We start from the raw sequence: 141,827 nt of genomic DNA on the forward strand, positions 1-141,827 counted from the left end.
CCCTCACCTGGTCGCCATAGAAACGGGGACAGCCAGGTGTGGCCTTCTGGCACTTAACCAGTCGGGGAGGGATGGGGGGCGGGATGCCCCTCGGCCCCCTCCTCCCCCAACCCTGGGCCACCGGCCCCCTCCTGCTGCATCACGCGGGGGGCGGGGGGGGAGAGCTGGCCCGAGGATGCTGGGGCGTCCGGCGCCGGGAGCCGCCTCCAGCCCAGCCGCAGCGCCCAGGCCCGGGGGCGGCGGGCCGAGACGGACCCCCGGCCTCCCCCCCTTCTTGCCCCCCCAGCCCCGTCGGGGGTCCCCCCGCCCTCCCGAAGCCCCGCGGCCGGAGCGCCTTACCTGCCCCGGGGAAGCGCCGCGCCGGCATCCCTCCCTCGCTCCCTCCCTCCCGGCTGGCTGGCTGGCGGAGGCTGCGGCCGCTCTGCTGGCGGGCGGAGGGCAGGACCGGGCGGGCGGCTTCTGCAATGCAGGCGCTGCTGCTCCGGCGCCGGGCCGGAGGCGGGCGGGCTAGCACAGCCCCCTCCCGCCGCCCTGCAGCCCCGGCTGGCCAGGAAGCGCAAGGACCGCCGCCGCCGCCGCCTCCCAGCAGCCACGGGACGGGACGGGACCGACCGACCGGCCGGCCGGCGGGCGGGCGGGCGGGCGGGGAAGGAAGGCGGCCGCAGCCCCCGCCCAGCCCTCGCCTTCACGCGCACGGAGAGCCGGAGGAGGAGGAGGAGGAGGAAAGCGGGGAGGGAGGGGGGAGGAGGAGGGGGGAGGGGGAAGAGGAGGAAAGAGAAAAGAGGGAGAGAGGAGGAAGAGGAGGAAGAGGTGGAGGGAAGAGGGGAGGAGGAGGAGGAAAGAAGAGAGGGAGGGAGAGAGAGAGGAAGAGGAGGAAAGAGGGAAGAGAGGGAAAGAGGAGGAAGAGGAGGAAGTGGTGGAGGGAAGAGGGAAGGAGGAAGAGAGGGAAAGAAGAGGAGGAAAGAGAAAAGAGGGAGAGAGGAGGAGGGGGAAAGAGGAGAGGGAGGGAGAGAGAGAGGAAGAGGAGGAAAGAGGGAAGGGAAGGAGAAGAGGGAGAGGGAGAGGAGGCAGAAAGAGGGGGGGAGAGAGGAGGGGGAGGAAGGGCAGCAGCGGTTCCCCTCCGATGCGCCCCAAGCCCTCAGCAGCGCTCCCCGCGCCCAATCCCCAATTCTTACACCCATACCCATTACCCCCGCCCAGCTCTGCCTCCTTCCCACTTTGCAGGAGTCCAACTCCCATCCGCCCCACCCGCCCTGCATCCCTTTCTTCAACCTAGCCGTTTCAGGCTTTGGGTTGCAACTCCCATCCCCCACCCATCAGCTGAACCCAAAGGAGATGGGAACGAAGAGGCCCCCTTCCTTAGTTTCCTTTTTTACCAGGAGGTAGATTGGGCTGAAGACAACATCTGGACTGGCTCAGTTGGGGCCAAGGGGTGAGCAAAGTTGACTTGGAGATGGTCCTTCTTCATTCTTCACCAAACAGAAGTCTTCTTCTGGCTTCAGCTGCCTGAGACTGAGATGAAGACATTCAGGAGGGATTTCTTTGGGGTCTTCTGGGGTGAAAGTTTGAGATGTAAACTCAGAAAGATTCTGGGATTGGTCTTTGTTTCCAGGATGGTCTTGGGCTCACTCCTCCATCTTCAGAAAAACGCATTAATTCAGGGCCAGAGAAGAGACCAAGGGCTGCCCATCCTTCCCAGTTGCTGGACCTTGGTGGGAGCATGCCAACCTGTGCAGCTGTGTCCACAAACCAGATTACTCGGGAGTAAATTAAGACACCATCTGGGACTTGACATGCATGCAAAAGATTCTTCTTTGTCTTCATTCCTACCCTTTCCATCATGGAAGTGTGCCAGGCCTCTACCCATAATTATATCCATATCCATTTGTCACAGTAAACTAAGGTTAGGATTAGCATTACTTTTATGGTTAGGGGTTAGAGGTTCTCTAAGGAAAGCGGTGCTGACAGCCTTTCGTTTGGAGTTGCTTATGGTGCACAGTAAAATACATGGGAAAATCCTATTGCCGATGAAAATTAAAGTAGGATTAGGGTAGATATATGGATAATTATATCCGTATTTATTTTTCCAAGTCCACTGAGATAATCCAGCCACTTGATATGGGTAGCCAAATGTTGTGTTCCCACCTAAACCCTGAAACGACAAGACCTTCTTCTAGGAATCCAACTCTTGTGTTACCAGCTAGGAGACGATTGTTCATGCCAGCCAAATGTCCTGTTGCTCCAGGTGGAAGAACGTTCCTGCCGAAATGAGCCACCGTTGAAGCCGAGGACAAACACCATCTCCCCTCTCCTGAATTTCATGGCTGAGCCCCATATCTCCCAGCTTCAAGGCTGTGTGTGGTCCTTGCTTCTCTGGGAGCTTGGTGGCTTCCTTGCAGATGTTTCATTACCCAACCAGGGAACATCATCCGATGGGTCATGAAAGATCTGCAAGAATCTGCCACTAAGCTCACAGAGAACCAAGGACCACACAGTTCAACCCTGAGCTACAGATGTTCTCTTTTGGTGATTCAAGGTGTCACGGTAAGGAGGGAAGTCCAGAGAGAGCAAGTCAACCATTGTGTTTTTGAACAAACCTCCCACTTGCGTCAAGAAACATCCCCAAAGAATTGCCTTCCTCAAGAGTTTGGCTATTTATCTTTCCTTTTGGGTGCCCCAGGTTCCCCAGGAGAGGGAACTAGTCAATGGCAAGAACATCTCTGGGGTGATGTGCTGAGCCAATACACAGATTTGTTGGCTGATCCGTTGAGTTCGTTTTCTTGGCTATGCCTGGTATTCTAAGGAGTCTTCCCCAAGATCCAAGTTGAACAAGCACCATCCTCGTCTATCCTGCTTCTTCGAAGCCCAGATGAACCCCAGTGGACTCCCCAAAAGCTTACGTAGAAGACTTTTGAACGCTCTACCATCTCCTTCTGTCTTCATTGGAGTCAGGATGGGACAGATAGTTTGTCATTTCAGATAAGTAACTGTCTAGTCTCTTCTTAAATACCTCCAGTGATGGAGCACCCACGATTTCTGGTGGCAAGCTTTTCCATTGGTTAATTGTCCTCACTGTTAGGAAGTTTCTCCTTAATTCCAGGTTGCTTCTCTCTTTGATTAGTTTCCAACCATTGTTTCTTGTCCTGCCCTCGGGTGCTTTGGAGAATAAATTGACCCCCCCTCTTCTTTATGGCAGCCCCTCATATATTGGAATACTGCTATCTTGTCGCCCCTAATTCTTCTTTTCTTTAGCTGAACCCAAATTCTGCAGCCGTTCTTCATATGTTTTAGTCTCTAGTCCCCTAGTCATCTTTGTTGCTCTTCTCTGAACTTTTTCCAAAGTCTCAACGTCCTTTTTTGTAGTCTGGTGACCAAAGTCGGCCCCTGTTAAAGCAGCCATGTCTATACAGCAACCTTGATGCCTCTAAACTCAAATCTTTTAATCACGTCAACATGCCGCTTCCTAAAATCCACATTCTTGCCCTTTCCAAGGCACCTCTCTTCTGCAGCAGCTAAAGACTTCCAAAATTAGATGGTAGATGTTTTAAAAAATAAAACAAATGCCAGATGGAAGTATTATCAGCACTTTACTAAAATACAGGCATTGCAAGTTATTCAGTTAATGGCATCTTGAGAGGGAATGCTACTTCTTGTGTTACATTACGCAAAGAGTTGGGCAAATGCAGAAACCCAGCAAGCCTTACTTAGCACAAAGCATTTGACTCTCTTCATGGCTCTGCCATAGCCAAATATTATTCCACGCCACGCTTCTGGAGCAACTTTGGACAGCATTTCTGGATTCCTTAAGCCTATACCTGGGATATTTTGTTGCTAGGGACAGCTGAGATCTTTCAATATAGGTACAACCACAATGGAACCCAACATTTATGTTGCTAAGTGAAGCATTTAATGTGAAGTGAATCTGGCTTCTCCATTGATTTTGCGGAGGATCCCGTGACCTCAGGACCAGAGTGAATAGGGACCAGTTGCCAAGCTGAATTTCCACAGGTCTTAAAGTTGCCGGGGTTGGACACTCCTGGGGTAGACTTCCTAAGTGCTTGTTGTGTTTACATAACACGCCAAGCCCCTGGGGAACTCCGAATCACCTGCCCCAAGGGGAGAGCTTCTGTGTTGGTTGCTGTGTTTATTCAATGTTGCCAATGCACTTATAATTTATTCATGATTCGGTGCAGATAGTCCTCGTCTTACAACCACAATGGAGCCCAAAATTTCCATTGTTAAGTGAGACACTCATTAAGTGAGTTTTGCCTCATTTTACGACCTTTCTTGCCACTGTTGTTAAGCGAATCTGTCTTTCCCCCATTGACTTGGCTTGTCAGAAGGTTGCAAAAGGGGGATCCCATGACTTTGGGACACAGGTCATAAGTATGAAGCCGTTGGCAAGAGTCTGGTTTCAGTCATGTGACCACGGGGTTGCTACAAACTTTGAACCATCACTAAATGAAGCGTTGCAAGTTGAGAATTACCTGTACAGCCTATCCCGATGCCCAGATCTTCCTCACAAGTACGACTGTAGAGCCAAGATCACCCATCTCGTATCTGCGCATCCTGTTTTCTCCTCCCTTTAGTGATCCTTTTTCTTCAACGTGTTTGCTTAAAGAGAATCAAGTGCCCAATTGTGGCCAGATGCCTTTGAATCCTGAGCCTCTCTTGAGAGGAGTTTGGGGTCCCCTTTCACTTCGGAGGGTCTTCCTATTTGCTAAGCACCTTTTTCTATCCTAAGAATGGATTTTAAATGATTTCTAAAAATGTTGACCAGCACTGGGGCCAGGTCAAAACCCTGGCCTATCCCACTGCATGGATTTTAAAATTTTTGGTTAGTCAAATCATATTTTAAATGGCCTCTTGGGCCTATGGTTTTTCCCAGATTCTTCGAGATTTTCATTTAACTTTGAAACAGAAAATGGCAACCCTAAATATTATTTGCACGGATTTATGAAAATGGGCATGTAGAAAACTGTCTCCAGGGACTTACGCAGCAAACCTCCACCTTTTATTTGGAAGTGGGAATCATTTTCATCTGTTCTTCTATAAGCCAACATTTCTGATACCTCCAGTGGGCTAAAAATAACCGCCTTTTTCTTACCCAAAAGTGCTAAGGCTGGCTGTTAAATTCCACAGTGCTTCCTGACAAGTTGATGATTCACCTCATGGCTTTATTTCATTTTAATCTCTTTTTCTTGGAACTAAACCCCTGATGTTTTATCATTCCTTCAGCCAACCCTTTTCTCAGACAAACGGGGCACCGAGGGAGAAGGTGCAACTCGGTCTCACGCCGCATTTGAGAAATTTTGAGATTAGGAGTTACATTTTAGGGTTGCATGAAGATTAAGGCAAAGAAACGGGCGCCCGGCCAGCCACGTTGGCTCTATGAAGGAAGGTTCTTGACAGAAAAATGGTTTCAAGCTAACAAACTGAGAATTTGTCCAGAAACCATCAGTTCTAAGACAAGGTTTCTCAACCTCAGCCACGTTAAGGTGGGTGGATTTTTAACTCCCAGAATTCCCCCAGCCAGCCAACACTCCTCTACCATTGCTAATACTTCTGCATTCAAATATATTCTCCATAGAGCATCTGCAGAAGAAAGGCATTGCAAGAGCGAAGAGAAAAAGCTGCTCCCCCAAGGGGAAAAAATTGCTCTGCCCAGGGTAGCATCTCACCTGTTTGCCTACTTCTGGTTGCAAGGCTAAATGGGCTCGCCTGCCACCAGGTGGTGCCATGCCATAACATACATTTCAGGTAGACTTTGCACAAAGCAGCTCCCCGAAACAAGGACACCTTGCCTGAGTGCAGAGCACTGGAAGCACATTTCCAAATCAGGACAGGACAGGATCGGTCCAGTGGCGATATCTGAACCGGTTTACTACCGGTTTGCTGGCTGCGCATGTGTGCTGGGCATACATATGTGCAGTGCACACCACACACACCAAAAGGTGGCATGGGATAAGTAGAACAGCGTGCGGGGAGGGGTGATCAGCTGTGCCACGCAATCTTTTTTTACTTTTAAAAGCATTTGTTTACAACCAATTCGTCCGAATAGGTTATAAAAAATTGCTTTTAAAAGTAAAAAAAAAAAAGGCTCTGACAATCGCGTGGCTCAGCTGGGATCGTCAGAGCTTTTTTTTACCTTTTAAAAGCATTTTTTAAAAGAAGGGGCAACCGGGCAATTGGGTGGGCATGGGCGGGGGTGGGCAGGGATTTTTGCTACGGGTTCTCCGAACCACCTGCTGCCATCCCTACCGGATCAGGCAATCCGGTCGGAACCGGGAGCATTTCACCCCTGGACAGGATAGGATGAAAAGAAAAAAAAGAAAAAGAAAAAGAAAAAAGGAAGGAAGGAAGGAGGGAAGGAAGGAGGGAAACATAGACTCACTGTGGGCAATTGGGCAACTTTATGACATGCAGGAATTCTGGGAGTCCACTGGTCATAAAGTTAGCACAGTTGCCCTCTCCTGGCATAGATTATACCAAATTAAGTGGAGCAAAGTTCATTGTGGTGCAAACCTGCAGTATTTCTAGCTTCATGTTGTAAGTACTAAGCAGATATAAATTAGAAATGGGGTACGTGCTGATTAATTTACCAAAGCAACCTATGACTGACTTAGTTGGCATGAAATATTGGAGGAGGGGCAGGGGACCTTGCAACTGATGCAGTGGGAAGAAATCTCCCTGTACCCCACATAGCTGGCCCTCCCAGTGAGTGTGTGGGGGAGCCTTCATATCACAGCGCGTCCTTCATTGTCGTGCAGTGGGCTTGTCGTTCTGCGGAGCGACTGCTTGTTTGCCCATTATTATTCATGGCTGCGCTTGCAGTGTGTACTCAAGGCAGCGCACAGGAGGGCATTTCATCATGACATATTTATGGGTCACCCCCAGGAGGTCAAGTACACATTGCCCAACCAGCTGCCTGGGAGACCCACAAAGGGCTCAAACTTGATCTCCTCTGCCTGAATCCAGCCTCTGAATTCAGACCCCACGTGGACTGCACTCTTTGTCTCCCTTCAGATTTTAACTCATGCCAGCTGCAGATGTGTTCCACCACAACTTCTGAGTTTTCACTTCAGACTTCCTTCGGGACTTAAATTGCAATGAGTAACACAATGAGACATCTTTCTCTTGGAGGAACAATTTGTCATGCCAGCAGTAACAGTAACAGAGTTGGAAGGGACCTTGGAGGTCATCTAGTCCAACCCCCTCCTCATGCAGGGGACCTACACTAGGGATTCGAACTGCCGACCTTTCTGATCGACAAGCTCAGTGTCTTAGCCACTGAGCCACCTAGTCAGGCCATCATCAAACCACGGAATGATACTCATTATTCCAGACCTACGTTCATTTTGGGGGTGGGTGGGTGGGTGGAGGGGGGGGAAGCAGAAGGAATCCATGGGTTGCAGACACGGATCTCCTGGACTTGGAAGCTGGCACTCCTCCTCAATGCAACTGCCAAGACACGGTAAAGATCAGTTGCAGGGTTTGCCTCTCAGGAGGCTGGCCATGAACAGTGCGAAGCGATGTTTGGAGAGCCACTCAGGGCTGCCCGAGAGTCTGATGCATGGCAGGGTTGATCAATGGGAAACCACCACTGTCTTCGAAATGCCAACAGTGGACACGTCTCCACGCTAGGATGTTTTTTTCCTAATTGTTTCTTGGTGGAATTCGAAAAGGACTTTTTCTGCATTCGCATCCTCCTGCTTTTTTTTTTTTTAATTTGATTTATATGCCGCCCTTCTCCGAAGACTCAGGGCGGCTTACAATGTGCTCAGCAATAGCCTTCATCCTTTTGTATATTTATACAAAGTCAGCTTATTGCCCCCACAACTGGGTCCTCAATTTACCTACCTTAGAAAGGATGGAAGGCTGAGTCAACCTTGAGCCTGGTGAGATTTGAACTTACAGTAATTGCAGACAGCTGGTGTTAATCACAATGCTAACAGTCTGCTGAGCCACCAGGCCCTTTTTGCTTTCCTGATTTTTGAGGGTTGGCTTATGGTGTTGCAATAATACAACTCTTGGTGGGGTGCCCAGCGTGGGCTCCCCATTTGGTCAACTGGTCAAACTGGAAGTGGAGGGCTACATTGGGATGGTGGCCTTTGAACTGTGCATCTTGTCCAGAAGTGATGGCTTCTTGTCCTTAAGTCACTGGTGACAGCTGCTCATCTACATTGAAACTCCCTCAGATCTCCTCCTCCTCCTCCTCCCCCCACCTGCTGAATGTCCCAATTCTCTTTCCATCTACAGGCCAAAACATCATACGTCACACTCTCGTTCTTTCCCAGCTCTCCTTTAATGTTCCTCAACCTTGGCAGCTGCAAGTGTGTAGACATCAATTCCCAGAATCCCCCATCCAGCCAATTGCAGGAGTCAAAGTCCATATATCTTCAAGCTGCCAAGATTGAGAAATTTAAGAATTTCATGCCACTCCCATCTCCAAGCTAGAAATCTGAGTCGGGGCCTATAAACGTTTGTTCTGCTTATCCAGGATCCACTTCGCATAAATACTTTCAAAAGGCAAAGAATACAAGTCCAAAACCACAAAAATTCAGTGCCGCAAAGGCAAATCTGGCACACAGATGCCAACAGATACCTGGCCAGCCAAGGCAGAGAGCCCAGGTAAATTGGAAACCGCTTCCGCCTCCAACATTGTTTCTTCTGCAGGGGTTGACCAACTGCATCCCAGAAGGTCAAGGTCAGAAGACCCCCCGCCACTGTAAACCACAATCTGCAATCTATGAATGGGGGGTGTTCGTTTCCCAATTGGGACACCTGGTAACTCAGGCCCTTTTCTTTTCTCAGAAAAGTTCAAACTCAAGAACCTCCTCTTTCTCCTCTCATCCACAGCTGGTGTCCTGAGCCCCCTTCCCCTCCTGAGGTTCCTTTGCTGGAGGCCAGAGGTGTGTGAAAGGCATCTCTCCCAGGAACGTCATACAACCTGGTTCAACATCCTTGTCCCAGTGTCAATATATAAAAATGCCAATAATGAATCATAGCTTCTACAGTCACAGAGTTTATGGCTGTTATTCTTCCATAAACTGTATTTGTAATCCTGTTTAAACAGGATGCTTCTCGCAAAGGCCCACCTGAATGCAGTTGGTGCACATAGCTTTAGCATCTCGGGACTCCCCCAGGACCTCACCCCCACCCTCTGTCTAGAGATTCCTGGGGCAAAGCTTTCGATGAGGGCCTGAAACTTTCTGGTCTAGACTAACCTGCAATGGGAACATGGATGGAGCAACTTATTTGGCTCTTCAGCTCAGAAGATGGTTCCTTATCTTCACTGAAGGGGCAAGAGAGTGAATCTGGGCCCAGCTTCTCCCAGGGAGTGGGAGGCCTGACCAGAAGACCTCGAAGGTCCCATCCAGTCCTACGATTCTATGATTGTCAAGAAGCTCATTTAGTGAGGACCTCCTGATTGGGATCGGACTTGATTTGGGTCAACACAAAGAAGGCTACCTCAACATTTCCCATCTTTGCAAGCTGTGATTCCTCACCTGAACCCACTCACTGGCATTTGGTTTTAATTTTTTAACACACACACATACACACACACACACACCCAATTTGGCTGCAAGAGAAACAATGAATATCATGTCTCAGTAGAACATGGAAGGGGTTAAAAGACAGAGCTACTTCAAGTTGGCCAAGATTCTCTGGTATGTATCAGTTGGGCCATTTATGAAACATTATTGCATTCATTGTCCTTTATTGTTGGTTTTATGCTCAGGAAGATTCTCATAAATCCATTCAGGTATGTTTTTCGGAGGCCACCCTTCCTCTTGAGCTTCAATAGGAAGGTGGATTTTTGTCTTGGCTGAAGTAGACTGCTTCAAAATAAGTGGTGCTTGTAAAAACACCATTGATTTGAATCAGATAGCAATTGCTGGTAATTTATTAATAGGAAAGAACAGGCTGCCTTATTAAAGCATCGTCTGAGTAGCATTTCATGTGCAATTTAGCTGTCAGGGGAGAGACCGTTTCTGGTCCTGCCAGCTCAGGAGGCCACATTAGCATTGTTTGCTCTATCTGGTCTGATTCTGGGAGGAGAAAACAAGGAGGGGGGAAGAGGTAACTTGGGGAGATGGTCCATCTTCCATGAACCAACTGATTATGCAGCTTCAAAGTCTCTAGGAAAACTCTTCCTAGCTGCAGCCATAGTGATCTACAGGCCCCAGTGGGAAGAAGCAGCTATGGGAAGACTTTAACAGATTAACAGAGTTGGAGGGGACCTTGTAGGTCTTCTAATCCAACCCCCTACCCACCTAAGCAGGAGACCCTACACCATTTCTGACAGATGGCAGTCCAGTCTCTTCTTGAAAGCTTCCAGTGATGAAGCTCCCACAACCTCTGAAGGCAACTTTGGTTCCATTGGTTGATGGACTTTTTAGCCAAGACAGAGGGGGAAATCAAAGTCCTCCATTTACAACAGTTTTTTAGTGATGGTTCAAAGTTACAATGGCACTGAAAAAGGTGACTTATGACCGTTTTTCATAGTTATGACTTTTACAGCATCCCCATGGTTTCGTTAGCTTGTATTTTACTAAAAATAATAAAGTTATACTGTAGTTTTAAAAAAAGAAGTGGCTATCGCACGTAGTGGGGATACGAAGTTTTCTATGTCATATTTCATGGAAAAACTTAGAAAACTGCACAAGGCATCACTTTTCAAACCTCCCTCTGAAGGTCGAACTGCAGAGTTACCTCTAGGCCACCTGACTTGCTGATCCATTAATCAGGGTCTTCTCTACTTGCCTGATCTATTGAATCCAGTGAGATTTACTCCCAGGTAAGCACATTTGCAATTGAACCCAGAGCTGAGTTTCTTTCCAAAAATTGCCCACTTCCTGATTCCTCTACTCTGAGAACATTTTGTCCCTGCCCATCCAGCGATTGTCTTCTGAAGCACAAAGCATGCTTCACGTAACCTACACCTAGACATTTAATCTACATCTCCTTTGTGAAGCTGCTAGAACCTCAGATTGCTTCTGAAAGGTCACCAAACAAGCCAAGTAATATCTCCTCAGCTTCTTTCTGTTGGTTCATGGCTGTGATATGGATGGCCACACCTCTGGAGTGAAGAGATCGGAGACCCTGGGCAAATGGGAAGGCGATCTCTCTCACTCAGCCCCGCCCCGTCTGAACTCTACCTGCAATTCATCACAGCTCTCGGGTTACACTTGCGAACAAGCCTGCCATCCAGATATGAGAGAGGACTTTCCTTCAGAGCTCAGGTAAACCACCTGTTTCCAGGAGATGCTGATTGCAGCATGAGAGTGTTGAATCTTCCAGAGGAGTTTGGAAGCAGAGGGTTGGATTTCAAAAGCTGGAGAATCAGTTGCTCTCGCAAGATGTATTTGGGGGACAAAAGATTCCTGCGTCAGTTTCCGCACCTCCTGGCACTGGGGACTCTCATGTTGCTGGCCACAGCCATGCTGAAGTACAGCCGTTGGCAGTGTGACCCCAACTATCTGGAGAGGGACACTACGGACCCCCGAGGTCAGTTCTGCAAGGACCAGTTCTACCAGTCCGTGAGGCTCTCCCCCATGGAGAACATCAATTGCTCTGGGATCAGCAGAGGGGACATTAAGGCTATGGAGGACGCTCTGGTGAGCAAGTTGCAATGGAAGAGCAAACGGTTGGCCTTAGATGAGATGTTCTACTTGAACCTAACCAAGGATTGTCAGAACTTCAAAGAAAGGAGAAGATTCGTTGGGTTCTACCTGAGCGAAGAGGAAGAAAACTTCCCTATTGCTTATTCCATGGTGATCCATGAGAATATTGAGATGTTTGAAAGGTTACTGAGATCCATCTTTGCTCCTCAGAACGTATACTGTGTCCATGTGGACAGAAAATCTCCTGAACTTTTCCAAAAAGCCATTCAGGCCATTGCCTCCTGCTTCGACAATGTTTTTCTGGCTTCTAAGCAGGAGAGCGTGGTGTATGCCTCTTGGTCGAGGGTCCAAGCCGACCTGAACTGCATGAAGGACCTGCTTCAAAGCAAGGTGCATTGGAGGTACCTCCTGAACACCTGTGGGACCGATTTCCCTATCAAGACGAACACAGAGATCGTCAGAGCCCTAAAACTGCTGAACGGGAAAAACAACATGGAATCCGAGAAACCTTCGTCCTATAAAAGGAACCGCTGGAAATACCACCACGAAGTGACCAATGCCATCGTTCAGACCAAGGTGACAAAGAGCCCCCCTCCCCAAAACTCCCCCATGTTCACTGGCAACGCCTACATTGTGGTCACCAGGGAGTTTGTCCAGCATCTCTTCACAGACCCGAGCGCAAGACGCTTGATCGAATGGTCCAAAGACACCTACAGCCCTGATGAGCATCTCTGGGCTACCTTGCATCGCATGCCAGAGGTGCCAGGCTCGGTTCCTTCTAGCGACAAATTTGATCTCACAGACATGAATGCCATTGCCCGCGTGGTGAAGTGGGCCTACAGCGAAGGGGACGTCAACAAGGGAGCCCCTTACCCCCAGTGTACCGGAGCCTACAAGCGGGCGGTCTGCGTCTATGGATTTGGAGACCTCCGCTGGCTACTCTCACAGCACCACCTGTTCGCCAACAAGTTCGACCCCAGCGTGGATGACTACGTCATCCAGTGTCTGGAAGAGCATCTGCGCCACAAGGCCATCTATCAAAAGCCCCTGTGAGCACGGCCCACCACATCCGTCAAGAGAGAGAGACAAGGGGATCCCTCTGACAGCAGCAGAGACAAACTGTGGGTCAATCCGATGGGCCGGACTTCGCGCCCTAGGAGACCTTCAGCCTTCCAAAGGCCTTTAGGGGCCTAGATCTGACATTCAGGGACATTGCAAACCACAAGGTACGGAGATCGTTTTTCCCTCCAGAGGTGGAAGGGGGTGGAAGGGGACTTGCGCAACCCGACTTGTTCAGTTTCCGCAAAACTGGCAGTGTGAGTTAGATTTATGAGTCACTCTCCTGCCCTGCGTTGCATTTCCTTGTGGAAAAAATGTGTGTCTGATGAACAAATCTATTTGGACTCTGTCCTCCTATATTTTTAAGGGATGTTGGAAAGGAGACGGTGGAATTTGATCATTCGTTTCCATTGGTCTGTTTCCCGTATGTGGGAAATACACAGCTGTGATAATTGTGCTGCGCTGAACGGGTAAGAGGGACTGTTTGGGGAGGCATTCATCCAGACCCCTCTTCCTCCTCCTCTTCCTCCCCCCCCACCCCTTTACAGCCTCCAGGGCACTGGATTTGCATCCAGCTTACTGTGTAAGCAAATTGGCATCTCATTTCTCAACACAGCTCTGCGTTTCGCTCAATTTTCATTTCCAAGTGGCATCCAGTGTCAAAAGAATATCTTCCTTTTTAAGTTCTCTAGGAAGCTCATGAGCTGTCTGCTTCTTGGTGATAAGACTCTGCACAAGCCAGAATGCTTTCTTGCGTGCCCCAGGTCATACAGATCCTGCCAGCTTATAATGCCAGTCTGTTCTTGCCAGGGTTGCCCGTCCCCCTCCTTGGCCAAAAAGCCCTCCTTTCAGCAAGTGCTAAGGTTTTCTTAGGTTTTTATCCCCCACTGATTAGATGATGTTCCTTTAGCTATCTGGGGAATCCTGGGCATTGAAGTTTTATTTTTATTTTTATTTTATTAGTCATATTTCTATGCCGCCCACTCTCCGAGGACTCTGGGCGGCTTACACCAAAGACAGTATACTAAATAGCATATTGCCCCCAATAATCTGGGTCCTCATTTTACCCACCTCGGGAGGATGGAAGGCTGAGTCAACCTTGAGCCTGGTGAGATTTGATCCGCTGATCTGCTGAACTAGCAGTCAGCTGAAGTACTGCAGTACTGCACTCTAATCACTGCGCCACCTCGGCTCATAGTCCACTCTTTTTAAAGCATGCTTCTGAGAATTTTTTTTTTTTTTTTTTTTTTTTAATTTGATTTATATGCCGCCCTTCTCCGAAGACTCAGGGCGGCTTACAATGTGCTCAGCAATAGAATTGGTTAAATGGAAACTAACAAAGAAGAGAAGCAACCAAGAACTAAGGAGAAACGTCCTGACAGAACAATTGATCAGTGGAACTACTTGCCTCCAGAAGTTGTGGCTGCTCCATCACTGAAGGCTTTTAAGAAGAGATTGGACAAACATTTGTCTGAAATTGTACAGGGTTTCCTGCCTGAGCAGGTGGTTGGACTAGAAGACCTCTAAGGTCCCTTCCAACTCTATTTATTCTGAATTCTGCATTGAAGTCCACCTCTCTTAAAGCATGCTGGCTGGGAAATTCTGGGAGTTGAAGTCCACCCATCTTCAAGTTGACACGGTTCAGAAACACGGGGCTAAGTCTAGCTTTTAAACCAGCTTCCACATTCAGATTGTCCTAACACAAGCCAAGAAGATCGGATGGGTGTAGGAGCTAGCTGGGGAGAGAACATTTGTAGGGATGATGGGAAGTGTAGTCCAATACATCTGGTGGACCTCAGATTAAAGAGGAATATGACACAGAGCCTTTGGTTGAATTCTGCTCTTTGTCTCTATTTCTCAGTGGTGTTTATAGCTGCTACAATGTGCCATGATGTAAGGGAGGTGCTCGAATACGTTTTAGGATTGCCAATGAAGCCCTACATATTTCCATGTATGTAACTCCAGGGTTTAATGTCACACTGGGTTTCCAGGGGTTTATTTATGGATGTGCCAATGTTTGTGTGTCTACATTCAAAAAGGCCACGCTGTTAAAAAAAATTCAGAATAAACTAAAGCACAGTTTCTATTTTTGGTTTTTGTGGGCACTTTGACTCTCATCCTAAATCCAGGAGATGATGATGATCCAGGGCAATTTGCAGGCTCTTTTCTTTGGGGGGCAGGAGGAAGTGGGGGGGGGGAATGTCTATGGAGATTCTCAATTATCCTGGTCATGGTTGTCCCTAAGTTCAGAACTGAAGAAGCTTCTCGGATGAGAAGTGAAACATTTTCAAAGAAAAACAAACAAACAAGGAAGTCCAGTTGCCTTTTGGACAAAAGCAGCTGTGGGACTTTTCTTTGGGGATTGTCACCTTGAACTGGAATGAGAAATCGGCATTAAAGCAAAGCAGTTGAGAAGTTGATGCTGCTCTCTCCATCTGCTTGAGCGGGTCAAAAACGGGTAAATGCCAACCTGCAACCTCTCCCCATCCTCCCGTCCCAGAGCCCAGCAGCCCCCCCTCGCCTTCTCTCCGAGAGAATGGCTCAGCAGAGCAGCCGATCCTTCCTCTGGCTCCCTGAACAGCCCCTGGTGTGGCAACACCTGCATTTCCAGAGCTGCTGCTGCGCAACGCCAAGTCCAAAGAACGCCCTTCTTACAAAACTGCAATGGTGGGCGGAAAGGATCTTTATCTTTATTCTTTTTTTGCACTTACCTTGAAAATAAGCCTCACTGGCCACACCTGTTTTACCACACACTCGTCCTGGGTCTCCTTTGCCAAACATCCAAAGGGCAGAGCCAGCCAAAGGGGCCTATTGAGAAGAGTTGTCTTCTACCTGGACTTGGGAGGGGGAAAGACTGCTGTTCACCTGCCACACCTGCACAGAGGTTTCTCAACTTCCTGGCGGTTCACAGGAGGCTGCGTTTAGGTTGAGGGATGCATGATTTGGGTAGGTTTGGTAGCCCCAGATCATCCCCAAATTTTTAGCATTTGAAGTCAAAGAGGGAAGCTAGCAGGGGTGAAATCCAGCAGGTTCTGACAGGTTCTGGAGAACCGGTAGTGGAAATTTTGAGCAGTTCGGAGAACCGGCAAATACCACTTCTGGCTGGCCCGAGTGGGGTGGGAATGGAGATTTTGCAGTATCCTTCCCCTGCCACACCCACCATGCCAAGCCCACAGAACCAGTAGTAAAAAAATTTAGATTTCACCACTGGAAGCTAGGAATTAATGGAATAATATCCCCCACCCCAACACACTTGGCAAAGCTGGTGTGCAGAGGCCCCTTTCCTTACAACTTGTAAATGTTTGAAAACTGGCAAGGAGTCAAACCACCAACTCACCTGTTCCGGTTTCCCTTTGCCGCTTTGAAATAGTTCCTATTCTCCATGGGCCCCAGCTGGCCAGTCTCAGTGAGGGACTTTGAAGGTTCAGGTGAAGTGGCTCTCCCCAAAAAAGCCATAAAGTCAGGTGCCAGTAACCAGGAGTTTTTGTAAACTTCCAGATACTGAAGCTGAAGCTCAAATACTTTGGCCACCAAATGAGAAGAGAAGGCTCCTTGGAGAAGACTTTGGTGTTGGGAAAGGTGGAAGGCAAGAGGAGGAGACGACAGAGGAGGAGATGGTTAGATAGTGTCATTGACGCAGTGAACATGAGTTTAGTCAAACTCCACAAGACAGTCGACAACCAGGAGAGGGGGGGGGGGGTGGTCTGGCGTACTGTGCTCCATGGGGTCATGAAGAATCAGAGGCAACTTAGCAACCGAATAACAAATTTGTAAAGTTCAGGTACTATATGGAAGAATCAGGTCAACTAACGTTCAACACTAAACTGGCGATAGACAAGGGTCAACTGAATTCAGGAAAAGGGGGATAGACTTGTTGTCTTATGGCTGCACATTGACTCCAAACTGATGACATGTCTAACCCTGCCATTCAGCTCGGCCTGAAGGGTTAAACATGTCACTAGTCTGGAGTCGTTGCGCAGCTGCAAGACACCCAAGTCCAGCCGCCGCCCCTTGAATTCCGTTAACCCTTCTCTATCGCCAATTTAGCTTTGATCGTTAGTTGACTTGTGTATAGCTAATCAGAGTGGCCTTCACTCTGCTCTTTCTCCAAAATTGTATCTCTGCCACCTTTGAAGGTTCTTCCTCATACCCAATTCCTATTCTCTTAGTCTCGTTAGCACTGGATGACCAGAGGACACGTTGGAGAAGATTGAACCAGATCATCCTTTTGGTCTTTTCCAACCTTATAATTCCAGGACTTTGCATGTTTCTACTGGAGTCAATAGTGATATAAATTTCATACTTGGATCCGGCTTTATTGGCTCACCTGCCTACAGGTAAACATTGTAAAGACAATGCTTGGGCCTAAATATATCAGCACTACCTCAAACCAGTTGTTCATGGTAGCAAAAGCAAAACTCTCTTGCGCGCAGTGTTGTAATAAATGTGCGGGAAAGGAAGCATAACCACATGGCAAATAAGCTGCTCAAGTAACTATTAATCTCAAACTTCAAAATTTATTTTGCAAGATAATACCGTGTGACGTAGAAAGTCCTTCTCCCCCCCCCTTTCCCAAAAAAAGCAAACGAGCCCAGTTTCTCCCTGGAGGAAATTACTCAAGAGGGTCATCAAAGGAACAATTGTTTGAGTAGAATTTTGCCACCAATCATGGAGAGTGACATGAAAACAGAGAGCCAGCAAGCCCAAGGAAGCAGAATTAAGCTGGTAAAACAGTTCGGGATTAGATACGCCCTGCCAATTCTGGTTTCTTTTTACTATATGCTCATAAATTAAATGCACAAATGTTTGTTCAAGGGTTGACATTAAGCTGACCGGTCCATGATTACCTTCTCAACAACTTCACCCATCTCCCTGTTTCTTTTGACATGTCCCCAACTCTTAGCTCAGTTAAAACCTCCCTTTGCACTTACAGTCCTCAATATAGGACTGCAAAGGAGCAGTGCATTATGGACGTATGTCATGACTGTTGAATGCTTGGATCAGGTGACCAGAGGGGGCACAACCATCAATCAAATCCAGGTCATAAGTCTTTTTCAGATCAGTCGTTAAGCAACCAGTCAGGGGCTATCTGTACAAGAGGCTCATTTTGTTATCTGGTGTGGGTGGATGTGTGTGTGATGAGTCCACAGCTGGTGCCTTGATGTAAGCTTTAGAGCAGGGGTATCCACCCTTGGTCACTTTAAGGCTTATGGACTTCAACTCCCAGAATTCCCCAAGCTGGCTGGGGAATCCTGGGAGTTGAAGTCCATGCGGCTTAAAGGAGCCGAGATGGGATACCCCTGCTTTAGCAAGAGGGAATGTAAATGCCTCTAGCAGACAGCTTGGAAGACCCCAACCAAGTAGAGGGTAACCATCTTGATTTATTCTATCTGCCACAAGCTTCTGCAAAGGTGGTTTAGAGTTACGGATTTGTAAAGTCCTTCTGAAGCAGGGCAACCCCTTTTCACATCCTTCACATGCCTGTCACAGTACTGTAGCACTGGAGTTTTTTTTCAAGAAATTTCCACTTGGCCAAAGCGTTTTTAAAAAATCATTAATCTGTGACATCTGGCAGCCATCAGATCTCCAGCTATGTCCGCTGAAGCATTGCTAAGTGTTCTAAGGGTTGCATGCAGAAAACAAGTGCCCGTTTGAAGCTTTTTGTAAAGGCCTCAGCTGCTGCCCAACAACCACACACTTCAGGGAAAAAGCAGTCCTAAAAGCCAACGAGGAAAAAGGATGTGCCTAGCCTTGAAGCCGATCTCCTTATCAAAATGGCACAAAGGATATTCGTCTTTGGAAATTAAGTATGTTGCTATGCCCACAATCAAGTAATTGCCTTATGGCACAGATAGATGGCTTAACTATTTCGCAATAAAACAGAAACCAGCCAGGGAACATTTTATCTGAGAAATCGGAGTTGAGAACAAGCAACGTTCTCATTGGCTGCAGAAAAATGTGCAGCTCCAGGGAGCAAGGCTTACTTTCTGTTGCAAATATACAAGTCGAGTCCTTCATCGCTACTCAGCATGCTTGGAGGAGCCCATGAAGGCAGAATTCAGGTTGCTGAACTCCCAGTTTGGGATTCAAGACTAAACTTGGGTTGTTGATTCTCCCTAAATTAAATGTTAATTTTAAAAAGGAGATGGGGTATGTAATGATCCCAACACTGAATAAAGTTGACTTTGTATAAATATACAAAAGAATGAAGGCTATTGCTTAACGCATTGTAAGCCGCCCTGAGTCTTCGGAGAAGGGCGGCATATAAATCAAATTAAAAGAAAAAAAAATACAGGTGGCTACACAGGTTAGATATAAAACATGATCTCGTGAATACAACAAAAATTAAATATATATATATATACAGAACCATGTTTGAGCATTTTTTTAAGGACAAGAATAAGCCATTCTTAATTTTGGGTTTAAAGCATACCAAAAAAGATTGGCTACATTTGCAAAGCTCCAAGACTGGCAAAATAGTGAGATTTTAAAGGGGGGCAAAACAGGCGAATCCAACAAGAGCTGATTGTACATAGGAAGAGGATTCAATACTTATCACACCACTAAAAGTTTTAAATAAAATATTTATTGGTGACCTTGATGAACCCAAAAGTAGCTGTGAATGTTTCATCCTTATTTTTGATCCTGTTTTTTTTTAAAAAGCCAAAATCTTGCTTATCTTCGTCACCGAGCCAACGCCCGGAGGTGCCTAATGGGACCTGGCTAAGACAGTTCCACAAGGCCTTCCAGAAAAGGTGAGCCTGCATTATTAAAACAACTCCTGACAGAGTCTTTCTTGGCCCAGGCTGCTCCCCTGGAAGAAGCCCTGCCCATCCAGTCCACGTGGGCGCAGAGGCCCCGATCCCCCTTCACTCCGCCGCATTGGAACCTGTATCTGGAGGCAAGGGAAACACCGGGTGAGAAACACGGCTCAAAAACCAAAGCTGCACAGAAGGAATGGAGGACTTCTTTATTCCTAATAAGCCACGCTGGTCTTGTGGTTAAGGCACCAGGCTAGAAACTGCAGGACGGTTAAGCTCCAGTCAGCCCCAAAGCCAGCTGGGTGAATCTGGGCCCGTCACTCAGGCCCAGGAAGGAAGGTTGGGGCAAACCGCTTCCAAAAACCTTGCCAAGGAAACTGCAGGGACAAGTCCAGGCAGTGTTTGTTTATATCTCCCCTTATTTTTACAAATAACTCAAGGCAGCGAACCTATCCAACAAAGCTTCCTCCTCCTGTTTTCCCCACAACAGCCCTGTGAAGGGCAGAGAGAGAGGGGGAGGGAGGGAGGGAGGGAGAAAGCAAGTAACAGGGAGGGAGGGAGGGAGGGAGGGAGGGAGGGAGGGAGGGAGGGAGGGAGGGAGGGAGGAAGGAATAGCAGAGACTTATATACCACTTCATACTGCTTTTACATCTCTCTCTAAGCGGTTTACAGAGTTAGCCTATTGCCCACAACAATCTGGGTCCTCATTTTACCGACCATGGAAGGCAGGCTGAGTCAACATTGATCCAAAGATACAAGGCGTTACGTGGAAATTCCTAATCTGGGGCCCTGCTCTCAACAGACCCAGCCTTCCACCAGCATTGCAAAAATGGAAACTGCAGGATGAAACGGAGGGTTTGATGTGACAGCTCAGGAGAAACAAGTCAGGTAAGAAGAAGCCGGCCACGGTGTGTGTTACTGTCAGAAGGAAGAAGGAAGCACTTCTGCAAATACACAGATCAAGAGGTCTGTGCAGCTGGAATGGCCACAGGATTCACCTGACATGCTGAACATCGCGTTCAACAACTGCTGTCAGGTGAGGGAAGTGAGCTGGTGAGTTTACACAATGAGGCTATGTATTAACAGGCAATAGAGAGCTTCTTCGTACCAGGGAACCTGCCCTTTTGTTGATTTTGGCAGGCCGAAGTGTGAGTAAAGGTGTTGTTATCCTTCCTAAGAAGTCGCCTTTGGCAAATGCCAAGTATCTTCAAGATAGAGAAAGGGAGACCTGCCCAAGATTAAACCATTCCTGGAGCTGCAATTTTAATATCCACTTTTCGAGAGGGGAGCAATCGTGGATCTGCCTGGTTTCGGTATCCCTAGAGCGGAGTTTTGCAACCTTTAACCACTTTAAGCTGGGTGGGCCGATTCTGGGAGTTGCAGTCCCCCCCAGCTTAAAGAGGGCCAAGGCTGAGGAACACAGACATAGTAACCCCCACCAACTTACTTTTCCCATCGCAGGCCACGATTTTGACTTTATCCACTTTCACCACCTCGGTGACCTCTCTGAATTCCACGTCATTCAGTACGAAGGTCCAAACGTTGTCGCAAAACCTGTATGTGTTCAGAGAGCCCTTTGGGAGAAAGAAGGGGGGGGGAAAGGGGGGCTTAGGAAAAGGGTCTTAAAAAGGTCTTTCTCAAAAGGCGGTTTGGTCTGGGTTCCCCTCCCGCCCTTTTTTTTTTTTTCTTTTGAGGAAGAAGACCTGGATGACTGAGAATCTCCACAGATGCTTAGGAAAAGGGAAAAGCAGAAAAAACACTTCACACTTGTTGAATTGGGCGGCTGAGTTTCTGCCTTGGATGCCTGGAGCTCCCTTCTCTCTTCCTGATAAAAAGGCAAGCAGCCATTCTGGAAATAGTTCTATCGCCCCCTTGTGGCCATCAAAGGAACAACCGTGAGCAGGAGAAATATTGGGCTCAACTGCGGTCGTAAATCGAGGACTACCTGTATTCCTTTTGAGCCTTACGTTAGAAAGGGAAACTAGAAGAAACAGATTTAAACTATGGAGGAAGAAAAACCCTATATTCTGCTACCATTTCAGGGGCTTCTTAGAAGAGAGTTGCAATCTGATGTCTGTATGCAAACTTAGTCAATGCCAGCATTTCTTACCCTGAAATTGACTCGGTTTCTGACCCGCTGGGCTAATGAAGCATTGATAGCTTTGTCAAACTGGAGAAGGACTTGGAGAGCGAGCTGAGGCGTAATCTGCTGAGACTGAAAGATGGAAGAAGAAAACTTTAAACTCCAAAGAGAAACATTCACCTGCCCAAAATCAGAACTTCGTTTGGATATTCACACATGGATTGGCGTATCAAGTTTGTCCAAACAGCCAAAACTTTTAGAGCACAGATTAGATACAATTTCAACCTGCATGACTTGACTAGTTTTTCCAATTCCCTTCAACCACCATACAAATGCAGAACTCTAAAGATGCTTAAATCAGTATAAATGAGATTCTGCCCATTTAACTTCAGGAGACTAGCAAACATTGTCCATTGGAAATTGGAAACCCTTGTCTTGCGTTTGAGAAACTGGGCAGTTAAGATTATTGCCTTCTTTTGTAAAAACCTCTCCTATTATCATAGACATCCTTACTCTCTGCTTCTGTCTCCAATTATGATACGGAGGAAAAGCAAGCCCTCTTAACATTGTTTTCACTAAGCCAGAGGTCTTCAAACTTGGCAGCTTTAAGACTTGTGGACTTCAACTTGAAGTCCACAAGTCTTAAAGCTGCCAAGTTTGGGAACCCCTGACCTAAGCAGGATGTATTGCTTTGATCTCTGACTGCAAAACTAATACGCATCTACGTAAATCGTGTTTATTCTACTTAAGCCATTTATTCAGACGGATGGGAATAAAAAGGAGCTTATATCTTACCTGAATGAGCTCATCCAGGCTTTCTTGAAGGCTGTTTCCCAAGGTGGTGTTCCTGTACAGTTGGTAAGCCATGGCTGAAGGAGACAGAGGCTGATCATCCACAGATCTGAAACCACTCAACTTTCACTAAAGACCTGGAAAATTCAGAATAAGAGTTATACTGGGTGAGGGAGGGAGAATGCACGTGACACACAGACTGAGATAAAAGAGAGCTTCCAGCCAGTTCAAGACCAGTTCCTTCTTTCTCACAAAACATACACTATAATAAAAACACCACTTAGCTTGCTTGCCGATAAAATCCCACCTACACCCTGCTCTTTCAATTACAGGTAGTCCTCGGCTTATAACCACAACTGAGCCTAAAATGTCTGTTGCTAAGCGAGACATTTGTAAAGAGGTTTTGCCCCATTTTACTCCCTTTCTTGCCATGACTGTTGGGTGAATCACCATAGTTGTTCAGTGGTTAGAATAACTGTGATTGTCACTTTGAATGTCCACTCATCGGTGTACATTAAAATGAAATTTTAAGCCAATCTGGCTTCCCCCCCTTGACTTTGCTGGTCGACAAAAAGGGGGAATCCCATGACCCCAGGACGCTGCAACCGTCATAAATAGGAGTCAATTGCCAAACATCTGAATTTTGACCATGTGAAACACGGAAATACCGCAAGGGTCGTAAATTGAGAAGTGGTCATAAGTCACTTTCTCCAGGACTGCTGTCACTTCAAACCGCCACTAAATGAACTGCTGTTAAATGGAGGACTGCCTGCATAGTTGAGTAATGATGCATGGGTGCATCTCTGGTTGGAAAAGGAGGCTTCACAGGGCAGGGATTTCCCCCCAAACTCCTGCTGCAAAGAGGCTTCGCCCCACCACTGACCTCCCACCCACCCCCACCCCCAATGCCCACACAGGTGGAGGTGTCAATTCAATTCCCAATTCAACTCAACCCAACCCAACCCAACCCAACCCAGGTGGAGGTGTCAATTCAATTCTCAACTCAACTCAACTCAACTCAACTCAACCCAACCCAACCCAACCCAGGTGGAGGTGTCAATTCAAAACTCAACTCAACAACTCAACTCAACTCAACTCAACCCAACCCAGGTGGAGGTGTCAATTCAATTCTCAACTCAACAACTCAACTCAACTCAACTCAACTCAACCCAACCCAGGTGGAGGTGTCAATTCAAAACTCAACTCAACTCAACAACTCAACCCAACCCAACCCAACCCGACTCAACTCAACCCAACCCAACCTTTATTGCCAAAGCGCAACACGTGTCCAATGAGGAGGAGGAGGCAACGGGCCCTTCCTGGGCTACGGGGGTCCCCAACCAGCCCCAAAGCTCCTCTTGCGGGGGTGGAGGGGTGAGGAAGGGACCCCCACCCCCCACCGCCTCTCCTGCGCACGCGCTCCTCCTGCCTGCTTGGCCAGAAGGGGGCGCCCTGCCCGGGCTTTGCAGGAGACCCGCGCCCGCCTTCGCCCCCCCCCACCCTCCGCAGGCGCCTGTGGGCCCCGGGAGAGCCGAGCCGCGGGGCCTTTGCTGACCGGGGGAGGCTGGTGGGGCAGGGGGCGCACAGCCAGGCCCGGCCGGCTGCGGATGATGGGACGCGGAGTCCCAGGCAGGGCAGGGCGGGGCGGGAGGGAGCGGCTACCTCGGCGAGGAGGGCTCCTTCGCCCTCACGGGGCCCGCCGGCCTCCTCCAGACCTCCGACGCGGAGAAACGGGCCGCCGGCTCCGATCCCCGCCTCTTCCCGACAGCACCGAGCGGGGCCCGGAAGCGGAAGTCGATGTACGCCGCAGGCGTGACCATAGAGCCTCTGCGCGTCGCCGAAAGCCGCGATCGCGCGTGCGCATGCGCTCCTGAGGAAGGGGTGGGGGGGAGGAGAGCGGGCGTGGAGCGTTCGGCAGCGAAGCGAACGTGACGGCGCCCGGAAAGGTCGGCGCATGCGTGGAAAAGGCAGCCGGCGGGGGCTCGCTGGGTGGTTCTTCCGCGTTCTACTTGGGGCGGCTTCGAATCGCCCTTCGGGAAACGTTCTTCGGCGCTGGAGGGTCTTTTATCCGTTAGGAATGCAAGGGAAAGGCCCTCTGCGCACGCGCGGAGGAGCTCGGGCGCCCCACTGGCAGGGTTCCTTGGGTGGCCCTTGGATGGGAGGCCACCAGGAGATCCTCGGCTGTAAGTAGAACTGGAGCAAACGCTGCTCAACGCCCTCCTCCTGGCACCAAGTTAGTGGCCCAGATGAGGACCGGCAGCCCAGCCAGGTCTCCCCACCCACTTTATTTTTATTTATTTATTTAATTTTATTAAATTTCTATACCGCCGTTCTCCCGAAGGTCTCAGGGCGGTGAACAGCCACGAGATAAAACACATAAATACAAAAAATTTGAAATGAATTAAAAACGAATTAAATAATTTGGCTGAATTTAAAATACACTTCTAAACTGAACACAGACACAAATGCCGCCTGCAGATTTTGCCAAACCTCCACCAAGGAAGCAAGAATAACCCCCGTTCTAATAATAAAAAAAAAAAGTGGCAAAGAAGAGAAGAAAATGTTTTTCTGTGCCTAATATTTCTCTTTTTTTGCTGTCTGGCATTTGAACAGGTGGGCCACCGCTTCAGACCCTTTACAGCAGTGTTTCTCAACCTTGGAAGCTTGAAGATGGGTGGACTTCAACTCCCAGAATCCCCCAGCCAGCAGCGCTGGCTGGGGGATTCTGGGAGTTGAAGTCCACCCATCTTCAAGCTTCCAAGGTTGAGAAACACTGCTTTACAGGAAACCAAAGAAAATCCACAGCATTTTAAAATCAAGTCTGGGTTCTTATGAGACAAACAAGCAATGTCTGATCCAGCAATTATTCTTGTCGTTGGCCCAATTAACGCAACTGCCCCATTTTCCCTCCCTGCCCTTCATGGTCGTGCTACTTAACAACCGTTTTCACTCCCAACACTGTGAAGACTGGGGGTTTGTTAGGCAAGAGAAGTAGGGTTTTTCCCATCTTAAAATAAATAAGTTTAAGCATTTGTGACAAACACCCAATTAAAGCCATTCTTTATTTAAAAACATTTTATTGACTGGGTTATGAACTGACACAGGGGCGGTATTTTTCCGCCCATAAACACTGGGAACAAGAAAAGGCTGTGTTGCTAACGACACGCACAAATGTTAAATACAAATGAAAAGGGAGCGATGCCCAAGCTTTCCAAAAAACGCTTTTAACGTTTCTGCTACTATCCACTATGGCTTTGATGATTAACCCGCTAGGAATTAGTGCATATGACACATCCGCGCCCTTTAACTGAGGAGGCCGCTCTTAAAGCAGCCATTAAAAACAGGTAAAACATGCAACACAAACACACACATACACACACACACAGAGACTCCTTTTTCAAAAAAGTGTATAAAGTGAAGCTAGTGCTGGTGGAAAGTGCCGTTTCAAGAGCCTTGCTTTCCAAAGTATGAAATAACCGCGTAACGTTGTTCTCCCACCCTGGCGAGAGACCCAGGGTGGACTCCATAGGCTAAGCTGTCCTTGGCCCTAACTCTGGGTACACTTTCTCTACTCTCGTGTGCCACATCCCGATACCATGTTCTGCAACTCTGCTCCACATTATGGGGTGGGCGGCAAACCAGCAAGGCACATCAGCAGAGATCAGAGATCTCCTTGGGTAGGAGGCCACCACCATTCCGCTCTGGAATGTCGCCCAAATTCCCAAATATTTTTGGGAAATATTCCCATCCCTGGGCATCCAGAGCTACAGAGCCTCCACCAGCCCCAACATTCAAACAGTAGTAGTGGTATTCTCAATTACCGGATCTTTCTGTTCAGAGGGGAGGGAGTTGAAACCTCAGAGTTTCAACCCAGAAGGGCTTGGACGGAATCGAGTTTGTGCTGAGGACACCCAACTCAAGGGTTAGGCACATCCCACAGTGGAAACAGCAAAGGATTCTTGCTAGGCGTAGCAGATAACCAAAGTTACATCTTCTTTAGCCAAGAAGCATTTCACCATATATAAGAAATTCTCATGCATTTTATTCCTAAATAAACGACAACCGTCATCGGTGGGCTAATGTGTCTCAGGAGGTTTTTTGCAGATGAACATTATAAAATATGCGTCGAAGAGTCATAAAAATATATATTATCTCTCCCCTTAATGTTGAAGCATATAAATACTTACTGAATAAGCATCGCGTTATAACAATGGGTGCCCCTCCTAGGATGCCTTTGTGACACTGCCGTGTGAAAGTTATAAGAAAGGCAACTACGAAGTGTCGGCATCACCTGGGACGTGCAAACCCACTCAGCAGTGCATCATCCAACAGGCCAAGTCCGGACGCAGAAGGCCAGCGTGTTCTTCAGGACCTCAAATCCCCCAGCGTGTTCTTCACTCTCGGCTTGAATTCAGAAATAGTTCTTTTTACTGTTCAGACTTCTGCTCCTGTTTCCCATTAAGTTCTTGATCAATTCTGCTCATTGGAGAGAAGAAAGACATGCCATATTTTGCAAGTGTTTGCATGGAGGGGAAAAAAAAGAAAAGAAACTTATCATTTAGCAATTGCGGTGAAACAGTTATTACAACTTAAAGCAGGAAGTTTCCTACAGAGACTTGAGGGGAACTTTGAATGGTGATAAGTTACAGGGAAATGAAACTGACTGGGCAACTCTTCCTCTGCGGAGGTCAAGTGCGAACAGCCGGGCTCACACGTGCAGAGTTCAAGCTTTAATGTTGTTCTGCCTATAATATAGGAATTTCCCAAGTATGGCAGCCTACTCCTGGGAGCAATTCGATCAGGTCCCAAGGAATTTAGGGGAAGTTGACCATAGCCCTTTTGGGAATGAAGATGGGATCAGCTTTTGGGGGGTTTGCCAAGTTTGCAATATTCTGAGCCGTCCCTCCAAAGGAGAAAAAGGGGGAGGGGGGATTTGAAGCAATTATAGACGATTATAGCACTTTCTGGATCAAATGGATTTGTTAATCAGCCACAGCAATAAATGCAGTAGATTAGATCCTGTAGTCAAAATGTTATTTATTAGCAGGCTGCTCTTGTTAAAAGCCCCATCAGAAATATTCCGCATGCATTGAAAAATAGGGTGGGGGGAGAAGGGGAGGGAAGGGAGGGGTTGCAACCGCAAAGAGCACAACGTGGAAAAAAAGAAGTAATTCCCTCAGCTTTTAAGGTAGATGAACAGAGGTTGACTGAGTCACAATCTCCCTCAGCCTAAAATTAAGGAAGTGGGGGTTTTTTTAGATGTAGCTGCACAATTTTAACAAGAACAATTTGCAGCTCTCAATCTGAAGGTTAGTGTCAATATAGGTAGTCCTCCACTTACGACTCTTCACTTACTGACCGTTCAAAGTTACAACAGCACTGAAAACTAAGTGAGTTATGGGCCATTTTTTCACACTTACGACCGTTGCAGCTTTCCCATGGTCATGTGATCAAAATTCAGACACTTGGCAACTGACTCGTATTTATGACGGTTGCAGTGTCCTGGGGTCACATGATCCCTTTTTGGGACCTTCTGACAAGCAAAGTCAATGGAGAGGCCGGATTCACTTAACAAATGTGTTACTGACTTAACTGCAGTCATTCACTTAACGACGGTGGCAAGGAAAGGTCGTACCATGGAGCAAAGGTGACTTAACCAAAGTCTCACTTAGCAAGAAAAATCTGGGGCTCCATTGTGGTCGTAAATCGAGGACCACCTGCAGTTAGACAGCCAAGACTCAGCTTTGGGGATTACTTATTGTTCTTGGAAACAAGCAGAGGTAAGTCTGGGCAGCCCAGCAGGAGTCCAAGAACCGTGCAAGCTCTTTGCAAGGGGGAACTCACTCCCATCCCCACGTGCTGCGTGCATTCCAGCTGCCTTCCCCCCTTCCCAAAGCCAGCCCAGAGCAGAAAAGGCGAGAAGACACGCATTCCTGATCAAGAAGTGCAGATACCTTTGGAGTTTCTTTTTAAATTTTTCTTCTTCATACCTTAGTAGGGAAAATTCAATTTTAGTACAGCCGGTGCAGATTTTCAAACTCGCCAAACCCAAGCCAGCTGCATATACTTAGCCAAGCACTTCGCAGCACCGACGTATAAAAATGACATTAAGCAAAAGGGTTTTTCCCCCCAGACGATTGGGTGTCTCCCTCCAAAGTTTAGAGCAGTTGGGCATCTCGGATGTTCCATCCCCTGGGAAGGGAGGGTAAGATCCCAGGCAAGCAGCTGGAACAAACTTAGGTAGAAAGCATGGATTTGGAACCTCCGTAATAACAGTGAGATCCATCCACCGATGGAACAGAAGTTGCCTTCAGAAGTTGTGTGAGCTTCATCATTGGAGGTTTTCAAGAAGAGATTGGGCTGCCCTCTGTCAGAAATGGTGTAGGGTCCCCTGCTTGGGCGGGGGGTTGGACTAGATGACCTACAAGGTCCCTTCCAACTGTGTTAATCTGTAATCTGGGCAGGGCAGGTGACTTCTCTGAGAAAGCTCCCAAGAGTGCCAGCAATTCATTTGGATTTTAACAAACAACTCCCAGGAGAAGCCACGTTTGGGAGGAGGTGGTGGTCACTATGACTCTATCCCAATTCCCTTTGGACCCAAACGTTCAGGCAGTCTTTGGGGGGCCGTGGACAAAAAAGAAAGGTGACCTACTGTTTTATGCATTCGGGGATGGTAACGCTGTCCATGGGAATGAGCTCTGCCAGCTCTGCCAAAGTAAAGACGTATCTGATTTTTTGGCTGAATTTTGAGCTGAAAGAGACAGGAGGGAAAACAGTCACCGCTATAGCGCTAACCACGCGGATGCGTAGCTTAACCAAAAAAGGGTAAATATGATGTGCGTTACCTAATAAATGGCTTTGTGACTGCCAGAAGTGTTCTAATGAACCAGGAAGGATGGACTATTATTAAGGACTTCAGGTTTTTCCTTAACCTAAGATCAATAAAAGCAACACAGAGTTCAGCAACGGAAGGCAACAGGCTGGCAACACCACTCTTCCCGAAAAATTACGTGATCCCAGTCCCATAGGAGAGACATCCCCAATTCCCACCCTTCAAAGAATTTGTACTGCTCTTCCAACTGGCTGCGCCTCTTCCTGTATCCCCCTCCCCCAATTTAATCTTACCTCCTATCAATTTGCTGGTAACACTTCCTGAGCCAACCTAGGCTGGGCATTTTCCGTCGTGTGGTTGCCCCGTTGAGATAAACAATCATATAGCTCTCCGCTATTAATAATTCTAGGGAGCCAATAACGTATCTGTGGGAAGGAAAAGAGGAACAGCTGTTGTAGCAGCTTGATTCACACTAAGACCAGACAAACACAGATAGTCCTTAATTTACGACCACAATGGAGTCCAACATTTCTGTTGTTAAGCGAGTTTGGCCCACACTTTACAACCTCTCTGTGTGTCAGGAGAAGCTCCCAAAACAATTTGATTGCTTACTCATCTTTGAAAATGAGAAAGACTGTTCAGATGGGAGAAATTTATCTCGGTGGTACTCCACACACCAAGAACTGTGGCTTGATCTCTAGCATTTCCTGTAAGAAGGACGATGGGCCATCCCTCCCAGCTCCTCGGACAACCATTCTTCCAGGTAAGATGGATCGAAATCTAACTCCACATGAAAGCAGGGTTACCTGTTTGCTCCACCACTTACTTAAACAGATTATCCATTAAGTATCGGTAGTTTGGCTGACTACTTTCTGGCATGAAGCAAACCGCGAAGACAATAATTGCATTTAGCCCATCCCCGTAATAGCCTAGGGAGAGGGGGGAAAAAAAATAGCAATCACAATGATGCTTTTTCTTTAAGGCTTCCTGCGGTTGCAGAGAGCCACCTTGGCCAACCAAGCATTATAATAAGTCAGCACTCACCTCCGTGACTAATTACTTTCTTGTAGGGCTCAATGGCCTTCATGTCCACGCGGTGACCCTGGTCACCAATCTGGTACATCCGCCATCGCCGTTCTTCCTCCTTCTCTTCCGATGCCGTGTATTCCAGCAGAGAGCCCTTCCGAGCAGCATCGGAGCTTTTCTGCTTTGGAAGATCATCTGGCCACCATGGAAACAGAGGATTGGAAGCAGCGTTAGATTGTCAGACCAAGGTTTCCCAACTCCAGCAACTTTTAAAATGTTTGGACTCCAGCTCCCAGAACTCCCAAGGCCGCATGGATGGGTTGGTCAGTTAAGTGTTTCAGAGTGACAGGCTCCTATTTTGAAGGGTCAACATTCACTTATGGAAATGAACAAGGAATCAAGGAATTAAGCAGTTACTGAACAGAATGATTTTAAAGTCAAGATACTTGGGAATATCAAGTTACCCTTTTCTTTAAAAACATGGAATCTCTTGCAGATTTTTAAAATCAATGTGAGTTTCATTCTGATTAATGTTCTCTACATCTACATTCTACATCCACAAAGAGTAATCAGCATTTAAGTTCGACACACCCAAATTCCAGAAGCAAGGCCTTTTTAAAAAACACATTCAGAGTATTTAGGGTGGTGCAGACGCATACTGAAAACTCTTTGAGAAGTTGACAGCTGGATGGTTTCCCTTCAACTATCATTTCCCCACTGATTGTTAAGTTTGGTACAAAATCATTGTCACTGCCCTGATTTGCAGCAGTCATGCAAATAGACAAATTTTTCAATCAAAGCTACGCCTGATATTGAAGGGGGGGAGGGGCGCTAGCGAGGACTAAATCATCCTCCTGGTTTTGTTACAGAGATTTCAGTAGTGCAAGCCTTACCACAGAGGTGGGAAAAACTACTTCAGCAAGTTAGTAGTTTGTTTCCAAGGACAGAAGGCTGTGTTAAGGGAAACTATCCTCCCAGGGAAACGCAGACAGCGGCATTAAAAAGAGAAGAGATAGAAACCTTATTGCAATGACACACAACCGAACCCGCCTCTCACCCACAGTAAAAAAAAAAAAAAAAAAAAGCCAAGCATTTGTGGAGTGGTGGACTCTGCACCTCCCGTTTCAACGCATGTGAAATATCCATACAAAGGAGCAGGCTCAGCGACAGCAGCACCCGAGAGGGAACATACCTAAGGATAAAACTTCGCTATTTTTTTTAAAAAAATCTTACCTTCCCACTCAAACTCATTATTGCTGTTCTCCGAGGGGGTGTCTATATCATCCAAGTCAATATCTCCACTTGCCTCTAAGCCAGATAAAATGGACTCTTCACTCTGATCCAAAGTCAAGTTTATATTTGGAGCTATTAGTTTCTTCTTAACTTTGTTGCCATTAATTTCTAATAGGTTGAAAGGTAGGGGAAGATAAGTGATTTCGTGATAAATGTCAAAGCTAGAAAAAGAAGCCTCAAAACTAGAAAAGAGACTATTTAACAGAAGGGGGACAGCTAGAAGTTATTTTACTTGGGGTTGAGAAGTAGGGCTAATAGTTGAAGGCCCGTCAAACATAAGCATTATGTTACAATCTTTCTTTACTTTTTAAAAGGGAGATCAAACAAGCACTTCATTCAGCAAAGAAATTAATTATATACTCAACAGTTCTAGAATTAAATACAAGACTGTTTCTATTCTGTTTGAAATCCATTTTGACATTTTTGCAGAGATCATATACGTAACTTTAGTCATTCTAATAAAGTGAGTGCTTATCTTTTATAAAAAACACTGTTTATTCTGTGTCCATTATGATCCATCAGAAGCAAACATAATGTTTTGAATTCCTAATGCGACTGATCTTCAACACTCCAGTCCCTCTTTATTGAAATGTTCTGACCTTATCAAAGGTAGTCTGATTTCAAACCATTTTCATCGTTATGATAGTCAGTTTCAAGGTTAGACCACTCCTGGGAAGGCTGCCTCAGTCTTCTCCAAAGTAGGAAAACCTTGAGAGCAGGGGTGTCCAACCTTGCCCACTTTAGAAGTGGATCAACTCCTAGAACTCTCCAGCCAGCTGAAGTTCACAAGTCTTAAAGTGGCCTAGGTTAGACACCTCTGCTATACAGAAAACAGTATCTGAAAGCTGGAGAATTGCAACATCAAAATGTTTTGCTCACTTCTAGAATACTGGAATTAGCCAGGGGAGTATCAGACAAAACAAAATCTGAAGTGAAACATCAGAATATATCAAGTGTTCCACCAGAGTTTCTTATTCTTACTGGATCAGTTTCAAGGCTGTGAGATGAAGCACAGGCCTTCGCCATCTCTACTTCTACCTCAGCTGCCTTAGTCCCAAGGCCAAGTTCACAATATCTTGAGGGCATCAAATTGCCTTCTCCAACCGAGATGGATGCACTTACCGGATTGGTCTCCTCTTTCATCTGGCCCAGACATAGCCTCCATTTGGTCATCTTCTGGCAAAGGTCTGGAATCGAAGGCAGACATTAAATGTAATCAAGATCAGAGTTGCTTCCTTTCCTATTTCCTTTCTGTAACACTAAGAGTTACAATAGCTCACAAGCAATTTGGTTCCAAGTGGATGGCACTACTACTTCCGGATCACTTGTGAGTCCTGTTGTATCAGGAGACGACGCACTAACATGAACACCTCAGGACTGCACAAAAGTCCAACCTGTTCATGTGATATCTGCATACCTTCTCAACCCTTGCTGCATAGACAGCTGCCCACAATGGTCTGTAAAAGATACCTTTGCTAATCAGGACTGCTATTACCACTAGCATATAAATAACTCATTGCAATAATTTTGCATTAATTTTCATCATCACCGGCGCCTTGAGTAAGAAACTGCTTGAGTTTCATAGGCAAGGAAATTTTTTGTACATTGTAAACGTATTTCCAAACTTCCCCGGACCACAAAGATTAGCCTAGGCTCACATTGTGCACTTGCAATCCAGTCAAGCTCCTTGAATGCAGTATGAGTCCACCCTGACAAATGCATCTTCTGAAAACCTTGCCCTGAGGCCACACTGCAAATTATACAATCACTGACATCATTTTCCAACAAAAGTGAACCAAAACAAGTTGGCTGTGCCTTACCTGGGAAAGTCTTCGTCCTGCCATTCCTCCTTAACTTCCACTCCTTCCATCCTCAGCTTTGCCTCAAGGGCTAACGCAGCTCCGTCTTGATCCAGAGTTCCGTATTGTTGGGGGAGATGTGAGGAACTGCAAAATATGTTTCTGTTGAAGACGTGCTTAGTCAGGCCAGGAGTGGCTTCCTAGGAAGCTCTAATTTAGCATCTGAATTAATCCACAGAAGAAACTGGGGCAGTACATTTATGCCAAAGCAGCAGCAATTTTTCCATTTCTGCTGAAATATTCCACAACCGACCTGCTGCAATTGATGCATTTTCTCAGAGTGTGCCTTTACAGATCTGTTTGGAAATTGATCTCATCACACAAAGACTGTGCTCATCAGCCAGTGCATGTATGTATAAACGCAAAGAGCTGCTACACATTACCAATATACACATTCCAACCAAGCAACAAAACTTCTGAGTCAAGACCTCATTTCTTCCAGTCTCGTTTAATGTTTATTCATCAAACGAAAATTACAAATCCGAACAAGCACAACGAAAAAAATTAAAATGTAACAGGGACGATAGGCACATTAAGGACCCCTTGAGGACCTCTTAAATATGGGTTGAGGTCCACAGAAGTTAAGTTGGAGTTTTGGGAGTTGGAAGTCCACAAGTCTTAAAGTTGCTAACTTTGAAGACCTCTGCTTTGGAAGAACACTGGTAGGAGAGGCAACCAGAGTTTTGGGTGTATCCAGCAATGGCTACAGGGCAAGCTTTAAAAGGATATTAATCATAGTCCCTTGAAAGTGAGTTTTCTGCCTACTCAAGCCCCGGAGGAAACAACATTTGAGTAATTCCACTTCCCATTAGAAGGGTGAAGCAGGAAGCCAAGCTGCAGATTTCAAAATAGCCGTACTCCATCCAGTTATTGTAGGAGTCGGTCACCAAATTTTGATCACGTGGCCATGGGGAGGCTGCAATGGCCATAAGCATGAAAAACAGTCCTAAATCGCTTTTTTCAGTGCCGTTGCAATTTAGGACGGTCACTAAACGAACTTTCGTAAGTGGAGGATTATCTGTAAGGCTATATAGAACAGGGGTCTCCAATCTGAGTCACTTTAAGACTTGTGGAACTTCAACTCCCAGAATTCCCCAGCATAGCAAAGTTGGAACCCCTCCCATGCTGTCACTCCAAGGAATCCCTGCCCAATCACATTCAGTGGGACCCGAATGAACCAATCAGGTGGGCGGGGAGCTTCCTGGCCCCTCCCCTGAAAGGGCTGGCCCCGCCCTCCTATGATATCGACCAGGGGGGCTTTGACGATGACCTGAGGCCGAATTACGAGCAGCCAAAAGAGCAAATATGGGGGTTTTCCCCCCTCAGAATCAGGGCCCCACCCACCAAGAAAGAAAACAGCACAGGCTCCCTGCAGGTAGAAATCTAGCTGGGGAAGGATCTGAGGGGGAAGCAGGGGAGAGGCGGAGGACCTCCTCCCCGCCCCATTTCTCCTCTCCGAGACCCCCGCATCCCATAATAATCCCTCGCCGGCCCTGAAGAGAGGACTCACCTCAACGCGGTGCCTCTGTCGTTCACAGCCGGCCGGAACGACCCCTCCCGAAGGTGGCGACCCTGCCCCGGAAGGACACGTGAGCAAACAGGAAGCAGGACGCAGCCCCCCTCCTTTCCTCAGGAAACGGAGCGGGCCGCTATTTTGCGCCTGCGCTCTGTGAGGCGGCTGGAAGGGCGCGGTAGAGAGGGGCCAAGAGCGCATGCGCTGAGCGGTGCTCGACTCCGGCTAAGGCCTGCGGGTAAATTGCGCATGCGTCTAAAGCGAAGATTTCCTTCTGGTTTTGTCGCCGCGCTGCCTTCGTCTCCCGAGTCGGGCAATGGGAGTGGTCTACAAGGTGGTGGGCGTGGTTTATGCAAATAGTTCTATTGGGCATGATTTTCTGCAGCGGCGGGCGCCAGGTTGCAAATGGGCAAGGAGGAAGGGTGTTAATTTCAAAGATTGCATGATGCAATCTTTGCAGATGATGATGATGATGATGATTGCAGAATAAGTGGCTGTCTGCACGCATGCAGTCAGACTGATTGGGAAACCCTGGGCTGATTCACACAGCACGCTTCAATATCAAACTTGCATAATCTATATTTGTCGGTCAATCAAGTCTTTTTAAGGCCACCCCTACGGAACATAAAAAGCGCCCAGAGATCTCCCTCCAGTCACCCACAAACAGAACATCAGGTATACTGCCCCTACAGTTGGAGGTTCCATTATTCCGCTCCCTGGAAGACTTTGCTTCTTATGATTTACTACTTAGAACTGTTGAGGTTAGGCTACATTCAGCCTGAAAGTAACGAAGGCTCGGATTTGAAAAGCAAGATTTATTTACAACAATTCTTTATGTAGAACAATGACTTCTTTGCAATGGGGTTAGTTCTGTGTTGCTTTTTTTTTCCCCCTTGGGAAGAAGTTGCTGTTCTGCAGCATTTTTCTTTGTCCACAGGATGGCAGGCGGATCCCTAAACATGAAAGAATGAAAAGCAGGGAAGGATTTAGAGGCTATGCAGAGAATAAACCTGGATAGAAGTGGGGAGGGGAGGGGCTAAAACTACTCTTTCTGGCCTGCAGTACTCTAGATGAACCACTAGGAGCAACAAGTGGTTTTCTTTGCTGCCCTCTATTGGTGTGGGAGAGTGTTGCAACTCCTTTTTTCTCATTTTTGGAAGATGAGAGGGAAGGTAAGAAAAGTGGATGATCTGCCCAGGTTGTGGGCTTTCCTAAACAAAGTTAGATGTGAAAACAAAATTAAATATATATAGTGCTTTTCAGAAATTCTCACCCACTTGGCAGGCTCCGCCTGTTTGATGGGGTGAAGCTGGGCATGATCATAGGAGCACCTGGGCACCCTGGGTATTGTTAGAGACCTCCTAGGGTGGACCACTCCTGGCTGTTCCCAGGATCTCCAGGGTTTGTTTGGCATGCTAAGTTCCCATCATTAAAAAGATGTTGAATTGCAAAGCAGCCTAATGTCTCAGCAAATACATGGCTAATTATGGAAGGATCCAGGATTGAGGGCTTTTTCCCCTGAACTTGATCAATTCAAGAAATTGCCCTTCAGCCCCCAGAGAGGCTTTATTTCCCATCTTTTCTCTGACTTTCTCTAACGTCTTGCAACCATTGTCCTTTTGGGGCTGGGTGATGCCCCAAAACTCTAGAAATCTGGAATGAAGAAACAGCCGTTCATTTGGGCCACCCAAAAAAAAGGTGGAAATCCATTTCGGTTCTGTTTCTGGGGTGTGGTGTGGTTTCCTTCTCAACGAGGTGGGTCTCTTCACTTCCAAAATTGTCTTTCAATCAGAATGAAAAGTGGAAGAAATGCATGGGAGGACAGGAAGATGGAGATGGGGAAAACCAGGCAGGAAAGGAGCGAGCCTTGAACTGGTTGCCTTCGGACAACTGACTAAACCATGTTTGTTCGGATGTAACATTTTGTATCGTTGATGGCTTAGTGCAGGATTGCTCACTTTTGGCAACTGGAAGATGTGTGGACTTCAGCTCCCAGAATTCCTCAGCCAGCATGGGTGGACTTCAACTCCCAGAATTCCCCAAATGATATGTGTGGACCTCAAGTCCCAGAATTTCCCCACCAGGGGGAATTCTGGGAGTTGAAATTCACGATTCTTAAAAGTCGCCAAGAATGAGAAACACCGCCTTAGAGCATCATGTGAACCCAGCCAACAAACCATGATTAAGAAACTGTCTTAGAGCATCGTGTGAACCCAATCAATAAACTATAGTTAAGGAAAGATATGCAAAGCTGGGTAGCTTCTGATCCTAGAATGAAGCAGCAGAGGGAGGGCGAAAAATCCCACTTCTCAGGAGCATTATTTGATTGATTGATTGATTGATTGATCTCCTGCCCAACTCGAGCTTAACGTGAGGAAGTGGCTCAGGACTGACAACTGAACATTTGAAAGTTGGGTTTGATGGGGAAACTTCTGAATGCAAATTGAAACAGACCCGTGAAGAACGCGGAGGGATTTCAAAGGGTTTCCCCAATGCTTTGCTTGATGCTTTTCTCTGGCTTGTTTTTTAAAAAAATGCAAAATATTTCACACTGAATAAATGTCTCATCGGGAATTTTTTTTTTTAAAAAAAAAATAAGAATAAAAATTTGGACCTTGCCTGAAGTCAAGTCACTTCCTAATGCGACTTTCTTTATTTGCTGTGATAAGCATTAAAATTTGCACCATGCTTGATTAATCATTGTTTAGCAATGGGCGTGTGGGGGGGGAGCAGTAAATGGTTTGGAATTGCCACACTGTAACAAATGGTTATTTGATAATGAATGAAAATGTTTGAAAATACTGTTAAAATGTCAGCTTTTAACACACAGATCATTACTCAAAAACGAATGCAAACACAGAAACCACGGTGACATCGTAAATATAGTCCCGGAAATCCAGGCCAGATCGCTGGGAAACGGGTATAAATTGATATATGAAGTTAATTTCAATCTGTAAAAGTAATTGCATTGGTTTAACTTATTTAACTCTTCTTACAATAATATTTATGGCAGGGGGTGAAAGTAAAGAAATAAATGATGATAAATAGGTAAAAGACATAGGAAATGGGAATTGTTTTCCAATTTAATTACACTGTCACATAAAATTATCATGCAGATACACAATGCCGACAGAAGGAATACATTAAAGGGTCTATTATGCTGTGCACAACCGTCGAGTATCTGTTATTGTTGATGCTGTAATTTTTTTAAATTTTTTGCTCCTCCAAATTATCTCTCATATTTTCCAGGACACTCAAGGCGTGTTTTGGGGACAGATGGATGGCATTTTCACCCAGGTTATGCCCAAGATCCCAAGTCCCAGATTGGCACAAACGAGATAGGAGTGTCTCCAAAATTTGGAGGTGATTTTCCTTACAAATAACATTATTCTTAAATGTGAAGAGCTAAAGTGGAAAAATGTAATGGACTTCTTTGATGCTTGCTTTTTCCTGGAACTAGCAAAGGAGGTGAAGATGGCAGTGATTCATGCAAATACATATAGATAGTCCTCAATGTACGACCATAATTGAGCCCAAAATTTCTGTTGCTAAGTGAGACAATTCAATTAGAACGGAGCTGGAAGAGACCTTGGAGGTCTTCTAATCCAGCCCCCTTCTCAAGCAGGAGACCCTCTGCCATTTCAGACAAATGGCCGTCAGGTCTCTTCTTAAAAACCTCCAGTGATGAACCCTCCACAAGTTCTGGAGGCAACTTCTGTTCTGCTGGGTTAAGACATTGGTTAAGTGAATTTTGCCCCGCTTAATGACCTTCCTTGCCACAGTTGTTAAGTGAATCAAGGCAGTTGTTAAGTTAGTCACACGGTTGTTAAGTGAATCTGGTTTCCCCATTGACATTGCTGGTCAGAATCTCTCAAAAGGGGATCACGTGACACACACACCCTGTGACCGTCATAAATACGAGTCAGTTGCCAAGGGGATGCCCTGGGGATGCCACAATGGCCGTAAGTATGAAAAACAGTCATCAGTCAGTTTTTTCAGTGCCCTTGTAACTTTTGACGGGTCACAAAATGGACTGTTGTAGGTCGACCTGTGCTTGCGAATCTTAAAGCCTTAGCACCCACAGCAGCATTTAAGTCTCCATGCTGTGGCTCAGAGGCTGCCTGCCTGCTTTGCACTGGGGGTGGGGATGGGGGGGGGTGTTGAAGATCGAAATTGCAGGTTCTAGTCACACCCCCAAATCTAGTTTGCACGCTCCTGTCCTCGTGAACAGGACCCCCTCTTGCAGATTTTGCTGTGATCTTTCTCCCTCCCTTGTTAGAGAAGCTTTGCGCAACTTGGTAGTCTCTGTAGGATTGGATTACAAAACCCATCGTCTTCCCCAGCATCATGATGGTCTTGGTAAACCAGCCCAGGTTGGGTTAGGCATCAGAGGGTTAGTTTATTTTATTTATTTTATTTTATTTTGAATTTGTATACCGCCCTTCTCCCTGAGGACTCAGGGCGGTGAACAGCCAAATAAAAACATCAAATACAAATATTAAAATACAGTTAAAAATATATATAGATATAGTTCTAGTTTGTTTCTGTGGTTTTCGACCCATCTTGTGATTCACGTAAAAACTGTGGCAAGAAAGGTCACCGAGTGGGGGGCAAAACTCACTTCACAACTGTCTTGCTTAGCAGCAGAAATGTTGGGACTCAACTGCGGTCATAAGTCGAGGGCTACCTGTATCCCACCCCAGTCTTGGATGCTGGGGAGAAGGACAGGTGTGTAAAGGAGCACAGCCAACTTCCTCCTGTGCTGCATGAAGCCGGAGGTCCATGGCCCATCGCGGGTGCCGAAGGCATTGGGACCCCAGCCTCATCTAGGGCTGATCTATTGTTTGCCTGCTTCCCCCTCCCCCTCCCACCCCCCAAACAATTGGAGGAGTGTTTCTTCCGCACCGTCAAAGAGCCCACCCAGAAAAGGGGCCGGTAATTATTCTTCATGAACTCCTGGAGTGGGTTTCCCATTTGGCAAAGGGGCTTTGGAGAGACGGGATGGTTCTGCTCCAAGTAGCATTTCATCCTCCCCAGTAATTGATGCATCTGCCTATCAAGCCAGGCCTTCTCCCCGGGGCGCTTAATGGGTAAGATCCATTGTCATTTTGGCATGCATTGCTGGGGTAATTGTGGAGGGCTGAAGGCAAGGGGAGCCTGGCAGGAAGGACATTGTTGGGTGGGCTAAACAGGGCTACCTAACATCCCCACCCACTCGTTACGAGAATGCAAAAGTCAAATAATAATTATTTAATTTTTTTTTAAAAAAAATTCACTCGTTTACTTTTGCACAATGCCCCCTTCTAAAGTCTTGCCGGCTAAGGATTTCCCTTCTCCCTTCCAAAAGCAAGCTGGGGTTTTTGTAGTAACAGAGGAACAGAGTGGCACATGGGTGCATTTCCAAGTACAGGCGGTTCTCGACATAACAACAGTTCGTTTAGCGACTGTTCGAAGTTGCAACGGCACTGAAAAAAGTGACCCACGACTCTTTTCCCACGACCATTGCAGTATTCCAATGGTCACGTGATCAAAATTTGGACCCTTGGCAAATGCCCTGGTTTCAGTGGTGAAATCCAATTTTTTTTACTACCGGTTCTGTGGGTGTGGCTTGGTGGGCGTGGTGTAGCTTGATGGGTGTGGCTTGGGCGTGGCAGGGGAAGGATACTGCCAAATCTCCATTCCCTCCCCACTCCTGGTAGAAGGATTCTGCCAAATCTCCATTCCCACCCCATTCCAGGGGAAGGATACTGCAAAATCTCCATTCCCACCCCACTCCTGGGGGAAGGATATTGCAAAGTCTCCATTCCCACCCCACTCCCGGGGAAGGATATTGCAAAGTCTCCATTCCCACCCCACTCCAGCGGGAAGGATACTGCAAAGTCTCCATTCCCACCCCACTCTGGGGCCAGCCAGAGGTGGTATTTGCTGGTTCTCCGAACTACTCAAAATTTCTGCTACCGGTTCTGCAGAACCTGCTGAATTTCACCCCTGCCTGGTTTTATGATGGTTGCAGTGTCCCAGGGTCACATGACCCCTTTGATAACAAGCAAAGTCAGCGGGAAGGCCAGATTCGCTTAACAATGCGGCAAGAACAGGCCATAAAATGGGGCAAACGCAACAACTGCTGCGCTTAGCAACTGAAGTCTTGTACTACATTGTGGTCATAAGTCAAGGACTACCTGTACACGAGAGCATGAATCCCACTGAAGTTTCTTGTGCATTCCCACAGGTACGAAGGAGAAGAAGATGGCAAGAGACCACACACACCCCTTGTCCTTTTGGGGGATAGAACTAATAAAGACTCTGGAAAAGGCAACGAGACCCTTGGAGTGGCGACGATAGCATGTCCCAGCCAGCAGCTGCAGAACACAGACGCCCAAGCGGGCAATTCACCAGGACCAGGATGCGGTCATGGACCTCTGGCCAGCAGGGAGAATGGGAGAAGGGGGCTCAGCCACCATGTCTAATGTTAAGATGCCCATCAGGTAAATAACCTGCCACTTCCAATAAAGGAGAATATTTGTAGCTCAGGTTTGAAATGAGGGGTCCTTGGTGCTTTCTGAGCTTGGTGGCTTTCTGGCAGACGTTTCATGATCCAACTAGGGAACATCATCAGTGCTAGAAGGGAAGGGGGTTTGCTCATGAGCGCTCCCTGCTAGCACTGATGATGTTCCCTAGTTGGGTCTTGAAACGTCTGCAAGAAAACAGCCAAACTCAGAGAGCGCCGAGGCCCCCCTCATTTGTAGTTTCCACTTATACAAATAGAAAAATCCTTTCCCACTTGATGGGGCCACGGACGTTTAGTATCATCACCTCTGGCACGCCCCAAACGTTAAGCGTGGCAATGGGCCATCCAAAGATCACCCGGTTGTGAATGTCCTTCCATGTCTCAAGTGGGGAGTAGAAAACCCCCATCAACCACTGGCTCATCCGTCTCCAGGCCAAACGTAGGAAGTTCTCCAGCCCTATCAAAAAAACACCCTTTTTTTTGCAGCTAGCAAAGGGCAAGTTGGAAGCCCCCATCCTCTCCAGAAAGGTAACGGGGGCTGGACTGGAGTTGATAATCCTATCGCTACCCGTAAAACGAATATTCTATCAAAAGCTCCCGCCGGGATTGCAGGGATTGAGATTAACTTTACCCGCTCCAGGATGCAAAATTGATTTCGATGTCCTGTGCCGACCATCCATCATCAACCGATCCTTCCCTTTCTCAGACAATCTGCGGGGGCTTCTGGCCCTCTCAGATCCTGTCCGGGAGATGTATCTGTCCTAACATGCGAGCTGACTCCCAGGAAACGCCATTACCCCCGTGACGGATTGGGGAATCGCCACGGCTTAACAGTTTTATTTCCCACCCACTGCTGAGTGCCTTGACCGAGTGATGCCGCCTGCCCAGAGATGGCATTTGTAGTCCTCCAGCTCAGTGGCTCTCTTGCGAGTCTGGGCTGGAAGGGAGGGCGAGCGAGCGGGGGGGGGGGGCTCCTCCGGTTGAGCTCTCCATCTTGATTATTACCGAGAGGCTATCAATAATTTCAACTTGGTTGAGCAGTTGGCTGAAGGTTAAATAAATTCTGCCAGTTGTTTGCACGATTGTATCCGAGCGGAAGAATTTCCAATTGGAAGAAGTGAATGGCTTAATGGCCAGCTCGGAAAAGGAACTTGTAGAATCAAAGGCAGGTTAAGGGAGAGGGAAGATTTGGGGGGGACGAAGATGGCTGCTCAACTAAGGGAAGCAAATTTTACAAAAATTAAAACTATCTTGGCTGCGACAGCAGGGAGAAATATTTAGGGGAGGGTGCAAAAATCAGCAAGGGCTCAGAGCTGCCCCAACCCCAAACCATGCTTCTGTTCACACCCCCCATTTAGCCATGATGCAGTTGCTTGTTTCTGGTTTAGCAGGCGGTATGAACCTAATCCCTGGAGTCATGCAAATGTTGGTTTGTGGCCGGATTGGATAACTTTGATCTGCTGTAGGATCTGCATGGTATATTGAAGGGTTAAGAGTTGTTTTTTTTTAAAGGGGGAAATTGTCTAAATACTAAGGCTTGCATTACATGTTGCCGCTAAACCATAGTTTAACCAGTTTAGTGGATTGGCTGCAATTAGCTGCATTCACATACACCCTAGAGCCATCAGTTGCAGTTTACCAAAAACACTGAAATGTCATCTGTGCTTAATTTGTATGAACTTACCTATATGTGCCTATTAAAAAAAAACTGTCTTAAAAACCAAGGAATAAGATAGACTACTTCTGTGCCTGGGAGTTCCATATTGCTTTCATGGCTACTAACCACCGACGATCATCAGAACTGGATTCAAAACAGGACGCAGTCACCTGCGTTGTCTCCAAAATGGGGAGATTCAAAGAGATCTTTTCTTTTTTTTAAAGAAAAAGATCCTGCCTAGGATTAGGAGATCAGGAGTAGAACCCATGGCTTCCCTTAAAGGAGAGAGCCAGAAAGGGGGGGGGGGGACCAAACTATTCTGTAAACAGAAAGTCTATCTCATCCGAGGGCTGTCACGTAAATGTCAGAGTATCCAAAAAGAAATGCGTATGATTATACATACACTGTAATTGAAAACGGGATAATACATTAGCAGAGCTGCCCATTTATCTAACTCTAATCAGTTCCAATAAAATCTCATTTAGAAAGTTGAGCAGAGTTCAGCCTGCTGGGTGATGAGAGTATCAGTCATGCGGGGCCACAGTTCTGCCGCCGAGTTTTCAAGGGAAAAGTCTCCGAAAAGGTAAGGTGGCTCATTAAGCAGCAGATGGATTTCCGAGAGTTTTTTTTTAATCAGGTAGACTAGAATCGTCTCAGTGAAGGGGTCTCCCCCCTCCCAATTACAAAGAAGCCAGAATTGACGCCATATCAGGTCTAGTTACTCAATATTTACCCTTCATGGCTTGGGACCAGGTGATCTGAAGGACCGTCTCTTGCCGGTCACACCTACCCGACTCATCAGAGTGGGAAGGCAGGGAATATTGCGGGTTCCATCCCCAAGGGAGATGCACCTGGTGGGACCCAGAAGAAGGCCTTCTCAGTGGTGGCTCCCTCCAAGGGTGGGTTTCAAATTTTTGTACTACTGGTTCTGTGGGTGTGGCTTGGGCGTGGCATGGCTTGGTGGGCGTGGCTTGGGTGTGGCAGGGGAAGGTTACTGCAAAATCCCCATTTCCTCCCGATCAGCTGGGACTCGGGAGGCAGAGAATAGATGGAGGCAGGGGCAATCAGAGGTGGTATTTACCAGTTCTCCGAACTACTCAAAATTTCTGCTACCGGTTCTCCAGAAGTGGTCAGAACCTGCTGAAACTCCAAGCTGCCCAATAGGTGCCTTGAACCCTTGGGAGATGCCGGCCATTGAAGGGTGCCCTGGGCAGCTGCCAGCATTGTTCATGGAGATGGGCAATTGAGTTCTTATTCTCCTTGCTCTTTATTCCGCACCTCCCAGACCATCTTTGCCTAATATTTGAACCAGCGAGTTTAATGACCATCCCTTCATTAAACATTACAAGCTTTTTAAGACCTTGGCCGAGCTGCATGACTTTCAATAACTTAGAATCAACAGTGGCTGCAGAACAAATCCCGGGTGCTCCCTAATTATTACGGCTTGTTTTTGGGTGAGATCAACGGAAGGGCTGGCAAGGCCCAACTACTACTACTACTACTACTACTACTACTACTACTATTTTTTCTCCACCCTCTTCTCCTCCTCCTCCTCCTTCTCCTTCTCCTTATTTTCTTCTCTTTCCCGTCCTCTTCCTCCTTATTTCTTCTCCTCCTCCTTTGTTTCTTCTTCTCCTTTCCTCCTCCTCCTCTTTTCCTGCCTTTTCTTCTTCTTCTCTTCCTGTTTCTCCTCCTCCTCCTGCTCTTCCTTCCTCTTCCCTCCATCTTCTTTCCTTCTCCTCCTCTTCCTCTCCTCCTCCTCCTCTCCTCCTCCTCTTCTTTTCCTGCCTTTTCTTCTTCTCTTCCTGTTTTCTCCTCCTCCTCTTCATTTTCTTCCTCTTGTCCTCTTCCTAATTTTTTCCTCCTCCTCCTCCTCCTTCCCTTTCTCTTGACCCAAGCAATCTCCAGCCTTGAGCCACGGGCCAGGGTGGCAGTCAACCCCATAGGCTTCCTCTATAGCAAAGGTGAAGTATGGCTGCTTGCAAAGGGGAGACATCTATTACAATAAGAAGAGGGGTAGCATTGTCGGGTGTTTTTAAAGGCGGCTGTAAAAGATGAATAATGGGCCAGCTTAAAGCTAAAAGACAGCTGCCACGCTCAGTGGCCCTGATGGATGCCTGAATCCCCTGTGTGGAGGAAACCGGCTCCCTGGAGACCACCATCCAAAAAATTAATTACTACGATTCAGCATCTTTAAATGTGCCACTTAATATACTGCCGCCATAATTAAATTTCCAGCCCTGTGACCTTGAGACCATTTCCTGTGATAATAAATGAGATCAAGGTTTAATCGACACTGAGAATGGATATGGAACTGCCTGAGGAAAGCGCCAAACCGCTCTGGGTATCCTCAAGGTCAGGTGGGAAGCAAAGCCAGAGTTGGGAAGGATGTTCCCCTCCAGTTGCCAAAGGTAATCCCACCCTGGAATGGGCTGGCTGGAGGTTTTGAGTGCTGGCTGGGGTTTTATTTCCAAACCGTGATGCTGGATCCATATATATATATATATATTTAGATAGATGGATGGATGGATAGTTGGATGGATAGTTGGACAGATATATGAAGATAGATGATAGATAGACAGACAGACAGACAGACAGACAGACAGTTTGAAAATCTGATAAGCAAAGTCAATGGGGAAGCCAGATTCTACTTAACATTTGTGTTACTAACTTAACACCTGCAGTGATACATTTAACAACTGTGGCAAGAAAGGTCATAAAATGGGACAAAACTCACTTAACAACCGTCTCACTTAGCAACAGAAATGTTGGGCTCACTTGTGGTCGTAAGTCAAGGCTACTACCTGTGCCATCTTTTTCTGCATACTTAGGAATTAAAGGCCAAAAGGCAGAAAAACAAAATAATATTTGAGTTCATCACCGTGCTGTGTTTCTTTTTAATGCTTAGCTTAATTTGTTTTTTATATATATATAGATATATATTAATTTTTTTCTGGTATGATAAACAAGATGCTTTACATATGCCTACCGGCAAGAATTGATAGTTCATGCTTCTGTGTGTTATCCTTGTTAAAATATTTGCATTTGAAAGCCATATTCGACTCTTTGGCTTAAGGCGGTGTCTTTCCTAAGGAAGTGCGGATAGGGAAACGATTATAAATTCTAATTGTTTGGGCAGGCTCAACATTTAAAGAAATAGACCAGCTTTCTCTTGGCTTCTTCTCGGTAGAGTTTCCAGGGAAATGTCTTGAAGATGTTTGGGTTTGGGAGACCTGCTTGGAGGGAAGTCAGAAAAGGCTTCAATTCAGGTCACAATTTGACAGGTAAAAACGGGCTTATATGGGGAATGCCTTCTTGATTGGAGATACTGGACGTCTTCATGGAGAGAGAGAGAAGTTTCAGCATTTCAGCCATTGGTGATAGCAGGGATGACAAGAGCGAAGACACCAGTGTTTATCAACCTTGACCACTTTTAAGATGGCTGGACTTCAACTCCCAGAATTCCCCAGCCAGCATGGCTGATTATGTGCCCTCAAGTTGGTGCTCCCCCTTAGCTTATAATTTTCCACAGCCCTGTCTTCTTTTCAGTTGATCGATTATGTTTAATCAAAGCAGTGTTGACTCTTAGTGACCTCTTAGGCAGATGTTCTCCGTGATGGTCTGTTCCTAACCTGGTTCTTCAGATCTTGAGGATGATGCCTGCTTCAATGCTGTGAGTTGATCCCTCTTGCTGCTGGTTGTCTTCTCTTTTCTTCCACCTTTCCCACATTAGAACCTTCTCCAATAATCCAATAGTCTTCACATAATGTGTCTGAAGTAGATCATTTGAGCTTGGTCATCATCCTGGAACCTGGTCCTTCACATGGAGAGTGATTTCTTCAGGTGTGTTTCCACATCACTAGCAAGTTGGCATACATTAGCACCAGGAAAGAGTTGGGTGCCAGTCTGATTTTAAGCTGTGGTAGTCCATTGATTTCTTGGCGAGATGAAGGCCAAAACATTTGGAAACAAAGAAGATAGTTGAAGGACTTGAAGTGGCTCTAGATGGTTGGGAAGAAGAAAGGTCTGTGTGAAGACTAGAGATATTTTCAAACTACAGGTAGTCCTTGAGTTAAAACAGTTCATTTAGTGACTGTTGGAGATGTAATTTCACTATATAGCTATAGATATATAGATATAGATTGAAAATCTTCTGATAAGCAAAGTCAATGGGGAATCCAGATTCACTTAACAACCATGTTTTTAATTTAACAATTGCACTGATTCACTTAACAAATGTGGCAAGAAAGATCATAAAATGGGGCAAAACTCACTTAACAAATTTCTCACTTAGCAACATAAATTCTGGGCTTGATTGTGGTCATTAGTCAAGGACTTACCTATACTTTTTAGAAACCTGAAAATGTTCTTCCTTGGATTAAGATATTTGGGACTTGAATGTACTTTCAATTGTACTTGAAGTGACCAGGAAGTCAATGCAGTTATTATAATATGGATGCCAAGTATCAATTCTTAGAATTTTATTCTTGGAATTAAGTGGAAAAATATACCTACTGTCTAATACACAAGGGGCACAGAGTGCAATCTTCCTTTGGCATCGCCTTGCCTGTTTGGAACGACAATGCCAACTCAACGTACACAATGTACGTTGGTTCTGCTCACAGATCTTCGTTATTTTAAATTTAAAATCTTGACGTGGTCCATGACTTCAGACACCTTTTTCACTGCTTTCTGTTGGATTGTAATTTTACCTATTAATCACGCTAATCCAACAGAAATGGCCTTAATCAAATGTGAGTCAATTACCCGGTTCTTCAAATTATATTCGTTAATGAAAAGCATTCTTTCAGACGGACTGTCGGTTAGGGGACCCACCCAAAGGGCCGACATTTCCACAACCCAAAACAACGCTCGAACTTTTGATGGATTAGATATGGTCAACGCAGAAAGAAGCGAAACCACACGAGAATGCAACTGCAGCGCTTTGTAGTCCAGCAATGGCCAAAGTTGGCATCGGGGCAGGTTGAGGACCCAAAATTGTTGGGGGCAATAAGCTGACTTTGTAAAACCGCTTAGAGAGGGCTGTAAAGCACTGTAAAGCGATATATAAGTCTAAATGCTATTGCTATTGCTATTACGAGGCTCAGAGAATTTTCCCGGGGCCATCTGGGGTTGGAAGGGAGCGAGGGGAGAAAGAGCTCCAGAAGTTAAAATATTGTCTTTGATTGCATGATCTCTATTGCCATCTCTCTCTCTCTCTCTCTCTCCCTCCCTCCCTCCCTCCCTCCCTCCCTCTCTCTCTCTCTCTCTCTCTCTCTCTCTCTCACACACACACACACACACACACACACACAGGTCCTTCCGGTTTAGCCATTTTTCCCAATTTACCAGCCAGAGTCACTTTGGATGGGTGGCAAATACATTTAATAAATAAGTAAATAAATATGGCAATAGCTGTATTCCTGCCAGCGCTTTTCACTGGCCAGGACAATGTTCTGCAGTAGGATAAGAAAAGAGAAGGTTTCTTTTGGCAGCAAGAGGATTCCCCTTGATAAAACAGAAGAGAAGGAAGGGAAGGGAGGAGGAATGAAAATAGAAAGAGGAAAGGAAAGGGGGAAGGGAAGTAGAGTGGCTGTGATCACAAAAAATGTGTGAAGAAAAAAGGCTAAACAACTTTCTGTCAGCTCTGGGTTTAAACTTGGCGTGCTGATGAATGTGTTGGGGGCAGAACCAGAAAGCCTTTCGACCTCCTTGCCAATGTGCGCTGGAGAAGGACTTTGCCATCTTTGAGCAGGCAAGGGGTCTACTTTGGGGCAGGAAAGAGAAAGATTACTAAAGTGTCTAATGAACGGTGCTCATATTCCCTGGGGCTGGCTGTCAGATGTGTTAACAAAGGGACCCACTTATGTTCCAATTAGCCATGTTCCCACTAATTGAGCCCAGCACCGGAGTGGCGAAAGAGACGCCAGTATCAAAGGTTTGCGGAATTCTCTGCACTGATTTTCTCCTCGTCTGGCAAAGGGCAGCTGCTGCAGCAGAGGGGAACAGGGATTGCTGTCGTTGGCACTTTCCTGTTAGGGTTAAAAAGGAAAACGGGGGTGGGTGGGAGGAGGACAAGAGAGGAATTTACTAACAAGAAGCAGAGACCTGAAAAATAAAGGTCAGCTGGGGAAAAAAACCAGGATGCCTGTGTTGAAATGCACCGCTAATTATTGAAATTTAGAAGAATAAGATTAAAGGAAGTTGAAACTCAGATTATAATCATCTTGAATTGGATTTGGAGTAAAATGCAAAGGTGCATGGAAGGTGTTTCCTTCTATGCTCTGTTCAACCTTCCCACTGTTAAGAGCTGTGGAACCATCAAAGTTTTTCAAACTATTTTCAAGGAAAAGCCCAAGGAATAAGAGAGACTCCTAAACCTTCTTGTCCCAATGAGAGGCTTCCTGGGGTTCAAACAAAAAGATACGCCCATTGCATATCTATCAATCCATTCCATCCACCCATTGTAGCTAACTGCTATCATCTAGCTAGCTATCCATCTATCTCCCTATCTATCTATTATCCATCTATGTAGCTATCCATTTCTTCATCTCCCCAACCATAACCCTAACCATCCCTCCATCTGTTCATGCCTGCTCTCTGTTTGTCCATCCATCCATCCATCCATCCATCCATCCATCCATTGTCTGTCTAACCATCATTTATCTATCTATCTGTCTATATATCTATCTATATCTATCTATCTATCCATCCATCCATTGTCTATTCATCATCTATCTATCCACCCATCCATCCATTGTCTATTCATCATCTATCTATCTATCTTTCTATCTATCTATCTTATCTATCTATCTACCTATCTATATCTATCCATCCATCCATTGTCTGTCTATCCCAGTTATCTATCTATCTATCTATCTATCTATCTATCTATCTATCTATCTATCTATCATCTGTATTTAATAGCAAGAGGAGATAAATAACCATTAGATTCCACGCCCCCTTTTTTTTCTTTTCTTTTTTTAAGCCATCCTTCTGATTGATAGGCGACCAGTGGAAGAGATAATCTTTTATTTATATTATACGAGATACAAGTTTGCAACTGGATTTGTGTTTTCTTGTTCGTCCTCTTATTTTGTCTCTCCGTTCGCTCCATAATTATGCCTGTCGGGCTCCGTGCTTTCCTGGCAAGGCTGCCCTTGTCAGTTTCCCTTATTGCTAATTTAAAGTTCACAGCTTGGTATCTCGCGAAACAACACAAGAATGCAACTGCAGCGCTCTTTAGCATATTTTGCATCGCAGGCCTGCTGGGCTCTTTTGGGGGCAAAGCCAGGATGGTGGCAAATGCTGGGGGAGCAGATAATTAAACGAAAAGACCCAATTTTCCCCCTTTTCTGCTTTTTAGCAGGCTCTTCCGACAGGAGAAGGGGTGGACCCTCTTCCACCAGGCCTTACGTGGTCAAGCAGGGTCACCGTCCTCACCTTCAGCCATTAGAAGAATAGCCCACAGATAATTGGTTGTCTTAGAAAACAGGCAGGGTTTCTGAACCTACAACCAGTGCCTTAAATAAGCAATTTAAAGCAAGTGAGTCGAGGTTTATTGCATGCTAACGCTCTCTACAAGAATCTGAACTACTGACAGTCAGGGCAAATTGGCAGTAGGTAAGAGCCAGTGGTATTCAAAGTGGGCTGGATTTAGATCTCTTGTGGGCACGAAGGGACTCGAGACTGAGGACACGTTTGACCCCTCCCTCAGGCTCAGCCTCGCCATCCCATACATCTGGCTGTTTTTGAGGATTATGGTTTCTTCCTTGGGATAAAGCAAGATCCTTAGAACAATCGAATCAGTGGAACAGCTTGTCTTCGGAAGTTGTGGCTACCCCATCACTGGAGGTTTGAAGAAGAGACTGGACATATGGTACAGGGCCGTGATGGGGAACCTAGTCACGCGTGTCACAGGTGGCACACAGAGCCCTCTCTGCCAGCACACCAGCTGTCACCCCAGCCCAGCCCAGCTCCACTGCACATGCGCACGGGCCTCCCGCCAGCCAGCTAGTCTTCGGGTCTCTGCCCTGCATGCACGGGAGTGGGGCGCATGCGGGGGATGCATCTGTGCATGTGCAGGTGGTGCAGGAGGCTTTTCAGGCCCAAAACGGGGCACAGGGGGGGGCCTTGCGTGCCCACCATGCCCTGTTTTGGCTTCCAGGTTGGTGCAGGAGGCTTTCCAGGGCCAAAATGAGGCATGCCCCACCCCACACCCCGTTTTGGCCCTGGAAAGCCTCCTCCACCAACCTGGAAGCCAAAACAGGGCGCGAGAGGGGCTGGGGCCCATGCATGGGGGACGTGCACGCATGCGTGAGGCCGGAGTACATGCGCGGGGGGGCCGTTGCATTGTATTTTGTGGGTTTGGCCATGTGTGCGTGCATTCGTGTGCATGTGCGCTTTGGGTACTCGGTCCCAAAAAGGTTAACCATCACTAGTACAGGGTCTCCTGCTTGAGCAAAGGGTTGGGCTAGAAGACCTCCAAGGCCCCATCCAACGCTGTTATTCTCTTATCTTCTGTTCTGTTCTATTCCTTTCCGATCGAACGGATCGCACCAATCTCCTCCTACCACCCTTCTTCCTTTCCTGAGCAACGGAGGGGCTCTTCTCAAGCCACCCCTGATGGTTTTACAGTCTAACAAATTTCAATACCCTAATGGAAATTCAGAGGGCTGGAAAAACTCTACCAGCTGCTTTGACTAATTTTATTATGCAGCCACCTTTAATAGGTCCTGCTGCAATCCCATTTAGGAGGGGAGGAAAACGCTAACGGGACCGGGCTATCGTGCTCAATCGACACGGATTATCCGTCACTAAAGACGAACCAAAATGAGTCCGGCGACGTTTTACACTTATCAAAGCTTGGGCCTGCTAAGGTTCATTACGGCCCCGTGCCGTAAAACCTTGTGGGGGCCGGCCTTTTCCGCCGAACATGGAAGCCGCCGCTGTATTTGTGTAAAATATCATCTCCAAATGCCATAAAGCCTCGTAAAAAGCTACACCCCGATGAATAAAGTGTTCATAAATGAACCCAAGACAATTTAAATGGCTAATTAGGTTGGAAATTAAGAAAGGCTTCTCTGTGTGGTTGGAAGTGGCCGTCCGAACATCCAGGCCACCAAACCGCTGGGAAATTCACCTTTCGGACTGTTTGGAGCTGCACAAAGCATGAGAATGAGATGGGGGCTCCGTTTCATATATTCCAGTGGCGAATAAGCCAGGATGCAACCATGTTTGGAAAAGCCTTATTCCCATTTGAGTGTGAGCTCACTGAACACGTGCTATTAATGTCCGTCTTCTTTCGCATTAGAGCAGGGATGTCCAACCATGGCAACTGTAGGACTTGTGGACTTCAACTCCCAGAATTCCCCAGCCAGGCATGGGTAAACTTACCTGTTTTGCATTTTTGTTTTCTTCCTGGGCATTGCCATGGGAGGAACAAAGGACCCCCAACATCTGCTACCTGGAGCCCCGCCAGCCTCCATCCGTCAGTGAAGGAGTGACATTAAGTAAAGTTATTAACATCTAAATAGGGTAGTTAAGAGGAAGGAAATGCTTCTTTTAGAGAACGGCTGTCACTAAATCTAACTTATTAACCTTGTCAGAGACTTCTGCCCCAACTGGCAACTCTCTGTTTGGTGATTGCAATGAAAAATGCTGTCTTGATGTTTTACTTGTGGTGCAAAGCCAAAACAAAGCCTCTTAGTCTTGAAAGGCAGCCGACAATCTCGCGGAGGATCACGCCTTCCTGTGGGTCACACAGATTGCTACCCCATAAAAGGAAAGGGGTGGGGAGGAGAAAGGCAGGGAGATAAATATATACCAATTATCACAGAGGAATTAAGCTACGACGACACCAGGAACACGTAGAAAACTACAGGTATCCATCTTCTACCTACCTACCTACCTATCCATCCATCTATCTCAATCGCTGTCTCTGTCTCTCTTTCTATCTACTGTATCTGTCTCTTTCTCTCTCTCATCTATCTGTATTTTTAAAATAGTTTTAATTGAGCTTTTTACCTTTAAAAACAGAAAAAAAAAACCAGAGACAAAAGCACAATTAAAAAAAAAACCATACATAACAATACAATATATGCTATTTTTACAGCCATTCTGTATTGACATACATATTCTCCATTTTTGTTCAATTCTTCTGCTAAATACATATATTTACATTATATTTATTTACATAATCAATATTATGAGATTAGCAATATAGTTCTGTATTTCAGCAATATTAACTTAAATTTCATAGTTCTTATTTTGATTTCTTTTTTCTAACCATTTATACATTTTGTTCCATACTCTATAGTAATCCTTAATTTCCATTATCATTTTATCCATTTCTGCACATTGTAAATTTTTTCCAATCACTATCTCTTCTGATGGTGTGTTATTTTGTTTCCACCCTTGTGCAATGGTAATCCTTGCTGCCGTTAATATGTGTAATATTATGTATTGCAAAGTTTTCTCTATTTGGGGGTCTATTATTCCTAATAGAAAGAGCTCCAGTTTAAATTCTATCTTTTGTAATGTAATTTCCTCCAACCATCTCTTAATTTTATACCATTTTATTTTATTTTAGGGCACATCCACCACATGTGGGTAGTATGTTCCTAATTTGTGGCCACATCTCCAACATTTGGGTGATAAATTTGGAAACATTTTGGCTAATCTCACTAACTATCCTATCTCTAGCTATCATCTCTCTCTCTATGTATGTATATGTGTGTGTATGTGTGTGTCGGTGCGTGTGCATTCCTATCTATCTATCTATCTATCTATCTATCTATCTATCTATCTATCTATCTATCTATCCAGCCATCCAGCCATTGATCTATCTTATAGGCCACCCCTTCTTTCTTAAGGCAACTCTGCTTTCCTGACTGGCTGCCGGAGCAAATGTTTTGCAGCACCCTTAGTTTCCCTGGAAGGAGACCCCAAATCTTCCCAGGCAGGTGGCTTGATATTTTATGCTTTGTTTCACCGCCACACAAAAGCAGGAAGAATTAAGATAGCTTATTAGCGAGATGTAAGCAATTTCTCTCGCAAGAAGAATAAATATCCTGAGGCCGCAAGGATTTCAGTGAAGACGTTCAGGTGGGAGGGGTAACTATCAAAAGGGGGGGGGGGCGGGGGTAAATATTAGTTTTGCATCTATTGACTCTTGCAATTTCCTTTGAAAACAAGGCTTCTACAGAGCCCTATAAAGAGCTGGTTGCAACCACTCCTTACTTAACAAGGGGACGAGAAGTTTGGTTGGAGGTCAACGCTGGGTCACTGCTGTCCTGGAGAAGACGCTTTGGCCTTTTATACATTTTGTGACTTCTTGCAGGAACAGCATTTCTGCTGACGTCCTTCTAATTGGACCAATGCAATGCCTCGTAAAATTATGAACTTTTTTTTTTAATGAAAACCTTCCCTAATTAGTATCGCTACTAAAATTACTGATTGGAAGAGGGGAGCTTTTTCTCATCAAAGACAAAAGCCTGAATTCCAGGATCATCCGATGAAGGGAGGTTTGGGAGAGACAAAAATGCATATCCATGTACGACCTACAAAGAAAAGTATAGAATTTGGTGCCAGGAAAGAGAGTGACATGGGCATCTTCAAAAGTGCCCTTAGTTGGATTTGCAGGAGGAATTTCATGCGGGGGGGGGGGGGGAGAGGGAAAACAGAAGTGAAAAACTCCTTTGGGAACAGCTAATTTCAGTTCAACGTTTTCTAAATTCTTAAGATATCACATTGGTAAAAAAAAAAAAATGCAGGTCAGTTGAAACGTTAAATCCAGTAAAGGTATTCCTCAATTTACAACAGTTCATTTAGTGACCAAAGTTACAACAGCATTGAAAAAGTCAGTTGTGACCATTTTTCGCACTTATAACCGTTGCAGCATTCCCATGATCAAGTGATCCAAATTCAAATTCTTGGCCATTGACTCGTATTTATGACGGTTTCAATATCGTGGGATCCCCTTTTGCAACCTTCTGACGAGTAAAGTCACCCGGGAAGGCAGGCTCACTTAACAACTATGTTACTAACTCAACAACTCCAGTGATTTGCTTAACAACGGTGCCGAGAAAGGTCATAAAATGGGGCAAAGTTCACTTAACCAATGCCTCACTGAGCCATGGAAATTTTGGGCTCAGTTGCAGTCGTAAGTCAAGAACTACCTGTCAATTGCAAGGCTTCTTTCCCCCCAATTTCCTGGACGTTTTTTGTACCGAAGATTCCCACTCCTGCTTAGCGTGGCTGAGCCCAGCAAACATGAATTCCTGGGAAATCTATTAATAATTCTTTACATAAGCAACCGTTCACAGCTGTCTCCCTAATAAGTCAAAACTCCTGCATTTGCTCCTTTATGCATAATTGATGGGCCAATGTGCAGCACATTACCCTTACATCATGCTACTCACATGTTACTGGTTTGCAGCTGGGAAAGGAAAAGACAACGGTTTGAATTAATTTTCTGCCCGTTCCTGAGCTGAATCCACCCACAAACCAGAAAGTCTGCTTAGGAGCAAATGCCAAATTCGGAACTTAGCTCAGGTTTGCTAAGACAGAAACACACCTGGATGCCCTCAATGGTTGGCAGTAACTTGTGGCGGAGTCCTAAAAGAATGAAATTCTACCTAATGACACACACACACACTCAGACCCATACACCCACTCCTATTTTCTCTTAATCCCTGAGCTTTTCAGGAATGTTGGCTACTGAGTCTTATTAGTCTTTTACTTTTGGTCTCCAAACTCAGTTTCCAAGTAAATGTGTTGCATATCTCTGCTTAATGATGAACTGAGGCTGAATATTTATGATCCGTATTAATTATGTAGATTTCCCCCCGTCTTCTTTTTTTCTCCCCCTGAAATAATCACTGGGGGCGAGGTGGGGGAGGGAAATCTTCAAAAGCAGGCCAGAAATCGTACCTGCTCTACCTTGCAGGCAGAGTCCACACCTGTTGTCCTGGGTATCATCATGGAGTCACCAAGGTGTGAATCATTCTTAAGGCTGACCGTTATTCCAGCTAATTATTCATTTAGATGCTTAGGATAATGTGCAGCACTTGTTCCTGTCCAAAGTCGGAGGCTTTCTTCTTCTTGCTGATGCTTCACTAATGGAGAGGAGGGTTTTTGCAAGACTGGCAAAGGCTGGGGCCTGCAGCGCTTCCCCCCACCCCTGTGCCAGAGCCTCGCGGGATGCCGTCTGCTTCAAGTGGGGGAAGTGGGGGAAGGTTTTGGCAGCTGCCGAGGAGAACAGACTGGGAGACAGATGCAGACGGCAGACCCAACCCACGTGAACGTGCCTTTGAAGTGCTTTTGGGGGGGGTGGGGGGCACAGGGACATTTCTCGTCTAATGCACCCTGGTGCAAGGGGCACTAAAATGAGCCTCGTGTGGAAAAGAGACACCTGTAAGGGTATGTTGTGACCCCGGGGTCACGGGATCCAATGGTGGGTTTCAAATTTTTTTACTACCAGTTCTGTGGCTTGGTGGGCGTGGCAGGGGAAGGTTACTGCAAAATCCCCATTTCCTCCCGATCAGCTGGGACTCGGGAGGCAGAGAATAGATGGGGGCAGGGGCAGTCAGAGGTGGTATTTACCAGTTCTCCGAACTACTCAAAATTTCTGCTACCAGTTCTCCAGAACTGGTCAGAACCTGCTGAAACCTCACCTCTGACGGGATTCCCCTTTTGCGATCTGACAAGCAAAGTCAATGGAGATTCACTTAATGACTGTGTTACTAACTTAACAACTGCAGGAATTCACTTAATAACTGCGGCAAGACAGGTTGTAAAACTCCCTCAAGGAACGTCTCACTTAGCAACATAAATTTTGGGTTCAGTTGTAGTCATGGACTATCTATACACAATGGAGATTTTAAAAAATAGATTGGGTAACCATTTCACTGGGATAGTCTAAGGACTCCCTGCCAATTTAGCAGGGGGTTGGACTAAATGACCTCCAAGATGACCTTCCAGCCTATGATTCTTCTATGTTCTGTGAATGGCCTTGGGATACGGAAGGAAGAACCAGAGACTGGACAAGGGACATATAAGAGGCAGCTGAACCCACAGAAGGAATGGGCCCAATGAAGGCATCTAGGGAGCCTTGGTTATGGTTTCCTGAAGGGCTGCTGTCAATCTTGCAGGACCCCAATTCTCTTGCTAAGAGAGGCAGAAGATCCCACTTGGGTTTTAGATGTGGCCTTTGATCCCCAGGGTGGACCTCCACCCCCCAAACACTTCACTGCAGCATTGTTGCAACCCCCGGCAGAAGTGGATGTACAAATAGCCCATTTACAGATGGGAGGGTGAGCTGTTTGTGACATCTGTCACCCCATTGATCACCTGGGTTGATTTGGCTGATTTAACTGACTAGGCAGGTGCCCCCTTCCTCCCTCACCATTGCATGTGTGCCCCTCCCAAAGCTGCATGCTGGGTGGAAGAGGATGGCCATCCCAGATAGAAGGAGTGTACCAATCTTCAGTCAAGGATAGAAATAACCAATTTGCAGAAATTCTGCTTTCATTGTAAGGTTCAGAATCTTGCAGGTCTGAAAATCCTCCTGCCCTCCCTTGCCGTTACTTTTCAGAGAACATGGGAGGGTCCCTTCTGAGAAGCTTTCTCCACCTTTGTTCCTTTGATGGGCCAAGATGTCTCGTATCTGAATGTTGCCCTGGCTGCAGTTCTTCCTCCGGTCTCCCAAGGTGATCCTCGCAACCCATGGCAGTTGATTCGCACCCATATCTTTGCACATCTGTCTTCCCCCAAACATGGAGCTTTCTGCTCTGACCTCCTGCTGGGTTCTCTTCAAGCAAGATGGGACAAGAAGGAGGAAGCTGAGCAGAAGTCTCCCCCGTGAGAAGTCTCCAGAACACTGGCCCCACCTGTTCTGCCCCAGCTATGGACCCCAAAGAACGCAGCACACACAAAATCCATACAAACCTTAATTTACTAATTAAAGACTACTAATGAGCTTTCTTAGTAGTAGTTCGAACACAAGTACAATAAATCAGTCTTTTCTGAACAAGGGCTGTTAATTTAACTTCATTAACAGCCGACAAGAATTCAAAGAATAATAACTCAGTTCTGAGGCACAGTATTTCAGATAACCATAATCTTACTGTGGTTGGCAGAATGCCTAGAAGCAATTTGCAGGAAAATTGATAAGAGAGAGAAAAGAGCCAAATCAAACGTTTTCTGGAATCAAGACACGAAGGAATTTGAATGAAGTTGTTTCCTGCAAATTGCATCAGTCGTCCTTCCTTAAATAGGCTAGGGGAGTGGCCAATTAGCCCCAAGCCTTACTCTCGAGGAGACCTCCTCCTGAGGAGCCACTCCTGCCTTTTGGCAGCTCTGCGCGCCCGTGCATCGAGAAGAGGCTCCTCCTCTTCTCCCTCTTCACTTATGGGAGCTTCTGGAGGTTCTGAAGGCCCTGGCTGAATCCCCGCCTCTGGCACCACATCTTCTCCAGCCTCCTCACTGTCCAACTTGAGTGCCAACTGCACAGGCTGTTGGCGCAGCACCACACCAGCCTCCTCGCTGTTGTAATCAGCTACTAACTGCACAGCCCGCTGATGGGCCACAACACCACCATGAAGCAGAAGCCTTTTGGCAATAGCTTGCCAGTTGCTCTCCAAACCCTGGAGCAGAGACTCTTTGTAATCCAGGACTGATCCTGCAACCCTGTTGTGCCGGAAGATCAATTTGAGATGGGGCCAGAATAACGGCAAAAGGGTTTCACTGGGTGGAATGGAGGGAGGATTGAAGTTGCTGCTTTCTGTCTTCCCGTGGCTCTCTGAGATGATAAAAATGGAACCTGTTTCTGGCGCGGTTTCTCCGGGCTCTTCAAACAAAGGTGGTGTCGTCAGCAGGAACAAAGGAAAACTCCTCGCCTACCTCATCCCAGTCTTATTTGCCTTTAGTTTCCTAAAATCAAAATTACATAAAGACACAAGGACATCAAACCCGCCCTCCCGATGCGCTGGCTTCCTTTTGTTCTTGAAGCTCCTGGTGCAGCGAGACTGCTCCAGGTGCTTAAATAATTGGGAAGATGGTTTCTTCCTTTCGGAATCTACTGGTCATTAGCAGATGGCGGAGTGCAGGAAGCAATGTTCTTCAAGAGGCAATTACCACTTCTGTGCTTGTTCTCATCAGCTATGAGGCTCTTCTCTCTTTTGATGGAAGGCCGCAGAGCCCCCCCCCCCCCCCCCGTGGGAAAGAGAAGCTACCATACCTGTTCTGCTTTGCACATTTGGTGATGCTCACGTTCAACCTGGGACCCTTCCAGTCTGATCTCAGAAGAGAGAGGTGAGCCTCTGGAAAGGATCATAGTCTCGGAGAAGATTCCTGCAGCAGACGGGATCTCCTGCAAGTGATCTGAGACGGCAGGTGGTAAAAGCAGGGTCCTCCGTGCCCCAAAACAGCAGGCCTCTGTTCTTCATACCAATTTGATAGCCCAGAAATGAGAGGCAACTCACGTTGGCCATCTGAAGGGTCTTTTACAGACTGTGGGTTGCCACTCGCTTAGCAGTTGGAGCCCCCCCTGGGAGCAGGTCCAGAGGGATAAATAATTACACTGAGATACTAATCTTTCCCATGTGGGAAGTCCACCCGGGTCCAAAGATTTCTGGCAGAGATGAAGTAATTAAGATTTCGTGCTTATTGGGGAATTTTTCATCCTGAGGCTCTTGGCAGCCCAGGTACATCTGTAGAACGGACCTGATTCTGTCAGCTCGGCGAAATATGTGTGTTGCTCCCCATAGATCATCAGGGAAGCTGTCAGTTTCAGTTCCCAACAGCTGTCTGGGCAGATGTGAGCCACAGCCTTCGCATCATCTGGATGAGTCAGGGCAGCTATTAATATTGCCGCCTTCCCTGTGTCAACAGCTTCAGCCTCAGAAGTGGCAGCATCTCCCAATTCTCCAAAGGTTGACACGTGTTCCCCAAATGTCCCACGTTCCTTCACCCGGACAAGGACTGCAAAGCTGTCCTTTAAACAATGGGGAGTTTCCTCTGAGCTCCAGAGGAGAGAATCTCCAGAGAGAGGAAGGTGAGGTTTCTTTTGACGAAGGTGAGTTGGGGGGGGGAGAGAACAAGATGTGACCCCTCCATCATCCCAGAGAGAGGGACAAGGTCAAAGGAAGAAGAGCTACACACTTCAGAAAGAATTAGTGTCACTTTGAGGTCCGTTGCAAAGTATTCTGCACAGTACGGCTGCACAAAATTCATCAACAACGGAACTGAAGGGGGGGGGGAATTAAAAGTCTTGGAATTAGAGATGAATTTCCAGGTAAGCCCTAAATGAGCTTCTTGACCTATTTTGAAAAGAAGAGGGAGAAAACCCTGATAAAATTGCCAACACTCTGAATATGTTTCCTGGCTGCTTCATTACAGTTAAATTGGCTGAATTCCTGGGTGGTAACTCATAACGTCTTATTAGCTGTGCTAACAGCAGTGAAGCCTTAGGTCCAGTAAATTGACATGGCAATTAAACTCCAAGGTTTTATTATTTGGGGTGGGGGGGGGGAGAGGGCTCCAAGGGCTCCAAGATGTACCTTCTCCATTTCCAATGGATGCAAACCGCCCCACCTTACAAGAGAGGCAAGCTGCATCTCCCCGTTGCATCAGCTCAGCTGAGAGTGAACAGTGGAGGTCGGGCAGGAAACGCTACAGCATTTCAGACAAATGCTTGCCCAATCTCTTCTTAAACATTTCCAGTGCTGAAGGACCCACAACTTCTGGAGGCAAGCAGTTCCACTGATGAATTGTTTTCACTGTCAGGAAATTTCTCCTTAGTTCTAGGTTCTTAGTTCTTCTCCTTGATTAGTTTCCATCTGTTGTTTCTTATTTTGCCTTCAGGTTCTTTGGAGCCGGTTGTGTCATTTTGAGAGGCAGAGCTAGAGAGACCCTTGAGGGGGTGGGATTGTGGGTGGGAGAAAAGCAGAGCAAGGAACTGAACACCACCAATCTCTGGGAGAAGAGTCTGCTCTGGAAATGAGCCCCCAGTGCAGGAGGTCTTGAGGAAAAGGCAAAGATCAGAGGATGACAGATCAGCAAAGAACTGCACCGCTCTTTAGAATATTTGAAATGCAGATCTGTTGCTCAAGATGCCCCATCCAATTTTTAAACGCAGCATAAAAGGATGGTTTGAGGAAACTCTGGGCAGAAACAACAAAAAAAAAAAATACAAAAAAATTAAAACAATAATAATAAATTGACAGCCTCCGTGCAGCAATAAACCAACACAATCCTTTTCTTTAATTAGGCAGATCAAGTACGCGGCTGACATTTCCAATCACAATATTAACCAGTGGTATAATTATAACAAGCTTTCAAAAATATATACAAGGGAAATTAATCAGCAACGTACTCCGGAGCCCATGTGGAAGTCTTTCTTGCGATGCTCGGAAAGGCTGAGTCTGCAGGAGACGTTCGGTCGGCTGCCCAGTTCATACCAGTTTTGGAAAGGGCAAGCCAAGGGTTCAGAAGATGTTTTGCTTCTCATCCAAGGAATGAGAACTGGCAGAACCAATGAAGCTTCTCGGATGAGAAGCGAAGCGTCGTCTTCTTCCTCAAGGAAAAACAAAAAATAGTCCAGTTGCCTTTTGAAACATCATCTTTGAGACAAGGTTCAAAAGTCTTGATTGAGGCATCCTTGTCACAGGATTCTTTTGCAAGCTCAAGAAAGATGAGAAACCCAGCCTTCCATATTTTATAAATGACTTTCTGATCACCTCCAGTGGTAGTCACCCCAGAACAGATGCATGGCAAAGCCCACGATCTACAGAACTTGGCTTTGTAAGATCTCAAGTCCAAGAACCTGCCTTAAAAATGTAGCAGCGAGAAGGAAATGCATAGGGTGATGAGAAATACATCCAACAAGTGATGGAATTCAAATTTTTTTACTACCGGTTCTGTGGGCATGGCTTGGTGGGCGTGGTGTGGCAAGGGAAGGATACTTGCAAAATCCCCATTCCCACCCCACTCCTGGGGGAAGGATATTGCAAAATCTCCATTCCCACCCCACTCTGGGGCCAGCCAGAGGTGGCATTTGCCAGTTCTCTGAACTGCTCAAAATTTCCACTACAGGTTCTCCAGAACCTGTCAGAACCTGCTGGATTTCACCCCTGCACCCAACCTTACTTTTCTCTATGGAAAAGGTGAATATTCAGATAGAATAACAACAGCAATTGCAGAGTGTATTTATTGTGCAGGTTGACAAAGTAAACTTGATGTGGCTGGGTAATCGGTTCTTTCCTTCTACCTGGGCATTTTGCAAAATGGACTGTGAGATCAAAACAAGCGATTTGGCAAAAAAAACAAAACCCAACTGGGAAAATTGTTCATGGATGGCTTAAGTGTTCTGTGTGGTGAAGAGACGACCAGTTGTTAGTTAGGTTTTGGCGTCAGAAAACTTTTAATATATTTTTTTTAGACCATTGGACTGTTTTGTTGGTGTGAGTATTGTTTCAGTAAACAGGATGGTGGCATGCCTGGTCATTTGGACGAATAAATGAAACAGTGTGTCTGTCTAATGCGGATAAGATTTAACCTACCGCCACATTGACATGCTCATCAGAGGAACCACCACAATAAAAGTGTCTGGGAATTCTTCCCCGGCTTGAAATTCTGCAGACTTTTAACAGAAACAATAAGCATTCAAACAGCTGAGGCATTACAATTAAATTTTCAAAACATTAAAAGGACGTTGAAAGACAATTGGGGTATGTTCTTTCTCCTAAATGGAAAATTAGATCTCAAAGATGTACCAGGGAAAAAAAGAACTAAATCGGACCATTTGGCAGAACTAAAGCACTGGGGAAGCCTTCAGTCCTTCAAAAGCCTGGCTCCAAGGAGGGAAGGGGACAAAACAAGCTCAGAAAATTGCCTGTTGACCAAATGGTCAAGCTAATTTAATAAAAGTTTCCCCTCGTTATTTTACAGTTCACTCTGGTGTCATGTAATGCTCTGGGTTGCATTTATGCTGATTTGGGATCAATGGATTGAAGACGTCAACAGAAATGCCGTCAGAGAGCAGAATCTATGTAGCTCCGGGTTGAGATGTTGGGTTCTTTGTCTTGTTACATATTTAAATAAAACTAAGGATGGGGCCTACAGAATACACCCCCTCAGCCTCCCTTAGCCCCACTCTCCAAGATACCAAGTTAGGTCAATCTGGTTTAAGTTCGGCCTGATAAACTCTAAGATCCAAAACAACATTTTGACACACACATCTCTCTGGACTTCTGCTACCCTTTGTGCCTTCTTGCCTGGCTTTCTTTCTCCCCCTTCCCTCCCCCCCAAAACTTTCATGTATTTACCAGCAGCCATGCATCCTGAAAAAGATCTCCCTGTCTTTAAAAGCTGGTTTAGCCTGCCTTTTCAATTCTTTGCCGGCCGCTCGGGCTAAAATGTGAAAATAATCCCTGGGTTCTCTTTCAAACTCTCTGTGCTTAAAAAGAGCCTTCCCCAAAATGATTGATGCGCAGAATTAAGCCCAAAGGCAACCGCGGGAAGCTGCTTTGAATAGCAACCAATTCCCCGCCATGCCTGCCACGCTCACCGCAAAAGAATCTAATCTCTGAACTTTTAAAGGTCAAGATTGACTGTCTGGTAACACGGGCTCAAGTGTAAATGCTCTCTAATGCTGCGCGAGGTGATTGCTTTGGTCTCTAGACAGTGTCAATTTTGTCCCAAGGAGCTGCAGATGTGCCTAGCATTAAGTCAGAACGGTGTCAAGGGCCCTCCTTGAGCACTGCCAGCTTCTCAGAGAAACTGGTCCTAAAGCCCCAGTCGATTACACATCATGCCCCATAGACAGCCATTTAAGACGGGGAGAAGGATGGAGTGTGCGACGGAATTAGATGTTTTTAATGCCTTGCAACCGGGAAGCCCAGCTGGAGATTGTCTCCGGGGACTGCAGAGCCTCGGCCCCTCCTGCTCTCCTCCTTCGGAGACTGTTAACCTCCTGTTCTCCAAGAACTTGACTTTCCTGGACTCAGCCCCCAGGCCCTTGGGGTCCCAGAGAGGTCGACTAGAAGTTAGAAGTTGACTTCTAACGGTTGGAAGTTGACTTCCGCCCTACTTCTGAAGAGCCCAAGGCCCAACATTTAGAGATGGTGTTGAAAAGGCCGATGAGCCACTGGTCCATAGCAAAAGGGAAAGAAGACCACTTAGTTGAAACAATGGTTTTCTTTTGTGTCTGGGAATTCCATTTCCCATCATTTCCAGACTTCAGATGATTTGTGGTTTTTGCAAGGTTATGGTGGTTCTTGTGTTGATACTCTCATTTACTTGGTTTAGATTTAGGGCCACCGCTGAGATCAATTTCTCTCCATTTGTCAGCTCGGATGTGGTGGCAATGGTGTTGACGCAACCACAGGAGGGCTTCTAAAGGTGATGTTCACACAAGGGGGAGGTGGGGAATCCAGGAGATTGCAAGGCAGAATAGCATGGCTTTTGGTGATGGACCTCTTGAACATCTGTTACATGCAGAACCTACCGAGACTGACCTCTCTCTGTCCTTTGTCCTTCTCTTTAAGGGCTACTTCCGAGACCCCATTTTGAGACAATGCCAACATTCCTCCGTTTGGAAATTGGCCGTCATCTGTTCGCTCGGCAATGCTCTCCATTAAAGGCTGAGAGGATGCCTTATTATTCCTTTTCTATTGTTCCTCACAACCGAGTCACAAAAGCATCATAATTCCCAGCATGAGACCTCCTCCCAAACAAATTAGCCCTTAATTAAACAGAGCTTCAAGCTCTTTCTGCAGTTAAACAGATGCAAATGCCCAATCATCCCACCCTTCCCAGCGTGCGACGGACGTCGGTCCATGAACAAGATAAACAGAACAAGCAGAGATGTCCAATGGCTGCTGGGTTTTGTTTTGTTTTGTTTTTTAATTTAAAGACAAATTCACACTTGGTAACATTTTGAACCCTCCAGATTCACCAGAAGCCATCATGGTTGACAATTCTGGGGATTGGCATCTCAATTAACTGATTTATTGAGGAAAGCCTTTGTGCAGGAATCTCCTCAACTAATGATCAGCACTTGGTTAGAGTTTGATAAGTCTCAACAGCACTCAAGGGTGGAGGTTGGACTTAGTTTGTTTGTAGCTACATAGGGATTCGGGGCCGAACTCTCTTTTGACTCCACCCCCAGATTCTGCCATTCCTTCTCTTACCTCGATGCTGTTATTAAATGCCCAAGTTGTGACCAACATCTGACCTCTGCAGTATTCAACCAGAAAACTCTTAAATGAATAATATAAATAGATACATGATGCTTTCCACCGAGATGATTCCTTCAAGCGTCAATGGACCTCTGTCATTTACTGCTGTCATGATGTCAGTTACAAAATTATTTAGATCTTCCCTTGACTTCAGGCAGATTCTCTTTACATATTGGGAAGTCCCATTCACTACTTTTTTGACTATCAGGTAAAACTCAAAATAGGTTTTCAAGGCCAGTTACCCCAAACAGTATTCCTTTTTACAACTGCAACCTCCATCAAGGTGTGTGCTACCCTAGATCAACACATCCGAAATCTCTGACAGTATGCTTAATATCTTCCCAGCAGGTAGAGTAATTAAATTTGCACGCGCACACACACACACACAAGCCCATGCACACACACACACAACGGGCACTCAATAAATCTGAATAAATTAACAACGCATTACTAAGGCTGCTACATTAAATTTGCATAGTGCATTTAATGAATATGCAACGGCAAGAGGAAAGGTCTGTTCCTGCGATCCCAGCGTATTATCATAAGCACTTCTAGCATCTTTCTTAAATAATGCACTCATTTGCACATCACTGACTTGGCTAATTCTGACTTCAGTCAGGGTAGCCTTGTAATTAAGACTCTTGCTTTAATTTTTAATGAAGTTTATGTTACATCAATCCTGACAGTAATGAGGGGGACGTGGAAACAAAAAGGCTTCTAATAATTAAATTCACAAACCAGTTTGAGGGATAATAATTCCTGAGGAGAAATTACATGACTAATTATTAATTAAATATTCATACCCGGGCAGGGCATCTTCCTTAACTCCTCATCTTGTTGATAATAATGCCAAGCTGCGGACGTCTTCCGAAGAACCATGCCGGGTTTTAAGGTCTTCGTTTAATTTTAGTGTGCCATTAATCAATATGACACACGAGAGAAAGAGAAGAGAAAATAAAATTGTTTTAATTGGCCTCATTTTATTATGTCTAAATATTACTACAGTTGGTTTAGTTGGGGTAGAATTAATCCGGTTAGTCAAAGTCTTGTTTTATGGAAGCATAAATTCACTTTATATCCATAAACCTCTAATGGTAGCAAAAGCTGACCTTTTGGGGTACCATTACTATTTACAGATAATTACATCAACTGTTTAAAAGGTTATGTAATAGCTTTGCATTTATCATAGTACAATGGAAAACACGCACTATTATTTAACTCCCTAACACTGGCAAGGAAGTCTTACAGGCCCTAATTTCCACTTGCTGTAATGTAAGCAATATTAATGTGTGTGTTTTTAAAGCTATGTATTAAGAGCTTCTCTTCAAAAGTGTACAAGGAGGATTTCAAATGTTCGCCTGCCATTCCATCTTGATCTTGAATGTGATTTTCACCAGACTGTTAAAAGGAAATAATAATTTTAGGACAGGTGGTTGTAGGGGACCATCAAAATTTATTCTTAAGCAATACAGTAGGGTCCAGTAAGAAAGACTGAAGGACCCTTACTTACGATGGTCAACCTCTGTTTTGAAATGATAACTTGTAACAGGGCAAGGAATTCTGCAGCTGAAAAACTATATCCCAGATAAAGCTCAGTGGATTTGGATAAGGTTAAGGCAGCACCTGGGAGAAGGAAGGAAGGGAGGGAGGGAAGGAAGGAAGGAAGATAAGGGAAGGAGGAAAGGAAAGGAAAGGAAAGGAAAGGAAAGGAAAGGAAAGGAAAGGAAAGGAAAGGAAAGGAAAGGAAAGGAAAGGAAAGGAAAGAAGGAAAGGAAAGGAAAGGAATTCCATGAATGCTCAACCAGCTGACAAATTGGTTCAGATCGATGACCTATCTGATTGGCCATAAAATAAGCATCTCCTGCAGGGTCTCCAACCGGTTGCCAAATGATTAAAAAGCTGTAATCCAAGCACGTTCTTCTGCCAGGGAGTTTAAATAACCTCCTGGAGGGCAAAGATTTCGTTTCATTTTTCTAATAATTTAAATCAGTTGATTCATCCAAGGCAAACCAGGGTCCGTAGCCATCTGTGGGCAGAGATTCCCACGTTCGTCCTGCCTTGTTCAGGGTACTAGAACCAACAAGTTTGCAGGGCATTATTACTCCAGCTGATATGCACTGCTCAAATCCTTTTTTTTTTTTTTTGTTTACTAAGCCTTAAAAATCTTCTTAATTTTAGCTTTTTTTTAAAAAAAAATTAAATGAACACCTGAAGGCAGATTGGGGGGGGAGGGAGGGAAAATACAACTTCGCCATAATGAAATATCAGTTTAGTTCTCCCTGGTATTAAGAAGCCATTGATTTGCCATCCACCAGAGGAAGGATGCCAGGCCTAGAACATCTCCTTGACTCCACTGAAACAGCCTGAAAGGTCCCCCTTATATTCTTACGAACTTAAAGCAGTGTTTCTGTAACCTGGCCCACCTTAAAAAAAGTGAACTTCAGCTCCCAGAATTCCCCAATAAACATGCTTTAAGATGGGTGGACTTCAACTCCCAGAGTTCCCCAGCCAACCTAGCTATTATTGCATTTCAAAAAAAAGTATATTGTTTAGAAATCTGCAAATTGCAGGAAAACAATGCATAAATTCAATTGCCTAGCACCATTCATTGAATGAAAAGCAGGATGTATATTCTACCAACAAACAGTTCAATACGTACATGAAGATTATCATCACTTTCTCCTTCTGTTCTTAACTTTAAGTTGGCTTGTCTTTCGTTGTGATGGCTATATCCTGACCATGCCTTTCTCTCCCTTTCTTTCTCTTTCCTTCTAGTGCTGACCACATTCCTAGAGGGAAAATTCAGTGGCATAAATTTCTTGCCTGGCACGTTACAGTTTATTAGAAACTATCCAGGTTTAAAATCTGGAACAATAGGCGTCTGTTTGTCTGAGCTTCCTCTCAATCGTTTTCGTCTAATTGCAAAGGCTAGCTCACGATTGCTAACATTCTCAGTGCTTGCATGTTTAATTGAACTCCTGAGAAATAGCATCAGGAAGGCTAGAGATAAATAAACCAGGACTCCCATCCATCTCTCTCCGAATCCATTGCTGTTTCATAAATCCAAGTCGGTAGAAATCTAATTGAGTTACCGTGCTGAATTAACTGACATCTAAGTGGCATTCATGTCTACAAATGGAATAATTAGACACTCGAAAATGGGATACGCCAAGTGTTATCCCAAGTGACAATAGCATGACATTCGTATTCAATCAATGAACTGCTTTTTTTTCCCTCTTGTAAATGAGTAAATACAACATAAACAGGGTGAAAACAACAGATGTGTGACCCTGCTTGGAGGGGGCAGCCAAAGAGTGTTTTTATTAACTGTCAATAAGAGCTTCGGGGACTATTAACAACTTAGTGCTTCTTCACAGGCGTTGCTTCCAAAACATGTTTTACATCAGATTTGGTTTTAATATTTTCTTGAGATGTCTGTGGAGATTCTCAATCATCCAGGTCATGGTTGTCTCAAATGTGCTTTTTCAAAGGTGCTTTTTTCACTTTCTTGGTTTCTTCCTTGAAGATGTTTTGCTTCTCATCCAAGAAGCTTCATTGGTTCTGGAAGGATGGTGGGGCAGGAATGGAAGGATCTTATTTGTTTGCAGTCATCTGGTCGTTAGCAATCTCTCTGAATGCTATTAAGATCACTTTCTTGAGATGATCTTGGCTTTGTTTTCAACTATTAAAGGTGTTGAGTTTTTTCATCTTTGCAAGGGACTCTAAGGGGAACATCTTCCACTGTTATCCTTGCCTTGGCCTCTTCAGAGTAAGACAACATGGTATGTGGGAATTCTATTTGTAGGCAATTTGGGATCCATTTGTTTCAGGCTCTCAGAGAACTTCCAATGTGTTCAGACTCCAGACCAACTTTGAACTTTGAACATGGGAACTGTCCAGGGTTCTGAAGACCTGTAGGTTTCTGGTGCTTCCTGGTTTGCAACCTCTTTCTTTCAATTTGGCTTACTAGGTTTATCACCATCCTAGACCAAGTTGAGGGACATGGTGGCTCAATGGCTAAGATGCTGAGCTTGTTGATCGAAAGGTCGGCAGTTCAGTGGTTCGAATCCCTAGTGCCGGGTAACAGGGTGAGCTCCCATTACTGGTCCCAGCTTCTGCCAACCTAGCAGTTCGAAAGCACGCAAAAAATGCAAGTAGAAAAATAGGGACCATCTTTGGTGGGAAAGTAACAGAGTTCCGTGCGCCTTTGGCATTGAGTTATGCCGGCCACATGACCACAGAGACATCTTCAGACAGCGCTGGCTCTTCGGCTTTGAAACAGAGATGAGCACCGCCCCCTAGAGTCGGGAATGACTAGCACATATGTGCAAGGGGAACCTTTACTCTTACTTTAGGCCAAGTTCAATTTGTATCCAGTATCCAGGAAGAGCTGTAAAGAAATTCTACTAAGAGTTCCTGAAAGCTTCACCCAAAACACTGAGTTATAGATGAACCAATGGCTGGACTCAGTCTAGGCCGTCTTCCTCTCTTCTAACATTTTGGATGTTGAAAAAGCAACAGTCTAACTGCAGATTTCTCTCCCCTACACATATATAAAGGCAAGTTATAATAGAAAAAGAATGAGGAATTGAATCACAGAATTCCATTGTTTCTTAAAATCTTCCTTTATTGTCACTGAAACCGTAGATTGATCCAGAAGTGTCCTTGAAACCAATGGGATTGAAGTTAGGCGTGATTAACTTGTTACTACTGATTGCAATGAGACTAAAACAAAGATAAATCTACTTTAGAGGCAGCTCATAAAAATACATGCTGACTTTGATGTCTGTGATATTTTACACAATACAAGAGGGTAAACTTCTCTGAGGATTTTGATACAGAAGAGATAACACAGCAAAGGGAAGAAACGGAAAATGGATTAAACTAAAAAAGAATATTAATTATCTTAAATACTCAAAGGCCTGCAGATGGGATGAGAAATGTACTATTTTACACAGGAATCAGACCATCGGTTTCTTGGAAAACCCTTCCTGGTCTATAGAGCTCCTGTATGAACCTTTGGGTTTATTCTCCTGATTCCCTATGAAAGCTTTTTTTTTTTTTTTGACCCAAACTTAAATTACAGTGAAGCTGCTATCAAATTAGCTACACGGGATAATGGATTCCTTTCTCTCAGAAACCAGTCTCATTTGCATGCATATTTTATTTATTGCACCAATTAAGTTTGGCAAATACTTTGCAATGAGGTCCCCATGACCTCATAATTTACCATTTCTCTTGGGGCAACCAGCCCAAATTAGCACTTTTTGAATAATAATGTCATTTCCCCTCCAGAAAAAACCCCCACATAATTTTACCTCAATAGATGCATTGTTTGTGAAGACCCTTCACTAATACTCAGACCAGTTTACATTCCAGCCAAGTTTTGTTTTAAATTTAAAACAAGTGAGATCCAAGCAAGTAAATCATATGAATTATTTTCTTAATGCTTTTGGATGAAGCATTAATAAACGAAATGCTTTCACGTGTATATGACATAAAACAAAATGAACCTTGTGTGTGTGTATACATTTCAACGCCTCTGATATAGCAGCAAACACAGAATAATAGATGGCAAAAACACTGAACATGCCCCATTGCCCCATGTCAAAAGGAAGTATTTTTCAGATCGTAGATAAGGACCTAAGGTTGTTGTAATCCTAATATTTAATCTGTGGAAATGTTTGGAGAATTTTCCTCTCTCTGCTCAAAACAACATTTGCAGGCTCGTTGAGAGAGGTGAAAAGAGATAGCAACTAGTGATAGTGACCAATACACAAATCCCCAAATCAAAACAATTCGATTGTCCCCAAATCAAAGCAAGTCCATCCAGGAAAATATCATGGCTTGCCAAGTGCAGGACAAATCCATCTTTATGAATCTTAGCTATCAAAAACATTTCTGGGGAGAAGGGAGCTTGACACATTTTTGGGCTATCCTAGAAATCAGCTTAAAATATATAACACTAATATGTAGACTTCTAGTCAATGGTTAGAGTTGATGGTCTTTCCATCTTTTTTCTGGGATTCTTTTTTGCATTGGATAAATGCACTTATTGTGCAATTGAGTTTTGGCATCTATAATCTCCCAAGTATCATCCTCAATATTTTAGAATGTTAAGTAAAACTCCCATTGTAGATTTGTGGGTGCAATCTTCACCGGGTTGTATGAATTCTGGATAGGGGAATTCTGGGTCACTCTGTGTAATCTTAAAGATTCCCATGAAATCTTGTAGAAGTGCAGTCAATGGAATAAATTTTGAAATGTGGTGAATTTGCATGTTTGGTTCAATGTACTGAGTTTGGTTCAATGTACTGCATTCAATCAAATGCTCTCAATTACAGGCAGCCCTCAACTTTCAACAGTTCGTTTAGTGACCGAAGTTACAACAGCACTAAAAAAAGTAAGTTATGACCGTTTTTCACATTGAATGATCATTGCAGCATCCCCTTGGTCACATGATCAAAATTCAGACCCTTGGCAACTTGTTCGTATTTATGACGGTTGCAGTGTCCCCAGGGTCACATGATCGATCCCCTTTTGCAATCTGAACCTGCAGATGTGAACTCATATAAAGTGTTTATTTTTGTTACGCACAACGGACTGTCTTAGATTGTGATACCTTTCGGGGATGTAATGATAATGGTTAATACTGAAAACTCAGGTGCATTAAATTTAAAGAAAAATAATTCACCACTATTGACACGTGTTAACAAGAGAACTACACCTTCCTTGGTGCACCATTTTTAAAAAAAGCAAATCACAAGTGCAAAACTTACCATTCCTTCGATCTGCAGAAGCTCGCTTCAAACGAAACACAGCCTCGGTGATTGTTTATCAGTGTACAAAATAGCAACTGAACGTGTCCCCCAGGATCCAAAGCCTGAATAGTATTAACTGTGCTTTAAACTGTAATGAATTCCCAGTTTAATTCACGACGAGGTTTCAATTTATACCACATTTAGAGTACTCCAGGTTCAAGTAATCACTGCAGTAATTAACTTACTTCCAGTCCTCCAAAATAAACCCACTAATTTTTGCAATCAGCCTTCATTTGGTTAATCACCAGTTTAATTGATTTAATTAGTTTGATCTGCAAAATTAGTCAAGTGTAAATACTGTTTTGTAAACAGACTTTCGCTCCAAGCTGTAATGTAGGGATTTCTAATTCAAAGCTAGGTTTAATAATAAAAACACCGCAAACACAATTTTGTCATGGCATCCAGCAGTTTTTAAGTCTCTAAGATGCAGATGTATGTTCTGCTGACTTTGCTGAGTATTCTGTATGTAATGATGCTCCTAATAAAACCAGATAAATCCCTTTTGGGGGGGGGGATTATTTTTAGGCTCAAGAGGATAATCCCCAATGCAAAACAAAGGAATGCAAAAACCAAAAGTTTTTTTTTAAGCAATGCTTCAGGATGTGTAAATGAGAATTAATTAAGGGTAGCATTCAATTGCAAACCCCCCTCGAAGCGATGTGTATTTATTGATTGCAATTGTTCCTATTGAACAAAGTTGCTCAATGCTCTTTCTAACCTTCCCTGATTAATTTTAAGTCTGAAAGAACTTTTAAATACTCTCAAATAAACTGATTCCTTTTTGAAGAAACCAGACTCTGTCATAAACAAGAAGGCACAAGCCAGCCATAAGTTCTCCAAAATTACAGTGTTTATTCAGCGGTGACACTGCAGACAAACAAATAGATTTATAGCTGACGTACGAATTGCATACAAACAAAAGATGCATAATTAAAATATGGAATAAATCTTAATCCTGAATCCTTCTTGACATCCATGCTGGCTGGGGAATTCTGGGAGTTGAAGTTCAGGAATCTTAATGTTGCCAAGGTTGATCACCCCTGATTTAACAGAAGCGTTGAGTCTATGGATGGATTCTTTTTCATCAACTGTAGTCTGTACTATCCGTGTTTCCCCGAATATAATCTTATATTTTTTTGAACCCTGAAATAAGCGCTTGGCCTTACTGCCATGCGCTCAAAAGCCCAATTGGGCTTATTATCAGGGGATGTCTTATTTTGGGGGAAACAGGGTACCTGTCATTTCAAGGGAAGGACTGTGATGAATAAGATGGGTTGGTCACTTAACTATCATTGGTCAATGTCGTCCAAGGAAGGAGCATCCTCCAGTCAGTGGAGATCCAGTGTCTAGACTCTAGACCATGTTGTCCTCCAGAACCAGCCATGGTGCAGGTGGTCTTAAAATAGACGAACCAATATCAAAAGCTAAAACAATCTACTGTCTTCTGTCTCTTGCTAGTCTCCTTACGTCTCACTCCCTGGGGAAAACCCTGGTTCTGAAGTTCTCAGGTCTTCTTCTCTGAGGAATCTCGCTAACTTGTATCTCCCACCACTAGAAATCAAAGGGAATGACTAGCTCCTTTGTCCTGCGGTCAGAATGTAATTGCAAGTCATAATGGCGACTCTGATTGGTCAGTAAGTGGGCCAGCAAGTATTTAAAGAGGACTATAAAGGGGGTGCCAAGAGCAGTTGGAAGTTGTCACTAGGAATGAGGAGTGTTATTCTACTAGAAGGCCTCCAAGCTCCCTTCCAACTCAGTTATTTTGTATTCTGTGTGGAATTTCTGAGCAGCTCATTTGGTTTATGCAACATTAAACAAGGTCCCGTGAATTTGTGCACATCATCCCTGCCCCTTGGCTGGATTACCCCGTCTTTGTCTTTCAGTCAGCACATTATTAATAATTCTTTTTCAATGTGTTCCTTTTGGACTTCCCTGCCAACCCCATCAGATTCTAATCTGCAGCAGAAGAACCTGGAGAGGATGCCTGCCAACTGTTGCCAGATTAAAGATCCTTCTGGAGGGAAGAACTGAGCCAAGATTGGGGTCTTCACTCAGCTGCTGCTGGGAGACCCCACTGCCCTTGTTTCAGGATGGAAGATCAGAGACCAAAGAGGACCAGCCTGTTTCTCTGCAACGTCTCTTTTTCAGGCCAAATTGTAGCTCCATCTTCTCGAGATGTGGGGCTACAGGGGACAATGGGCTTCTTTTAATGTAGCCCTTGGCACCAGATTCTGACTATGGCAAATTGGGACATTTTTACTCCTATTTCTTTTCTAACCCTAATATAAGAATCCTCGTAACAATTGCAAGCCACGTCTGACTGGGCAGGCTTGGATGCATTTTTGGCTCTTTGAGAGGGCCGGCAACCTAGAGCCCCAGCCTAATTTTGAAACCTTTCTTCAAGAGGCCACATCAGCTCCAGAGAGGAGGAGAGGGTCTCGGAAGGAAGACGGGAGGGTGTCAAGGTCCTAAGCTGCAGAGCTGGAACAAGAAAGCCAGATTCACACGGAGTGAGTGTCAGTGACCAAGAATGAGCTGTAGAGAAGGCGAAGAACTTCAACAGGAGACCTCCAGTCCTCTTTTATTCGGGAGTTCTTGGGGGGGGAAGGGTCTCTTGGAAGCTTTTGAATCTCCTGCCGCCTCCCCTGTTGAGATTTGCATCCACTCCTTTGCTTTGCTAATGATTTCTCCCACCCGTCTGCTGGTGGGTTGCCTCAAGAGACCCTCCTCCTTCTTTCTCAGAGGAAGCTGAAGAAGAAGAGAGTGGAGGCCACCTTCAGCCCCACAGAATGGAGTGCAGGAAGGTCAGAAAGCCCCCAGCATTCTTTGTGATGCAAGAGAGGTTCCAGGACTGACCATCTGACACGGAAAGCCCCTCGGACTGGATGGTGGACGAGCCTTTGGAAGCCACCAGACTAGCTTGCAAAGCTGAGGTGACCTTGGTTCTCTTCCCTCCATTTTTTTTTGTTCCCCTTCAAAAGCTCCAGTGAATATTCGAATGCTCTGATTGAAGTGGACCAGTTTGGAGTTAACTAAAAGTACCTGCTCTGCTACACCAGCCAGGCTTTAATGGGCCCACATGGTCCGTGGAGAAGGCCAACCTGCTTCCTGGGAACTGACCAGCATATTGCACTTCCTGCTGGCTGGTAATACCCATGACGCCTTTCTAGGCACTAATTCATTTCTTTAATAGAAGCCATATGCAAAAACGGGAGTTCAGAAATAAGGAGGATGGAGGAGAGACGAAAGTTGTATTAATCCATAGCTAATCAAAGACACCTAATAAGAGGCATTTATGGACCATATCAAATGTGAATAGATGTAAAGAGTTGCTTTTCTTTCCTTTTATGAAACCTCACCAACAGAGCATTCGCTTTGGAATATTTATATATATATATATTTTAATCACATGGCAGCAAATTTAATGAAGATGTATAACTAAAAGGGGGAGAAAAGAAGCATCTCCAGAGTAAGAAGATGCCCGGCTCTCTTCAGAAAATGGTGAGCATCAGCATCATCTATTGGACCCCAAAAAAAGCCGAGAATGCCAATGGTTAGAAGCCTAGCGGTTACATTCACACAACCTGCTAAACTTAGCTTTAACCATCATGGGTTGTTTTCAGACTGGCATGCAGATCTGTCTTGCTTCCATCATTTGCAGACCAATGTAGTGTGCAAACACAGTAACTGTGTTAATTCATTCGTTCAGTTAATCATTTTGTGTGAACACAGTCACAAATGCTACCCTTGCACCAAAGATCTCTTGTTTTTCTGAATAGACGCTGGCCTTTTTAATAGGGATAGATTCATTTCCCTCCCCAGTAAATAAAAGCATTGTTTATTGTTCTTTTTCTTTCCCTTAACCATTGTGCACTTCTCCGTCCCCGCATCTTACGCTCCCTTCTTCCTCAGATGGTCAAAGGTGGGGCAGTTTCAGCAGAACAGAGATTCAGCTGCTGGGTGTGTAACATTGCAGGACTCGAAAGAAAAATAATCACCACCATGAGAAAAAAGTAGCTGCGCAAATAATCTATCCCTCGTGCAAGGACAGGTCAACAATTAAGGCAGGAGGAAAAAAGCAAGAGTAAAAGAGAGGCTACCGTACAAGACAAACCATTGAAAAAAGAAACCCCTGCAATCGATCTCCAAGAGCCAAGGCCGCCTTTGCTTCTTCTGAAATTTCTGCTGAATGGCTCTCTCGCCACAAACGTCTCCGAGATCAAGTTATCACCGCCTGAAACTCCCCCCCCCCCCAGGTTCACACACACACTTCATGAACCAGCTGGACAAGCAGACAACATGGAAACCCTAAAGGTTAAGTACATATGATTGACCTGAAGGAGTCTTCGTGCCACAGATCATTAAATGCAGCCGTGCTCTTCGGCTTTGGCTGGTGGCGTGGACAAGTGCCCAGGGAACATGATTTAATGCTTAACTCTTGCTGGCTACCTTGGTCTGACACAAAATCAATACCTTTTTCCCCAGCCCCTCACTTGCTCCTATTACGCTCAGCTTTGTGCCGCTTTATTGGGCTTAATCAGCCCCGGATGTCTCTGCTGTCCCAAAGACACCCCCAAAGAGACCCCAGATTCTACTGAGCAACTTTGCATAGAATTAATTTCAGTCTTTGGCTAAAGAGGGGTGGGGGAACCTTCTTGCAAGTGACTTCTTTTTGGGTGCGGACCTCGGATATTTCCAAAACTGGTGGCCCAATTTTGATCTTGACCATGACAAGAGAGAGGGCACGGATGGAGATTACATTAACAGCATGTAATCTATTTTATTTTCTTTACACTTCAAGGCCAGGTACAATGTTCAGCCTGCAATATAGTTGCAAGCCCTTGCAAACCTCTTTTTTTTTCTCTCTCTCTCCTAAACATTAACAAAACTTAGATAGATGCCTTCTCCAACCTGCTGTTCTCCCAGTGTTTTAGATTATGATGCATTCTGAACACTTCATGGAAGCTGTAGTCCAACTCTTTGGGTAGACAGCAGCTGGTTGAAAAGGCAGTGGCTTACAATGCAAGTGATTTTAACAGCAACATCGAAAAATAAAGCTTTGGAGATGTCACTCAGAACAACAGGAGTGAGACAGCCACTAATGACTGTAAAATTCTCCTCATGCCTTTGCGCTTTTAACACTTTGAGCAAAACATTCTCTGTTCCTGCAGGAAAGAAGCTCCTTTTTGGAAAGGGACACCCTGACTTTGTGAAAAGCACACTTCTGTGTACATAACAGTTCCTGCACGAGCCCCAAACCTTTTTTGTTTTCGTTTTCCCACTGAATAAAATATATTTCACAATTTGTTTTTTTAAACAGAGCGCTGTAGACAGAGAGAGCTCACCCAGCATTCAGAGGGAGGATCAGATTGTAGAAAACCTTCAGAGATTAGTCAAAAGACTAAATAGGGCGGAAGTCTGATCCAACAGGATACAGCTTATGTTCTTGAGAAAATCGTTGGGAAGAAGCTGAACAAGCTTCTGGATATCTATGGAGATTCTCCGTCCTCCAGGTCATGGTTGTCCCAAAGGTGCTTTTTCAAGAGGCTACTGGACTTTCTAGTTTTTCTTTGAAGATGTTTTGCTTCTCATTCAAGAAGCTTCTTCAGCTCTGACTGGAGGGTGGGGAATGGAAGGATTTATATTCCTTGCATTAAATCCTTCCTCTTGAAAAAGCACCTTTGGGACAAAGCTTCTGGATACTGAGATTCCAGCCTGTTGAGTCCAACAGTTAGTGCTGTGTACATACTAAGTCACTTTTTCAAATGCTGTTGTAACTTCAAACAGTCATTAAAGGAATGGTTGTAAGTCGAGGACTGTCTTCAGAAGCTTTGAGCATCCCAAATACAAGAACATCTGGACATCCCCCAAAGTAGAATTGGTTCACTTCCATTGCATCTCTATTTCCCTGTCAGCAGTTGCTACCAGAGGAGGTGAATCGCCTTCTCCTTCTTCCTTAGCTGTTTGATGATGCCAGGGGATAGAATACCTTCAGCAGCTCAATAAGCAAGACACACACACACACACATCTGCAGTTCATTGAACCCATCTGGATGAGCAGCAGGAAAGTCGGGCTCCTTACCTGAGGGCAATGATGGAGATGCCAACTGCGGCTCTGGTGAGTTGACCCTCGGAAAATTCATTGAGGACGAGAAAACGCAGGTTCCTCGCTTCCGTCTGGTGATGGATGGCGTTGCTTAAAACGGATTGCCTTGTAAACTGGGGGTGACTTTTCATGACTGACAAATGAGAGCAAGCTGGAGAGTCAATAAATATCCGCACCTTTGGGGAAAAAGAAGGAAGGGCTGTTCTTCTCTGAATCGGTGAGACGTTCAAAGGTTCTGCTTTCAAAATGAGGTCTATCCCTGTATGGCTTATGATTTCATTATATTAGGGCTGTCTTCATTCCTCGTCATTGGCTTAGTCTGTTCAGAAGAAGTCTGTCTTTGTTCTCTAGGAGACCTTGTGGAGCAACATTGGGTAGGTTCAACTCAAGCAGGGGCCTTCACAACACTGCATTAATTGTATTTTAAGTGTCCTCAATCATATTTGAGGAGCAGGCTAGAATTGACACATTTAAGGTTCTGCAATGACAATAAATTATAGCTTACTCAAGTGGTGTGAATGGTCTTTCCCTCCCCCTTCAAAAAAAACCCTCCTGTTGTTTCACTCCAGTGAAAAACGGCAGAAACCCACTACGTGGGTGAAGTCTTCCTTGGAAATCTTTTGAGTTGGTGTTCATGGTGTCCATAAACTGGCCCAGACTTGAAAGTGCAGCCTAACCATAAAGAATGAAATCCTGGAAATCGGGAATCTCCAATCTTGTCTCAAAGACATTCTCAACCAACTCAGGCAGAAAGGATGTTCAATGGCATCTTACTTCAAGTATGGCCCAGTATTCAGGATTCAAGCATGGAACCAGCCATTCACCTCCTTACACAAGAGTCACCACCAGACAAGATGGACGGCATATAAATTAAACAAATAAATAAAATAAGAGAATTAGGCTGACTTTGGAGGGTCAGGACAATGTCTCCTCTACTTCACCCATCCTTTAATTTTGCTTCCCCTCTGCCAGGGTGCCCATGACCTTCTAAACCGCCTGTTTCCATTAGCCTGACCCTCCTGGGCAATTTTCTTGAAGACAAAGATTTATTCACTTGCTCCTGTTGAAGGACTTCCTTGCTTCTGTTTTGTGTCTCTGTTGAACTCCAGACGCCGAGTGAACGAAGGAAAGAAAGAAAGAAAGAAAGAAAGAAAGAAAGAAAGAAAGAAAGAAAGAAAGAGGTGGCTTCCGTTTTATTTGCTCACAATTAATCATCTTCCACTGTAAACAGAGTGTCTGTTTTAGTTCTGCTGACAATTATCCACTTGTCAACTTCTCCCTCAAGTATCTCTAGCATCTGGCAACTGTAAATATTTTTTTTTTTTAAATGAAAGAGAGTTCCATCAAAATGATATTTTTTTATCAGATCCAAAGGCATCCATCTGGCAGGTGCTCATCCGTTTTCAAACCTAATCCTTGACAAACATTATCTCCTTATAGGAGAGGGCTGGGTAGGAAAACCTTCCTGCCACGAGCTGCAGATCCTGGTGGGAAACTTGCCAGAGAGTGATGAGTGGGTGGAGCTAGAGTCATATGTGGGTGGGGTCTCGAATTCTGTCCTTGACACCCAGCTGTAGCAGATGACACCCCTGCCAGATTTGGCTCAAAGAATCACTATAGAGGAACATCTACTGTTGCCTTTCCTTCCTTCCTTCCTTCCTTCCTTTTTCTCCTCTTTTCCCCTTCCTTCCTTCCTTCCTTCCTTCCTTCCTTCCTTCCTTCCTTCCTCTTGCAGTTTCCATCATTTGTTGTGCTATCTTAACTATTGCTCTTTATCGCTTAAATTTAAAAGTTCTCTTCCATTCCTTAGAGTTGGAATATTCTGCGAGCCCTTTTCAACACCAAATATTTTGTTCTTTTGCTGGACGAAATTTTGGGCATCTACAGTGGTCCTTTCCCACGTGGTAGCCATTATCCATTCTAGCTGACGATTCTGGGAGTTTTAGGTCAGGAAGAACATTAACTTTTCAAGAAGAAAGTGGGGATCTGGGAAGGTTCTTAGTACTTCTAAACATGCTAAGTGAAACGAACTAAACGGCAGTACTTTACTTCTATTTCTTTTTCCTGTTCCTTCTTTTCTTTTTGGTCAGGAGTTGAACCCAGAATTTTCTACATACAAAATCCTGCCCTTTTCCTTAACTCTTTCTTAACATACTAACCATAGTTTGGATTAACCCAAAGAGCCATGATGTCCCCAGTATGGAAACCAGTGGTGAAATTCATTTTTTTTTTACTACTGGCTCTGTGGGCGTGGCTTGGTGGGTGTGGCAGGGGAAGGATACTGCAAAATCTCCATTCCCACCCCACTCTGGGGCCAGCCAGAGGTGGCATTTGCCGGTTCTCCGAACTGCTCAAAATTTCTGCTACCGGTTCTCCAGAACCTGCTGGATTTCACCCCTGATGCAAACTGGAGACAGTTACTGAAATACAAGGTAGGTTCCATCCCAGCACAGGCCTTTGAGCTTCCACCAATGTGATTTTGAGTCTCTTGAAATAGACACATTTAAGTTTGTCTATCAAAAAAAGCAATTGTAGTATTCACCACCAGGTGGCTGTAGGTCTACTTAAGCTTGTAATGGAGACATTTATTACATGAAGAGTTACTGAAAATTGGCCAAGGCTTGTAGGCTCCCTCAAGATCTTTGGCTGTCTATGGGCAAAATCTCATGGGCCTGTCAGTGTTTGTAAGTCCACACTGGACCTCTCAGGACATCCTTATGGGCTTGTCCTGTCTTGCTTGATGTTTAACGTTTATGCTAGATGTGCTTAAGGAACGGAATGGTCAAAACCAACTTTCCTAGTAAAGCCTATTAGCTAAACTGGGATTGGGACAGTTAAGTATCCACCTGAATTCTGAATCGCTTCTGAATGACTCGTGCTAACTTGCGTTCAAACTCCTTTTGGGATTAGTAAGGTTCTGTGAGCAGAGTTTGTGCCACAATTTATTTTTCTGGACAAGAAGAAGAGAAAGCTACCAAATCTTCTATAGTTTGACCATTCCTTTTCAAAACATAGGCCTTCTTAGATGTCCTTCCTACTGTTTGGTCAATCAGAATCTTTTTTCTGTCTCTCCATTTTCACCCCTGAGGTGGCCCATAGTTGGAATTTGGTTGTAACTCTACATAACTTGTAGCAGAAGAGATGGGCTTGCAATGATGGGTGGACTTCATCTCCCAGAATTCCCCAGCTAACATGCTGGCTGAGGAATTCTGGGAGATGAAATCCACCCATCTTGAATTTGCTGAGATTGAGAAACCTTGGTCTATGAGTTGGACGCCATTCTTTTCTCTCTTTCTCTCTCTCTCTTCACTTTCCCTTTCCCCCTTTCCCATCTCCTTCCTTTCTTCCTTCCTTCTTCTCTAAGCCCCAAACCAGGAACCTAATGATTTAACATCTCAGACAGACACCAGAGGCCAGTTAGATTTCCTCCTGTTCATTTCATCCAGCAAAAATAAGTCTCGACTTGTGATTTATGATTGATTTTAATTATCAACTCTTCTCTCTCCCTTCTTTCCATGTTACTGGTTGGTGAGAGATCTCAGCCCAACCTAAGTAGCCAAAACACCTTCTTCCATCCCTTTGCCCCGATGGCATCTTCCACTTGCACCACCTTCTAATCCCCCAGCCACCTCTTCAGATCCAAGGAAATGCCCCCTGGTCATCCTCCCCCCCCCCCCTTTTCAGGGCTGCCCCTTTAACCTTGTAATTTATGCACAATTAATTGAGATATCTTTTTATACTGGATGCATTGTAAAATTAATGTCTAATTTATGTAATTAGTCAATTAACTCTAATTCCAGCATATGTTTCAGATGCCCAGAAGGCTTGCCTTTTCTCACTCCTGGCTTCCCCACCCACCCACCCGTGCACCCCCTCGCTTTCGCTGGAACTTATTTTGATGTCACCAAATGCAGCTAATGAATTTTACATCCTTATTAATTCTCTGTGCATATCTAGCAGCTTCTTTTGATAAAGGTGGGTTTAATATTTGTCTTTCTAACCTTTTGTTTGTGAGGAATCTAACAGAGGACTGGGTGCTGAAAATAATGTGGGGTTGGGGGTTTTTGGTGTTTTTTTTTCTGAGTGGGGGTGTTCATTTTCCATCATTTGGCTCCTTCAGCAAGGGATAATTTCTATTTTATTGAGGTTTTTTTTTTTTTATTGTGGAATTATTGTCACGTTGCAGCCCTGTGTACAGATAGGGTGGCATGCCTATTGGATTTGAATCCTATGAATATTTAATATCAAATATTTCTTAGGGAATCTTTGTTTGTTTGTTTTCTAAAGCGTAATATCTTATGGAAATGTTTCTGTCTTAAAAATCATCTTCACACAATGATGTGAAGGTAAGACTTTAGGAAGGGCCTAATCAGAAGGAGAGAATTTGTTTCCAGAAGAAATAATAATAATAATAATGAAAAGGAGGATTGTATTTCTATCTATTAGCTTTTGTAAATATGATTTCTTTTGAGACAGGAGTTTCCTACCAGGAGAATGAATTAGGATGGAATCATAGGATAAATTTAAGGAGAGCATGGGGGGGCGGGGGAGTAGGAATTTGCTGTTTCTATCAAGTCCTATCAAGGCAGTGAGTCAACTATAACACTAATCAATGTAATACTAATATTACAGAAAGAACCCAACCAGTCAAGGAAGCTTGAAGATGTTTCTTGGACTGTCATCAGGAGAACATCTCTGGAGGCTTATCACCCCATAACAAATGACCGCATCTGATAGGAGCTATTCCTTGAGGTCCATAGCTTTCTAGACAGATGTGGGCTTGGTCAATACAAGGGTGGAACTCTCTGAATATGTCAAAGAAAGGTGCCTTCACCTAGCTGACTTTTTTTGAGCCAGGTTGAACCTGATGGATGCTTGGTTGGGTGACCGCTGGGGAAGGGTTGAGGACTAGAATGGGAATTCAGTGCCCTGAAAGAAGACAATGGGGCAAACCACTTCTACATTCCTGCTAAGAAACCTTCATTGACTATCTCTTCTCCAGGAGAGAAATTCAACTCAAAGGAGACATCACTTTTTTACCAGCCTAGTTGGTCTCTCCAAATTTCTGCTTGCTTATTATTAGGCCATCATCACCCATAATGCCAAGGGGGGCATATTAAAGCTGCAGGGAACCCTGCTTAAGCTAAGATTTCAGTGTTAGACTCTAAAAATGTGATGTGAGGGAAGCCCACTATCCAGGAAGCGAAGTTCTCCTGGAGTGCCTGACAGTGAGGAATGGTTACGAACAAAAGTGCTCTCGGATGGAAGAGCGTGAGGTGAAGTACTACCTGCAAATTCCTTGCTAACCATGGTAAATTACTTTCTTGCCGGATAGCAGGGAAGGGTTGAAGTACACTTTTGAAACCGATCCCAGCGTGAGCATTGTGTCTGTCGTAAAACTTTTTATCTCTTCTTCCCGGACAAATTAATGAGCAATTTAATTAATAAAAATCAGAGGGTAGTGTAAGTGCAACGATAATGAAGTTAAATGAGTGCACAGTAAAATATTCCCTAATCCAGCACATTGCCAAATGCCCCTTTAATTCCGCTTAGCACTAAAAGAGTTTTGAGCATCGTAATGAGATTCCACTGTCTGCTAATTAATTGACACCCTCCTGAATATTCATATGTGCTAGCGCCAATGCATTCCTAATTGCACCATGGAATGGATCTCCAAGGAAAGGGAAATGGCCATCGACTTAATTAAAATAATATATGCCGGCACCGGCATATCCAAGCTGTGAGATGTTTGCCATGAAGCAAAAACAGGCAACGCAGCTCCGTTTGTTTAAAAACAGGGAGGAGATGCCCATCGTTCTTCTCCCTCTGCCCACTCGCAACCTGCCTGAAAAGGCATTTCTCTCTCTCTCTCTCTCTCTTTTTTTTAAATGTCTGGTCTGGAATAGTTTTCCCAACCCAAGAACATCTTGGCTTGGGTTCAAGCTTGCATCTTCCAGCATCTTTTGCTTTGCAGACTGAATTCCAAGAACGTTTGTGGAGTGGTTCCAAATGCTTCATTTGTCTCTGCAAGTTGAAGGGAAAACTGAACAGGAGGTGGCCTCTCCCGAAATGTTTGGGGAAAGGGGGAACTCAGAGGGGGGATCATTCTTTGCTGACCACAAAATAAGAAGAATAGGAAGCAAGAAATTGGAGCAGCCCAGAAGTATTTGGGGAATAAAATAGATCCGGTGTTTCAGTAGCAACAAAAATGAGTCAACGCCGATTTGTAAATAACAATAAGAAAATAAAAGCAATTGATTGATGAGTGATCAGAGCCAAAGTCATTAAAAAACCCACTGCTGCACCCTTTGTAACCCCTTAAGTGATTAAAAAGAGATGTTTTCCTGTTTTTGCACGGAATAGATAGAACATCTGAGGATCAATTGTAGCTCCAAAGGTTGGGATCAGCACTGAAGAAAGCCATGGTGATGCCTTCCAGAAGGTGCTTCTGCCTATGATATCATCTGGACAGGTTTGTAACATGTCATTGGTCTCTTAGATAGCTAGGTTTTGAACTGATTTAGAGATTAAGACAAACACCTGGCATTAAGTCAAGAAAGCAGCTGCCAGTTAGAGCTGGGCTAAAGCATCTTTTGGCCTGACAGAGGAAAACTGAGAGGTTAGAAGAAGTTCAGAAAGGATGTCAAAGATGATCCAGGGACTTAAACACATGTTGTATGAGGCTGAAAGGTTGTGGAATGTTTAATTTGGCGAAAGGAAGACCAACTGATGTTAGGATATCAATGTTCAGACATCTAGAAGGAGAAGGAGGCAAATTCCTTGTGTTGGCCAAATCAAGTATTTTATTCTACTCTAGAGATGGTCAGGAACCCTTTTAGACCAAGAGCAAAACTAGGACTAAAAACATGGCTGCAAATTGCAGCTAGTTAGATTGTGTTAAAAATAAAATTAAAAGATCCCAATAAAGCACATGATCCTTGTCAACAGTGAAAACAGAAAACTCAAACCCATTACCTGTCAGTATTCTTGGCATGCATGTCATGGTCGTTTCTGATCTGTATCGTGTTTGGTGCACCAAAAATACAGATGTTGGGAGAAGCCAGCACAAGTGTCCAGGTCTTCTCTAGGTACCTTCTCTAGATGTTGTTTCTTAAGCAGCTGCAAAGCCTCCCATCTTCTTTGCACAGGGAAACCCGGAAAGGAGGATATTTTCCAGAGCTGATGCTAAAACAAACACGCTGAAAAACACCCACCATAGTTAGGCATGAAAGAGAATTTATTTGAAGACAGAGCAATGCATATTTATTATGCACATATCTGCATTAACAAGGTAAATTACACCACGCTCACTCTGGGCTTGTTTATTCATTAGGTCTTTAGAAAATCTACTTTGCCTCCAGATAGCAGAGATGATAATGTGAAATACACAAGCTGTGTACCAAGCCATGAGTTTGGACAAGGTTGGAAGAGAAGCCACCCAGGAGGACCATCCGGAGGTAGGGAGGAGACCTCAAGAGGTTGCATATTCCATGAGGACCACTTAGCCCCATCCAAAAGGTTGTCCTTGCAGGTTATGGGCCTCTGAGGAGCACCTTAGTGTGAGAAGATACCCCTCTGGTGTGGGAAGACCCAACGTTATTTTCATTGGAAAGGAACTCATGGAGCTGACATGACAATGGGTTCTGCCTGGAGTCTTGAGGACTACCAGCAGAGGTACTGATAGTGACCCAGATCAGGGGTTGACCTGGGCATAAGGAAAGTCACGGAATAGAATAGAGCTGGAAGGGACTTGGATGATGATGTTATCCATTCAGTCATGTCTGACTCTTGCAATTCTATGGGCCACAACTTCCAATTTTGCACTATTTCTGTGAGTATTTCTATGGTCTGGCTGGTGTCAGCTTCGATGGTGTGTCCTGTCACGAGCTTCTTCAGCAGCCTGGAAGCTGGTTTCCTTCGACAGCTAACTCTTCCCAACGTAATTGCTTTCTCCTGTGAAGGAAATTCATGGCTTGTATTCTTCCATGGCTCTTGTGATGGATCAGCCCCATTCTTCCCCCTTTCAGCCCAGTTGGGTTTGGTGAGCTCTTTTGCTGTTCCTTTTGAGCACCAGGGAATCAAGACCCAGATGGTGGACAGCTCCAGCTGCAGAAAACGTGACCTTTGAAGCCCCCCAAAAGATTAGGAAAGGGGCTCAATGCTTGAAAATAAGCAGCTAATTCAAAAGGAAGGAGGTAGAACAGGATGGAGCCTCAGGGATAATTCAGAGAAACCTTTTCGGTTCTGCATTAATGAAAATCCACCAAGCTCTTGTTTTTTTTCCTCTTCTCATCATTTTATATTTTATTTTACGGTATTGTTTTATTTTATTTATCTGTGTAGGAGTTGGCAGGAAGGCACATGGATTCTGGTTGTGGTTCTGCCCAGCCTAATTCATTTTAAATAAGCGCGCTTTTGTGTTGATATATATGTGCTCTCTGTCTGTTCGTAGCAAAGGGTCGACCCGCGAAAAGAATAAAAACGCGAGTGAAATTCCTTTACAGCTCCCGCCGGGGCGAAGCATCAGCTTCCAAGCTATAGAGATGCAAAGCGCCCCTATTTAACTGCCGGAAATTAAGGAGCGAATTTGGCCAGGAAGACGGGAGGGGCTGGAGTGTGTGTGAGAGAGAGAGAAAGGGGGGAGAGAGGGAGGGAGAGAGAGAGATCCATTTAGCAGGCCCCGAAGATGGCAGCTTTGGAAGTGGCAATGCGGGGAGGGTGGAAAACCAGGGCGCCGGGGTGCGGGGGGGGGGGGGGGACCGGGGAAGCCAAGGGAAGGGAAGCGCATCCGTTTAGTTGGGGAAGGGGCCGTTTTCCCGCTGATCGATCGATTTGCAAGTCCTTAAAGAAGCTCTAGGACGGTTGTTGTTTTTAATTGTTTTCTAAACCGCCTGGCGCGCCTTTGAAGGCTATGCAGGGTAAAGCAGAAACAATCTGATATTTGTTTCTGGCCTTCGTCCACGGAAAACGAAAACGTCTGGGGGGTCCTTTAGTAAAGCTAGTCCGCCCCCACCACCACACGCACACCCATTGAAAAAAATTCAAACCAAGGGGATCTCTTGACAACAGCGATCAGTTGTACTCCAAAGAGATCGGGGTGTGAGGGTTAATTGCCGAATCAATAATGGGGGGGGATTCAACTGGGTGGGTCTGCCCTTCTCCAGATGTGATGGATGAACTAGGATTAAAAAAAAAACCCGGGAGAGGCTTAATCCCAAACGCGCCCCCGTCCTCTTCAACGTGTGACCCAACCGCCTTGCAAGCGAAAGGACAAGCTTCGGGGTACCCAGGCAGGGCTCCGCGGGGGCTTCTGGGCGGCGGAATCGCCAGTCGGATGCGCTCCTGTTTATTGCGGGGGGGGGAGGGTCTCACTTCCTAACGTATTTCCGCGGCCCCGGCCGGGAGTGAAGTTTGCTGAGTTAGTTCAGCTGTTATTCCAGCGACTTCTGCGTGCGAAAATAACGAAAAATCCGGCGAGCCGCGGAAAGAACCGGCGTCCCCCCGAACGGTTTCGTTGGCCTCTCTTTCCGCAGGGCTAAGGGAGGCCGCGCGCTGGTGAAGACGCCCCCGCCGCCCCCCTTTCCCCCTGCGCACAATGGCCAGGTCGGTGCTGACAATGCTGTTTGGCTATCATTTGCTATTTTGACGGAAGGGGCGCGATCGCCCCCTTTTTACAACATTTGTTTCCTCCGAGGGCGACAGCCGCCTTGTGAAAGTGCCCGGTTGTGGGTCGGCTTTTCATTCGCCCTGACCCTGGGAATGTCACGCCTCGCTACTTCACTTTCAGGGGCTTTGGGACAGCGGCTTTTGTTCGGCCCCTTTGAGACCTCCGCGAAAGTCTTCGCTTTCCCCCCGCTGTAAAAGATACTTCAGGTCGGGGGAGCCGGTTCACAAGTGCGGGGCAATTGGGCTCGAACCTTTGTTCGGCCGAACAAACCAGCCAGCGCTCGCTCGCTCGCCCACCCGCCCGCTCCAGCCTGAGCCGCAGAGGGGGAAGCGGGGAGAAAGGGGCGCGTTAATCCCTCCTCGGGTGTCGGGTGGCCTTCGCTGGATTTCCTCTAAGGGGGGGGGGCTGGGGGGAGAGAAAGGGAGAGAGGGGGAAAGCGACGTTTCCTTCAAGCTGGGCCCACCTTGGCAAAGAAAGGGGTTTATCTCCTGCCCACCCCCAGAATAAAATTGGAGACCAATTCCCGGAGGGTCTTTGCAGCGACTTTTCTCCCAGCGAGGAAATTCAGGAGAAACGGGGGGGGGGATGGGGGGGATGGAGGTGTGAGAAAAGGGGAGAAGCGCTGAGTTTGATTGTCTAAAAATATCGGAGCTTAATAATAACACAGCCACGCACCCGCGGGCGTCTCCCTTGAAAAGTAAAGCGACTGGAGTCTTGGCGTAAGGGTAAGAATTGAGGGAGGGGTCTTGGAGGCGACCTCCATCCTAAAGTCTCCTTATGCGACGGAGCAAGGACTTGGTTAACGGGAATCCTTCCTCGAGCCCGCCCCATCTTCGCTTCAACAGCCAGGATGCGCCCTTGCAGAGAGATTCGGGTCTCGGGGTTGGTTTTCCGAAAGGCAGGCGGGGGCGCTCCGTGAGAGTAAAGCCCCGCAGCCCTAAACACCCCCTATTCCCGCAGCCCTAAACACCCCCTATTCCCCGCCACCCACCCCACCACCCACCCCCCTCGCTCAGGAGGGGTTGGCGTCCCTCTGCTCTTCGAGTCTGGTTCTCCCACCGGATTCCGTGGAAACAGCGAGGCCGGGGGACCCAGAGGATCAGAGGGCCTGGGGGCTCAAGGAGCCGGCGAGCCCCCCAAATGGGTCAAGAGGGATCAAGGTCTCGTGTGAAGGCAGCCAAGTCTCCGCGAGGGGTTTTTGGCGATGGGAAAGACCTGGAAAATAAATCTGTTGCTAAGGAATCTTCTCTGGCGGTTCTTTCTCCTCGAGAGACTTAGAATAGTCTTAAATATACAGATATTCGCCACCCTCGCAGAGACTTCAATGGGCAAAACCTCGGCTCGGTTCGAAGAGCAGAAGGAAAGGAGCGTTTTGCAGCCTTTACGGGAGGCGCTTCGGCTCGCTTTATGGCGAATGTATTTAGCAAATAAAACCTGGAATGGTCGCGGTTTGCAAACAGCGGGGAAAGCTTGGTTTGGGTGGGGTTGGCTTAGTTTTGTTAACCCAGCCGCTGTGGGTTGTAAAATAAGGCTTGGTGGGCCCTGCGAAGTCGGCCGATTGTAGTTTATTCAATAAACGGCGGTTTACCCGATCTTGGCAAGCCTCAAATCGGGAACCAGGTCGTAATCTACGAACAGCTAGCGCGGTTTTTTAAACACCCCTCCCTCTTTGTAAAATAGTCTTTTCTGCTGGGGGGGAGGGGCGGGAAGGCCGCTTTACAGGTGCAGGGGGGAGGGGTGCTCTCGTCATGACGTCACGGGCCTCCGGCTCGCCTCTAAGGAAATGCTGCCCGAGGAGGTCGCTTCACACGGTCACCCGCTGGCCGGCTCAGGCGTGCAGGTAAACACGTGCGTAGGAATCAAGTCGCTTCCAAACAGACCTGGGGTAGAATAACTTCTAGGCGACTTTTCGGCTCTTAGCTGGCCTTATTTTAAGACAGGAAAAACTCAGGTCACAACTAATCAGGGAGCCGGGACACCTCCCTCCCCGGAGTCTGCCCCCCCCCGTCCCCACCTGTCCTGGCAGGAGCTCCGGTTAGAAACGAAGCGCGCGCTGGGGGGGGGGGTTGTCCTCTGATTTTCCCTTCCCCTTTAACGGCGAATGTAATGAAAAGGAGGAGGGGGCTGATAAGGACTGGAAGGTGCGGCGGGGAGCGGTTTCTCCCACCGATCCGAAGCGGCGCCGGGTAACCAGCAGGCCAGGGAAAGAGTCTAGGCGGCCTGCATTCAGACGACCCGTGAAGCTTGCATTTGGTTTTAATCCGTGGAGGTTTTTTTTTTAACTCGGTAAAAGTGGCTCTTTTGGTTAATTTAAGGGTTAGAATGTTGTGAGAAACGGACGAGACAGACGTTCATTCAGAATCCGGGTAAAACCTGTTGGGGGAATGAATGCAGACCATAAATGGTTTATTTCGTTTTTTCCGGTAAGTCTACAACCGAGACTCCATACGCAGGCCCACAAATACACGGACTGTTACACACACACACACAAACGTCGAAATCTCGCAAGGGGTTTTTGACCGTTTCTTCACTTGACACCCCCCCAAAGATAAGGAGGGAGGGCGGAGCCTCCCCTAATTCCCCGCCACGATTTCATTTATTTACTTTTGCACCCCCAAATTCTGGGCTGGGGGTAAGGGCAAGAACAAAATCGGCCCTCGTTTCAAATTGGGAGATTTGGAGTGGACCCCTCCCCCCGCCCTCTTCCCCTCCGCACCGTTTTTGTCAATATTAACAAGATTATGAGAGCTACTCTGCAAAAGGGGATGTGATTTTTTTCCCCTCTTTTTTTTTTAAGGCGGGGGGGGGCATCCGCGCCAAAGTGCCAGGCACCCCCGCCCATCTTACAGCTGCGTGTAAACCCGGGGATAAAATCAATAGGGTGGCCGGGGGGGGGGGTGTCTCTTTGGGGGGGGGTCTCCCCTCTGCCGGGCCGCCCGCCCAGGCTCGCCACTGAAGCGAATTGAGGATTTATGGAGAGAAACTTAGCATAAATTATTGGCAAATCTGGGAGTCGGTGTGTGGTCTCCCTTGTGGGAAAGGGGGCTTAGCTCAGAGTCCCCCGGACGCCCATCGAGGCCTCCTGAGCTTGATGGAGTTCCACGGGATAGAAGTGACTTCGGGGATTTGGGTCCCGTTTTCCCAACGCGTCTTCTGGCGCCTGATTTGCATAAGCCCCCCTCCCCCCACTCTTCCTAGCCTGTTTGTTCCGTTTGCAGGCAGAAAACCGTGTTCACAAGACACCCTTGCCCTGCTCTCGGAAAGAACCGTTTGCTAGAGGGAAGCCTAAACTAACCTGCACACCCGGAATTTAACTAACCGGCTTTTCTAGCCCCAGAAAAATAGGCATGGTGAAAACTAACCAGCTTCTTCCTTGACCTGGTTGTCTGAACAGAGCTAAAGAGCTGCCCCCGGTTAAATGCCAGGCGCCCTTCTCTTGAAAGGGGAAAGGGGGTTTCGAAAGAAAGGGGTGGATCACGTGGCGGCCCCAGCCGGGTAGATTCTAAAATTAATTTCAAGCGCAAAGACGCGTATTTCTTGGGATGACTCGCAGGTTATGTGAGAACGCAGCCTTCCCGTCCAGGCTGTTGACCCGTCCTGCTGAGGTGTGGGTGGTTTTCCTCCCAGAAAGAGGCCTTTGGCCGGTGGGTGAGGGTATAACGGGGTTCCCCACTCCTCCGGCCACGCGGATCTACCTCCCCGCGTCCCTCCTGGAGCCCCCACCCGGCTTGGATTTCTTTCCAGACCAGCGGGCTGCCAGGCGGCTTCTTTGCTCCGGAGAAAATCCGGCGCTTGGACTCTCCGGGCAACCGGACGGCGCCTCTTTCGTTGAGCGAGGGGCGCCCAGAAAGCCTAAGACTGAGCAGGCCTGGTGGGTCCTTCAGCGCTTGCAGGACGGCGGGGGCTCATTAGGTCCAACCCTCCTCTCCCCCCCCTCCCCTGGTAGCCAGACTCTTTTGAGCCGGACTCCCGGTTGCCGTCTCCAACCTGCCAAACGCAATTGGGAAACCTAAAAATCGCTTCGCGTTCTGTTTTCCCGGGAACCTGCGCCCACCGCTTGTTATTTCGGGGCCTTAGAGGGATAGCGAGGAAAAAGAACCACTTGCTTTTTATTACAAAAAAAATTCTCGGTTTTCTTTCGGGGGTCATCAGTCGAGGTCTACGGGTGTTTTCTCCCGGCCTTCCAGGAGCCCAAGGAGTATCCAGGCCCAACCAAGTTACTTCTCCCAGACTTCGTGGGGGTGGGGGGGGGAGAGCGTAATCCTGAAAGTGGCGGGTGCTGTCTGTTTCTTTTTCTGGTTCCCAGCCTCTCGAAGATAGACTGCCTTTGTTCATGGAGGCTCGAGCAAGTCAGAGCTCGACCAAGCGCCTCTTTTCCAACCCAAACTGTTGTGTGAATCCATGGGTCAAGAGGGGGCGGGAGGGGGGCCAAGATGCATGAAAAGGCTTTTCAAGGCTGGGGATAGCAGAAGAGAGGGACGGGGGTGGGTGGGTGGGAAGGGTCGCCTAATTTAAACCGTTCGCCCGGAGTTTCAAAAATAGGCTCCTGTGCAGCTCCCGCTGTCTTTCCTCGGAAGTACATCTTATTCCGTCCAAGGTCTGGGTAACAAGAATCCCATTCGCACTTTTGATAGCAACCAAGGTTTACTGGCAAGAGATCACGGAGGGATCCGCTGGGACGTGGCTTTCCTGCTTTTTGGTCTTTCGCAAGGGGGAAGGAGAGGGGGAGGGAGGGGGCTTCCGCATCTCTTCCCAATCCCATCTGGGAACAGAGCTGCAACCATGCGCCCCCGGGCTCCTATACACGGGTCGGTTGGCCCCGGACTTTTCCTCAGACGTTGCCCCTCCCTCCCTCCCTCCCTCCCGGCCTTCCCCTCCCCTCCCCTCCCGCGCGCTTTATTTTTGCTGAATTAAGAAGGTGACATTATCCTCCCCTTCAAGTACTTCTGTTAATATTGAAAAACGTGCGTTTGCATCTCAAGCGGCCTCGCTGAGGCTCCGCCGCCATTTCAATATTAATGAAATTGTTTAATCTCCTAAATTCGTCGTGTTTAAGTTACGTTTCGGTGAGTTATTGACCAGCAACAAAAATGTGGTTAATGGGGTGTGTGGACGGGTGAGTGTGGGTGAGTGTTAAAAGAAAAGGAGGGGTGTGTGGGGGGAATCACCCTCCCGCTGTGGGGCCCGGTTTCTTTCGGGCCGTCCATTCGCAAGACTCCGGGTTTACGCGAAACACCCGGCGTGATTTAGTAGCAGAATCGGGCCCTTGTTACGGCTTTTCCGAGTACCCGCAACCCCCTCCCTCTGCGCGCATTTTTTTTTTTTTTTTTTACTCTCTGGGTATCTTGTTTCTGTCTAAGGTGGGGAGGCAAGAGAAGAAGCGTCCTCCCACGCCCCCACGATAATATTTCGACCCACTGGTGACGGATTCAAGATGTGCATCCCCACCTTTCCAAAGGGGATCGCGCCGGGGGTATGCAATCCTTCCTCCCCACCCACCCACCTCCTCCATTTCGCCTTGTATGGCCCAGACAATCGCCCTGTGAGGTGAGCGGTTTAGGATTGAGCGGTTCCAAATCTCCACGCCCCACTTCCACAGACGTGGGGAAACGGGTAACCAAGACTCCAAGGCCCCACCTTCTCCGAGTGGGCATTTGGGCACAGATCGCGGTGCCTCAAGTGGCGCGGAGTTCCACGAGACCATTTCGGGAAAAGCGGCCAGGTTTGTTTCGGTTAATCTTTGGCTAGGCTTGGAAAGGACACCACTAAAGAGAGACCCCTCCCCGATTCTCCTTCAGGTTCTCCCTCCCTCCGGCTCCTCTCCTCCTAAGCTCTCCTTGGTCCTTCCTCCCTCCCTCCCTCTCTTCCCCGCTAGCCAGAGAGGGCTGCGCTGCCCCCTTTCCTCATTAAGGCTTCTAGGCGAGATCAAGGAGCCAACAATGCCTCTTTTAGACGTGAATACAGTTCGGGCATTTTTGCAGTCCTTGGTGGAATTTTAGCTGGGAAGGAAGGGGGGGGGGCTGGAATGGTTTGGGGGAGGGGGTCCTTTGCCTCCCCCCCCAAGAAAGTTCTCCTGTGAAGGTTTTGATCAGGCTTGCTTTGAGCCAGGGGCCTGATGATCCCCGAGAGCAAGGCTTAAACAGGAGGTGCGAGGCGAAGAATATCCATTTGATGGAGCCTCCCACCGCCCTTCTCCCTTCATGAGGACTAGAACCTTAGCGGAAACCCCCGGTGTTCATGAGGCAAACGTCTGAAGGCGAACTGCGATCCCAGAGACCCGTTTCTTCAAAACTAGGATAGGATGGCGCCTCAAGTGAACGACCCCATCCCACCGGCCCGCCTTAGCTATTCATCCCCGGCTGAGAGGCCCCCGCTCAGCCCGTCTCGAGAGGCGGGGATTTGCTCACCTCTTTCGCTTCTACGGCCGTCGGGAAAAGCGGCTTCACCGACCCCCAGGCCTCCCTGGAAGGCGGGGAAGAGCGGCGGGAATCGAGGCAGCTCGGCCGAACGGCTGAATGGAGTGGAATTGCGTTTGCGAGGAATCGGGGCAGCCGGATTCCGCTCCCGTCCCCGTCCAGCTGTTAACCGCTGGGCTGGCGGGCCCTCCCTGGGTCGGGTCCTGCCTCTCCCGAAGCGCCGGCGGGAAAGGGGAGCGGGCGGAGAGAAGGCCTCTTCAGAGGCGGCGGCGCTGCCTGGATCTCGGCGGCGCTTTCCCGCCCCACTGCCAAGTTGGCATCTTTACGCAGCAACTCCGGGTCGCTCCCCTCGGCTCGGACTCTCCCGGGAAGATTTGACCCAAGACTCAGGGTCTGGGACCCTGCCCGCCCCCGCCCCCTGCTCTTGGGGGAAAATGTGTAGGGGGGACAAGCAAGGCCGCCGCAACCGAGGAACGGCTGTCCCAACCCGGCCCGCTTCCTCTGGCCGGCCCCCGCGCCCCCGCCCTCCCATCCTGAAGCAAAGCGGGCAGCGCCGGAGGCTGAACTTCCTTCGCCCTCCTGGAAGGCGCAACCTTCTTCCCACCGAGTGGGACTTGCGCCGCAATGGGGCTGCCCTACGCTTCCTTGGGAAGGGGGAGCCCGGCGTGGCGGGCTTCAGGCCCAGAGGAGCCTCTGCAATTGGGGTGAGCGGACGGGCAGCCGGCCAGGCCGAGGCGCCCCTCCCGCCAATAAATCGGGCTGCCCCAGCATAGCTCCCGCCCACCTCGCTGGGTAGCGGCTCGGATTCTAGCGGAGTCGCCAGGCGGGCGAGAGCACAAGTCCTTGGGCGCAAAAGCCGGGCAGGCCGGTTGGTTGGCGGCCGCAGCTCTTCGTGGGGGGCGAGGCTGGCCGCTCCCCCCTCTGCCGGCCCAGAAGCGCTTCCCATTGGCCCCCCGCGTGCCGGGGAGGGGGAGCGGCGGGGCTGCAAGCAGTGACCCCCTCCGCGCCGGCCCCGGAGCCCCGCCCCTTCCCCCCTCCCCGGCGGTTGTCATCGCAGAGCGAAGAAAGTGGCCCATTAGCGCGGCGCCTCGACGGGGGCCTTTTCTGCGCCAGCCCCCGCCTGCCAAGCTCAGATGGGCGGCAGGCGGCAAGAGCAGGAGGAGGAGGCGGCCGCGCCAGCGCTGGGCACGGCCGGGGCTGCTTAGCCCGGCGGCTGCGGAGAGTCAGAAAGGGGCCGCCGGGTCTCCCACCCACAGACCCCCTTCCCGGGAAGCCGGGAGCCCCGGCCGGACCCGCAGAAAGGAAGGCTCCGGGCGCCGTTCGCCGGCTGACCCCGCTCGCTCGCGGCGCCTGTGAAGTGAGTGCCCGGGGCGGGAGGGGTGGCGGGGGGAGGGCTCTGGGGGACGGAGGTCGTGGACGGTTCCCCCCCTCCCCGCTGGCTGCGGTTGGCGCGGGACCTGCTTGCGGGGAGGGGCGAGCCGTTACAAATTGGGAGCTCCGGGAAGCCGTCGGGAGCCCGCGGAGGGGAGGGGAGGGATCGGGGGCAGCGCATAAAACGGAAAGGAGAGCGAGCGAGCGGCCAGGCGGCTTGTGCCCAGTGCCGGCTGCTGCGGCTCGGCGGAGCTCTCGGGCGGCCGGAGGAAAGCGCCGCCCCCGCCGGAGGAGCCTGCCCTTCGGCGTGCCAGAGGGGCGGGTGGCAAAGAAAGGGGAAGACCAGGAGGGCCGCGAGGCGCGGGGTGCCGTCCCGCAGGGGTGGTCCCGGGGCTGTCAGCCGGCCAGGCCGGGCTGGAGGTCGCCTCCGCTGGGCTCGCCCCTCCCGCCGAGAGACCGCCCCCACCCCCTCCCCAAGCCTGCCGCGCTCAGCCCGGGCAGGGAAGTTGCCGGCTCCGCCCGCCCCCCCCCAAAGAGAGAGTGAGCCAAGGTTGCCCAAGGGGGGGCAGGACGCGCCCCCGCCCCCTCCCCGCCCCCCCTCCTCGCCCAGCCCGCTAATTCCGCCTCCCTGCGCTGCAGATCCCGGCCGGCGCAGCCGCTTCCACCATGCCCCGTCCGGGCCGCAACACGTACAGCGACCAGAAGCCGCCCTACTCCTACATCTCGCTGACCGCCATGGCCATCCAGAGCTCGGCCGAGAAGATGCTGCCGCTGAGCGAGATCTACAAGTTCATCATGGAGCGCTTCCCCTACTACCGGGAGAACACGCAGCGCTGGCAGAACTCCCTGCGCCACAACCTCTCCTTCAACGACTGCTTCATCAAGATCCCGCGCAGGCCCGACCAGCCGGGCAAGGGCAGCTTCTGGGCGCTGCACCCCAGCTGCGGGGACATGTTCGAGAACGGCAGCTTCCTGCGCCGCCGCAAGCGCTTCAAGGTGCTCAAGGCCGACCCGCTGGCGCCCTCCAAGCCGCCCCCCGAGGCCGCCCACTACCTGCAGGCCCAGGCCAAGCTCCGCCTGGGCGCCCTGGCCGCCGCCGCCGCCGCCGCCTCTTCCGCGCCGCTCGGCCCCTACGGGCTGCCCGTCCCGCCGCCCTCCGGCTTCAAGCACCCCTTCGCCATCGAGAACATCATCGCCCGCGAGTACAAGATGCCCGGGCCGGGCGGGGGCGGCGGCGGCGGGGGCGGCGGGGCGCTGCCTTTCTCCGCCATGCCGCCCGGACCGGCCGCCTACCCGCTGCCCAACCAGCTGCCCCCCGCCTGGTCCCACGTCTACGGCCCCGCCGGCATGCTGGACCCGGCCGCCCCCATCGCGGTGGCCGGCGGGGACTACGCGGCCGCCGCCGCCGCCGCTGCTGCCGCCGCCGCCTACGGAATGCCGCTGAAGCCGCTGTGCCACGGCGGGCAGACGCTGCCGGCCATCCCGGTGCCCATCAAGGCCACACCGGCCGCCACCGTCCCGGCCCTGCCCGCCCTGCTGCCCAACTCGCCGCCCTCGCTCAGCCCGCCCTCCACGCAGACGGCGCCCAGCCAAGGCAGCCCCGCCACCCCCAGCGAGACGCTCACCGGGCCGCCCTCCGTCCTGCACGCCGTGGTGGCGGTCCACTGACCCCGGCCGGCGCCGCCCTCCGCCCAGGAACCAGCGGGGAGACGAGGCGAGGCGGCCGTCCGAAGGTCCCCAAGACGGTTGGGTCTTTGGAGCCAGCCCGTCCCTCCTCTTTCCCACAGCCGCCGGACCCAGAAGCCGGGGCCACGATCCGGACGGGGCTGCGCTCCAGAGGCGAGGGGCTCGCAGCAGCCCGCCTTCCTCCTTTCGCGGACGCGCGGGGATTTTGCAAAGGCTTCTTCCCTAAGCGACCTTCTCGGACCGCGCAAGCAGGCAGTGAGGCTGGCTCTCCTCGCAAGGCTGATTGTCGGTTCCCAGCTCCTCGCGCGCCAGGCTCCCCTTTCGCCTTTCCAGATGCCGCCGCCTCCTCCACGTTGCAAGACGGCATTGGCGAGTGGGGAAACGCGGGGGGAACTCGCGCAGAAGAGGATTCGCGCCTGGGGCCCCGGGCAAGCCAGCACCCCAAAGCGACCGGCGTTGGAAATCCTCTACTTTGGGGGATCAGAATCCACCCGCTGGATCTGGTGGTTGGGACCCGGCCGGTTTTCCCTCCCGGTCAGCGCCCACGAACGCTTACTCGGAAGTCAGTGCCTTCCACCCTCGGGGGTTGACTTGCGAGGAAATCGGGCTGCTGCGGCCGGCTAACGGCTGGGAAGGACCCCTGAGCACAAACTTGGGTGGGAGTTTGCTTGAAGCGATAAACTTGGACTGGGACGGCCCCACGTGCGGACGAAGCCTTGTCAAGGCGGCAAGACGATTCCCCGGCCCGCCCGTGAGTGCGCGCGTGGGTGTGTTTCAGCCCTTTCACTCCTCCTGCAACGCTTAAAGTTTAATTTCTGCGCGAGGAGAAAGCGAGGCTCTGAAATGGTTTCGTCGCCCAGTTTTGGCTCTGCTGGCATTTTCCTCTGTTTGGGGAGGGGGGGGCTCGCCCCGGGCGGGAGGAAGGGAGGCGCGGAGGCCTCTAAATTTACCCAGCCAAGTGGAGCATCTCACTTTTTCCCCCTGAAAGTTTTGCAGACACACCCGGAGTGGGAAATGTGTAAAGTGTCTGTGAACGCGGATGACTGCCAATTGTGTCCGATGCACTTTTATCCCGCGTCCCTCCTTTTCTCCCCATAGCTAGCGTGCAGCTCCTCTCGCCCACCATTTTGTGTGACCTGGTCAAGGGGCCCCGCGGTAGGGAGGCGCTGCTCCGAAGCTGTGAAAGAAACGGGGGGGGGGGAGCGGATTCTGAGGGGAGTTGGGAGGGGGCGCACTCAGAGACGCAGGAGGACCCGGAGAAAAGAGCGCCGTGGGTTGGTTCCGAGGGTGGGGTGGGTTTCTTGAAGGGTCGGGCCCGAACGCTTTCTTTCGTTCCCACGTGGATGGTTTGTTCTTGTACAGGATGAGCATGATATTTAAAATATGAATGTTCTTGTGAATATCTTCAGCATGCGTGTTTTCGGGCAAAGGTCTGACTTTTTTTGTTATTATTATTATTATTATTATTATTATTGCTTCTCTTGATATGGTGTTTGGATTGTTGTCGGTTGGGTTTGGGGTTTGTTTGTTTTGGTTTTGGTTTTTTGGCCCTCAAAGTGTCTATCTTTAAATTATGAAACTAGCCGTCCAAATAATATTTTCTCATTAAAAGATGTAAAGGCGGTTTTCCTTTTTTCGGTCTTCTTTTTGAGCTGAAAAGGGAGGGGAGGCCAATTCGCTTTGCATAAATTATTTCCGGGGGAAGGGGACCTAAATGAACGGAGCGGGGGGGGGGCTCTCTCTGGGGAAAACAAGCGAAACAGCCTCAAGAAGATTTCAGAAGCTGATTTGTATCTTCGGATTTCTGGTCTAATTAGCTGGTGCCAGGCAGAGCACCGGGCTGGAAGGGGAGGACGGAGTTTTCTGCGGCTTCCTCGCTAAAGCGGGATTAGCCCAAATTCCGGAAGGTTTCGGCAGCGTTTGGTAGAACTTCTGCGAAGTTGGGTTACGCCGCCCAAGAGAGAGAAGCCCGCGAAAGGGGCTTACTTCCGAGTAAAGAAGCCGAGGGCGCCCACCTCTTCGCTAGTTAGAAACCTCGAGAGGGAGAAACCGGTTCCTGATTTCAGGATCCGATGTTTTGATTTTGCGGGATTTGGCCCTGTTTGACCCCCCCGCCCCCGGCCTTCCCCAGGCGTTCGTTCGCCCTTCGGAAGGCAGGAGTTCAACAGGAACGTCGAGGGCCTCGGCTCACAATCCCGCGGGGAACGGAGGGTTCTGCCGGGCGCTGCCCAATCCAGCCCCGCGGCCTTGGCGCTTCTCCGGTTGAAAGGCAGCCTGAGTCGATCGCTGGGTAGCCCCTCCGAGGTTCGTCCGCCGTTGTGGCTTGCGTGGCGTTTCCTCCCGGAGAAATAGCTGGGGGCGGCTGCGGCCGCTACTTTTTCCTCGCCGCGATGGAAAAGGTAATAAAAGCAGAATAATAAGGTAACACCAGTGGCGGTGAGCCTTCCAGGATTTTGGACCTTGGCTGGCATTAATTACCAAGCTTTTAACCCCCTTTTCGGCTGTGCATTTGTGGGATGGACTCCAGACTGAAGCCCCCCGCCTGTTTACTCGGAAGTAACCCATGCGCCTCCCGAAGGGGCTTCCCCAGAGGAATTTAAGAGTGGCCCTTTAAAAGGGACTTTGCGCTGGACTCCAAGCGCCGCCTTGGAAACGCCCCCCCCCCCACACACACACGTCCCCCTTCAATGTAAACAGCGGAGATTTGTGGCGTGGCTGCTTCTGGTCTGGTCTAACGGGCCCAATTCACCTCCCACTCCTAGAAGGAAAAGGGCGGCCTGTGTAACTACAACGCACCATTGGATTAATTAAAATGCACCGGGCTACTAAAGACAGGGCGGGAAGGGGTGGGGGGGCGAGTCGCCCCATTCATCAAGAGCAGCCCACGATTAGATCGCCCTGTTCAGGCGAGGGGAAACGTCCACGCGGAGTCCAAGATGGGTGGGGGAGGGGAGGGGACGAAGGGGGGTGAAGAAAGGCATAGCGCCCCCCAACCCATCTCCCCAGAGTTAATCTAGGGGAGAAATTGCGTCCCGAAAGGAAACCGGGAGCCCGATCCAGAACCCCCCAACTGAACCAAATGGCAGCCCAGCTTCCGCTTACTCATAAGTAGGTCTGCCCTGAAGACGGGCTAAATCGCAGGGTTGGGAGATTGTAGTCCAGCCACGCTTGGCGTGGGGGGTGGGGATGGGGGAGTGCCCCTGAAGGCCGGAAGAGTGGGAGCGGGTCCTTTTAAATAAACAGGGAAAGAAGCTGGCAGCCGCCACCCCCAGGCAGACGGAAATGGGGGGGTGGCGGTCTGGTATTAGTTTGACCTGAGTAGCAATCGTGGCGATGAGCAGTTTTTTCTCTTCCCCAGACTTGGTTTCCCATCTTGCCACTCAACTCCCTCCCCTCACAGGAGAATGCGGCGGGGCCTTCCAAAACAGTGGCCCAGCCGGTTTACTCTGGAGTAAACAGAGGAGAACTTGCTCGATCCCTTAACTTGTTGGGGCAGGACAGTTTAGCAACAGGTGCGCTTGAGGCAGTATGAAGCCCGTCTTCTCTGGATCGCGCTGCGAAAGTCCCTAGCAAAAGGTGGCCGGGAGCTTTCCTGCGTCTGGTCTGACAAAAATGTGCAGGTTAGCCTGCGGAACTCCGCGGCACTTGAGTCGGTTTTGCCTCAAAGCGTCTCTCTCTCTTTCCGACCAGGCGCGCTGGCGACTGTTCCCATCCCAAACTTTCGGCATTGCGTCTGTTATTGGGGCACTCGCAATTCGACTCTTTTTGAGAACGGCAGTTATTTTAGAAGGGAAAAGGGACATTTTTTCTTGTCAAAAGGCGCCAGACTCTTCCGAAGCCCCTGAGCACCTGTTTGCGCCAGGAATTTAAACCAAATCCGGGGGGGGGGGGGAGAAACCGGGGCGAGATCCCACCTCACGAGGTGAAAAGGAAGCTGATTTTATCACTTAAAACAAAACAAGAAGAAGAAAAAAAAACCAAAAAAAACGGAATACAATTAGCCTGGGAGAAGCCAGCCGACTTTCTTCCGCAGCCATAAACAAATAAACAGGAGAATTAAAATGCCCTTTAATAAAGGAAACTTTCCATCTGTTTCCCAAAGTCCTCGCTCGCTTTCAAAGCCGCTGCACAACTTTCGGGATTACTTGAAAGGAAAAGGAAAAGGAAAAGCACCCCTAACTCAACGCCCCCCCCCCACACACACACACAGGCACCGGGGCCGAGGAAGGAGCCTTGGGACACGGGGGTGGGGGAGATAGGAAGGGGCAGGAACGCCGGGCTGGGAACCCAAGAAGGAAGGGGGCCGTATTTGTTTCTTTTAAACTAACAACAAATTATCTAATTAATATGTTTCAATTACAGCCTGTGGAAAGGCGGCTTTGGACCGCCCGCCGGGGAAGCACAATAGCTTTCCAAACCCGGACAATAACTTCACAGCTGTTTCTTCCCTCTCCCCACTCCTCAAGTCGTCTGGGAAAGGAGGGGAGGGGAGGAAAAAGAGAGTAAATAGATATATTTATATAAATTCCCCCTTTCCGTTCCAACCTCGCTACAGACCAAACTAGCAGCGCCAGGCAGAAAGTGAAGAATTAGCAAGCGGGGTGGGGAGAGAAAAAGAAAGAGAGAGAGAGAGAAATCCACCAAATGTTTTCTCTCTCTCTCTCTCTCCCTCTCTCTCCATCCCCCTCCTCAGTTTCTCTCTCCACTCCGGGCTTCATTTGGGGGGGGGGAAAGAGTGTGAAAGCCCCCGCCCCCTCCCCCCGCGCGTCCCATCCGCGCCACCCCCGCTGAAAAGCATTAAACAAATATATTAGAACCCTGTCACTTTCTCCAATTGACTAGATCAAAACCAGCCTCTCAGGACACTTCATTCCCTGAATGGGAAAAGGCAGCGAAGGGGGCAGCCGGGCAGGGCCACCACCGATGTCGCTGGAGCTGCCCCCCTCCCCCGCCCCTTTCCCGCCTCCCCCCCCCCCCCGCCCCGAGACAAAAAGCTGGCATTTTCACCACCACATTTCTGACCCAGAGACTAGGAAACCGCCTCGGGAACCTCTTGGAATTTCAATGCGTTTTCTTTTCTCTCTCTCTCCCTCTCCCTTTCTTTCTCTCTCTTTCTCTCTCTCTCTTTCTCTCTCTCCCTCCCTCTCTCTTTCTCTCGATCCAAACCCCCGCGACACCCCCCCCCCGCCCTTCTCTTCGCCTTTCCTTTTTAGAAGTGGGGGGGGAGAGAGAGGGAGTTGTCTGTTTGCAGGGCAGGGCAAATTGTGTTGGCATCTTGTTTGGGAAGCCAAGAGAGGGGGAGGGGAGAAGAGGGGGAGAGAGGGGGGTCTTGAAAGGAGGGAAATTAAAATATAAGAGGGATTGGGCCAGAAAACCGAGCTTCTGAGCCAGGCTGCTTCTGCCAAATTTCAGTAAACACTTCTCTCTTTTTCCCTTTCTCAAAAAAAAAAAGAAGAAGAAGAAGAAAAAGAAGAAAGGGAAAAGAAAGGGAAAAAAACAACAGTTTAGAGCCTTGGTTATTTTTCCTCCAATAAGCAAATCTAGCTTGTTGGGTGCCTCTCCCAAAAGTTTTTTTGTGGTGCCATTGGCCAAGAATTATTAAGGGCAAATCAAAACTTTTTAAAACTTCCAGGAGGGGAGAAGGGTCCAAAGTTAATTTTTGCTGAGTTTTCTTTCTCCTTGTATTTTACATCTCTGTAACCTACCTACCTCCCTCCCTTCCTTCCTTCCTTCCTTCCTTCCTTCCTTCCTTCCTTCCTTCCTTCCTTCCTTCCTTCCCAGCAGTCCAGTAAATGGCATTTCTGGATAGCCACTTTTCTGATTTAGTGGTGGGGCTGCCTTTTGAGTGGGTTTCTTTCCTTGGGGGAAAAAGCACCTGTTTCTGAATAGTAAAGCATCTTTTGCACGGGCTCCCTCTCCATGGGGGTCGTTCAACATTGCCATTAGCACCACACACACACACCACAATCCCAATGTTCTGGGCAAGTCCAGAGTTAAAACGAAAAAGACTGAAGCAGTTGCTCCAACCAAATATTAAAGTGACAACAATGACAACCTTATTAATTATTTCAATTCATGAACCTCAGTTATGTTTAAATTTTAAAGTGGCCCCCTGCACTCCAGACCAAGTCTAAAGTTCTATGGGTATCCCTGTCGGTCCACAGTGACTCGTTAAATCATCTGATTTTAGCTGTTGAGTGGGTTAAACAATTACATTTCAATGAATTAGCATCTTTCTCTGATTGGCACTCCAGGAACATGTTTAAGGATACATGTGTTCATTCTGCTATTTAATTCAGCTGCTTTTCACCAATAGAACAATAGTTTCCAAAGCCTTTGTGATGGATTTTGCAACCACAGAAGACTTCAACATTTTGTAAGTTATAGGAATAATTCGACTTCACATGTATTTCTGTCAGCTAAGTTTCTTGCAGGCAGGAAGAGAAATCCTGGGGCCTCTTTGCACTTAAGTTGAGCCCTGATGTTCCTTCCTCATGCATCCAGTGAAGGAAAGTGCAGCCTATGAAATCTTCTTGCCTTTTAATAAACTGTGTCAGTCTGAAAAAGAGACTCCCGGACTCCTAATGTTTACACAAAACATAAGGCTCGCTTCGTCTATATGCGTAGCAACAGTTTATTGTTGTCAGTTTCGAGGCAGCCTTTCTCACGACCTGCAGATCGAAAAAACACCACCACTTTGTTCCTCTCTGTGATGTCAAGGTTTATTTTTTATTTTTGTTGATTTATAGCCAACTCCAACAATGTCGCTTTGTCAAAACCAGGATGGAGATGGGACAAATAGTAGCAATCCAAACAGAAGGACCTTAGCAATGGTTTGAGCACCTCATACGGTCATGGACACTTTGACCCCACCTGGGTGAGATGGAGTATTTTCATCCTTTCCTAGGGAGGCCACCCTATTCCTTTCTTGGGAGGGATTTCCAAGAGGCAGAGGGTTTCACCTCCCACCCCCTCAGGCTCTTGGAAGCTTTTGGGGTGAGAGAACAACCATTGAACATGGGATCTTCCAAGGGATCACGTGGAGGGATCACACCCTGGAACTTACACAATGCTCTCTTTCACTTCCCATCATTTCCCTTCCCCTTGTTGTCTCCAGCTGTTGAAAGGTGCCTGGTTCAAGAACCCCCCACCCCACCCTCAAAATAATATTATTTATGGAGCCGTAGAGGGAGCTCCTTCTGTGTTACTGGGGTCTGCATTAAATGGGAAGATAGGAAATTTGGGTAGATGGAGGTGGAGATTTAGACCACAAGCTTGGACTACTTGAACTCCATTGGGGGCAGAGTTTCTCAATCATGGCCAGTTTAAGATGGGTGTCTACGGAGATTCTCAGTCTCCCAGGTCATGGTTGTCCCAAAGGTGCTTTTTCAAAAGGCGTCTGGACTTTGGATAGGTGGACCTGCTGAGTGGGGAGTTCTGGGAGTTGAAGTCCACCCATCTTAATGTGGCTGAAGTTGAGAAGCACAACCATAAGGCTTGGCTAAGCCAGCCCTATTGATTTCAATCCCCATCCTCCATCTGCATCTGATATCAACCAATAACCAACCGTCACCAGCCAAAGGACCCATGCCTAACAAGGGTCAGAGAGAAAACTTTGCTGGTCAGCTAGAAGACTAGAAGATCTTGTGAGTGATTGTTCTCAGAGCTGCTGCTGGACTGAGCCATCATATCTGCAACAGGTAGGAACTTGGGGTGGGGGGGACAGAATTATCCAAAAATTAGAGTATTACGAGTCAATACGAAGTCCTTTCAGGTATCCTTTAACTCAAGCCATTTCCTGCTCCTAGTTTGAACCTCATCTGACCGCTCCTTGGTTCTTCCTTCCGGCTCTTTGCAATGATGACCCAGTTGAGTTACTATCACAGCTCCCATAACCTTAATTAAGATGTGATCCTTCCCTTCCCCCTTCCAGCTCAGCCTAGATTTATTTCTGCATGCCATTTTTTTTTAACAAAAGATTGGGGAAGGAGGATATGTGTACACTGGGTTTTCCTAGAGGCTCACTATGTAAATTGCAGAAAATAAATAATTAGGGGTAGCTGATTTAATTATCTTGCAACAAAGGGAAGCTGACAATTGCTTTGAACAGATAAGTCATTTTATGAATGAACCAGATTCCAGTAACTGTGTGTGTCACACCGGCCATCTACTTAACGAACACTTATTTTGATGACTGTACCGGGCTTTGATTATTATCCATTACGTATATTATAATCCTGGAAACAAAGTAATTGGCCAGTTAGACAAGAGCAAGAGGAAGGGGAGAGGATGGGTTCCGATGCAGAGGTGAGTTTCAGGCCAAGAAGAAAAATTGGACTTGGTTGACTTTAGGCTGTTGGGAAGTTTACTTGTTAGACCCCTGGTTTGTTTATTTAAAATATATTTATTCGGTCTCAGGGGAGAGACGTTCAAACAGCCAACAGGGAAAATGAAATAAAAGCATTCATTAGAGCTGGTATTGTAAATCAACAAGAAGGAGTAAAATAATAATACATCAACCTGCAGCCCTCCGAAATCCAGAAACTGGCAATATACCATGAAACTAATATTAAAGATGTTAAAAATGTTGCCCATTAAAGCACAGGCCAAAAATTTCACCCTGTGCTGCAACCTTCAACACTCTCTCTTGCTGCTCTCCAGGCATGTAGGAGTTCAGCACCCATCATCCTCAGCTGCCAGGCAGGAGGGACATTTTGGGAGAAATGCATCTACTTTTTGCTTTATTCCAGTGGCTTTGGAAGAAATTTTTGATTACTTTGATAGAATGCATTCTTAATAATAATTTTTTAAAAAGGTCTGTTCTTTGCCCCACTTCCATTCTACCTCACTTCCTTTGAACCAGGAACTCTGACTGGGCTAAGGTCTCTGCCTCTCTGCCCCCAAGATGTGGTGGAAAAAAATCAAGATGATAACCTTTATTATATGGTCAAAGGCCCACCTGTCTTTTATGTTCATGCTGTTGTTTTTTCCTCCCTTGTTCTCCCTTTCTTTCTCTCTTTCTCCTTCCTTCCTTCCTCCCTTTCTTTCTCCCTTCCTTTCCTTCCCTCCTTCCTTCCTTCCTTCCTTTCTTTCCTTCCTTCCTTTCTCCCTTCCTTCCTTCCTTTCTTCCTTCCTTCCTTTCCTTCCTTCCTCTCTCCCTTCCTTTCTTCCTTCCTTCCTTTCCTTCCTTCCTTCCTTCCTTCCTTCCTTACTTCCTTCCTTCTTTCTTTCTTTCTTTCCCTTCCTTCCTTCTTCCTTCCTTCCTCCCTCCCTCCCTCCCCAACCTGCACCCACCCTTGCTGCCTATCCCCTCTCCTGAGCACCACCCAATGAGAGCACCTGGCCAGACCCGAGGAAAAGAGGCAGCTGGCTCTCCTTGGAAATGCCAGCACCCGAGTTCAAAGCCTTGTGGTTGACTGGGAGCATTTCTCTCCAGTCTTGGTTCTCCCCCACCCCACCCACCCCCCTTTCCGTCTCCCTCCTCAGTTGTGCGGAAGCAGAAGAGGTGACTTTCACGCACAGCCATGAGAGCCCCCAGCCATTCTTGGCCTGCTGCTTTGATGCTTCTCCACAGAGAGCTCCCGTTTGGCTCCGCGGTGGCATTCCTTCTGCTAAGTGGCCCCCTGCACGGTGGAGAGGAGGCTTTGGGCAAAGGCAGTCAGAAGAGGAAGCACAGGACTTCTCCTGTGATTAGGAGGACCTCCCCTTCTCCGACTCCTACAGCTTCGCCTCCTCCTTGACACCTGTTCCGGCTTCCCTGCTCAGGCCACCATCCCTGGCCAGGGTGAGAGGGCCACGCCTGACGACTAGTCTCTTGCCACAGGCGGGCAGGCTGCTCTACAGCTGCCATTGGGGGAAACGGGTGGGCACCAGATGGTGTTGCTTTGAAAACATATGCTGGAAGAGAACAGCCCTCCGGCAGCTTGTGAAAGGCCAACCCTGGAGCGATTATGCGACGGAATCACACAACCAGCTGATATCATAGCGGGATCAAAGCAACCGAGAATCAAAACAGACAGCGTGGCATAGTTAACCAGGAGAAGCGGGCAGAGAGACAGCCGGGAGTTTGTGAGATCAAACCTGGGCTTTCCTAGCACCAACCTTTCCTGTGGTTTCCAAATGAGGAAACATGACAGTAAATTACAGGCAGTCCTTGACATACGACCACATTTGCCACCAGCATTTCCACTGTTAAGCAAGGCAATTGCTAAATGTGTTGCCTCCTGTTCTATGACCTGTTATGCCACAGTTATTAAGGGAACATGGCTGGCTGGGGAATTCTGGGAGTTGAAGCCCACAAGTCTTAAAGTAGCCATGGATGGACATGCTGTCCATGTCTGGGGAATCCAATCAATCAGAATAGAATTGGAAGGGACCATGGAGGTCTTCTAGTCCAACCCCGTCCTCAGGCAGGAGACCCTATACAATTTGAGACAATCTCTTCTTAAAAGCCTCCAGTGATGAAGCACCCACAACTTCTGGTGGCAAGCAGTTCCACTAGTTAACTGTTCTCATTGTTGGGAAGTTTCTCCTTCATTCCTTGGTTACTGGTAGTTTCCATCCATTGCTTCTTGTCCTGCCTTCAGGTGCTTTGGAAAATAAGTTGATCCCCTCCTCTTTCTGGCAGACCCTCAAATACTGGAATACTACTATTTATTTATTTATTTATTAGTCGCATTTTTATGCCGCCCAACTCCCGAGAGAGTCTGGGCGGCTAACAACAGAGAATAAAACAATGCGAACAATATCCCATACAAAAGTTTAAAAGAAAACATTAAAACCCATACACTCCAATTCGTGGCTGAGTCTCGCAAGATCACCATAGCGAGATCAACGGCCCCAGGCCTGCCGGAAGAGCCAGGTCTTCACCGCTTTCCGGAAGACCAGTAGGGTGGGGATGGTCCGGACCTCAGGAGGTAACTGGTTCCAGAGAGCCGGGGCAGCCACAGAGAAGGCCCTCCCCTGCGGGCCCGCCAGCCGGCATTGTTTAGTTGATGGGACCCGGAGGAGACCAACTCTGTGGGATCTTACCGGTCGCTGGGAGCTATGCGGTAGAAGGCGGTCTCGAAGATATCGAGTCCTTCTTTTCTCTAGACTAGCCAAACTCAAATCCTGCAACTGTTCTTCGTATGTTTTAATCATCATAGTTGCTCTTCTCTGAACTTTTTCCAAAGTCTCAACATCTTTTTTGTAGTATGGTGACCAAAATTGGCTGCAGTGTTCCAGTTGTGGTCTTACTAGGGATTTATAAAGCGGTACTAATCGTTCAGGTGATTTTCTGGGAGTTGAAGTCCACAAGTCATAAAGTAGCCAAGGGTGGAGCCTCATGTGTTAGACCATTTTGTTTTCTGCACATTTATGTCCTACTTTCCAAATACTTATCCCTAATGGGACTAATCTAAGCAGTAATTTCTTCTGTTGAAGTCACCCCACCTAACTGGGCCCCCCAAAATCTATAGTGCCTTTCAATCATGTAAACCTATCCAATATGCTAGTTTGGGGGGGGGGTAAGAAATTGTAGTCCAAGATCTTTGGAGGGCCCCAAATCGGGGAAGGAAATTTTCTAAAGGCATCCATTTTCCTCCTTTTTCTATCTCTCCTACCCCCTGTCTTTCTACACAAACACAAAAACACACACACATTCTACTACTACTTAAAAGAATTAAAACAAGTCAAATGTGTGCTCTCTGCAGACAAAGTTGAAGGTTAACAGAGCTTAAGGATGAATATAGATCACCCCGTGCAAAGCCACTATGTTGCAGTTTAATTAAAAAGAATTCATTAAAGTGATGCCCCATCAATGGTAATTAGTATGCGGAATTTATGCTTTGCCTAATGCACAAGGGCAGGAGTATGAATAATAAACTCAAGTTAACCTTAAGTAGGAGACTTTGAATGGTCAGGTGTTTCTTTTGGTCTTTCTCCAACACTAACGCGGAAAGGGTAAAACTCAATTATACATAACAAAAAAATCCTTGATTCTTTTTTTTTTTATTCCTTCAAAGAAGAAATTGTTCAAATGGAACCAATCAAATTTAATTTGTACTCAGAGATAAATAAATATGGGGCAGAGGAGTATGAAAAAAATGTGCTTTAGAAATCGATGGATTAAGAAGATCTTTCAGGAACCTTGGAGTTGGGTTGGAGTCTCAACCTCCTTGGCATCAACTCACCACCCTGAATTAAACTTCCAACAGACTGTTTTAAATTCCACAAATTTCAACAGTTTGACACTAAGTGTAGCAAAACCTGGATCCAATTCTTCGTTTATAACTGGAAGCATCCACTCGTACCTATAGTGGAGTATCTGAGTCAAAGAAGGAGGACCATATTGTCTTTTTCAGCTTGTAGAGTGATATCCAACACCATGACAGATTGAAAATATTTCCTCCTGAAAATCTTCATTCAGGTCATCTCTGGTCCCATCCAAACTGCAGAACTGCTCCCTCACAGAAACTCAGGAGCAAAGCAATTGAAGAATTCAAGGAGATGATTTAACCAACACATATAACAGAATGATGGAAGCATGCTCCAACACATTTAGAAAGCTTGGGACCGGGGATTTCTGGGAGTTGAAGTCCACAAGTCTTAAAAGTTGCCAAGTTCTGAACTTGGCAACTTTTAAGACTTGTGGACTTCAGTTCCCAGAATTCCCTGGTTCCAAGTTCTCTAAATGTGTTGGATCATGACTTCCATCTTCCCCAACTAGCATGGCCATTTGATGAAGAGATGATCCTGGAATGAAAAACTTCTTCCGAACCACAATTGAAAAGCAACTGAGTTGCCACAGCTAAATCCTTATAGAGCAGTGTTTCTCAACCTTGGAATCTTGAAGATGGGTGGACTTCAACTCCCAGAATCCCCCAGCCAGTGCTGCTGGCTGGGGGTTTCTGGGAATTGAAGTCCACCCATCTTCAAGCTACCAAGATTGAGAAACACTGTTATAGAGAGATCTTCATAAGGGTGTCTTAAGTTTTAGAAACTCAATGTTGGGGGTTTTTGTGCATAATATTCTTGTCAAACAAGCACTATCTTTTATACACTTGTTCAAAACAAAAACAAAAAGAAACCTAACTAGATTTGGGTTAATTTGAGAACCCACAGAATAAATATTGATTTACTCGAACCGAGCACATTACTCACTTCCCCATGTAATTCTGATGGTTCTAATTTACTTGCAGTTGGTGGGGGTTTTTTTGGCCTCATCCTAGGAAGTAAATTAGACTTTCCCATTTCAGAAGAAATCACAAAACCCAAATGTCAACTTCATATATCAGGCAATTACTTGAGGGGAGGGGCTGTTTATTTTGGGGGAGAATTTGCACATTATATTTACTTAGAACGCCACACGAGTCCTTCCAAAATAAACAGGGACTATAATTCTTGCCCAAACCCCTCGCAGTTCAAGAGCGTTTCTCATCCATTTTCTGCCACATTAATGAGGAAAGGCAGAGAGAGGCTCATTCATACTGTCTTTATGATAAGACTAACCTGCAGGGCAAATCAAGATTGAGGACAAAGGCAAGACAAATGCATGGGAAGCTGTCTCAGCTCTCCTTTAATCCATCACTCTGGCGTTATGTTGACCGTCTTAAAATTTGAAGGCCGCACTTTCAGCGAATGTGGAAACATGGAAGAGGCCCTTGACTCAATCAGAAGAGAGCTGCTAGGGACCTTGGAGGTCTTCTAGTCCAACCCCCTGTTTAGCAGGAGACCCTAGAACCATTCCAGACAAGCGGCTGTCCAGTCGCTTCTTGGAAGCCTCCAGTGATGGAGCATCCACAACTTCTGAAGGCAAGTTGTTCCATTGGTTGGTTGCTCTCACCATTAGGACGTTTCTCCTTAATTCCAAGAAGCAACAGATGGAAAGTAGCCAAGGGGAGAACCAACCTGGAACGAAGGAGAAATTTCCTGGCAATTAAAACTGTCTTTGTGTGAAATGGTCTAGGGTCTCCTGCCTGAGCATGGGGTTGAATTAGACCTCCAAGGTTCCTTCCAACTCTTCTGTTATTCTGAACCCCATTTAAAATCCAGTGCAAAATCCCGCCTGCGCCCTGGCCCCTCTTTTCCCCTCTGGCTTCTCCTGACCGACCTCATGATTGTCGCCATCTTCATAACCCACTGAATTAAGTTTGGAAGCGGGGCAGGGCGCATTGTCTCCCCCTCCTCCGTTGGGCAAAGAGTTCTGTATGTCGAGAGGCATTTTTCTGGGGAGCCTGGGGGTTCCTTAGCAACCCTCTGAAAAGCCCTATATGCATTGATCACACTCAATTGTCTCAGGGGGTGCATCTTCCCCCCTGGGTGAGGAAACGGTCACTCCTCTCCTGTGGATCATCTGTTTACATCCAAATATTGTTGACTCAAACTCTCTGATCCTTGAGCATTTCCGTGCGGCTGAAAAGATACAGTTAAGGCACCAGGGCTGTGAGACACAAAGGTCTCCCTTGCTCCAAAGGTAGGGCGAGGAAGCAGATCAGCCGGCTGCTTTGTGAGTCTCCGCATCGGTTTCTCCTTTCTCTCTTAATTCAACTCTCCCCGAATAAAGGAAAGCATTAAAATGCCCTTGACACCACCGATAATGCACGTTTGATTGCCCTGGGCCTCGAGAGAAGTTACGAAATCCTGAAGGTAATTGGAGATCTCCCAACTCCGTCTGTTCTAGATTTTCAGAGCTTTGGCCTTGGTTTGCAATGATCCCCACTGGCTAATTACTCCTGAAGGGTCTGAGTTCGGAGCATTTGCTAAGGGAGCCTTCAAATATTGGAGAAAATCTAACTTTCCATTTATTGCCATGGCAAAGGATTAGTAATATTGTCTGCCAGCCATAAAATATGACCTAAATAATCATTTGATTTCCTTTCTTCTTTCCTCCCTCCCTCCCTGCCTTTTTCTTCTCTTTTATCTTTTTCTCCTTCCTTCTCTACTTTTTCCCATTCTCTCCTTCCTTCCTTTCTTATTCTTTCCTCCCTTTTCTTCTCTTTTCCCCTTTCCTCCTCCACTTTTTATCATTCTCTCCTTCCTTCCTTCCATTCTTTTTCCCTTATTGCACGTTCCTTCTCTTTTTCCCTTTCTCTCCTTTATTCTCCACTTTTTCTCCCTCCCTCCCTCCCTCCCTCCCTCCTTTCTATATTCTTCATGAGATTTAACTCCTTATGGATTTTTAACATTCAACAAAGCTAAGACACCCTCACTCAAATAATCTAAGCTGTGTAGAGAGTTTTTAACTCTTTTTTTTTAGCTTTTAAAGAAAAGGTAATCCAGAGGAGACGCCTAAGAAACCTTCAGCTGTACACTAAACTGCAATCTTGCAAGAATTTATGTCTAAGGGAGCATCAATCAATCTTACCAGCAACACTGAAGCTGCACAGGCCTTTGTTCCAAATGGCAGGTTTAGACAAATTCCCAGAGTGAATTTGGGGAAAGAGAGGTTTTCACTACAAAATAGGCCTGCTGGTTTTAATGAGGCTACTCACGGGGGTAAGGGAAGGGCTACCCTTCAAGCAGGCTTGTAAAATGAGCTTTGTCCCAAAATGCAGCCCCTTCCTCAGGCTGAAGGAAAGCACGTTTGGGGTTGCAAAACGAGGAGGAGGTCGGCCATTGTGTAAATATTTCATTGCAGGGCGTTTTCCTCACTCGCTCATTTAGGCACAGCCGTTTTAAAGCATGAAACATGAAACGGATTTTATTTTTTTATGAAGGGTGCAATTGAAAACCTGAGCCTATTCTCTTGGCGTCCGTGTGTTTCATTGGACAGAACACATATAGGCAGAGGTGGGAATCCGTGAAGTTACCCCATGGATTAATTTGGCTCATTCATGTCAATCGGCACCCCAAGGAAAGCTAGAGTTGGAGCCTGGCAGAAGTGCCCTTGTTTCTAGCTGCTTTGAAATGAAGAGGGATGCTTTTGTGGCTCTCAACAATGGCACTTGCGGAAAATCTACTGTTTTTTGGGGGGGGTGGGAGAAGGAAAATAGGAAGTGGTAGGGCACTCAATTTTATGTAAAAGCCTCATAGAGATTTCAACAGTGAAGGCCAACAATTGCTCCCAGGATGCTGGCATATCAATGGCCATTCTTGCAAAACATTCCTTATTATCAAAACCAGGGATAGAATTGCTTACAAATGCCCTTTTTCTAAACATTTAGCTTGCAATGGTGGCTATTTTCCCACCCAGTGGCCAGAACAAACAGCGGTTTCACTTCAGTGTTTCTTGGTTTAAAAGTTGCACGGAGAACAAGACCCGTCTGGAGTCACACCGGGGTTCGTCAGGAATTAAAGCATCACTTTAATGTAATCAATCTCTTTTTCCCTTGGAGGGGAGATCAAATAAGGGCAACAAAGCAAGCTAAATCTCATCTTTTTTGTTTGTTTGTTTGTTTGTTTGTTTGAAATAGTTTGCTGTGTTTGTTTGTTTGTGCAGACAGGCCAAAATAAACGGAGGCAGGCAATGGGTAGAAAACATAAATATGAGAATATGGAAGGGTTTGAAAGAGCCCTTGTGCACTTCAGTTTTTCTCTTGGCCTTCCGAAATTCACTGCAGGAAACACTTTAAAAAAAAAAAAAAAAGACCACTCTGGGGAGTGAAATGTGGGGGTTTAAAATGCCAGCAGTGGCTGCCTAGGAACTCAAGTGTCCTCTTTTCTCCTCTCTCTGTTCTCTTCCCAAAGCAAATCTGTACTTCTTAAATTGAACACCAGCCAAATGGAGAATTTCCTCTCCCCTCCCCTCCTTGGAAGTTTTGCAGCTCCAGCCAAAGTTTCCTTCCTATAAAAGATTCGTGAGTTACATTGAACGTCCATTTCCCTAGAAAAGAGTGGGAAGGCCAGGAGATAAGCTCCAAAATGCCTCTTTCTTTTCAAGACTCTGTGAAGCTGAAGTTTTATTCCAGGAGAATCGTAGAGGGAGGCAGGGCAAAGCTGGAAGGACTTTTAAAAACACAACTGTGCTGTGTAGTGTACATATGTATGTGGGGGGGGGGGGTTAGCTGGGGGGGTTGCATGGATATTGCATCGCATAGATAGCCATGCACAAATATGGGTGTGGGTCTTTATAGCTCTCTCTCTCTCTCTCTTCCCTCTTCTTTTTCTTTCTCTTTCTTCTCTCCTCTCCTGTCCTCTTTCTTCTCTTTCTCTTTTTTCCTCTCTCCTCTCTCTTATCTCTCTTGCTCTCTCTCTTCCCTCCTCTTGTCTTCTTCTTCCTTCCCACCCTCTCTCTCTTCTTTTTCTCTTGTCCCTCTCTCTCTCCTTCCTCTCTCTCTCTCTCTCTCTCTCTCCTCTCTTCTCTCTCTCTCTTTTCTTTTTTTTCCTCTCTTCTCTCTCTGGAAAACTTTTCCGACCTCATTGCTCTCGTGATGCTGACAAGCCCTGGTGGATCGTCTCAGTGGCTCCCTTTGACTAAATGTCTTCTGCTTAGACTAATATTGCCACCCACTGATATAATTTGTTTCACAGTCCCTGGTCAGCACCATGAATCAAATGTTGACATTCTAATTTCATGCGCACAAAGATGTTTGCTTGGGCAGCCCTGGGTGCCTCAGCCCCTTGCTCCCTACCTGGCGTAAATCAGCAAGACAAGCTCTTTTGCCCCCCCCCCTCCGCCCCCCTCCCCAAGAAGCTCAGAAAAAGTTGTGGCTACCTCTGGAAGAAGCAGGCCTCTCCAAGGAAGCTGCCTGGCCCATCCTCCCCTTTGGGGGAGCCCTTGTCTCATTCTCTCATCCCAGGACAAAACTGCCACCGTGGGAATCGTCCATTTTAACCCCTGAAAACTCAGGGAGACGCATGCAGTGTGAACGGGGGAAATTCTGGGCATGTGGTGCAAAGGGGAACATGGCGATTCTCTCTCTCTCTCCCTCCATCCCCCTCTCTCTCACTTTCCTCCCTGTTTTTCATTTCCTTCCTTCCTTGCCTTTTCTTTCCTTTCTTCTTCCTTTCTCTTCCTTCTTACATTCTTACAAGCAGTATGAAGCGGCATGTAAGTCTAAGCAGTATATGTCTAAGTGCCAGTGCTATTTTCTCCCTTCCCTTTTCCTTTCTTCCTTTCTTCCTCCTTCCTTCCCTTCTTCCCTCCCTCCCCCTCCCTTGGCTCTGCATCTCTCCTGAGCCTTTTCCTAATCCCAATCAAGCAGAATTTCATCCTTTCCTCCTTTTTCTCCATCATCAGTATCGTCTCTTATTGTCTGGGGCTACTCAGATTTGCCCCCTGGTTCCTTAGGCCAAAAGATGAAGGGGACTGGAAGGAAGGTAATATCCCGCCACCTACCCACCCGCTGCCGTCTCCTGCGGCTTGGGATAATGAAAGGCCAGCAGAGCGCTGGGGTGTGCCAGAGACCTCAATAGGCTCATCCAAGCCTCGCTTGACTTGACAAGGTACCCGAGAAACTTTGAAGCAGAGAGGTGGCCGCCTGCCTGAACAAATCCTCAATCAGGCCAAAACAAGGAAGAAGAGGAAGGAAGGAAGGAAGGAAGGAAGGAAGGAAGGAAGGAAGGAAGGAAGGAAGGAAGGAAAAAGAGGAAGGAAGGAGGAAGGGGAGAGAGAGAGAGAGAGAGAGAGAGAGAGAGAGAAAGAAAGAAAGAAAGAAAGAAAGAAAGAAAGAAAGAAAGAAAGAAAGAAAGAAAGAAAAAGAAAAAGAAACCCTTGAAAGCAGTTGATACTTGACCATCCCAAAAGTAATGTGCCGAGGGCATCGCTTTAGGCCTCTTGGCTTGGACATTGTCTCCAGCAAGGAAGGGGCTTTGCAGCCCAATTGGTGCCCCCCTTCTTTGGACCTGAACCCCCTGCCCCCTTCAGATCCCAAAGGGCCCCTCCATGGGTGGGTTTTAGAAGACCCCTCCAAACCCGGCTTTTCCAGCAGGGTGAAATCTTGTTTCCTGGGCAGGAGACCCCCTCCACTGAAACTTTTTTCAAATCTCAGATGCTAAAGCCTATGTTAGGTTAGGTTGGGTGTCGCATTTCTTAAACCCGGTTCAGGAAAATAGGGACGGTTGGTCCCTCCGTTGCAGTCTGAGACAAACGCAAGTCAATGAATAATTCATCCAGCACCTGGCTCAACCTCAGAAACCAGGAAAGGAAAGGAAAGTTCTTTTTTCCACAGAAAAAAGAACAGTAAATTCCTTCCTCTTAACACTCATTTGATCAACTTGTGCTGAGCTGGCAGAAGGGATGAGAGAGAGAGAGAGAGAGAGAGATCTGCAAGAATTTGGCCTGCGGTGGTTGGGGGGGGGGGCGGTGGGCTGTAGAGTTTTTTTCCTCTTTTTTTCTGGCTGAAGGTGGAGGCTGCTGGTGTCTGTGAAATCAGCCCACAAGCTGATTATCAAATGAAACCCCTTTTTCCACCTGCCCTCCTGATGCCCAGCATTGTCTCCTTTTTATGAGGCGGTGGGCTCAAGCTTGCCCAGCCGGCCCTGAGCTCTGCTCTCCAGTGACCTGCCTGGCTTAAACCCCAGCGCTTTGACCGGCTGATAGGGATACATTTGGGGGGGCTTAGCGGGAAATCTTTCGGAGCACTTCCTCAGAATACCTCTTCTGGGGGGTGGAGGTGGAAGGGGGAGGAAACCGGTGGTGGGTCTCTGGAAGCCCCCTTTGGAAAAGCAGACCTGGGGCCCCTTGTCTCCTCCTCCTCTTCTTCCTCCTCCTCCTCCTCCTCCTCCTCCTCTGGTGCCACCTGCCTTCCCATGTGCCTGTGCCATGCTGGGGTCAGGCACGGAGCACTGATGCGCCCGGCCCGCTCAAAAGCTTCCCCGGAAGCCCTTTTTCTCCAAAGTAGCCAATTTACAGTTATGGTTGCATGTAAGTCAATTAAGATGTTTTATTTGCATGCCTCGGAATCCCTCGCCTTCATTAACATTTAGCAGCAAAGGCAGAAAACCCAAGGTAAATAAAATATTAGGTAGTTCTGCAAAGGTCACCTTAGATGAAATCCGCAGGAAGAGAGATTTCAAAACCGGCTCACTCACCGGGGCAAAGAATTAAACCGAGGACGGAGGATGGAAATAACCCCCAGTCTGATCCCTGATCCCGTCCAAACGGTCAGCTCTGTCGGTCAGTAAGGGAGGCTATTTCCCTTGGCCCGGCAGAGGAGAAATCCGGTTGGGGCTGAACTGAACGGAGGGATCTAGATAAATCATATCCAGGCAGTTCTCAACGTACGGCCACAATGGAGCCCAACCTTTATCTAGCTCAGTGAGACATTTGTTAAGTGAATTTTGTCCCATGTTACGACCTTCCTTGCAACGGTTATTAAGTGAATCCTTGCATGTATTCAGTTAGTAACACAGTTGTTAAGTGAATTTGAATTCCCCATTGGCTTTGCTTGTCAGGAAATCACAAAAGGAGATCGCATGACCTCGGGACACTGTAACCGTCATAAGTATGAGTCAGTTGCCAAGCGCCTGAATTTTGATCACTTGATTGTGGGGATGCTGCGATGGCCATAAGTGTGAAAAATGGCCATAAGTCACTTTTTTCAGGGCTGCTATGAACTAAACCAACTCTTGTAAATAAGGACTTCCTGTACATTTAATACAAAAATAAATCTCTTTGTTCCAAGGAAATGTGCCAGGCTCCTAAAGGTACCAGGGGCAGAAGCTGGTTTCCTGGCACATGCCAGAAACGGGGGCAGGTTCTTTCCACTCGTGATGGCCTCCCTCCTTCAGACAAAGTTGAGAATGTCAACTCTGAAAAGTCAAAGCCAACAACAGTAAGGATGCAATGTGCCCTTGCTTCCTCTGCCCACCGCATGCCCCTTTCTCAGCCAGCCGGGTACCAGTCCTTCATTTTTACTTCCTTTCTGCCCTTCAAGTGAGTCTGCCAGGTGCAGCCGGGTTCACACTAGACCTGGGTCAACCCAGGCTTGTAACCCAGCCGGTGTGGGAATCAGGGCCCGTTGCTAAACAACAATGCCTCGTAGTCCTTTGAGCATCGCATCTGGCGTAAAAATGCCAACTCTGCTTTCCTAATCCGAACAGAAAGTGAAACCTCTTCTAGGAAACCAGCCAGGCCTTCTTGCATCCTCTCCTAACACACGTAATGAAACTACCTCTAAATGAATAAAAAAATTCAGCACTAACTGCTAGTTCTGCTTTATCTGTAACCATAAGGCTCCGAAGCTGTTTCACATTCAATAAAGTAAGGCCCTTCCGACTTGAAAAGAGACAGCAACAAAGGAAAACAGGACAGGGAGGGGAAAGGGGGGGGGGAATCATGTTTAGTGATTAGGCCTTTCGGTGAATTTTTTAAGCAGGGAAGTCTAAAGTCTACAGAGGAGGGTCAGAAAAGTTGGGATGGGGACAGTAATGGTATGGTCAAAGCTCTGCCCAGTGCATAAGTCATAAGAAGAGCTTTTCCCATGGTTTCCATCTTGGCTTTCTTGGCCATGTCCTGCTTATAAAGGTAGATTTGTAATCGCTGGAAGCTCTAAGTGACTTCCCAGACTGAGAAAACTCTTAATTGAGCACCAAATATTTGCCATCCATCATCCACTCTGCACTCTTGGCCGTTGGCACTGTCTGTCTTTCTCTCGCCTCTTTGACTTTATGAACGCCGACTCTGCGGCTCAGGTGTTCCCGGAGCAAATTTCTGCATTCTTGCCTCCCACCTTTCCCACCTGCCAGCCTCCCTCCAGCCTTCCACGAAGTGGACCTCATAAAGTCATCAAAGAAGTTCAAAGACTAAATCTGGAGTTCTGCCAAGAGAGCATCTCTGGTATGGCCCACTGGTGCCTCCTCCATCAGTCATACATTTTCATTAGGACTCACATTCATCATGGGAGGAATGATATATTTGGAGCACCTTCGTTTGAAAGAAAAAAAGCCAAAAAAAGATCAAGAACAGCACCAGAAAGGGAGACCTCAGTATTTATTACCAAGGGGGCGATTCAAAGGAGAAGACAGTAGTTCTTGGCTTACAACCATTCATTTAGTGACTGTCTGAAGTTACAAAGGCACTGTGACTTATGTCACAAGTCAAAAGTGATTTATCATTTTTTCATACTTGGGACCATTGTAGCATCCACATGGTCACCTGATCAAACTTTGGATCCTTGAAAACTGACCCATATCTCGGAGGGTTGCAATGATCATGTGATTCCCTTTTGCGACATTCTGACAAGCAAAGTCAATGAGGGTCTAACAACTTAACTAGTGTCACTAACTTAACAACAAGATTGCCAAACCACTTTACAACTTTGTTACTTAGCAAGGAAAATTTCAGCCTCAGTTACAGTTGTAAATCAAGAACTACCTGCAATTCAATCCTTCCAGGTTCAGACCCGTGTTACTTACTTCTGTAAGTAACTGTGACTGCTACTTAAGTCAAGTCATGCTTAGACTCACTAAGTTGGAAGAGACATCGGTGCAACTCCCTGTTCAGAAGAGAAAAACGATGTCTGTTTCTTCTAAACTGCAACCCAAGGTCAATTGTCCATCCCAAATGGATGGTCCATCCATCCATATTTTGGGAAAACCAATATTGGCGATTAACTTACATACGTGCTTGATAGATCCTTTAGGTTAACCTATCTGAACTTCTGAAAGGTTCAGCAGTCAGAAAAAAGCTCCTTGGAATTTCAACATCATCCTAATGTAGAGAAGCATCATTGGACGCGAGAAAGCCTCAAGTGGTTGCCCCCTTCAGATAGGGAGATCTTTTTCCAATTAAACCTAGCAAGAAGAACTCAATAGTTTGCAGTCGTAGAACCCTTGGTGAGGTTCCATCCATATATTTCTCCTATGTTGAAATTCCATCCATATTTTTTTTCTGTATTGAAATTCCATCCATATATTTCTTCTTCTTGAGCAAGAAGGACAATATTTTTCATCTGGACCTGAGCCTGGCCTTCCACAACTTTGTCAAAGGATCCTTGGCTGGCTCAAAAGAGGTTCCCCTCCTGCCACAACCCAAGGATTTCAGAACCCGAGGAGGACTCTCCCCCAGGCCGTCCTTGTCAGACAGAGTAACTTACGACCTCATTCTGGAATTTTGTCTGTTAACCAAACAGTAAAGTCACACGTCTGCTGGACTTCAAAGCCTCCTGCCTCGGCTGAGGTGGCAAAAACGGTAGGCTGCTAGCAGCCAGATCCCCCGATAAGGGAGGGGCCCAGCTGCTCTTTGAGCTCTGACTGTAAAAGTTCACCTGGTTGGCCTTTGTGATGTTTATGGCAAGTCCTGAGCTGCCCAAATTGTAAGTTAAGCAAGCAAACTGGGTGTCCTAAGGTTGCTTTTATTTTAAAGGCAACTGGACATTGTGATTTTTTTTTCTTTTAGACGTTTCGCTTCTCGTCCAAGAAGATTCTTCAGTTCGGTTCGGTTGTAAGTCAAAGATTACTTATACGGTGCACATTTTGAGCCTCAGGGCCACTCTGAGGAGATGTTTTGTCCATTCTGGGCCCACTCTCTCCTAGACTTGAGCAAGGGACCTGGGCCTTTTTCCTTGAGGGCAGTTTTGGCCAGGGACCCTGCCAATCTGGGATGAAGTCACTGAATGGGGATGCCCTCAGCCGAGGGGGCAGTGAGCCCTTGTGTAGAAACTCTGCCAAGCAGCCCTGGAGAAACAGTGTTGAAAGAATGCAGCACAGGTGTGTCACAGGTGACCTGCCCTTTTGCTCCAGGAAAAGAGGGCGGCTGCAGCTGTGGGAAGACCACGAGTTGCAAGCAGCAATAAATCCAGCCGCATTGATGCTTCCGTTCTCCCTCTCTCTCTTTTTTTTCCCTCTCTCTCTCTCCCCCCCCCCCCACCTGTTGGCCTCTTCACCAAGCTATAAAGAGCCACAGTTGGAGAGGAAATTGCAGGGGGCATTTGGGGAGGGAGGAATTGTGCCATTTTGTCCCCCGACATCCAAGAGGGGGCCCCTCTCCCATTGGTGGCCGTTTAGGGTTGGAGGGGCAGGGGGGAACTGCCCGGTGACACCACCGCAGGACACCAAAGTCTGCAGTGAATGACCGGGTGGTTGGCTGTCACTCCCCCTTGTTGACTTACCCCCTTGTGCAAGGACAATATTCATTAAAGCCATTTGCACTTCAGAGATAAAACCAAGCCGTACATTTAAAGTGATAATCTCCTAAAAAGGGCAGGAATGCACTCAGCAGTCAGTCTCTCCCCCACCACCACCACCATCAGATTAATATGGAAATCTTTGATTGAACCCTGTCTATCTTAGTAAGGGGTGGGGCGGGGAGTTAGAATTTTCTTAACTTCCTTCTTTGATGCGGGCTTCCTGAGGATTTGGGAATACATCCGTACAATCTTTACATGCCCGTTGTATTTTGATGATAACCTCCCCGTTGCCCAGATCCCTTCTAGGTGTTTTCAAATTCACTTTCAGAAATGTTTACACCTTCCCTTTTCAAACAGAATGTTTTCCTAAAGTGACCCACAATAAAGCGAGCTTTGTAAGAACAACAACACAGCAGAAAAGAAGAAAGCACAAAAAAAGAGTACATACAGTCCAAAAGCAATCACAGAATCTTCCTGAATATTTTATAACCTGGATTTCAAAATAATTAGATGCTGGAAATAGTTCTGTAATTGGAGAGGAGTATTTTTCTGCCTCTCTCTCTCTCTCCCTTTGTTTCTTCCTTTTTCTTTTGCACTTTCTCTTTCTCTTTTTCTTTCTCTCTCTTTCTTTTTCTTTCTCCTTCTCTTTCTCTCTCTCTTTTTCCTTTTCTCTCTTTCTCTCTCTCTCCCTGTCTGTTTTTCCCCCTTTCCTTCTTTCTGCCATCCAGGAGAGTCTTGGCCATCTCCTATGGTCATTGAAGGGTTTCCTTCCCAAAGTTTTTCTGCTTTTTCCAAAGAAAGGAACAAAGGCGCTGACTTCTATTTTCCCCTAACTTCAGAGCCAGGAGGTTGATGCCACCTTCCTTCGCCAGCCGAGGCACCAGGGCCCAGCCTTCCCCAGAGCCACCCACTCCCCCTCTTCAAAGGGATGAAGGAAGAGGATTTTGGAGTAGGGGGAGAGAGAAGGTGGCTGGGATGGGGGCAGACAGGAGAGAGGGAGGGGAGCTGCTTAAAGTGATTTATGTTCCCCCCCTTTGAGAAGGACAAAGTTCCATGCACCTGGTTCTTTCAGAGGCCAACCGAGGGCGCAAAGGGCATTCAAATGGACAAGTGGCGACTTAGGAGGGCTCCCCCTGCCCACGATGGGACTGGCTTTGTTGGAAGGGAAAGGAATTATATCACCTTCTGTCTTCTCCAAGGAAAGCAGAGAATGGGGAACAGGAGGAAGAAAACAAAGTTAAACAGGGAGGGGGTTATTCAAAGGGCCAGGGCGGGGTCTTTGTTCTCCCCCTTTCTCTCTCTTGCACTCATGAAACATTTTAATTGCCCTGTTTAGCATCCCAAAGCCTCCGTTTCCACTCTTAATTGCAAGCCGCTCTAAACAAATAATTGGAATATATGACTTGTGGGGCCCGACTTAAACAATTAAGAATGTGCCTCGGAAATCGGTCCCTAGGCTGCGCTCTGGGACTCCATTTTCTCCTTCTCCATTTTCTTTCGGCAGACAAAAAAAAAAGTGTGGCATTTCGAGACAAGTTTAAAACCCAGCTAATTTGTGGCCTGGTTGGGCTCCTCCACAGTCCCCACCCCACCTCATCGCCTGCTAAAGGGCTGCTGTCAGCAAAAAGCACCTGGAGAGAAGAGAAAGACGCCCATTTGGCTAAGCACGATCTTCCAAGCAGGCCCTTGATCAAGTGGACATCTTCAGGAGCTCCTGTAGCTTTGCACCGACCTTCGGTGGATCTGATCCTCTGGGTGCCCAGGAAGAGAGGATCCCTGCTTCCATATCTGTCAAACGAGACAATCAGCTTTGATGCAGCCCCTGTTTCACTCAGGGCAACACTGCAGTGCACAGCTGGTGTGAGGCCCAGGAGAAATGGGCTCCTGTGCTTGTTGACATCAAACATGTGGAGAACAGGACAACTGCATCACTTTGTACTTCCAACTAAGTTAAATCTTGATCCATTTTTTGCCAGAGCCTCAGCAATTTTGGGAAGTGTGAATCTCAGTTCCTGCCAACCCAACTTTGAAGACCACTCAGAAATTAAACAAAATTGCATCTGCAACATCCATAAAGAGGAGAAGCTCAATTGGGTGACTTGGAGACCCACCAGGATGGAGTGGAGATTGGGATGCATGGGAACATTGCTGTGTTTTGTATGTTTGCATTGTCCCACGATGGCAAGGGGAATTCTGGGTGATGAACTCTACATCTCTTAAAGTATCTCCATCCTTGAAGCTTCACAATATGTGTCTTACCCTGTGGAGCAAGAGAGGAGATCTGAAAGTCTTTCAGATATTTCAAGGCAGCTGTCATATTCCTTCCCAATCTTCTCTTCTACAAGCTAAACATCTACAGATCTTTCTACTGTTCCTTGTACCATGTTTTCCCGAAAATAAGACCCTGTCTTATTTTATTTTATTTTTTTGAACCCTGAAATAAGCGCTTGGCCTTATTGCCATGTGCTCAAAAGCCCGATTGGGCTTATTATCAGGGGAGGTCTTATTTTGGGGAAAACAGGGTAAGTCTTGGTGTTCGGTCCTTTCATTGTCTTGGTAGACCTTTTCTGGACTCACTCCAGTTTATTGTAGGGAGCAGAACTGAATGGAATAGTCCAATTGAAGCCTGACCAAAGCTGAGTGGAGCAGAATACTTCTCTTGATGTTCCTCAAATTGGCTGGGTTTTTTTTTTTCAGCTTTGTAGAATACATGCTAAATACTTTGCAATCCTACATATAGGATCCCTATATATAAAACAGAAGTTGCTAATTTAGAAATTATTATTAAACCATATTTTGGAACTGGCCTGGGAATTGTTTGCAAAAAGCTACAAAAATGAGAAGATTATACGAGCAAGATCATGGTTAGCATCTGAAGATTAGGAACGCAAAAGACTAATAACGGCAAATTAAAACATTGGATTCAGTAAAACTTGGAAGATAAGTGGTGAGCTAAATAATATATGCAAGCGAAATCGAGAGCTTCATTTTATGCATACAATGGGAATAATTAACTGAAACTGGAAACATGTAAATGAGGGCTTAAAAGCATTTTCATAACAGCGCATTCAATTTCAGTTACACACACAAGACGTTGCTACATTATAATAATTAGCTTTTTTTTTATTAACGTGCAAGATTTTTTTATTTATTTACTGGATGCTTCTTCTCCCTTTCTGTTTTTTCCAACCGTCAAGGTAGCTTACAGCAATAGTTATATATGTATATTTAAAAAAACAACAGCAAAGTATAAAACAAGCAAAATTAACACAGTTGAAATCGAAATGAAAATCAATCATTAAAATAATTAGCAATTAAAAGCTTGCTGAATGAGATGTGGTTTTACCGTCTCCCTAGTGACTGGGAGAGTGACAGCCCAGCCTATCTTCATCACAAAGGAATTGTTGGAAACAGGTCAAGAAAGTCAAGATGGCGGCCACAATTCCATGATCTGAAGCTCTGCCCCTTTTTCCCATGCATTGCCCAAAATTTCAGTCAACCAATCCAGCAGCAAGTCCTCAACATTTGCAGCCTGTTTGAGGAGCTTCTTGTGATGATCTGGAACTCCATCTCATTGTCCTCCACCCCTTTTCTGATGCTTCCCAGAATAACCTCATGGACAGATCTGGAGAAGTGGACCCTCCCAGCCTCTTTCAGCCATTTCTCACCCGTGCCAGATCTGAGCTTTGTCCAGGTTTAAGTCCTAGACAATTGGTCTTGTACCAGCAACTGATTGACTATGAATTAAGTTGGTTGAAGGACTCACTTTCACTACCTCTTACGTATTCCTACATGAGGTCACACAGATTGGCCCAGGCTGAAGATGTTCCCAAAGAGGCCATCATTTGGGGTTGACCCTCATAAGGACTCTGCAGGTTGGCATCTCTCATAGCCTGAGGAGCAAAATGATGGACTCTCACAAGTTCTTCCTGGCCAACCAGGAAGAACTCTAGAAGTAGACGCCATCTTCCATAGTTTCTGCCTTCCGCAATGAGGAGCCGGAGTATTGAAGAGAAGTATTAAATATTACATAATTACAGATTATTTTATTTTGAATCTAGGGAGAAAAGAAATGAATATTCATCAATTCAGCTATTAAGGCTCAGAAGCCACCATACTTCACTGGAGAGATGGATCCCTTATCCTACGAAGCACACCAAGTTCTGTGTTGTTGGGCGAGTAAAGGAATTGCAATATCCAAGAGATTTGAGGAAGAGAAGAGCAGGAGGACCTCCCAGCCCAGCCCAGCCCACCCCAAGGATTGTTTCTCCTTCCATAATCCCTGCAGGAAACATTTTTGTGGGTCTCTTTCCATGGGATTTCAGTTACAACTTGATTGCAGTTGTAAAAATCAAATTCCAGGGTATCCTGAAAAGAAGGGTAAAATTCAGACCAGGGTGTCAAGTGTATAAAAGAATTCATGCCAGCAACAATCAAAGGATGCGTTTTCCTTCCTAGGGACCTAAGTCTGGATGAGGAGGGACAGAGCTTTTCCTACCAATATCTGCACTGAGCTTCCTTCAAGGAACTTTGAAACCTTCCATGCTGTTGGTGAGTTATATTCTTGTTATCGGCCCAGGGAAGGTTCAAAAAAGGCAAAATGGTGGAAGCATCAAACTGAGGCAGTCAAATAGGGGTGGGCCATGCTTCATCGGTGAGATGGGTGGCATACAGTATAAAGTTAATAAATAATTAAAAATCAATTGCAGCATGATTTGCCATCTTGATGGTGTTTGACACACACACACACACACACAGAGAGACAGAGAACTTGATAAATCTAGAGTTTCAAAATGTTGAGGTTAGCTTTGCATGTATAGAAATATTTCCTACAAAGCTCATTCACTGAATGGGTAGCTGCCTATTTTTTAACTCCTATTTCTACTTAATCCTCTGCCACACCTAATAGTCGTTTTAGTTTCGATTATGCTGTCCAGTTAATTAATCTTACTTAAACCTAAAAGAAAAAGAACCAGAGGAAAAACCAGAACAGAAAACTATTTCAAGAGAAATGTAAAAGAGCCTCTGGGCTCATTGTGATAAAACACCCATTGACTGTTTCCACTTTTGTTTTTTTAACTCTTCTGTTTTGTTTTAAGCAGTATGGATTTATAGGCACAAAATCCAGCATTAATAGTTGAAGATTAGATGTGATTTATTTATATGTGTATAGATATCTGTGATTTATCTATATGGTTATATAGATAAATAACGTAACCGAGGCAATTACACAAAAGCCACTGAAGTGTAAACAACATAAAACCCTCGCATTCAGTAAGCTAATCAAGGAGAGAAGCAACCTAGAATTTAGGAGAAACTTTGTGACAATGAGAATAATTAATCAGTGGAACAACTTGCCACCAGAAGTTGTGGGTGCTCCATCATGGGAGGTTTTTAAGAAGAGATTGGACAGCCATTTGTTTGAAATTGTATGGGGTCGACTGCTTGAGCCAGAAGACCTCCAAAGTCCCTCCCAACTCTGTTATTCTGGTCAGTGATGCCCTCCCACAACCCCCTCGATTGCTTAATGATAACCAAGAGAGCCCTGCCTTATGCAGATGGCTTCTTGCAGCTCCTGTTCCGAGTTCACTTGACTCAGCTGCCTGGCTGAACGGAGGAGAAAGCAATTATTTAAAATGTTACCCAAAAAGCAGAAGAAAAGGCTGAACGGGAAAACCGTCTCAAGCAAGGAAAAATATCTGAGATCATTACAGCATATTAAACTTGAATTGAGCCATTCGCTGGGTTTGCTGGCAGGGAGGTGGAGGGGGGGGCCAGGCGGTTGGGTGGGAAATAAATAAATAGCCCATTTGCTTTGATCAGCAGAAATTCTGATCAAATCAGCAAAAGCCCAATTAAAATGTGAAAAATGTCACTCACCCGACTTCTTCTCATTGGAGCCAAGATTTACAAAAGGGGACGGAATTTAGTGCTTATTTTCACATCAAGTGACATCGTGTTGTAAATTGTCAAGGTTTTTTCTTTTTAAATAAAAACTTGACGAGTTCTTTGGGGACGGTTCATTAATCTTATCTGGGCACGATCCACCAGGAATGTGTGGTCTGCTCTAATGCAAACCCATCTTGCATTGGGGAAGACAAGTTAGTGAGATGGAAATAGCAAGGTTCAGCAGCAATTAAATGCTAAGGGACAGAAATGTCAGCATTTCTCTCTTTCTCCTCTCACCTCCTTCCTTCCATTTCTTCTTTCTCTCTCTCTCTCTTTCTCCTGCCCATATCTCTGTTTCCTTGGCTTTTTGCTCCAATGGGACTGAGCAAAGATAGAACCCATCGTAGGTCAGAATAACAGAGTTTAAAGGGACAAATTAACAGAATGGGAAGGGACCTTGTAGGCCATCTAGTCCAACCCCCCGCCCAAGCAGGAGACCCTACACCATTTCTGACAGATGGCAGTCCAGTCTCTTCCTGAAAGCCTCCAGTGATGAAGCTCCCACAACTTCTGAAGGCAACTTCTGTTCCATGGGTTGATTGTTCTCACTGTCAGAAAATTCCTCCTTATTTCCAGGTTGAATTTCTCCTTGGACCTTGGAGGACCTTGGAAGTCTTATATCATTCCAGACAAATGGCTGTCCAGTCTCTTCTTGAAAGCCTCCAGTGATGAAGCTCCCACAACTTCTGAAGGCAACTTCTGTTCCATGGGTTGATTGTTCTCACTGTCAGAAAATTCCTCCTCATTTCTAGGTTGAATCGCTCCTTGGACCTTGGAGGACCTTGGAGGTCTTATATCATTCCAGACAAATGGCTGTCCAGTCTCTTCTTGAAAGCCTCCAGTGATGAAGCTCCCACAACTTCTGAAGGCAACTTCTGTTCCATGGGTTGATTGTTCTCACTGTCAGAAAATTCCTCCTTATTTCCAGGTTGAATCGCTCCTTGGACCTTGGAGGACCTTGGAGGTCTTATATCATTCCAGACAAATGGCTGTCCAGTCTCTTCTTGAAAGCCTCCAATGATAGAGCACATAAACTTCTGGAGAGAAGACATTCCACTGGTTAATTGTTCTCACTGTCAGGAAATTTTCTCCTTATCTCTCAGTTGCTTCTTCCCTTGATGAGTTTCCATCCATTACTTCTTGTCCTGCCTTCAGGTGCTTTGGAGAATAGGTTCTCCAAGTGGTGGAATTCAATTTTTTTTACTACCGGTTCTGTGGGCGTGGCTTGGTGGGTGTGGCAGGAGAAGGATAGTACAACATCCCCATTCCCTCCCCACTCCTGGGGAAAGGATATTGCAAAATCTCCATTCCCACGCCACTCTGGGGCCAGCCAGATGTGGTATTTGCCGGTTCCCCAAACTACTCAAAATTTCCACTAGCGGTTATCCAGAACCTGTCAAAACCTGCTGAATATCATCCCTGGTTGACCCTCTCTTCTTTGTGGCAGCCCCTCAAATACTGGAAGACTGGTATCATGTCACCCCTAGTCTTTCTTTTCACTAGACTAGACAATTTAATATCTACAAATGTAGACAGATGCTACAAAAAAACAGAAATGAAAATAAATCTGCCAAATTATATGATGCCTCAGCACCAATCTATCATGGAGCCACCGGTAGAGCATTTATGACTGGATCTCAAGAACATCCCTGCAAAATTGGAAAACAGACTCCTCAAGGGACAGGAAGCAAAAGAACTTTTCTAAAAGGAAAAATGGAAATGCTTTGAGATTCTTACCGCTTTATGTGGTGGAGAAAAGCAAGAAGGGAGATAAGATTTAAAATTATGCTGGGGTGCAGAAAGGCAGGTGGGAAGAAGCGTGTGGTTTCTCCCTTGGGTCTCAAGAGTTGAAAATGAAGCAGAAGGAGGAGAGCCTGAAGGCAGAACGAAAAGGAACATTTCCTCAAAAAATGATAAATCTGCAGAACTCAGTGCCACCACGCAGGGTTAGGGTTGCCAGCTTGCATCCCTCTTGAAGGAGATTTGAGAAATTGGTCAAAAACTATGACTCTTCTTCACAATGGCTGTCTGTTGTCTTTAGAAAGATGGTGGTATGACTTTCTGAAAGAGTTGTAGGAAGGAAGAGATGAGGAGGGCTTGGCCTTCACATTCTGCTTCTGTGATACTCCAAAATGTTCTACTTACCCAGAACTGAGTTGGTCCTGAGACTTTGGAGAGCCTACAGTTGGTCTCTGGCGCTTAATGCACTGCTATCCCTACAGGAGGGGTCTACGACCTTGGCAATTTTATGACTTGTGGACTTCAATTCCCAGCATTCCTCAGCCAACATGGCTGGCTTGAGGAATTCTGGAAGTCCACAAGTCATAAAGGTGCCAAGGTTGGAGAACCCCTGCCCTACAGGACCGTTGGAGTTCAGAGTTTTCAGCACTGGGGAACTACATTTCCCAGCATTCTTTGTAAGTGACAGCTGTCGCAGCATCCCAAGGGCCGGAGCAAGATGGGAAGACACCTTTGGAGGCTTCTCCTCATAGAGTGAAACTAGGATAGGGAAAGAATATAAACTGACAGCAAACTTCCCTCCTTACTAGCACTGATGATGTTACCTAGTTTGGGTAATGCAAGAGAACAAGGAAACTCGGAGAGCACCAAGGACCCCTCCTGTCAACCCTGAGCTACAAATATTCTCCTTTATTAGGATAGGGAAAGAGAATGGCGCGGAAAGCAATCTTTGTGGCATAATTAGGTGGTCCGGTGCAGTGTTTCTCAACCTTAAGACATGATTCACAATCAAAAGTCATCATAGGATGCCAGGAGGGAATAGGAGAGGAGGACGGGGGAAAGGGGTCTGGCATGACTGCAGGGGGGGGGGGGGATCAGCTTCCCGTTTGTCGTGTTTTTCGCTCCCTGGTTGTTATGCATTGCTTGTTGAGGAAAGTGGGAGTGCACATCTAAAAAGTTTTTGACTTCCCGATTTGGCAGGCGCATATATTTTAATGTATGAATGATAATATTTAGCAGCAAAATTGCTTTTGCTTTTAACTTCACTGCAGTTTTTCATGGGGCGAATCTATAATTTAAAAATAATGGGTGCAGGCAGATGAATATATGACTCCCATTAATCCCCAATGTTGCTTATTTTCAGCACTTCTTAATTATTGGAGTGTGCCATCCAACACAGTCAATTCAAGTGGAAAAGCCTTTCAAATTTCACACCATTTGCAATTAGACATTTATCTGCTCCTCTCGGCTCCCAATGAGCCTCTCCATTGCAACACCCTTCGCTCCTCAAGCCACCCAAGGGATCCAAAACCAGATGTTTACACAACTCCCTTTCACTCTAGAGGGCCCAACAAGATAGCCCAAAAGGTACGTGGTGCAGAAAGAGTGTTAAGCAGATGTGTTGACTGACAGAAGTTTTCAAACTGTAGGGAGTTATAGGGCTGTTTTCTTGCTGTGAGAGCAGATGGCTGCTTTTTCAACTGGGAGGAGGAGGAGGAGGAGGAAAAAAGACGGTGTGGTCCTTGGTGCTCCGTGAGTTTGGTTATTTTCTTGCAGACATTTCATGACCCAACTAGATAACATCATCAGTGCTAGTAGGGAATAGGGGTGGGGAGGAGGAGGAGGAGGAGGAGGAGGAGGAGGAGGAAGAGACAGAGACTGAAAAATATAAGAAAAATTCTTGGATCAAGAGGTTGGACAGTGTTCCTTAACCTTGGCAACGTTAAATATATGGACTTCAACTCCCAGAATTCCCCAGCCATTTGCAACCTTTCTAGTTGTCTACTGAGAAGCATAGACGATGGGGAAGCTGGATTCTCTTAATGACTGCATGATTCACTTAACAACTGCAGTAATTCGCTTAATGACTGTCATAAAATCAGGTGCAACTCACTGAACAACTGTCTTTCTTAGCAGTGAAAATTCTGGCCCCTCTTGTGGCTATAAGTCAAGAATTACCTGTAGTGACTCTAAGCCATAAGAGTTAAAATCTCCAATCATAGTTAAAGCCTGCAGTGAATTCTTCCTGAGTTCCTTTACTGGATTATAGTAAGAGATCAGTAATTTGTTTATAACCGCTTCAGATTTTTGGAGGAAAGGTGAGATGGAAACGGAATAGTTTGTCTTATGTTTATAGTCTCCCCTCTGTCTTTATGGGGCCACGGTAGCCTCCTCTTTCTGCCAACATCTTCCAGCCTTCCCCTGGCCTTCAAACTTCATGGTTTGCTGGTGACCCCTGATGTCCAATCCTCTTAACCTTAATCCTTTCACGATTCTGTGGCTAGCAAGCCACCCACAAAGCTTGTGAATAAATGCATTGGAAAAGTGCAATTATTTTAAAAAAGGAGACTTAAGCCCTTAAGCAGCCTACCTTTCTTAATATGAAGCTGGGGCCATACACCTCCAAATGTCATCCTGTGCTTTTCTAAAGAGGAGAAAGCTCTCCAGATGTTGCATAGCTACAGGATCCATCCTTTTCCAGTTCAGCCACATCTGGAAGGCTTTAGGATTTGGGGCGAGGAATCCCACCCGTCGCAACCTGGGTTCCAAGAACCAGGTTCTCCTGGGGTGGAGGTTTGTTTCCTAATTGTCCCGCATCCAGAAAGGCCAAAAGGAGCTGACCTTGGAGAGTTAACTAAGCAGCAAAAGGCAATCATGTGTAGAAGGATGTCACCTACCTAACAAATTATGATAAAATATATCACAGCCCAGGCAAAAAAAATAGCCGTGTGTCTTTGGTGACACCCTCGGTGCCACATTTAAGGGTTTGAAGAGGGGAGCAATTCATTCTGCACTAAAATGTTTTATGGTTATCATAAAGCATGATGCTTTCAGAGGGTGAGAGGCGACAGCTTTATGGGCAGGCGCATCGGGCGGGCGGCATTATCTCGGCAGCCTAGGAAAATGTCCCCTCGCCCCCTTGAAGAAAAGAGGCAGCAAAAAGCCCCCCTCTGGGAGACAGAAGCTTGACGTTAAACAAAAGGTACAAGGAACATATTTCTGAGACCAAGGAGCTTTGCCATGAACGATGGGGCCACTAATTAGCGAAATAAATAATAATAATTGCCTGTCCCTCTTTGTTAGAGACTTTGAGAAGGAACAGACCCCCAAGCAGGACCCTGCTCTCTTCCCATATGAAAAATGGGTTGCCGTCGATTGCATTATCTCTTTGCCAGGAGATGAAACCCACCCACCCAAAAAATCGACAGAGGTGGAGAGAAAAATAGACAGGTATCGACGGAAGCCCTGCCTTTAGAAAAGTCTTGCTTTTCTTTAAGAAAACTTCGCCTCTTATGTCGAGGAAGATTCTCCATCATCTGAGTAGAATAGTCTGGAAGATGAGTCATGGAAACCGGACTTTTTTTCTTTTCTGGTCTGAAATGTTTCACTGCTTATCCAAGTGGTTTCTGAAGGGAGGAGGAGGAGAAGGAGAAGGAACTTGGATAAGCAGCAAAACATTTCAAATCAATAAAATAAATTAAGTTGTCATGACTCAACTTCCAGTTCACCCTGTGATATCACAGAAGCCCCCCCCCCCCCGGTTTCCCTTCATTCTGCCCCTTGGAGTCAGAGTTCTGGTGGCCAGAAGTCAAAGGAGTAGAAGGCAGAGCATGGAATGGCAGCCAAGGAGGCCCAATCTGCTCTTGGAAGATGGAATTGTGTGTTGGGTTTGCAATCTCTAAATTTGACCCACCACACATGTCACTGGAAGGAAAGATCACACAAGTGCATCTCATTTATTTTGTCATGTGGGAGAATTCACTGCAGAAAGCAATTATGTTGGGAAAACTAAGAAGAAGCCAGCCAATGAACAGGGTGGCCGGACACCATCAAAGCTGACACAAGCCAGAGATAGAAAAACTCAAAGTAGATTCAAAAGTAAACTCAGATGTGGAGATGACCTGGCTCACAGAATCGCCAAGAGTTGGGCACAACTGAATGGATCATTCATTCATTCATTCATCATCATCATCATCATCATCATCATCAAACATGAACTAGTAGAGCAGTGTTTCTCAACCTTGACAACTTTAAGTTGGGTGGACTTCAATTCCCAGAATTCCCTAGTCAGCAAAGTCGGCTGGGGAATTCTGGGAGTTGAAGTTCACCCATCTTAAAGTTACTAAGGTTGAAAAACACTGCAGTAGAGGACATTATCCCTGTAGAAGCATTTTCTTCTTTCTCTTGGTGGCTTAACCTGGGCCAGAGGTCCTGGGCATGCAGGTACCCAAAGTCTACTTTTCGCTCTCTTGGAGGTCCCGTGTGGACCTCCCAACAGCATTGCTCAGAACCCCCAAACTAGAAGCTTCCCCCTTGCTACCTCTTCAGGGTTTCCTGGTCTGCCATCCATCATACCAGTTGCACTGCACAGCACTCCTGATTTCAACGAAACCTCTCCAGTTGAATGATGGCCTTGCGTTCCTTAGTCGCCTGTACATTATTTTCAATATAATAGATTTGGGGTTGTAATGGCGCAGACGGGAGAGAGAGAGAGAGAGGAAAAAACCTGGCACGAAACAATTAACATGTGAAGTGGAAAATTCCAGCCTGCCCCTCACTTCAGCAAACACGGGCTTTATCTATTTATACATTTGTTTATTTATTGGATTTATTTATTGGATTTAGATTCCCTTCCCAATAGTTCCCATCCGGTCTATTGTCCATGCATTGTGCAATTTAAAAAAAAAAATAGATGAAAGGAACCCTAAACCAAAATAAAAAATAAATAACTTGCTTAAAACCGCCCGATTGTCTTTGCTTGCTAAAGGGAAAACAAATATGTCAGGTTAATGATGCCAATCTTCTCTCTTATTGGAAAAAAAAAAGCGGTTTATTAATACCTTATTGCTACAAGCTAGATCTTATTATCATCTTGGGTCATTTAGAATCTTATTAGGTATTCTGATGGTGGATGAGTAATCCTGTGATAAATTCTTTGCTGTGTCCTTCACAGTTGTCATAGCAGTATCATAAACAGCATCTATAACAATCTAGCCTCGAGGCAGGAGAAAGGTGCTTACAAGAGCCAGTTTAGCATGTGGGGAATATTCAGATGGGTGGTGGCAACGGCAGCTTCGGCCCGAGGCCTCTGCCAAGCGTCCCAAAGTTAAATGTAGCATGGGAGAAACGGGAAAAAGAGATGCAGAGGAAGAAGAAAGGGGCTGGGGAGTTTGAGGCTTGGCCAGCTCCCCCTGGATTCCTGCAAAGGAGAGAATAAATTAGGATCAAGGGGACAGAAGTCCTTCATTGTCTCAAACAAGGGGGCACTGCCCCAGCCTGAGGAAGGTGTCCAGAATGAGGGCTGCATCCACCACTGTCTCCCAGAGCAAGGGTATAATAACAGAATAACAGACTCGGGAGGGACCTTGGAGGTCTTCTAGTCCAACCTAGCTTTCCTAGCTTAAGCAGGAGGCCCTGTACCATTTCACACAAATGGTTGTCCAGTTTCTTCTTAAAACTCACCAATGATGGAGCATCTACAACTTCTGGAGGCAACTCATTCCCCAGTCAGGAAATTGTTCTAACTGTCAGGCAGGTCCTGGACCAGGTATCTCCAAGGTAAAGAGGAGACGTTGTTTCAACTGAAAGTGAATAAAATCAATGCAACACACTGAAGAGGCTCTTTGAACATGGATTTCATTAAGTCCCCAAAAACGGATTTTTGAATTTTGGGAAGGACGCATTTCAACTTTATAGGGCGTCCCTTCTGGCTTTCAAGGTGCCCACATCTAGGGTATGGCTTCAAGGACTGATTTGAGACAAAGGCCGAGAATCTAAGGAGACAACCAGTGGTTTCAAAGCAGGTATTGGTTCTCACCTGTCTGGGCATCTTCTTCTCCATTTTGGAATCTTTCAAGACATGAAACTTAAAGAGTCAGAAGTCAGGAATTCTTTGCAAGGCCCCTGAAGACACATGAGCGGATTTCACCTGGAATGCAATCAATGCCCCCCCCCCTTTGCTGGAGGTATTTAAGCAGAGGCCAAAGGCTAATTAGCATCCGAAATTTCCGTTTGTGCACCAAAGAGGGAGGGGGACTTGATGATCTCAACATCCCGTTCGGCTCTTATGTCTCTCCAATTGCGTTGGCTTGCCTTTCAGCTTCACAAAAGGCCACCTCCCGTCTCTTTCCACGCCTTCTCTCTTAAGGATTCACTCCCTGTAATCATAAGTAATATTAATGGTGATGGAATTCACCTTGACTGCAAGGCTGTGTCAGGCCTTAATTGCCCAGCCACTGGGCAATTCTTCTTCTCTTGGTAGATGTTTCAGGCCTGGGGATTCTCTGGATCAGAAGAAAACCTGATGCTGAACAGCCCCAACTCTGGGCAGCTCCGACTCCGTTAATGCTGTCGTTCAGCTAATATTTGGCACGTTCAACCTAGCTCAGCATCGGAGATGACCTCAACGTCTCTTCCTCCTGGGCTTCCCAAGAGCAGCTTCTCTGCCAAAATCCGCTCACTACACTCTCTCCTAAGGCGGGAGGTCGGACTTCATTAATCATCTGAAGCCGAACGTTCAAACAGAGCGCTGGGGAGGCTTCCCACCTGAGTGATGGTGGTGGAGTTGGCCCAAAGCAGGGCCCGTTTTTCTCATCAAGCCCAATCAACTCCGATGGGCTTTCAATCAAATGGCCGCCACCTTCTGGCCCTCGGTGCAAGGCGTCAAGGAGGCGAGGGCCCCTGAATGCAAGACAGGGGACTCTGTTGTTTGCATTCAGACGTTTGCAGGTTGTCCTGGATTTACAGCCATTCACTTAGTGACCGTTCAAAGTTACAAGGGCACTGAAAGAAGTGACTTATGGCCATTTTTTACACTTATGTTCCTTGCAGCATCCCCATGATCGTGTGAAAAAATTCAGGTGCTTGGCAACTGGTTCATATTTATGACCGTTGCTGTGTCCCGGGGTCACGTGATCCCCTTTTGCGACCTTCGGACAAAGGGGAAGCCAGATTCACTTAATAACCCCATTGCTAACTTAACAACAGCAGTGATTCACTTAACAACAGTGGCCAGAAGAGTCATAAGGTGGGACAAAACTCACTGAACAACTGTCTTAAATTATCAACAGAAATGTTGGGCTCAATTGTGGCCATAAGTCAAGGACTGCCTGCAACAAACCCCAGAATCTGTTCTGGGAATGGTAGGAGGCAGCTGAGAGTCCATCAAAGAACCTGCAAAATGGGTGAGTGTTATGAATGGTTTTACCTGCTCTGACAGGTGGGCTAATTTATTACTTGTACCTTTGGCTCTCTCTTGTTCTCTCTCTCTCTCTCCCCTCCACCTTCCCAGGGGTTGCAGCTCCCCCTGGTTAGAAGCCTCTAGACCTGGTCTGGCCATCCCCGTCCCCATCCCTCTCTAACACCCAGAGACCCTTTGAAATTCCAGGCATGCCTCACATTCTCTGCTTCTCTTTGAAGATCAGCCTTCCCTTGTGTGACAAATATCTGTTTCCAGGCATCCTTTTTATTAGCAGGGAGATAAAATAATTGTGGTCCCGCCAGCTGATCAAAAGAAGGAATTCAAGAGAAAGCTAGCAAGCCACAGTGAAAGAGGTCACTTCCTATCAAACCACAAACATGTACAGGATTACACTAAATTCACTCAGCAATGGTTGCCCCAAAGGTGCTTTTTCAAAAAGCAACTGGGTTTTGTTTTTCCTTGAAGACATTTCGCTTCTCATCCAAAAAGCATCTTCAGTTCTGGCTTCTTCAGTCAGAACTGAAGAAGCTTCTTGGATGAGAAGCGAAATGTCTTCAAGGAAAAACGAAGAAAGTCCAGTTGCCTTTGTAAAAAGCCACCCTGAGTCTTCGGAGAGGGGCGGCATACAAATTGAATAAAAAATAAATAAATAAATAAATAAATAAATAAATAAATAAATAAATAAATAAATAAATAAATCGTGACCTGGAGGACTGAGAATCTCCATAGACGTTCAGCAATAGGTATGGGATACCAGCAACTTTTGGAGACCCTGAGTGGAGATACTTCATATCCCAAACGTTCGCATAGGAGCAGTGGTGGGATTCAAGTAATTTAACAACCGGTTCTCTGCCCTAATGATTTCTTCCAACAACCAGTTTGCCAAACTGCTCAGAAAGTTAACAACTGGTTCTCCTGAAGTGGTGCGAACTGGCTGAATCCCACCACTGCATAGGAGCCACCTGGCAATTCAGAAGTTTCCAGGTCTGTTATAAATGGACATTAGAATAGCAAGATTTATAATGACACAAAAAGTATTCCCTGCAGATTTTAATATATTTGGTGGAGGGATTTTAATCCATGTTGCCAAGGAGCTGTCAACCTACTTTAATTATGATTAACCACACACTCCTACACATACCAGGAAAGGATTTTTGTCCATGTCATAGCTAAATATTTCTTTAGGAGCTTTGTTGCTTGCATTTTTAATTGTAAAACTGGAGTCCCCGGTGCTTCTCCTTCCTTCTAAAGCTGTCGCAAATCTTCTTAAAGGGGTTAAAAGACAGGGAGAAAAGTGGGGCGGGGGGCTCCATTGCACATGACCCTTATATTCATAGCGAGTTCTGGATTTGTTAAAGTAACTCCGTGGCACAGGAAGGCTTAAATTCTGTATTGCATTGTGACTTTTTGGTTTCTTGACTTTCTGGAAAGTTTGGAAGGTGGAGGAGAAAAATAACCAAATTGGAGCCGCTTTCCACACAGCCGGATGTTTCCAGATGTGGGGGAATCCAACCTGAGAGAATTCTCCAAGTTGGACCTGCCTTTCTTAACCCCAAACCTAGATTATCGGCTGGTAACAAACAACCTTCCTTCGCAACCTTTTGTCCGAACTCTTCCCCTGATGCCTTTTCAAAGCCTTTGCCTTGGATGAGTGAGTGGTCAGAAATGCAATCACAGAGAAGAGATGATCCGTGTGGAGTTTCTCTATGTTGATTACAAGAATATTAAATTTCAATCTGGGCATCCTATTAGCAGAATGATACTGCCTAATTGATGAATGATTGCTAAATAATCAGGAAGCTTCATTAAAGTCGTGGAGGGAAATAGATCTGCAAACTTTCTAAGCAAATTCTATATTTTTTTTTCCCATTTCAAAATATCCTCAGTCAGAAATGGGATGATCTATCAAAGGAGGGCCAGGAGGTGATGCCCGCATAGCAGAGGACGGGTGTTAGATAGAACACAGTCACTCTCTCCTCAATGTAGGAGCTCATTTCCCCCCATCTGGATCAGGAGTGGGTTTCAAATCCTGCCGCTACCAGTTCGCTCGTGGTTGCACGCGCCACTTCTGCACATGCCCAGAAGCATCCGGGCGGGTGGGCCGAACCTCCCACCTCTGCCGCTACCGGTTTGCCCAATTCAGGATATCCACTGATCTGGATAGTGAAAGTCTGATTTAAGAATAGAGTTAGGCTTGATTTCTGATCCCAGTTAGGATTAGAACATCTGTTCCTAAGCAGGGCAGTTGCTCAGGGAGTTGCACCTGATTTTACAACCTTTTTTGCCATGGTTGTTAAGTGAATCACATGGATCTGGCTTTCCCCAACTGATTTTGCTTGTTGGAAGCCAGCTGGGAAGGTTGCAAATCGATCTCGTGACTCTGAAACCCTCACAAATGCAGCCGGTTACCAACTGCCCAACTTTTGAACAGATGAGCCCAGGGACGCTACAACTGTTGTGAGTGTGAGGGGCAGTTGTATGTCACTTTTTCTTTTCGGTGCAGTCATAATGGTCCCTAAACCAAGGGTTGTAAGTTGAGCATTGCCTGTGCCTTCTGGGAAAAAAAGGGCAAGAGGGTGAGAGGCAAATCTGATACGATCTTGTTCTAAATGAGAAGCCAAGGGATGAAGCCCAGCTTGTCTCTCGGCATTTCCTTTTGGCACTTGAACCTGTGAGAAGAGGAAGGAAGGAAAGAAGGAAGGAAGGAAGGAAGGAAGGAAGGAAGGAAGGAAGGAAGGAAGGAAGGAAGGAAGGAAGGAAGGAAGGTTGGAGACGTCCACCTTTGCTGACGTTCTCGCTTTCTCACCTTTCCTTGGTGGAGGTTCGTATTGTGCCGAGCCCCCCTTGGATTTGAGCAATTAGCAAGAGAAAAGCAGGACGATAAGGAGAAGAAATTAATGGTTTAAAAACATCATCTCATCTATCCCTGGAGACTTGTTTCATGCAAGTAGGCAGTAAAAAAAAGGAAAGAAGGAAGAGAAAATACAAGACGTAATTGATTGTCTGTGGAAAGAAGAGTCAGAGAAAGGGTGTAATAGATGTGAATGAAAGAGGCTTGGTTTTACGATGTGGAATTGCCAGATTTGTTCAGTGAATGAAGGGGACAGCCTTAGCTATGAATGAAATGTCAGAAAGGATGAATTGGGGCTGCCTCTTATGGGTGGGCTTGAAAGTAGGAATAATAACAGAATAAGAGGTTTGAAGGGACCTTTGAGGTCTTCTAGTCCAACCCCCCCTTGCTCAAGTAGGAGACCATAAACCATTCCAGATAAATGGTTGTCCTGCCTCTTCTTAAAAGCCTCCAGTGGTGGGATATCCGCAACTTCCAAAGGCAATTTGTTCCACTGAGTAAATTGTTCTCATTGTCAGGAATTTTTTCCTTCGTTCAAGGTTGCTTCTCTCCTTGATTAGTTTCCATCTGAAACCCAGATCTGGCCCAACATTTCAAACAATTGTTGTACTCCCTGTATGTAATGCGCAAGATATTTAATTTTGGGGTCAGGGCCCTCAGCCTTTCGGGAGGTCCCTGGACAGTATCTTCTGGCTGGGTCTGAAATTGTTAGCGAGAAATAAAGGTTCCTCTTAAGCTATTTCGCCATGCTGCCGCATTTATACTGGAATAAATAACTGAGCTGAACCCTGCCTTCAATTAGCAAGTTTGTAATCAAGAGAAGCTGAGAAATATAGATTAATCTCAATGATTGCATAATTAGAATGCAATTGAATGCTCTGCTAACTGGAGAAGGACACAAATCAGAGCAAAAGGAGAGGCACCGAGTGAGATCTTTGGTGGGTCAGTGTCTCCTTAAAGGGCCCAGCTGGAAAAATGAACCTTTGTTTTAAAGGGGCACTTAGGTTGCCAACGTGGTTTGTGGTTGGCCTTCATCCTGGGGTGGGGGGGATAAGGCAGCAAGCTTCTCTGACCATGCCTATCGACTGAGCCAGGTTCTTTGGAGGACACTATGGTGAAGAGGAAGAAGCTGGGTGAGGCAACCCTACACTGAGACCGAGGTGGGAGGTATCAATCGGATGTCACCAGACAGGCAATGCAATTATTTAAGCGTCTGATGAGAACATGACAAAAGGGAAGTAAACATAGACACACAATCCACATAATTGTAAGGAAAACGTCTATGGGGGTATGGCAGACACCTGGTATCTGGATGTCCAATTCAGCTGATCGCCTCTGGCATTGCTTGTGGGGATCTTCTAGGGAACCAGAGAGCGCTCATCAAGGGGCAATCATAGAATTCTTTATTGGCCAAGTGTGATTGGACACACAAGGAATTTGCCTTCGGTGCATAAGCTCTCATAAAAGATATAAGTGATAAATCATAGTCATAGTCATCATAAAAATACATTCATCATAAATCATAAGATACAACACTTAACGATAGTCATAGGATACTAAATAAGCAATCAACAAATCGTACTAGGAAATTAAATAAAACAATATAAATCGTAAAGATACAAGCAACAAGGTTATAGTCATAAGTAGAAAAGGAGATAGGTAATAGAAAGGATGAGAAGAAGAATAGTAATTACAGTCTTAGTAAATAGTTTGACAGTGTTGAGGGAATTATTTGTTTAGCAGAGTGATGGCATTCAGGAAAAAAACTGTTCTTGTGTCCAGTTGTTCTGGTGGTGCAGTGCTCTATAGTGTCGTTTTGAGGGTAGAAGTTGAAACAATTTATGTCCATACACATGCACAATATATGTTTAGTTCAGTGGTGGGTTTCAAATTTTTTTACTACCGGTTCTGTGGGCGTGGCTTGGTGGGCGTGGCTTGGTGGGCATGGCAGGGGAAGGATACTGTAAAATCTCCATTCCATCCCCACTTCAAGGGAAAGTTACTGCAAAATCCCCATTTCCTCCTGGTCAGCTGGGACTTGGGAGGCAGAGAATAGATGGGGGAGGGGCCAATCAGAATTTTTACTACCGGTTTTCTGAACTACTCAAAATTTCCACTACCGGTTCTCCAGAACTGGTCAGAACCTGCTGAAACCCACCTCTGATTTAGTTGTTTGTATATCAACACCACAATCCCAACAAGGCATGCTCCTTTGCACAATTGCACAGTGCAGTGAGGTGCTACACATTTAGAAAAAAAATAAAATCTCGAGAAAATGGGAGGAGAGGCCCAGGTTTCGACCCTGTAATTATCTCAGAGGGTTGCAACTCTCCGTCTTCTGTCTTCCCAACTCTGCTCATCTCTTTGCTCGGTTTAGAAACGCCAAGACTCTGAACGTTGCCGGCTTGTATCATTGGAGGGTTTTCTCACTCTCCGCAAAGACAATTTGGGTTAGGAAGTAGCGATTTTACAAAAGCTTGTAAGCAGATCATTAAAACACGGCAGATGTAACGTCTTCACCTTAGCCCACGGGCTCCCGGGATAAACAAGATTTGCACA

The 141,827-nt window shown here is 46.6% G+C and overlaps 4 protein-coding genes and 1 long non-coding RNA gene across 13 annotated transcripts; 3 read left to right on the forward strand and 2 right to left on the reverse strand.

The window, feature by feature from the left end:
- The first annotated feature begins 11,203 nt into the window (after positions 1-11,203).
- On the forward strand, positions 11,204-13,766 carry GCNT3 (glucosaminyl (N-acetyl) transferase 3, mucin type). Its single transcript, XM_034409409.3, has one exon. The coding sequence runs from the start codon at positions 11,283-11,285 to the stop codon at positions 12,678-12,680; it is 1,398 nt and encodes a 465-aa protein (XP_034265300.2). The 5' UTR covers positions 11,204-11,282; the 3' UTR covers positions 12,681-13,766.
- Positions 13,767-19,253: 5,487 nt separating this feature from the next.
- Positions 19,254-24,151, reverse strand: GTF2A2 (general transcription factor IIA subunit 2). The gene is made up of 5 exons (XM_034409408.3): positions 23,985-24,151; positions 22,326-22,459; positions 21,558-21,662; positions 20,895-21,021; positions 19,254-19,581 (listed from the first exon to the last, which is right to left on the reverse strand). The coding sequence occupies exons 2-5, from the start codon at positions 22,395-22,397 to the stop codon at positions 19,556-19,558; spliced, it is 330 nt and encodes a 109-aa protein (XP_034265299.2). The 5' UTR covers positions 22,398-22,459; positions 23,985-24,151; the 3' UTR covers positions 19,254-19,555.
- A 1,231-nt stretch (positions 24,152-25,382) lies between these two features.
- Positions 25,383-35,025, reverse strand: BNIP2 (BCL2 interacting protein 2). 8 transcript variants are annotated; one of them, XM_034409402.3, is made up of 11 exons: positions 34,843-35,025; positions 33,294-33,419; positions 32,596-32,660; positions 31,414-31,581; positions 30,199-30,375; positions 29,981-30,083; positions 29,448-29,579; positions 29,168-29,254; positions 28,975-29,073; positions 28,277-28,312; positions 25,383-26,798 (listed from the first exon to the last, which is right to left on the reverse strand). In XM_034409402.3, the coding sequence occupies exons 2-11, from the start codon at positions 33,341-33,343 to the stop codon at positions 26,750-26,752; spliced, it is 966 nt and encodes a 321-aa protein (XP_034265293.2). In that variant the 5' UTR covers positions 33,344-33,419; positions 34,843-35,025; the 3' UTR covers positions 25,383-26,749. The 8 variants fall into 8 exon arrangements, with proteins under 8 accessions (XP_034265293.2, XP_034265296.2, XP_034265295.2 ...); XM_034409405.3 differs by having other exon boundaries at positions 33,294-33,434; positions 34,843-34,932; XM_034409404.3 differs by having other exon boundaries at positions 31,414-31,516; positions 34,843-34,927.
- An 8,470-nt stretch (positions 35,026-43,495) lies between these two features.
- On the forward strand, positions 43,496-85,896 carry LOC148112183 (uncharacterized). 2 transcript variants are annotated; one of them, XR_015729787.1, is made up of 4 exons: positions 43,496-43,593; positions 71,596-71,654; positions 84,542-84,650; positions 85,512-85,896. It is a non-coding gene; the product is annotated as an uncharacterized LOC148112183 (long non-coding RNA). The 2 variants fall into 2 exon arrangements; XR_015729786.1 differs by lacking the exon at positions 85,512-85,896 and having other exon boundaries at positions 84,542-85,393.
- Positions 85,897-95,111: 9,215 nt separating this feature from the next.
- On the forward strand, positions 95,112-98,942 carry FOXB1 (forkhead box B1). The gene is made up of 2 exons (XM_034409400.3): positions 95,112-95,618; positions 96,272-98,942. The coding sequence occupies exon 2, from the start codon at positions 96,299-96,301 to the stop codon at positions 97,298-97,300; it is 1,002 nt and encodes a 333-aa protein (XP_034265291.2). The 5' UTR covers positions 95,112-95,618; positions 96,272-96,298; the 3' UTR covers positions 97,301-98,942.
- Positions 98,943-141,827: the final 42,885 nt, after the last annotated feature.

This window comes from Pantherophis guttatus, chromosome 13 (genome assembly GCF_059756535.1).
Source record: "Pantherophis guttatus breed Tessera chromosome 13, ASM5975653v1, whole genome shotgun sequence".
In the NCBI taxonomy this organism is placed as follows: domain Eukaryota; kingdom Metazoa; phylum Chordata; class Lepidosauria; order Squamata; family Colubridae; genus Pantherophis; species Pantherophis guttatus.

Excerpts from the sequence above, each read along its gene's own strand:
- BNIP2 (XM_034409402.3), bottom strand. The coding sequence starts at position 33,343 with ATGGAAGGAGTGGAAGTTAAGGAGGAATGGCAGGACGAAGACTTTCCC. Across the intron at positions 29,580-29,980 it reads TTAATGGATAATCTGTTTAA|ATACGTTATTGGCTCCCTAG; the intron begins GTAAGTGGTGGA and ends TCCTTCCCACAG. Across the intron at positions 29,255-29,447 it reads TACCAGCAAATTGATAGGAG|GTTAAGGAAAAACCTGAAGT; the intron begins GTAAGATTAAAT and ends TATTGATCTTAG.
- FOXB1 (XM_034409400.3), top strand. The coding sequence starts at position 96,299 with ATGCCCCGTCCGGGCCGCAACACGTACAGCGACCAGAAGCCGCCCTAC.
- GTF2A2 (XM_034409408.3), bottom strand. The coding sequence starts at position 22,397 with ATGGCTTACCAACTGTACAGGAACACCACCTTGGGAAACAGCCTTCAA. Across the intron at positions 21,663-22,325 it reads GCCTGGATGAGCTCATTCAG|TCTCAGCAGATTACGCCTCA; the intron begins GTAAGATATAAG and ends TCCATCTTTCAG. Across the intron at positions 21,022-21,557 it reads GAAACCGAGTCAATTTCAGG|GGCTCTCTGAACACATACAG; the intron begins GTAAGAAATGCT and ends TTTCTCCCAAAG.
- GCNT3 (XM_034409409.3), top strand. The coding sequence starts at position 11,283 with ATGAGAGTGTTGAATCTTCCAGAGGAGTTTGGAAGCAGAGGGTTGGAT.